The sequence below is a fragment of the Lichenostomus cassidix genome, chromosome 1 (assembly GCF_008360975.1).
Source record: "Lichenostomus cassidix isolate B80296 chromosome 1, HeHo_3.0, whole genome shotgun sequence".
Lineage (NCBI taxonomy): Eukaryota > Metazoa > Chordata > Aves > Passeriformes > Meliphagidae > Lichenostomus > Lichenostomus cassidix.
Window position 1 is genome coordinate 31,145,239 of NC_139479.1, and position 144,179 is coordinate 31,289,417.

Sequence of the window (144,179 nt, forward strand, 5' to 3'; positions counted from 1 at the left end):
CCCTGGCAAGCTCCTGCTATGACCCAAGGACACTCTTAGACTGGATTTAACATCCTGCAAACCTATGAACTCTGCCCACCTGGTATCTGACACTGTGTCCTTCTGTGAGATCCTGTTTTACAAGTAGATGGTTTCTAACCAGATGGCAACATTTACAGATTTCAAAGTGTCTGATTTCTCCTCTGACGTTAAGACACTGAATCTCCACACAGACAAGTTATTTACAGTGGCAACCTCTGCACAGGGTGTGTTAGATACAGCCAGCTAACCTTGCAAACAATTACCTGCAGAGTCATCCCAACAGTCACTGCTGAGACTGAACATGGAGCTGTCTCTCCCAGCTAGAGACCTTTGCAAAGGAGGTTTTTACAGCTGAGCTGAGCCCTGCAGGCTCCCTTTCCAGTGAGTGGAGTGCTCTGAAGGTACAGGATCTGCCCTGCCTCAGAGGTGTGTGTCAAAACCCACACTCCAGGCTCATGTTGGCACTGACAGAACAGATGTCCACCTGCCTTCATGGAAACCAAGTGCCCACTTGAACTGGTCCATTTATATTACAATTAATATAGCAGACAAACGCCAACACATTTTCAGGCAGTGACAGACAAGTAAATAGGTGTGCTTTCCTCCACTAAAACCTATACATATAAAATAATGTTCCTCTTTAACTCAAGGGTAAAAGGAAGTTCTGCTTCAGGTTCATTTTTTTCAAATCAGTCATATGCTAAAAGCTGTTCACAGGAGACTGCAACAGTGAGTCTCTTAGTGCCTTTGCCCTGTCCCCTAGTCAATTCTAATCCCAAAATGCAGTTTAGTTACATGCAGATGTGTCATGTTTCATGAGGGTAACATATTTACAGGCTGACTGCTCTTATTTACATTGCTTTCATCTCTTCCTTTCATTGGCATTTTACAGTATCATATTATCAAATCAGCCTTTGGGAAAGAGGCCAGTGTATATAAATCTTTGGGAAAAAAAGATCCTGAGTGGATTAGCAAGTGACAGATGGTAGGCACTGTGTCTTACCACGCTGAGGCAATCCACATGGGAGGCAGGTTGCCAGGCGCAGAGCACGGCACAAACAAGTTGTGGCCTTACACAACTGATGGCAAGCAATGCAAAGGCCATCTGAAAACCTGCAATGGGGAAAAGATGTGCAGCAGATAGTTCATATGTGGTCATGGTGACCAGGTGTGAAAGAACCAAGCAGCATTCCAAGGCTAAAGCCCCTGGGATCCATCAGGCTGGCCCAGGGCAGCTGCACACCCATGTGCCAGTGGCAGTCTGTGATTGAGGTCAGCTCAGGCATAATCTCAGAAAGCAGTGCAGCTTCCTGCTTTTGGGACTGGAGCTAGCCTGCTTTACACCAGGCTCAAACACCTCTGCTTAGCATGTACCCTCACAGCTGGGCATTCCACTTCAGCATCCCCAAGGACTTGATTTAACCTGGCTGAAACAACAGCAAAACCTCTCAAAATTCCATTCTGCCGGTCCTTCACCCCACTAGCAAACAGAACAGACATCGTCAGTAACAGTGGCTGTGGTTCTGCTCCAGCACTGAAGATCACAGGCTTCCCCAACTCAAACTCTGCAGCGGACATGATGCACCAGTTGTTTGCCCCCAAATCCTCCCTCACAAACAAGCAGCAAGCTTTTTGTATAGCATGATGTAAGGCCATGCCCAGCCAAACAGCAGCTGCTCCAAGGGAAGGGCTGAGTTACAATTAATGCCAGACTGGGAAGTCACTTTGCAATATGGATGGTCATTTATTTATTGTTTTATCATGGCACATCAAATGTTATGGCTGCAATATCAGAACATGGTGTCATTTATAAAATATCAGTATTATTAATGTGGTGGTAAGATACTGTTAACATTTACAGAGAGGTATATAATAATCACACAGCTTTGCCTCAATGACAAAACACCCTGGCAAGCAGATGATGGAAGGAATACAGTGACTATTATCATGGTTTTTCTTCCTTGATTACTGAATGGCCTACAATGATATCAGTAATTGTTGCTGAATCTAATCCTTTTGAATACGGTAGATAGATCCTTTGCTTTTACAGTATGTGTCAGAATAAAAGAGAAGCATCTGAAAAATAAAGAGAAGGCATTTCTTTACAAAATGAGATGAAAAAATAAAACAATATAAATGGAACTTTCAAGTGTTTCTTTTTATATTTAAAGCTCTTATCTCAATAAACTGTATTTAAACATTCTTAAATAATCATTCTGTACCTTTGATTTTCTGTTTCACCTTTGGAAACAAATAGAGTAATCTCACTATAAATGTGTGCAAATAAAAAATATATAAATATATTTATGGCCCACGTCATAAAAAGGTTGTCTCGGAATTGTCATTTTTACAATGATCAGTTTGGGTTCCTTTCATTTTGTCCTGCAAGTTATTTGAGCTCTGTTCTTTTAAGCCTTTGAAGTCCACATGCAAAGAAGAGCCAAGCACACACATACTGTCCTGTGTTTCATTTTGTAAACTGCTTGGTGACACCTGTAGAACAGTCCCAATATGACTGAACAGTGGAGTTGATGTGATCCACTTCAACAAACTGAAGTCTGCTTGGTCAGCTGCCGAGCTCCACGGGAATGTTGTTCCCACAGGCAACGACTCCACCTCTGAATCGCCACATCGAACTTCATGAAATCCCATGGACCTTTCCAGACTACCTGCTGATGAGGGGAGCTTGTTTTCCTCATGCAACACAGCACCCTGGGGAGAGGCAGCCGCAGTCTGATCTGCTTTGTGTTCTGCCTTTGCGTGCTCTCGGAGAAGTGACTCCCTTGTTTGAGGAGATGCTGGCAAAGGAGTGCTTTGGTTATTAGCCTTATAACAATCACTAGCATTTGAGGCAAGGCTTGGTGAGAAGCTGTCTGTGAAGAGTCGTGTCTGACATGTTGTCTCCTTTACATTCAGCTGGGTGAGAAGCTGGGTGCGAGTCTCTGGGGACAGTTTACTCAACTGGCGTCCGAGCTGAAGCTGGGTTGGGAATAGTGTTCCCTGCAGGGTTCTGTATAGGAATCTGCAAGAGGAGAATGTGCACATGAAAAGAAATGAAAGAAGGAAGTAACCGATACATTATTAAGAGAAAATATCCAAATCAAAAGTACAACACAGAAAAATAAGACAGTTCTATGTGCTGTTCTTATGCTCTACACAAGACAGCTTGCAGATGGACAGGTCTGAATGCTGTGCTAACATTTTGATTAACAGCAAGCAGCGTAATAAATCTGTCACAAGGGGTCCGCCTTGTGAGTACACATGGTCTTGCACCATTCCTGATGAGGAATCAAAGGCATTTGGGCTAAGTCTGCAAAGCTAGCCTCCTACATCCACAAATAGGCAAGTAGGTCCACAACGCACTATCAGAATTTCTGTGCTGTGCATTTTCCATGAGGATGGACTGAATCCAGAAACATCACAGAAAACCTCACAGGGTAGCAAACCTCTGCATGGACAGGAGGTTCCACCTCAGTCTACAGTTATCCCATTCCTGTGGTCTATGGCCAGGAGCTGTGGTCTGTGCCTGTGGCCAGGAACACAGAATATGCTAGACAACCTGACTTCTGAATAATCAGCTGCTGAAAAAAACTGATGTGACTGTTAGGCAGAACAAAAGAGGGGGTGTGGAAAAAGAAATGTGTCTTGCTCTCCCAGTCATAAAGTGCCTTTACATGCCAGAAAAGATATGAGAGAAGATACAATACCTGGGCAGCAATGCAACCACTGGTGATATAATGCAAGTGAAATAGAACATGGGGTCTCCCATCAGCCTTTCCATAGTCCAGTAGGGATTGGATGGAGGATGGCAGACTGGGCAGGAAGCATTGTAAACCAGAGCCACAAAGAAAAATAAAATGATACTGAAGATGCAAGATGACCAGTGGAGAAAAGTCTAGAACAACAACCAAAAAAAACAACAAAAGTATAATGATTATTTATATTCTGAGAAATTTGCTGTGATTTAATTAAACGCCTTAATTTCTGGGGTCAAATCCATGCACAGCTAAGAGTTTAGAGCCTTGCATATTTAAAAATTCTTATTATAAATACAACACTACAAAGCTGTTTGCAGGTCTCATTTTAAAACTTTTTTCATGTTTGTTTAAAATGCTTGCTAAAAATAGAATGTGCTGAGGGAAAGATGCAACCATCTTACATTTTTGAAAGGTGGCACTAAGAGAAGAATTGCATATATGCCAGTGAGTTTCTGTTGTAGGCTGTGGGTACCTTACCCAAGTTTTTGTTTCAATAGCCAAATGCAGGATGATAGTGAAAAGAGCTATTGTGGTGATGGGAGTTCCCCAGGAAAAGATGTCCACCTCCGAGTCATAGTAAGTCTGTAAGAAAGGAGACAGAATTTAGCCCAAGCTGTGTTGCCAGTTCTCCTCCAAATGCTTTAAATAGAATGGCTTAAACCAAACACTTACAAAATAGGGGATGAAGAAGCAAACCAGACTTTGATACATAGCATCAATCATGTTCATCCAAAACATGTGTGGTTGGTACTCCTGTGTCATAAAAAAAAAAGAAAATCATATCATGCTATTTGCCAGGATAGGTATTTTGAGTGGCACACAGGAAACATTTACAAAGGTGCCCTATTTTATACACTACAGTCAGACCACCAATTTCAGGAGGAGCTCTGTGAAGTTTAAGAACATGAATAAATGGGTTCTACATCACACCTGCACAAGCACAGGGTATTTTTGGGCAGAAGAGAAAATAGAAGATGCACACATACTTAGTGAACACCCACAACAACGGTCTTTAGTGGCAATTCATGCAGTGGTGTATATACATATTTATGTTATAAATATGTATATAAAACATACATATATACACATACAGATATACATATATATACACATATCTATATCTCTAAGTGTGAGCATAAAATTGCTTGCTAAAACCAATATTAAACTAACATTTTGGTTTAAAGAAATATGCTATTGCAGGGTTATGGATAGTCATATAAGGGACCTAGATATACGGAAAAATAGTTTATAAATGGCAAAATGTTTATATGATTTTGGTATATAGTTTACATCTCCAACAACTGGGTTCATCAGGTCTTCTTCCCTTTGTGGAGAATATCATTGCAGACTAAAATGGGAATTGAAAGACACTTAGAAAGAATTATGATGTTACTTGGCCTACTGAACTAACATGTAGTTAATTACTGCATCAGGTTGCTCAGAGGGATTGTGCAATCTCCACTATTGGAGACATTCAAAACTGGAATAGTTAAAGACCTGACAAACCTCATCTAGGTTTGAAGCTGTTTTGACCAGAGGTCTGGATCAGATGGTCTCCAGAGACAGCTAAACTATTCTATAATTCTATGGGCCTTGAATCTCTTTTTGAAAGAGATCCTACCTGAAAGAAGATTTTTAGGTTTTTAAAATAACTTTTTAGGCAACATTAAAGACAATATGATCAACATATTAAAAAACACAACTTAGAATGATTTCTGGGCTTGTTTATGAGAGATAACTATAGTGTGAACCTGGGGGATTTCTCAGTTTGCCAGCTGAAGACAGGCAGTCATAACCTCCCAAAAAGCCTTAAGGTATTACAAGATTTCTATCACCCTAAAAACATGCAAGAAAGGAAGGTATTAATATCACAGATCTTTCAAGTGTGATGCACTGAAACAGGAGAAATGTAGAAAACACAAAACAGATGAAAAAGAAAGAATTTGGACTAATGGACTAAAGCAAGTTACACTAAAATTCTCCTTTCATCTTTCCAGGAGAGTATCTAGCAGTGCCACTACATGTGTGGGGTACCAAATACAGGTGTACACTTGGAGGCAAAAAAACACTTACTGTGTCCTCTCAGAGGACAGCTTTGTAAGACACTTAAGAAGACTTCTGCCTTCAAAGCAATCTCTCCATATAGATAGTTTTGCCAAGCAGCAAGATTTTCCCACAGTACACTGTACCTGTAATTACCAGGAATGGTTTGGCTCAAATCCCTCCTGCAATTCCTTCTGTTTTCATTGGACAATTCAAGCAGATTTAGACAAGGTGTTTTCAACAGATATTTCAGCTGAATCTGTCATCTGTGACTACCTCCCTCAGTGACTAAGTTTATTGTGCTTACTCCCAAGGCTATCTTTCTCTTCTTTTTGTAAAGGGCTGGGGACTGGAGTTTTGAATAAGTACTGTGAGGTTATTCTGTGAAAGCTGACAGTAGCTACAAGGTGCAATCTGTTTTATTTTTGTGGTTATTTGTGAGCCTGGACCATGAAAGCGGTGCTCAGTTGAGGCTGAATTAAATAATCCAGACTTCTCTCCTGTCACGTATTAAAAATATGGCTGTTCGGGGTTTTGTTTGTTTTTTTATTTGTCTTTTGTTTAGGTGTACTTTTGGCATTTTGATTCAGATAGAATGTATCACAAAATAATAATACTGACTTCACAGAAGAAGTCATCTACTCTTTGGAAGCAAGGTTGGTTTTCAATTGAAACTAAAGATGTTCAGGAAAGAAATTACAGTAAGCAAGAAGTTTTTACCTCCATATTCTGTCCGCTTTTATAAAGCTGAGGTACAGCAATTAACACTTCAGCTGGCACGTCCTTATCCAGCACACCAGTAATCAGTTGTGGAAGAGAAGAGAAGAATAAATTAAAGAAGATCAGATACCACTGATCAATCATGGATGAGCCAGAGAACCCGCAGTAGAACTGGTACCAGAAGAGAAGGGCCACAAACATCTGAAACAGAACAAGCAATGCTGTAAATATAACAAGGTAAGGAGGATCATCATCCCACTGTGTTCTGAAGCCATTCTGGTTCCAGCTCTGCAAGGACTTATCTATGAATGCTAAACACGTGAGCAATACTTCTGAGGATACCTAGTCTGTAACTCACTTCCTAATGCATGGACCACTTAGCTAAGCAAGCAAACATCTGGCACACCTGCAAGTCTCTGTGCCACTGGAACCTCAGATCTCAGGCATGAACAAAATTAACTTTCTGTTCAAGTGAAACACTGAGGTGCAATTTAACTTGCAAAAAGCTCTCCCAAACACAACTGACTTCTCAGTGTCTGAGTACTGATGTCAGAGCACTTACACAACTATTGTAAGAACATGCATTTCCACAAAAATATCCTCTGCTGGCTGGAGATGTTTTGGGAAAGTTTTCTGGTCTACAACATATAAATGCAGAGCTTTTTTGCAAGACCAACATGAGACCAGCAGCAGTAACGTAGGTGAAACTGTAAGGTCTACAAAAGTTGTCTTAACAATTCTATCTCTGTGCTTTGACATTCAGCAAATTAGCAGTGCTGTAAAGATTCCTCTATCTCTCTTACGCTTCAGCTCTATGAAGAAACCAGCTGCATACATAGCTGCAGAGGGGTTGTTAATCTACTTGGGTTTGAGTTACCCAAAAAGGAACAAACCACACAACTCATTTCTTCTACACTTTCTTCAGCATGGACAATTCAGAGGGCTCAGGAGAGATGCTGCTTTCACCTGTTGATGAAGGATTTGAGGCCTAGAAAAAGATGGCCAGCTTCCTAGAGAAGGAAATAAATTCCTAGGCTTGGTTCTCCTGAAAATACAATTATTCTTTGTAAAGTGATTAACACTAGAGCCGGAAAACTGTTGGAAAATGTTGAGGGTTTTCCTCCTTTTAACCATGCAAATGGGAAATGACATGACCTCTCCTTTCACTTCCTCTTCTTTTTATATTCTGTTCTCAAAAAGCTTTCAGCCAGACGGAGAATGTTGATCCTTAATGAATTTTTGATATACAGAGGAAAATACAGGTCTGTTCTATCTGTGTGCCCAAATTTGGTTGAAAATTAAACACAGGAGATAAAAAAGGCTATGGTGTGCTTAGTCAGTAGGAATTGCTTTAAGGAGAGAAGGCCTGTCTCATAATGGGGAATTGCACAGAGTAAGAGGTTGATCCTGCAGTACACAAATGTACATATATGTGCATGCATGCATATACATACATATATATATATACACACACATAAGGTATATATGCTCAGTGAATGTTTACATCCTACACTGAAGTAGGGTTACCCTCTCCAGTACAGCTGTCTGGGACATGGCAATTTCATTCCAGAATTGAACATATTTTGAAAATTATTTCCTTTCCACACCCAAAACTGAACAAAATCTCTATAGTTATTTCTCAAAAAGAAATTGCAATAAATATATTAATTTAGATACTTTTATCTCACTGTTTTGAAATAAAGCAAAGTGCAATTAATCCTGGACCCATGAAATTTTCTCTCTAGAACCCTGATAACCTGTTTTGGAAACAGTTTGGCTCTGGCAAAAATGTGTAGTTTGGTGAAAATACAGTCAGCTGAAAACCTTCCTACCACCTCTACTATGGGTCTGAGTAGTGCTGTTGAAGAAAACTATACAAATAAATGAAATTTCAATAGCCAAGCTTAAATCAGATTTTTTTTCCCCTGAAATTTTATTTTGTATTAAACAAGTTTTTCATTTTATTTCAAATGTTCTCTCTTGTCTCTGTGCATTACCCCTCTGAAAAAGACAAAACAAATTTACATAAAGATTTTCAATAAAAGTTTCCCTTCTTTCCTTGCCAGGTGACACTGTTTTATGAATATGGTCCCAGACAGTGAATAATGTATATGTCAAAAAATGTTCAGTGCTGTCCTGCAGAGACAATGTGTAAAGGGAAGAAGATGTGCATGCGTATGCAGGTAAAATTCTGTTTACGTGAAATGACTTCTCATCAAGCTCAGATATTTCCAGTCATGCTATGTTTTAGTTTATATTTTACTTGTATTTTTATCATCTCCACCAAGCCAAACATCTTCTTGAATAAGTAATTTAAGATTCCAAGTGGCTTTTGCAGTAATGTGGAGTTTAAATTTCAAATTAGGTAGGTTCTAGTGGAGAACAGAAATTTTCATAGTATGAGCAAATGGAGAAAAAAAAAACACTTGAGGAAACGGAAAACTTGCAGAACATTTGCAGTGTAGCTATCCTGACTCTCTGTGGAGAATCACTCAGAACAGTCTCCTTGCAAAAGGTTCAGGTGCTCATATCTTCCCATTTTTAACAATCTTTCCTTAAGGGCAGGCACTGTGTCAGACATATTCATGTCTATATCCTGAATATCCAGCTACAGTTTTAGAGTCAGAAGCAACATGTATTTCTCAGAAATCTCCTGAAGGCTGCCAAACCACAGCCAACACAAAGAGATTTCTTCAGTTATTTTCTAGCCTTGAGGCAGTAGCTTCTGAAAATGTCTTACTAAAAATAGCATGAGAAGTAATACTGGTAATCAAGGGCAGTTATACCAAAGAAAATGGAAGATTTTACCCAAGCTGAACAAAAGTGGCAATGTCTAAAGAGCATCTCTGGCTGCTGATTGCTGGAGTGTCTTATGTACATTACTTCTATGTTTATATTTTTAAATTTTCATATCAGACAGCTGTGCATACATCTCTTGGAAGTTTAGATTTGATCCTGTCACTGGGTATCTAGGAAACATCCAGCACTGGGGGTGGGAATACAGATGTTCAGCATCATTCAGGATCAACCCTTAAAACTGATGCAATTGCACACCAGCACATATTTCACTGCTGTACTTCAACAGGTGGCTCTCCACTTAGTGCAGCATTACTTAAATTTGCTTGCTGACTCAATTTCTGACTCAAGCAGCAGCTCAGGCCGCGAAGTCCCTTCTTTCTTCTGTGTCTGAAAGGGTATTTGCATGCAGTTCCTGCTCTGACCACAGTACGTATTTTAACTCGCTTGTTTTAACACAATGATACTTTAATAATCTTTTAGCACCCTTAGGTATTCCTGTGACGTTCAAAATTTTGAGCAAATGATGGTTTTCTTCTGATAAAAATGGACGTCTTTTTCCTGCTTCTTATATGCCTTTCTCCCAAGGTGATATGTTACTGTTGCAAGTGAGCAAATCTATGTGCCTGCCAGTGACTCCCACCCAGCTGGTGGTATTCTTGGTTGCCTTGTTAGGCTGTTTTCAATCATCTTTGTACTCCAAGATCAATCCAAAGGGCCTTTGTTGAGGCCAAGGACTTGAGTTGCTGCTGGCTCCATGCCCAGTACTGGATTGAGTCCTGTTTCATACACCAGGGAGGAAACACAGACCCGTCGTCTGCTCTTTACCACCGTGTGCTTCCTTTCTGATGAACTCTTTTGATTAGTTGGGAGTAAGATAAATCAAGAAAAAAGCCTTCCTTGTCTCCTCATCTGAGACACAGAGAAGACTCAAATTATCTTAAGTCACTAGGAAATATGTACAGTGATTCATAAACAATGATGATATACAGTCAGGAAGAGAAATCACACTCAACTGCTACTTGGGACCAATGCTGGATGTCTTTGGCATTGAAGACTCCTGTATCCAGCCAGCTAAATTCTGCAAAACTGCTCTATAAAGAAACTTTTCTTCAGCAATGCTTGTTATTTGTGTTACCTAATTTGCACATTCAGCAGCACACTATAGCTGTTATGGAGTAGGTCCCGTATTCCTGCAAATGGCAGCCAGCTGTCTTTCAGCTCTGCAAATTTCTTTGCAGCTTATTTATAAACCATTTGAAGGCTGACCTAATGCTCACTTAGCACAAAATAAACCCTGGAAACATGTGGTGCCATAAAGCTGCCAAGTCAAACACTTACTGCATTTTTGTAGAAGAAATACAGCACCATGTTGGCGAGTCGGGAATAACACCAGTGGCCATGAACGAGCAAAAGCTTCTCCAAATGCCTGAATCTTGGGATTGCAAAGTCACTTGCCATCACCGCCTTTAATGAAACAAAAGTTGGAATCATTATTGTAAAGCACCACTTTCAACACTAACAATGAATCTAGTCATCTTCTCGACTCCTACAATCAGTGGAATTTGTACTCATGAAGAATGAAATTCATGACAGTGCTTATGAAATGCAGCTATTGCTGCATGGATCTGTAATACCCATGAGCAAACCTGGCAGCTTGGCAGGACATGCAAGGCAACCTGGTCCTCACCCAGAAGAGATTACAGCCTACATTCCAGATGGTGACGAGCAACAACAAAAAGCAAGAGGTGGGAGAATAGCTGGCAATTGCAGTTGCACAAGCATGAAGGCTCAGGGTCCATGTGTGAAGATCTTGGTTGCTGTAATATCTTTCTCTGTGAAAACTACTGAGCACTTACAGGACAAAATGAATTTCCAGAGAATAAGATAAGAAAATTACAGTTAAGTGGTTTCATCATAGGTATTTGACTTTAAAAGATAAAACAATAATATTTGTTTTAATTACATTTGCAGTCCTGATTGACAAAGTTTATTTGGCTGTCCTGAGATATCAGTATTTTGAGGGATTTTTAAAATCACACATTTTCTCTAACTGTGTATGAGAAAAAAAATCACACTAGATGAGACTCCTCTGGGACTGTGCAGACTGTCAGATGACATTGACAAAATGAATCACACAGCTTCTTCTCTAATTCTGACTACATTTCATGATACTGTACATCTAGATAAGACCTTCTTGTGTTATCATGGCTGTTTCATGATTTTCCTTATACCTGGGATCACACAAAGATTTCATTTAATATTATTTCACATTTCATTTTCTATTTTCGTATTATCTTTCTTCTCACAATTCTGTCATGAAAAAACAGGAGGAAAGGCGAAAACCTCCAAAGGATCAGTATCTTCCTTACACTCTGCTCGGTATATTTTGGCTGTATTTTTAAATGAGATATCTTTCCTTTTAAGTTTTCCTAATTCTCTTTCTTGGTAAAACATCAGAAGGGCTCAGTTTTCCCAAGTAAGTGCTAGTAGAAGCTATTAAAATAAACTCTAAAACAGTATGCAAGAGAAGGTGTAAGAATGGAATTTAAGCAGTAGATATATGTAAGGACTGAGACATTTTTTATTATGTTGACAGATCCTAGGATTTCTCAAGTACTGAGACACACTTGTTATAACCTCCCGGCACAGAAGTCTGATTCGTCTTGCAGACATACAGATATCTTGCAGTTTGAGGAGAACAGAGCTATGCTATGTCTGCTTCCTTGTCCTCCACCCCATCTCAGCCTATTCCAGTGTCAAAACAAAACCGTTAGCTTCATTTGTGCTTCTAACATAGTACTTCACAGCACACTGTGAGAAGTGTCATGATTTTTTCTTTTTTTTATTCTATTTCTATTATGGTGAGGAACACAGAGAGAAAAATAGTGTTATCCAATTACATTTGCATGTTTACTTAGTCTCAAAATACCCCCTTGATTTTCACAGTTCATTTTTTTCTTCCAGCTCCACATGCTTCCACAGAATGTGGAAAGAAAATAAATCAGACAGTATTGCTGTCTTAGACATCTAAATGCTCAATGCTTTCTGAGTACCTGTGTGTGTACAATCCTGATAGTTGATCATAGTAAAGAGATCTGTGTGGTTCCTTAGGACTTGCAATAAGGGAAGGGATCTATAAACATTTTCCACTCTGTTGAACTTTCATTTAGAAAAAAAAAAAACCAGGTAGTTTAATGAGTTAATGAGGAAATAGCTTTCAGACCTGAATACACTGTAAAAGCCAGGGGGATTTGAGGACTGGTTATTGTAAGTGTATGAGCTCAACTGAAAGTGGCATAAAGGGGTGAGGAGTCAAAAAAATGCTATGAGCACTGTATGTCTACATTAGGAAAAAAAGTGATCTGAATTAATACATAGAGGACAAGAGCTTATTGATAAATTCATAAGAGGTGATAAGACCCAAGGAGATTGCAGCAGACTTTTTTGAATTGATAGGTTTGGAGGGAAGCCCACAGTACCAGCCTTCTCTGGGCTCTCTGGAGCTTGGACTGCTTGCAAAGTGATACTGCTGAAGTTATGCAAAGCTCTCAGAAACTGATGTAGGCTGGGGAACAACAAAAACACTTGGCATCAGCTTAGTTCAATAATTCCTTTTCTCCTGCTGTCTGTAACCACCAAAGTTGGAGTCATAGGGTCAATGGCTGGGATGTCATATGCACAATCAGCATCTGAAAATTTTTACAGAAGCTTTTTTTTTGAGTCTAAATTACAGCTGCTAACAAGTTTGGAAAACCATTCTTAATGGACTACAGCCCTCAAAATTGTCTGAAGGGCACTGATTGGCCCTCCATTGGCCCTGGAGGTTACTTTGACTGAACCCCCAGGATGATTAGAAGGAGAACAAGTGGAATAGTTCTGCTGGGTCAGGCTGAACCCTGTTTTCCCTGGTATCTAGCTTCCAAAAATGGCCAACAGAGGATTTGAGGATTCATACACATTGAAAGTTGTATGATAAATAAGAAAAATATCTACTAACTTTTCTCCAGTGACCTGTCCTAGCTTCTGCTGATCTGTAGTCAGAAAATGCATATAGTTGATACCCAAGTTCATAGCTCACTTAAATTTTTGTTTCATAAGTTTGTGTTGACCCTAATAAATTATAGCATTCATAAAATCCCATGAAATAAAACTCTACAGTCAACTTGTGCACTGTGTGAAGGGGGCCTCTCTTCCCTTTTGAGCAAAACATCCAGCCAATGTTGCAAAAAATGCAATTTGGGTCAGAGAACCACCCACTGGTAACTAAGTTAAGGAGCATGCTCATCTGCTCAGGTCCTCAGGATGGAAACACTTCCCACTTTCACTGTAGAGCTATTTGACATATACTCAGCTACTCTGTTTTCTCATGCAATCAGCCTGCCCAAACATAAGGCAGGTTGTGGAAATGAGGAATCTTCCTCATTCTCTGTGTCTTACTGCCACGTCTGGTCCTAACACTGCAACTGAACTGTGCTGGCAGTAGAGGAGGCTGAGATAATACATACATCCTATACATATACATCCTCTTTTCTGGGGATGAGACAAGTGCCTCTTACACAGTGGTAAATGCAGTAGTCATGGACAGAACACATCCAGAAAGTATCCTCACCCTGCTATTCCCTGTGACTGAAAACGTGGCCAAAACCAAGTCTTGCTATAAAGTGTAAAGAGCAGTGGCTCTGCAAAGGGCTGCAATTTCTACTTGCTTTACTGTTTTGCCATCTGAATAAGTTGAGTGGTTGAGGTCTGTGGGTGGCTGGGCTAAGGGTCACCACCACACCATGCAAATAAGCTACATCAGTTGTACTGGCTTGTGCAGCCACTCCATAGAAGTATACCCAAGCAAGAAACAGGAGAGGAGAATAAAACTCAGAATAAGATGAACTTTCATTTCCTAAATAATGCATAGCTGAGCGTTTTTTCTCCTTTAAACAAGTATTTAGCTAATTATTTCTTTAATCATATTGCTTAGAAGGATCTGGTAAGTTCAGTTTTCTGAGAAGGTAATGTGTGTTTAAAATCACAGATCCGACAACAAGCATGAGCCCAAACTGAAGCTGAAAGCACCCTTCTAACATCCAGCTGGCATGGCTCAGCACAACTGCTGCTTTTCCTTTATTTGTGCTGACTATCCAGAGGCAATCTGAACAATCTGACCTGTAGGAAGTGGCTGTTTCACCCCTCATGGGAGTGCTTTCCACCAGATGAGCAACATTACCTGCATGCCTTCTTGACCAGAGATCCCCACACCAACATCTGCCACTTGGATCATGCTGACATCATTAGCACCATCACCTACAGATGACAAAATACAGTTTTGTTGTCACTAGTAGACCAACAACAGTTAGTTAGCAACAACAAAGCAAAGGAAAAACAGTTGTTGGTTGAGAACAGTAAGAGAGATATGAACTAAGTATTGGTTGGCTACAGTAAGGGAGCGTGCGGTAGAAAAGGATCTTTAGAAAATAAGGTTCAAAGCTCACAAATTTCCAAGACATTCTGATATTTGTAGACTTTTTTATCATGGGAAAGTAGCAAGAAAACTAATCTGTCTCTTTTTAGTAATACCTAAAATTCAGGTATCAGGCCTGAACTGCACCAACAGTAAAAACAGTGGAAGGCTGAGAATGATATTCCCAATACTTCTGCTTCCTGATTAGCAGTCTGCCTGCAATCAGGTATGACTAAGAATTAAATGTGCAAGGAGGCCTAAAGCCAGTGAGAATGTCTACATTGTAAAAATACTAAAAAAATTAAAAAGTAAATAAATTAAAGAAAAAGTCAAGAGAATGGGGTTGACCAGTTCGAGATCTTTCATACATCCAAATCAAGATTTGATTGGAATGGTTGCAGAGCCACCACCCGCTACTCTGCTTCCAATCATGATACCACAAGTGATAGGTACCACAGACAGGATACCAGAATGAGACATGGATCTACTTCTTAACCTCCTAAATTTACAGCCAGTGTGCTAGTGGAAAATAAAACTGTATTAGCTTATGACAAGATATTTGGTATTAGATTTCAGTGGTTGAGGTGGACACCACATCTCACCAGTTTCCCTGCTGTTAGCAGGTATCTGCTCACCAGACAAAGTTGATGTCTTTGTGACTGTGTGACATAACCCCAAGTTAGCTCATGTTAAAAGGGAGGATGCATACATCTGGGTTTTAAGCCAGAGCAGGAGCTTGACCTCAACTCATAGGCTCAAGATGCCCAGAAAAAATGATAATACAAGCTGCCCAGTCTCCATTAGTGTTTTTAAGCATTCTGGATAATTCAAGTTAAAGAGCCAGATGTTTTTTACAACATATGCAAATGATTATGTCCACAGTCAGTCAGCCAAAGATACAAATTTAGTAGGAGGGAGGCAAACTTGAGCTAGATATAATATGAGAGCATGAAGATTATGATAATCAGCATGCATTTGGTGATGTTGATGTCACATAAGTCTGGCAATTATTGTATGTACTTAGGGTTTCTCATGGGCAGGTCCCACCCACATGTGTTCCACGTATAATTAACCAACACAGGTAGATAAAAGCAAGTGTATTTGTGACAGTATATGCTGAAATAATATAATCTCATGAACATCCCTATCTCAAACTTGACATAGGGAAAGAAGAGCCGGTTGACTTGTATAAAAATCATAGAAACGTGGAAGATCCTGCCAAATTTAAGACAGACTGACTGCCAAAGTCTCCTCTTTGCCAACTGAGTGATTAGGTGGGAAAAAGTGTAAGTGCTGGAGTGATGCCAGTTGTAAATCCACTCTCCATAATGACAAGGCCAAGGCATACTCTGTGCTGTATGGCTGACTTGTGATGATAAACACAGAGTCTTGAGTTTAAGCAGGATCCTATAAAACAGCACTGAGCACAATTTTTTTTTTTTTTTGTGTAATACAATGATTGCAAAATGGTGTTTTGCACAGCATCAGATAACCCAGTTCTTCACAGCTGTGTTCAGACATGTCAGAACCTCTTAGCATAGCTGGGTCCTGATTACCTATCCTCTGTAGGAAGAAATCCCAAATACTGCTCCAGAGCTCTATCCTGGTTTTGAGAGAATATGTTAGAATAAATATATTAGAATTGTCCAACATGTTTTCAGACAAAACTGGAAGGCTGTTTCAGTTGTAGGGCACCTGGAAGGGTCCTATTGCAAGCCAAAATAGTCAAAATTTTCAAGATATAATATACATCAAGGCAGGCTAGTTTAAATTGAGTTATTTACCTATTGCCAAGGTCATTGCTTTGAGTTTGTCTCTGACTAGTTTCACTACCATGCTCTTTTGGAGTGGGGTAGAGCGACAACACAGTACTGAACGGCATCGCTTGGCTAGTGCAAGAAATTTATCTTCTAGCATAGGTTCCAGGGCATAAGCTAGAGTCCTTCCATCAATCACTAGGCCCAGGCTGGAAAGCACAGAGGAAGAGGGTGGATAGAGAGGGGTGAACCCAACAGTCATGTTTCCAGTAGCTTCGTCCATTGTGTTGTTTGAAAATTTAGACTCTACGTATTGCAGACACTGTTCCAGCAAGACAGCACAAGTCTCCTGAAAAAAAATTCAAAATAAAAATTCTTGAGAGAAAAGAACATGTATTCAAAGGCTTCTGATTTCTGCATGTTTAGGCATAACTAATATGGGGAATATATTATTTGCTGCACTGTTAAGTTTAAATTTCTAATAACCTTTTCTACTTGTTCTGAACATACTTAATTCTTACAGAAGGTATGACAACACTAAAGAGTAGAAAGGCTTAAAATGTAATTCTTCTTTAACATGCACTTTTGTATGCTAAATCGATTTCTTTTAGCTCCTTCTCAGAATAACAGTGCTGGGAAATGATATATAATTGGTACCAAGTTAACTGTGGTGATGAACACCATTAGGGTGATGAACACCATGTATACGCCCACAACTCAGATCAAAGAATTATGCATTGTTAAAGGCCAATTAAAGGTTATTTAAGCTGAAATTTCTCTCCTAGCCATACTCAACTAGAAGGTGTTATTGAGAATATATGAACATTTAAAAGAAATGCTATTGGTCTTACAGCAAAGTATGACTAAATAGAAAAACCATGGAAAATCAATTTACCAGTTCAGTTGATACACCCAAGAATGGAAAATGCTGTTATCTTTTCTTCCTTTTTGAAAGAAATTGGAGCTGAATATTGATGGCCTACCTCTCCTCTGCTGATATGAAGTCCAATTTTATCACCCCATAAAAGTACTACAGCACTATCAGTCTGGTTCCTTGTATGTCAGACCGTATCAGTAAACTCTCTGTGACTGCTTGCAACAAGTTGAGCACAGGAAAGATCAGTAATTCAGAAGGATTAGAAAAAGGTCTGTTAGGAAGCAAGGCATTATGGTAGATGTAGTTTTCTGCCTCACAGTGTTAGCATTGAAATTTAAGTATTGCTTCTATCTCCAGAGAAAAATCCACCTGAGAAAACATGAATGAGTTATCTAAATACTACATTTCAGTGGCATAAAATAAAGCACAAATTCTCAATAGGTTATCAGTTGCTCTTTTTCTCAACAGGTATTTAATAATAGGTTGTTTTTTAGACCCATTAGTGCCAATAAACAGAAACAGGGATGTTTTCAGAATGCATACTGAAGAAAGCATTTTATGCTGCTATGGCGTATTTTCATTCATGGTGGAGTTCACTACACACAGTTACATGTTTTCAGTAAATTTATGATACATGAGACTATGGTTTAGAAGCATGATTTACTGAAAAGTATTCAAAGACATATCCTACCGGAAAATTACAGATGAAGCAGGAAAAGAAGCAAGAAAAAAAAGAAAAAAAAAAAGAGGAAAAGGAAAAAAGCCATGAAACTTTTAATTGTCCAAGTTGAAAATAAAGCAAAACTAATTCATTAGTAAACTTGTATATTGGATCTGCTTACTGGTGATTCAGCATTCAAAGTGATGATTTCTTCATCGTGATCTAGTAGTTTGCAGGCATATGCAATATTAACAGCTGTTTCTTGCTTGTCTCCAGTAAGAACCCAAATCTGCAACCCAGCTTTGCGCAAGCTTGCAATGGTTTCTGGAACACCATCCTGCAAACGGTCCTCTATGCCAGTTGCACCTAAGCTCATAAAAAAAGCACAATATTCCATATTGAACGAGCACTTAGGGTTCCCCAGAAATTTTAAGCTTAGATTTAAAAAAAAACCCACCAAACCCCAAAATAACCAGCAGTCACTCTTACTGGGTAACAGCTGAACTACCAATGGTTGCAAGATTTGGGCAGCTTTGTGCGGGTATTGAGGAGGAAGAGAGAAAAGTAGCTGTGGTAAACATTTGCATCAACAATGAACAACAAATCCAGAATTCAAAATTTCAAAAGCACATGCTACTCCTAGTCCTAGAGTATCACAAGGCTTATTGTCTCTATGCTCTGTATCTACATAATTTCTTCTAAATGTTAGAGGGCTTTGGAGATCATTTCAGTTCCTAAGGGTCTTAACTGCCATTTCTCATTGAGAAGAGAGTGGGTCACTAGAAATTTCTCTTTTAAAGGGGAATAACAGCAGGACTGCAGCTTGGCAACAGCAGACTAGGCTGCAGACATAAACCTTTTCCTGCCTTGTTGCTGCTCTTTGCTCTTGCAGAAAAACACTGGTGGCCAAATGAGATACAGCAGAGCAAATCATAAATCTGTTGGCAAGGATGTGAGAGTAAAATGTGTGTTTTCATGCTTTCAATGCATCTTTCTACCTGTTTATAAGAGACTGGGTATCTCTTTTATGATTACATAAATCAGTTGACAGAGACAAGATTTTCATATATATGGAAAGTGGCAAAAAGCCACTTGGGACCTAGCTCAGTGTCACCACTTGTACATCAGTGCTCCACTGAGTCTCAGAGACACTTCAATGTGAGGAAATGCAAGCCCTGCTACTAGCAAATGAGGAAGTGACAGACATGCAAGTTACCTGGAACAACAGGAAAAACAAAATAAACTTTTCTCAGCTAATTATTACTCCTATGGTTGTTCCTTGAAGAAAACCCAATTAACAATAGAAGTCCACTTAAGTCTGAGCACCAGCCATTTACATGATAACACATTCTTAGGGCAATGTTGGGAAAAACTATTGCTATCCAAGCAAAGAAAAATATACTCTAGACTGAATTTTTCTTCCCACAACCTAATGATGTCTGATCATTAGGCTGCAAACCGCAGTTCGAGTTTCTTGGGGAATGACTCAAGTCAAGAGCCAAGAGTTTCTTGGCTCACTTATTTGTCTAGCAGCTCAATGTCATGGCTTTTTATTTTTTTTTTTTCCACCTCAGAGTGCAGCCAGAGCTAACAGGCACACCTATGGTGGGATCTTAATTACTCTGGTCTGAATTAGGCAACTCACATCTCCCTTTTAAGTCAGGGGAGAGAACCAGACACTTCAAGGGCATGATTCATGTAATCCTAAAGTGGATATCTAAGTCAGACCAAATGAACTGCACTTTTTTTCTCTCCATTGGTTATATGTTGAGCCTTAGAGATCTGCAGTAGATACATTAAAAGTAGGGTGAGGTGGATCTGTTTGCCAGAGACAGGCATGCTGGCAATTAGTGAAGGTTGTTTTCTCCCTCAGTGTTATGGCTGTCCCAGTTCCTTTGCCAGAGAAAGCAATTGGATGCATGGAGTAATAGTGTATATACACACATTTTAGAATCTCAGTTCTTTCAACATCTCCACTTAGAAGAGTATGACTTAGCTCATGTAACACTTTCTACATACACTGATTTTAACTGCAAACCCTTGCCACAGAATATACAGGCCCTGAGTGCATGTGCTGAATCTGATGTATATGCAAGTTGATGCCTCTCACAAATGCAGTTTATGAGCTTTGCTTTATGCATGTCTCTGGTGCCCCTGGAGTCATGGAAGTCTCTGACATGTTGAAGATGCACTGAGCTAATGAAATTCTGTATACAGCTTGGGTGAAGTTCTCCTTTTGTTTAGAGCAGCAGTTCCCATTTATGATATTGTGTCAAATTCATCCCTGGTATTAGTCTGCTCATTTCACTAGTGATAAAATGATGGCAGGAGCAGGGAAAACAGGGTATGTCTTTTATGTTAATTATATCCCATTGCTTTGTGGTGCTGCACATGACAGCCACGATGAAGTCCCACGGAAGCCAATTTCTGTACTGTCAGAAACAATTTAAGGGAAAGAATGGATTTCATAGCCAAGCTTTCAGAATTTTTATTGCATTTTAATTTCATGTCCAGGTCTCATTTCATTACCTAGCAGATGCAGATTCTTCTCTATCCGCAGTGCTGACTGAAACAGAAGTTCTTCACGATTTTCAATAGAGGATTCTGCTTCTAAATGAGTTTTTAACCAACAGCCATACTCTTCCTTGCTGAGAACCTATTACAAAACGTATGTGAGGGCATAGTCAATATGATGCAAAGGCATTCGTACTTTACTGAATAAAATGAAAAAGAAGTTATGAATCAAGAGCAATAAAATAATAAATACCTTCAGTAATCTTTGTCAAGACTCTCCTTAAAAGCAAACTAAAAGCCTGCATTTACTTACTCTTTTTGCAATACAGAGGGTTCGCAGCCCATCTACAGCATAAAGATTAAGGTAATTCTGGGTTTTGCTTCGAATTTTTTTTTGATGTTTGCCCCGAGGGTCATCTAGATAAGAATAAAAAAATAAATTACTCATTGAAAAATAACAGCAGCTGAATGGCCTCAGAGAATACAACCTTGTATGCAGTACTCACTGTACCAGCACTTTATAACTGATACTTGTAAAGAGCTGTTGATGTTTCCAGGGAAACTCAAGTAAAACATTCCATTAAAAAAAAAGTCTTTTTATTCTCTTTTCTCTCTTCCCTCTTCAAAAAAGTCACTGTGAATGTATGTGAGAAAGACCTTTTTCTTACTCTGTAAGTATTTCTTTCACCTGAATATTTTAAGAAATCATTATAATCTTCACAGCAAACAATACTGTGGAAATAGAAGTATGATTTCAAATACATACTAGCAAATGCTTTTCTGCTTCTCCACAGCTCATCATGTGCAGAAAAATGACACTTAAAAATAGCACTTAAGTTTTCCACCAAGGCTAACATCTTGAAAGAAGTGGAAACAGTGATCTGTTTTGTATATCTGAATGCATGAAGGTCCTTTCGTCTGTTAGTGCTGTACTGATACTTCTTATCAGCCTGAATCAATGCAAGAAGTTCTAGATTTGACTGTGATTTCATTTAGAGGAGCATTTGCACTTGCAGACCTCACAGCTAGCTTCTACCTTGGATGCATCAGCAAAACTTCCACTAAGCTTTACCCTTCACTTAAACCCGTGTGTAACTACTCAAAAAGAGGACTGAACATGTGTTTCTTCTCTCTTTAGCTGGGACTGGTGCAATGTGCTCACTCTGTGATCAATATAGAGTAATAAATATGATGGCAGCACATCATGGTCATCTTACTACATGAAATGATGTCTTCAAAAATTAAAAACAAGTGATAATGAATCTTTTTAGTCATCTAGGATCAAGACAAGTTCATGAAATACGTACTGAGGTAGTAATCTTAAATAATATGAATGGCAAGGTTAGCACTAAAGTAAACATACAAGCTGGTATATTTTTAGATTGGAATGTTAAGTAAGAATGACCACTACCTTCTTGCAGGTTTTCCTATTCCCTGATGTGATACACATTTTTAACTGAAGTCTGAATATTTTTGGGGGATGTAGAATCATTTCAGATATAATTCTGTAATTGGAGCTGTTTCTAAATGCAATATTTGTGTTACTGGTACTTGCACAGTACCTAGTCATAAGAGTCAGGTCACTGCTTCTCACCAGAAGTCTGAGAACCTCAACAGACCTACTACATACTCAGTTCATTACTGAATGTGCTCACCTCTCAAACTGAAAGCCTATGGGCACTATATCGTTATATCAAACGCTTGGTACAGGTATATAAAGTAGATAGCATAAGCAGCTTACTCTTTATACTTTTTGGTGCCCATTTACTCAGTGTGCTTTGATACTGAATTTGATCTTGCTATATGTTGACTGCATTCATGTATCTGCCTGTCTGTGAAGTTCCACAGCATTCAGCACATTCGTATTTATACAGCAGCAGAGTGCATAATTGGGCATTCAGATGCTCCAGCACAAACACATACATGTATTGATTTTGTAGAAATAAGGGAACTGTGAGTTTGGGTTTTTGTTTCATTTACCTCAACCATGTATCAGAACATTTTACTCTCTGTACAGCACTTTTCTCACCTTCAAAGACTTTTCTATCCTCTCTAGGTCTGCAAAGCTGGGAGGATACATACTCAGTTGTTCCTAAGAGAGTCTGTAAAGATTGTGGTATTTCCTGCATATGTGCATTTCAGTTCCATCTCTGATTAAGGTCATGTGGTGAATACTGGAATATTCTCATAGGCCTGTCCATCTACCTATTAATGCCACATATGCTATCACTGTTCATTGTCTCAAAGGGACAATACAGATATATTATTCCAGGATGTCCCTACAAGTATTATTTGCAATTGGAAAGCCCTTTCTTACACTATATATGGAAATATGCCTATAAGGAAGTGGCAGCCTAACACAGTTTCATTTAGCTACTTTTCTGTTAGTGTGTTATAACATTTTTGACACATGTGACTTTGCTGTGTAGCATAATAATTTTTTTTTTCTGGGAGAAGTACTGCAGCAAGCCTTCTTTGATGCTTCTTTTATTAGTGAGTCATCTTTTTTAACTTTAGAACAATAAAGCAGGCAAACATTCTTCTTAATTTATTGTGATAATTAGCATTCTAGAGAAAAATGCCATATTTTTTGCATATCCCACATGAAATTGTCTTATGGGAGTGGCTATTTCCGTGGCTCACTGACTTCAAATAATGCAAACTTCAGATGGTGCTTGAACACATCAAAAGCTGTTTCTATCCCTTTAAGGTTAAGTGGTGTTAATCACTTCAGATCTGTCTGAATACCATGGGCGCTAATGCAGTGATCATAATGTCAAATGCTCATACCCCCTTCAATGAACAAAGCAACTCTCTACCAATAGAGCTGGGCATACTATTTTCTGTGTGAATTCTCAGTTCCAGCATCTCTCTCTTCCACCAGCATACCAAGGACAGCTAAACCCTCTTCTGGCTGTTCATGTGCCTCATCACTCCTACCCTGAGATTTATCTTGTGCTCAGAAGTTAGAAGAGGGGAAAGAATCTCTTGCAGACAAAAACCAGTTGTGGAGATTCTTTTTATCTGGGATGCAGTGTCTGTGCTGGGCCTTGTGACCACATGCACCATGTCAGTGAAAAACAGCAAGGAAATCTCCTCCAGAAGAATGATAGAGAGCTACTGGCCTTCTTCTTCATTTCCTTCCATAATTTCGAGCTGCAGAAAGCCAGCACAGTCATTTTTTTCTCAATGACTTATGTTCACAGTTCCTGTGTGAGCTGGGTATTGACCCAAACAGTAACTTTCTTATTTATGAACACAGTGACTTGAGATAAAGTAAAAACAATACACTCTTGGCAATCATTTCAAGGCTTTTGGAAATATCTGTTTGCTATCAGAATACATCAGGTTCCACAGTCTTAACTAGACATACAGGCAGAGCAAATGGAGTCATAATCTTTTTAAGTTTTGAAGCTCATGATGATTTATACTTTTCCACAAGACACAAGGAAGCTAAAACATAATACTTCTGCTTTTGATTTTAGGCTGTTTCTCATGTCATATTCTAAAATACTCTTCCTCCCAAACAGGAAGGTTTCTGACAGGACCCAGTCATGCCATGTGGTGTTTGAGCTGGGAGATTACAGGCATGATGATGCTTTGGTCCTTCAGTCTAAGGGCACAAGTCTCAAGCCACACGCTTGACTGGTGTACAGTTCTTATGGCCCTGAAGCACTAAGAGAGCAAACATCAAGCTGTGGGATTAGTTGTCATGCCCATTCACTTTTTAGTAATTTCTTTGAAATGATAAATGACTGAATTCTCGTAGCATTACATCTCCTCTCACAGTCACGTTCCACTGTCATCAGTGAATTGGATGACACCAATGACAGATCCGACAATATCGATAATAGCCACATCATAAGTCTTTTGAGGCACCCTTTGTGGCTAGCACAGGTCTTTCCCATGAGAATTCTTTTTGTGTTTTATAAACAAAGATAAAGTTTGGATGTTATTAAAAACAGTGTCCCAAGATTTGGATGATGCAGGCCTGGCCAGTCAGGCCTAGGGGGAGGTTTCTGGCTGACCAATCTGGGTGACCTTTGAAAATTCTATATATATGTTGAAATCAAAACAATAAAGGTCTTTTCCTTCTTGCCACTGAGAACTGGGTTCTTTTCTCTGCTAGCGGCTCAACAGCGACAACCCTTTATATCCACTGACACTAGGATACTGCAGACAGAGACAGCAAATTCAGTTCCAGGAGTGAAAGATACTCAAGAGAAATGTCAAATGTTTTTCACACAGATCTGCTGAAATATACAGAATTACTGAAGCCAGTAGGGCCTTAAGAGGACTAGAAAACAAGGGGAATGGTGTTCTAGTGGCTGCAGTTTACGCTGCTTGCAAAGGCAAAGCACAGCAAAACTCATAGTTCAAATTGGGCTAAAAAACCCCCATACAAACAAAAAATCCAAACCAAAACAAAAAACCTCCTGCAAAATTTCAGAACCACTTTCAATTTGCTTGCCTGTAAGGATGGTGAAATCTGTATTTGCTTAGCTACAGATGTTGCTCATTCCCACGTTGACCTTCAGGAACTCTGCTTCTTCTTCTCTGACATGCATCATCTTTGATAATGTTGCCACTTTTTGATTTTTCTAACTGGCCTTTTTAGTTTTACCTAAGTGGGTCCTAGACCTACCTGAAATTTCCCTGAAAATTCCTTGATCCACTGAGTCTATTGTGAATGGACACTGCAGCTTCACACATAGTCCATTATATGGTGACAAAATATTTAAGACTTGGCATAAAGTATTTTTTTCTTTTCTAAGTACTCAGTTCTCATTCTGATAATTCATTTCCAAACACTATTTTCTAGGTATTAGAAATTTTCAGTGCTACAAATTCTCTATTAGTAGTTTGGAAGGAAAGAAGTTTCCATAGATGCTCTATGCGCCTTCTGTGGTATCAGATCTTTGCTAGAAAATTATTCATGAATGCTTTGTTGTTAGTTAAGGACAAGTTGTTCTTAATTTTTTTGGCTCAGCTTTGATTTATATGGCTGTAACCAGAAAACTAATGCCAACATTTTTCTGTACTTCGTTAAACTAAAATTACACAGTATAAGCCTTTCACAGTTGTTTACTCCAACTAATGTCAAAGTAACCACAAAGTCAATGCATTAGTGAAACGTGGGAAGTACCTCTAGCACTTTGGGGCTCTGTCCATTCATATTGGGGCAATCTTTTAAACACTGGATGAAATTCAGTGTTGAAAATGTAGTAAATTAAATGCAAACTGATTAATGCAAACCGAAACCCATGTGTCTCCTCTAACTTGTGAAGGCTTACAGGGCTCTTCTTGAAACCAGCTGATTACAATTAGCTATTTAAAGTTGTCCCTGCTTCCTAAGACATCTGGGTGCTGGAGAATTCTCCAAGCTCTAGGGAAATTCCACGTTCACAGCTACATGTCTATTGCCTGCTAGTCAACTATGTACTTGAAGCCAAGATTTCTTGTCTGAACAGCATCTCTCCATCTTTTCCCACAACCTTTCTGTTTAGATGGCTTATTAATTCACACTGCCCTTTAGCATCACAGTCAAATCTGAATAAATGTGATTATTAATGCAACATATTGCAGCAAAAGGACGTAAGGACTCACAAATGAAACAGAGGGAAGCAGCAATAAGAAGTACTTCAGTTTCATACAAAATACTCAATTGTCCAAGCACTGCCAGGCAGGATTTTCTAAAGAAATGTAAATTGCTTTTGCAGAGTTGCAAGAAATTCCTTTAAAATAAAGTTTGCTAGTAGAAGATCTTTTACAGAAATTATCATCATTCATTCTTGTGAGGTAAGGAACCCGCAATTTATTACAGATGATTTGCTAATTAGAAAGTATTATAAAAGAATGGTAATGGTTGCCATTCTACCAAACAAAAGTAGGCAAGTCTACTTGCCAGACAAGGAAGTAAGATATGATGAGATCTTCAGCAACTAACTGCCTCCCAATCCCCCCAAAGGTAAGTAAGAGGTGTACCTGAAGAGCAGGGTAGAAGAAGATCCATAACAACTGAATCCGCTCCTTTAGTGTAAACATTTATTTCATCTGTGAGAGGATGCCTGACCACTACTGACATCCTCTTCCTGATGGAATCAAAGCCCAATGTATGTAATACTTCAAAGCTTAAGGTTCCCAGGTGAGGTAGCTCCACTGATACCTGGTCAGACAGCCTTCCAACCAGAGAACAGTTATATGCCCTTGCTGCATAGACAAGAGCAGCTTCATCTGGACTCTCTGCTTCATAACGGAGTTCTCCTTCCTCAGGTGCACTCCCCACAGCTGTCCTGCCTTGCTGGGAGCTGTAGCCATTGTTATTCATCTGTGCAGAGTATGCCAGCTTCTCTTCCAGTTTTAATAAAGTGCTATCCGTAGATGTAGATGAAAGCACACTTAAACCAAATCTGTGCATTGATTTGCTTGTAGCTAGACTAGATGAACTGCTGCTGTTAGATCCAGAGGTCAAGCGACTTGGAGTGAATCTTCGTATGAAGTCTTCAATAGTTTTTACTGGAGATTTTAGTTCAAATCGGTCTCTAACCTAGAGAAGTAAAAGAACAAACCCAAAAACCACCAGTGAACAAACCCCAAAGAAAAGCTGTAGAAGAATTCTGACACTGATATTCAGTCTAAGCATTTCTGAATAAAGAATAGAATTTCTTTGAGAGCAAAAAGTAATGGTATTTGTATTTTGACAAAGGAAGGTAAATGGACAAAACTGACTCAACAACAACAAAAAAACTTACTAGAACTTCAGAATTGTATCTATGTATGAAAGCACACGTTTGTATTAAAACCATTTTTTCTCCTTTCACCTCCTCAGATATGACTAATGGATAGTCTATCAATGTTGCACTACCACCATCAGTAGTGCATACTAAAAGCTACCATTAGTACAAAACCTTGTCATCCTTTGGACATATTCAGTGAAAGTAATGAAAAAATGTTAATGCAATATTTTTCTATTGAGAAGGGTAGTATCTCGTAGAAGTTTAATGAGAATATGCTAATGTGGAAATTATACTCAAAAGATACATGTTAAAATAAATAATTTCTCCTGTCTCTTTCAGCATCAAACAATTTTGCTTGTTTTATCGTTCATCTCAGTTCACACAGATCTTTTCTACAGTTACAATAGTATTAATATTAATAGCATATTCATAGTAATATTTATTATATTATTGTATAACAGTGTTACATTCCTGAAACAGTAGAATTGAGCATTTTCCAAATGTTTCCTTGGCACAAAACCACATCATTTTGCAGACTAGTTCGCTTTTTATTCCAATCTGGAACAGAAGCAAACTGCAGAATTTTCTCCAGAATGGAAATTCCAGCTGCTGGCTAGCTTTAATATTACATTCCATTATCGTTTTGTCTTACTGATCATCTTGGGATTGTGTTCTTGAAATTCTCATTCATCAATGACGCTGGTTAAGGCCAATTTAAGCTGTAACAATCATTATTTCTCATAATGAGCTTAAGATGCATCTTTCATATAATTTGAAAGTTTTAAGTGATGTTTTTCAAGTACTTGTCTCTTTTTAAACTTTTAAAAAATGTCTCAGCCATTTCTTATTTTAATCCATACACATGAAATATTTATTCATTGACAGCTTACATCCCTTTCTGGTAAGTTTTGCACATTTACAAATTAGTTTCCACCCATACTTACATATTTATGCTTATTAAATGAGTAAGTCGCAGTACAACAAATCAGGAGAGTTTCAGAAGTATCTTGAAACTGTCAATGAAAGCATATCTTGCCATGGAGGCAAGTGAAATAGCTGACATACTCCATACAGCTAATGCATTTTTAAACTCACTCAGTCCCATAGGTGTTCTACAAGTCATCTCACAACTCATTCTACTTGTTCCTCATTTTCATTTCAGGATGTTTTCATTTCTCTAGCTTACATGATAAATTAGTATCAAGGCAAAAGAAACCTGAACTCTTTTCCTTGTTAACTTACCTTCTGTCGGGGCTGATTTGGTGCAGTAACCACAACTGTGTTACATATAGTCAAAGCTATGAAGAAGTCAAAAACGTCACATAGTTCTGGACTCAGATGGGATAATGGTTGTTCGTGGCTCCTCATGACCTCCAGATGCTTTGCACACTCATTCACCTTTTCTAACAACCTTGGGTCAGGTGTGATATCCTTCTCCTAGTAATAAATACCAGTGATTAGTATCTGTGATTCTGCACATTTCCAAAGCAGCAAAAAGTAATTAAAGCATCCAAAGCAGTATCAATATCAAGAGTTTTGTGGTGGCCTTACACCACAGAGTAGAGGTGGAAAGAACTGTAACACACCCATTCTAGACAATAAACAATTAACAGTGAGCCTACTGGTAGAAATGGATATGTGAAATATTTATAGCAGCAATATTTATCTACTTTGGCAGTAGTAGATAGGAAAAGGAGTTACATATTAATTTTCCTCCCTCTTTCTCGTCTAATTCAAGACATTTACTATCTAATACTGGAGTATGGTACACAACAGAGACCAAAAGTGGGGAAAAAATAGACAGCAATGACATTTAAAGTTTGGCTTTACATCAGCAATATGAAACTATCTTCAATTGCTTGTTAGAGTACAACAACAATCCACACATTTGAAGTTAATTCACAAGGGTTTTTACATTGAAACATTGCGCACTTTCAACTCTCTGTCATTAGTATTTTTCACTTATTTAATATAATTCTTGTCAGATCAAACTCAAGTGTTTTGTAACACAGAAGGAGGCAAGGATACAAAAGATTAAAAGATAAACTGATCTAAGCCTCTTTTCTCAGTAGAATTTTAGCTCTTGATGCTCAGCAGCTGATGAATATGAGCAATCACAGAAACCAATGTATGAAAACTGCAGCTTGGAATTTTATCAAAAGATCTCACTCTTGACTGAAATGAAGAAGTTCCACCAGTGCAAACAACATCTCTCTTTGCCTATATTTGTAATTTGCTTTAAGGGTGACTTTGTGTCAGCAGTGCAATGATGCAAAACCCCTAAATAGACGACTTGGCTTCTCTCCTCCCTTATTACCATTCAGCTAATGTGAAACTTACACAGAATTACAACACTATAAAATAAACCAAATGAAGTTGTAAGGACATAAACTCACCAACATTTTGAAATGTAAACGTTTACTTTTTAAGATACAACTCATGCAATCGACTGATAACCACTGAAACACACTAAAAACTATGCCATGTGTACGTCAACAGGGTCTAAGAATTGGAGTACCTGGTGTCCACCCTAGCACTTGATAGTTTTAAAATTGTCTGACAAAAGAGAAGAGGCATATACAGAACAATTTGAATCCTTGACCTCAATGCTATTCTCAGCTTCTGCAGATAAATGGAAGACGTAAGTTTTCTTTCCAAAATCAAAGTAAAACTAAAACAAATGTTTCAGATTGTCTTCACCTTCAGCTCGTTCCCACAGAAAAGACATTTAGATAAGATCTATGCCAACACTTGATTGTTTTTGTACAAACAGCTGTGACTACAGAAGCAAAAACACCAAGATGAAGTCTATAAAGAGGCACAAAATGTGCTACAGATTTCTTTACCTTTTCCTTTTCAGGACATGGTTCTATTACAAGGTAAAGGACACTCCATTTAGTTCTCATGACTTACCATTGGGCTACTGAATGCAGTGTGCTTCGAGAGTATGCTTGCTCTTTTTGCTTCAGCTCTGCTACCTGTGCGCCGGTGGGTTTTGGTGCTCTGGCTCCTGTGTGTCACTTTGATGCTCTGATGGCTGCAGATACTGTCACGTTGGGACAGGGTTCCTCCTTTTGGGGCTGCCTCATCTTCCTCAGAATCAGGTTCTTGGTACATTGCTAAGCGTTTGGCTATCAGTAAAAATAAAGAGGGACAAATGTTGCATATGTCAAAAGCAACTTAGAAAGAGGGTGACGGACATGGTGACTTTGTTCAAGTGATCTAATTTTAATATTATGCTGTGCTTTCACAGTAATAATGAATGACCCATTACCAGGCGATATGGTGTAGTCTTAATTGAATGGTAGTATCTAATGGAGGATGCAGATAACATAATTAGAAACGTAACACAATGCAGTGCTTCCCTTATCATCACATTCTTTCTGAAAGGCAGTTAAGACTGCAGTAATTCAGTGCATCCCTGAAGACTATTCTACAGCTCTGCCTGATGAAATCGACCAAATAATTTGGTCTTCACTTGAAATCTGAGTAGGAAATAAACAATCCAGAAAATTTTTCTGTTATTTCCAACACAAATTTCAAATAAAGTATTTTCCAGAAAAATGTCACATCTGCCAAGTACCAGTTAATGACATCTGAAATGTCCTCAGAACAACACACCTACAGAGCACTACTGCCTTTATTTTACACACAGAGATGAGGTACAGACAGCATTAAAGCCCCGCTTAAGGTCAGGCCCATTTGCAGCAAAGTGGAGACATGAACCCAGATTCTTGACTACTAGCCTAGTGTTAAAACCACCCTGGAGTCTGTTTCTTCCTCTGCATGACAGGCAGGACAATTCAGCATGCAGTATGAAAACCATAGTACCCTCACCTGCTGCAACATTTGTTTCCATTGCCATTTGCTGCAGTGACCAATTCCTGGTTTACATATAATGGAGTGGTTTTCCAAATGATAATTTTTACATAAATGCTTCCTCAGTGAAGAATCCAACTAAAACAATTAATGCTAGAAAACAATCCTTGCAGTTGGATTTACAGAAATCAAGAAGTAAACAGAAAGAAGAGGTGTGAAACAACCGTGGAATCCTGCCACTCTAGTGACAGGCTGTTCAGCTCTAACTGATGTATAACATATTTTTTTCATTCCTAAAGACCATGGGCATTTAGTAATCTGGCAGATTCATTAGGCAGGCAAATGCTACTCTAACAGGTATCTATTTATTCCTTCGTTATATTTTCATTGGAAAGCTTTTCATTATAGTTTTAAAATAATCCACACTATACAGATACACAGCACAAGTTACATACTTGTGGCTCAGTTTGTTTCGGTTCTCCAGTGTAACAAATTAATTTTCCTAATAGCAAATGATAAATCACTAGCATGTAAGTTAATTCTTCAGGCATTTAACAAACAAACAAAAAAATTATTTCAAAATACTTTCTGAGAAAAATCTTGCATCATATGCGGTGAGTTTGGCACGGGGTCACTTTTAATGCAGCCAGCTTTACAAACAAACTCACCCTCACTAGCCACTGCAATTTCCAAACATATTTTAGCTGTCAGAAAGCAGTAGGAGGAGTTGAAACCAGACCACACACAGTACTTGTGATAGCTCTATCACTACAGTCTCGTACATTAGAGATTTTTTCAAGTCCATTTGAAACACGTATAGGCTTTGTCTGAAATGTGGGAAATGGGAGAGTTTCTCAGTCCTGGCTGTGAGTGCACACCTGGTCACTGCTCTAACTGTATGCGCAGGTATGCAATATCTTTCATTGCATTCTGGCTCCTCCTGGCAAAAGATTCCGACCGTGGATGTAGAAAGGGCCACAGCACATTTGGAGACACAGAGATGAGGCTGCAGCACACACTGCAGGTCACATCTGTCCCGCAGCTTGAATACAGTCCTGCAGCCCAGGTGGTGAGGCTGATGTAGACTAACTGCGGATGACTGAGGAGTTTCCTTCATTAGCATTATCTGGTGGGATACATGTTCCTCTGCATTATGTGGTGGGAAAGAGGTTGAGCAACAGCATGTTCACTGCTGTGAAGGCAGCTGCTCCTTGAGCCACATAGCTTCCAAGAGAAGAGCAGAGCACTGTTGCCTTATCCTTTCATTACCTATGACAGAACCCACAGGACAGCTCAAAGAATTAGGGAGGTCACTGGTCTCCTTGGTCCTTCTGTTTCATGGTAATGAGCTGCAAGTAAATGAAGTTCATTTCACCTCCATAGGCTGCTTCCTGCAACTTCTTGCATGTACTTTGGGCCAGTACAGTTCTAAGCCCTCCCATCAGTCTTGCCCACTAATTCCCACTTTCTTCTGCTCTGTAAACCTCTGTCCATTTTCCCAGTGGAAATGCAGGTCCCTATAGTGGGAATTTAATTCAACTGATGATAGGTTTATCTATATCAGGAGTTTACACTGAGGGCCTAAAGTGAACTGCAGCATGTAGTAAGCACAGATCCAGGCCCTGGCTCAAGATGAGAGCCAGACTGCACCAGACTGCTCACTGTTCCCCCTAGCAACAGAGGTTCCTTTAATGGGAAACCCAGGGTGGGAAGGAAGGAAGGAAGGAAGGAAGGAAGGAAGGAAGGAAGGAAGGAAGGAAGGAAGGAAGGAAGGAAGGAAGAAGGAAGGAAGGAAGGAAGGAAGGAAGGAAGGAAGGAAGAGGAAAGGAAGGAAGGAAGGAAGGAAGGAGGAAGGGAGGAAGGAAGGAAAGGAAGGAAGGAGGGAAGGAGGGAGGGAGGGAGGGAGGGAGGAAGGGAGGAGGAAAGGAAGGAAGGAAGGAAGGAAGGAAGGAAGGAAGGAAGGAAGGAAGGAAGGAAGGAAGGAAGGAAGGAAGGAAGGAAGGAAGGAAGGAAGGAAGGAAGGAAGGAAGGAAGGAAGGAAGGAAGGAAGGAAGGAAGGAAGGAAGGAAGGAAGGAAGGAAGGAAGGAAGGAGCCATATGGACAGCACAGTGTGTTACTTCAAGATGATGCCTCAAGAACCAGAATGGAGCTCCACACTGAAGGGCTTTTGTCGTTCTCCACACTGCAGAGGTATGACGGAGTGCACATCTGGGAAGGAATGATGGAGTGCACATCTGGGAAGGCAAGATGGAGTCATATCTGGGAAGGTATGATGGAGTGCACACCCTGGGATGAGGCCTGTGTGAGGGCAGTGCCCAATCAGACAGTGCAAGCTCTGCCTTCATTATTTTCTGCAGGCTTCTAGTTACACACTGTAAACACCAGGCTGAAAAAAACATTGCTCAAAATGACACACCAGTAAGGTTTTCTGCACTCTACCAACATTTAATATTTAAATCAACCACAAGAAAAACATTTTGGTACCTCATTTTCACTAGGGCCCTCAGCAGCACAACTAGTCTCAGGCAGAGTTGGTGTGACATGTGGACACAGCCATTCTCAGGAAAAGCCTAAGAAAAGCCTGGATTTGCCATAGACATAGTATTTTCACCACAGATGCTGGACATTTGAATGGTAGGCTGACAGAACTCTGTGGTGCTTCTTCTCATAACAGGTAATATTCCTTGACAGGGAAAGGACTGGCTACAATTACTTAACTGCAGCTTTGCAAAATGTTCTACTCAGTTGGTACAACTCCCTTCTGAGCAGAGTTTTTTTTAAAGGATACATTTTCTTTAACAATCGTACCTACTTTAAACTTCTGCTCTGAAAATACATCTTAAAATGTAAGACCTTGAAGATCCTGAACTGAATGTAATTTTATTCCATTTATAAAAACCTCTATGGTAAAGCAGAGAATGCATTTCATGTACAATGCACAGTTATGCCTGCATACCTTATCTCTGGATTCGTCGTTGTTCTGTGTTCTTTCTTGCACTACCTCTAAACATATTCTGTTTATTCAACATAGCAAAAGCTGTCTCCTAATGCAGCAATCAGTTTATTTATTACAATTACATTGATAGTGTGGTTCGTTTAGTCTATGTCATAACAGCTATCTCTTGCTCCCTATACCAGTTTTATTGTAGCACATCCATTTAATTGTCTTGCCACTGAGAAAAAGGAGGAAAAGGGAAAGTAGGAACAAGACTAAAATCTCATTTAACCAAATCAAATGTAATTCTTTTGATTCAAATGGCGTTATTTCAGTTTATACCAAGGGAAGCTTGACAACAATAAAAAAAGGGCTGAGCACGTTTCAACATTTTCTCAAGTGCCCTCTTAGACATTATGCAGCAAGAATTAAGATGTTTGAAGAAACAATGAAACGTGGTTCAGTCGTTACGCTATGGCTAAGGTTCACATTGCTTCAGCTGTGCAGTTCGTGCTTCTCTGGGAACATACTGTTCTCTCCACCCACTCAGCTCTCTCCAATTCAGAACCTTTTCCTGTGAACATTATAACCTGAAAGACATTGTTGTGGGATGCTTTTCAGCTTCAGCACTGAAAATTGATGGCCTTGATCTCTTTTTCAATCGAGTTTCTTATTAAGGGCAAAGACACAAACAGCTTTGGTAACACAGCAATGCAATTCATGAAAGTCAAATTTCACTATCCTGTGGTTCACTTTGTATTTATGGCACAAAGAAGAAACAACAGTTAATACTTATTCCATTAACCCTCTTCTATCTTTCAGAAAACAGCAGGAAGCTATAAATAAAACTCCTGTAGTAGCTGCTAAGTATTTGAAGATATAGTCTTTTCTTTTAAAAACTCTTTTCTTTCATTTCATTTTGATTTTAGTTTTTTGTCTGTTTTACCTTCCATACCATATATGTTCCATGATGAAGAATCCATTTTGCAGGCTGACAGAGACACTGCAGCCACACAGCCAGATGTTCCACTAACTAGAAATGTGGCATTAGGAACCTGTAAAGAATTTCCTTTTAAGCCAAATAAAACTGCAGACCCCCCTAAACCAGAATACTTCAGCTGTCAGTGTGTGAGCACTATTTCACCATGGAAAAATTTCATGTTGCTTCAAACCATTCAATAAGGCTGCTACTGAACTGTCACAAAGTAAATCTAGATGTGCAGCACTTACACCATCACACCACCTTATTTTCTTATTATTTTATAAGTGCAAGCTTATTTCACTTTGAAGTGCACTCTAGTGTCTATATAAAGATTCAGTAAAGCAGCTAGCATGCTATAAATTTGTACAAGTATGCTAACATAATCTTAATTTACTTTGCAAGAGCTTTCCCATAAGGGCAAGTCTTGAGATAAGAAAACAAGATTTCCCTTCCTCTAACCTCTTGGCATCCCCAGGGGCTTAATAACCTTAAGTCCTTTATTAAGAACCCTTTACTCCACTTAGAAAGAGATAATTCCTTTTATTCTTGAGATTTTTCAGAGAAATTGTCAGTGTAGGTATATACTTAGAAAAAAGTAATACTTGTCTCTAAATATGACTTATTCTGTCTTATACAGGATTTAAAATGGGGCACTCACAATGTACTGAGTTCTACATCTGCTCATACTGGTTCTCTCCTTAGTTACCAATTAATTTTTTTCAAAAAGCAATGAGAAATGTAAAGAAAAACTACAAAGAAACTACACAGAGTGCCTGAAGCACCCAGTTCTGCTGTACATTTTCAGCTTTCTGGGAAATGCTAAATGGACTATCCTGATTTCTGAAGATTGTCAGATTTTAAAAGTGGCAGATGAGAAATCCCTTTGGAAGCAACTACTGCATTTATGGAAAAGGTCTTTCGATTTTTATGCCTCAAAAAATAAAAATAAAAAATATTAAAAATTCTCTAATATACCTGGACTATGCAGACTATGTTCTTGTGACTACAAGCAAAAAGAGTAAGAAAATTCCACTACAAAACAGGCCTCCAAATGAAGAATTTTTTTTTTTTAACACAATGCACTTTGCTATGAAAATTAGTTGCTAGCCAACCTTCATCAAGAAAAATTGTGTCTTAGATTAAGTGGTTAAGAAACTTTGTTAGACAAGAGAAAATCACTGAGGTTTTTATCATCTGCCTTTACTTCCATAAATTTCTCTTATTCTTATGTTGTCCACAGTTCTTTTCACAGTCATTGGATGGAAGGGGGAGGAATTCAAAGAATGAAAAATTTAGATTTTTCAGATTTGTGTGGTTGTATTCATGGAGATTCAATTAATGTTTTGTCAACAGTTTCATACAATGGTATGAAAGGGTAGCTAAAACACAAAAAACCCCAGAGATCCCATCCCATAGGCAAGAGTATGATTAATTCAGCATTTGGAAAACAACTACGACAAATGTCAGGCCAAGACCATCTGGTTGCAGCTAAATCACGTAAGGACTTTCAGAAACACAGTTGGCTTTTGGGCACCTACTGTCTCTGGGATTAGCAGGCAGACTTGGGGCATGGCCAGGTCTAAGAATTATAAGAAGCTGTATCCTATCCTGAATGAAGAGCTCTGGTATGGCCATGCGATTTGACACATAGGGAAACAACACTTTTATTTTTTTTTTGGGGGGGGGGGCTAACATTCTTTTGGGCTAGAAGGTAGTACTGATCAGAAGAATAATTCTGGGATTTAACCATAGTGCAGTGCCAATGGGTATTCTGTAAATACCAGGTACATTTATGAATAGGCCAATCATTTTTCTACTTGGAGTGGTCCATGACATAACAGGCTCCTGAATGAACACTCTGCCGCTCAAGAACAACCTTAGGAGAAGACAATAGTCACGCAGAAACAAGCTGGTAATTCTCTTTGTCTGTACTGAGAATTCTAAACCACAGAGAAATAGGCACATTTTAGAGAACCATCATAGATGCCTATAACAAAGCTGATAAATTACGTGCCACAAATGCTTCATTTTCTCTAGCAACTGTAAAGTTACCAGATTACTATCCTCCATGCAAATATCAGCAATTAGGTAACTAGAATCCCATCCTTGTCAATATAGTCTCCATAGGACCCAAACATGCAGTGCAAATTCCCATAGTTTGATCAAAACCAGTGCATAATCCACCACCAAAATACTGTAAGTGACCTCAACCGTGATGAGTATTTCATAGTGCTTCTATCACGGAACTCGTGTTACTCAGTATGCTCACACTTTCCCCTACTGCCTTCATGAGCATTCCTCGATTCCTCTTCAGGGCTAAGCTTTTGCATAGCAGTACCCATGACTAATACTTTGTACAACCTCCAGCTGATTCTGTCCCACACTATTGCAATTTATTGCCCTCTATTTTTCATGTTTTTGTCACCTCTTGTCTAGACTAAAACAATGCAATACTCCTGGGCATAGCGCCATCCATGTCATAAGAAACTTAGAGTTAATAGATAATTCTGGAGGAAAATTTTTTCTCCAGAAAATTCATAAAAACTTGTTTTCCCATACCTAAAAATGGATTAAGTCTCGTTCAGGGTTTGAGTTTTTATTTTAAAGCATGTAATAATTGCTTCAACCCTGCATAAGGTCCGCATAAACCTCTCTGATGAAAACCATGATTAACACATCCATGTCTGATGTGAAACAGAACTCTCCCTCATAATCGTAAAGCTCACCTTTCACATGGGGAATTTATATAGCTTTGGGGTATGAACTTCCAAGGAAAATAAGGACACTCCCACCACTCAAGAAAAAGACATGCCACTTCAAACGTGCCAAACCTAACACAGCGTAGCATATGCCTTTAAAGTAGCTCCCAAAGCCCCAGAATTGTGCATGGCACGTAGAGGGAGAGGAAGAAGGGGAAAGACCAATCTACGTGTAAGGGAACTCCCGTGCATTGCTTAATGCACTTCCTTAGTGGAAGGAACTGAGATATGACAACGACAAATGCAGTATAATAACAATCCCTGTAGAACAGAAAAGAATGGGATAATTTCTCATAACTCTGAATAAATTTTAGGGAGAAGAGCTTATAAAGCAGCATAGAGAAAATTTATGACGGCCATACACAATCTGTTGGTTGAGTAATTAACAGATATGTAGTAGTCCTAGATTATGAAGAAAAAACGCTTTAAAAGAAAATAAAAGTTCAAAAGTTAGGAAATTTCAGACCTCAGTTTTCCAGTGTAGACATAACTATCCTGCTCTGTGTGTGTGCATGGCTTAGATCAAGAATATAGGGCCTCCAACTGACTTCAGAGGAAAACTTGCCTGAATATCTTGCCATGGGAAAAAAAGTTTGCCACATCTTAGCCTTGTTCTTGGATATGGCTGAATGGTGCTATTATAACTGAAATACCTCTCCTAAAATTTATGCCTGAGGCAAACATTTGGCATGATAAATTTTCACCAAATAGTTAGAAATTTTGTACAGCTATCCAGAACTGAAAACAGGATCTTATCATGAGCAGGGTCAAGCAACTGGAATGACAGGCACGGCTACCCTGCCACAGCAGAATAGCAAATGTAAATCAAAGAGCTCAGAACCAGGGTATTTCCATACTCAGCCCTCTACTTTTACAGTAGCAAAGGACCTGCTATCCACAGCTGTTGCATCATGACCCAAGTACAATAATTTCAAATTAATTCCTTTATCTAAAGTGCTACTCAACGGTTGATTCTAAGTAACATACCACTATGCATGAAAAAATACTTGGATATGCAAAGACATAATGTTATCTTTGAAACAGATCAGAAAATGCAGATGCATTTTACTTTATTTTCTTTCATATATGGCAGCCTCAGATCACTTGCTAAGTGAAAGATTTTAGAATTTTCTATTTAAAGAAATCTTCAATAAAACCTGAGGTGCAGAGCAGGATGGCATCAGTTACAACATATGCAGGAAATTCAGATACTCTCGTATAAGACACAGGAAAGTGGCTGACAAATCATTTGCAAGTAAGCACACAGCAATGAAATGTTGTTGATGCACACCCTAAAACCAGAAAGAGCTGTGATAGACATTTTATCTTATCTAAACAAGAAGGTCTCAGCAGAAAAGATAACAGATGGCTATAAAATCGAACTGCAGAGCAGAGCTAACAAAATACTTGAATGAAGAGTAGTTTTTATTGTGGTATTTATACTGATTATAGAGAACAAAATAAATAGAAATTATCACCGTTTATATAAAGAATTACAGAGAAAGACCTATTTTCCCTAGAGGAAAAAAAAACCCAAAAGAATAAAATGCCATGTAAATATTCTGTGTCAATTTAAAAATTGTATTTGTCAGAAATTTTATACTGACTGGCGTTATAATTAAGCCCAAATACAGCCATAGGTGAAAAAAATGACTGAAAAAAAGGATCAGTTTATGTATCACTTCTGTTTGTAGTGACATTCAGTCTGTTTTCATTAACTTATATTGTCATATGAAATTGTAATGCACAAACTTAGATTTCTGGTAAATACACTACATTTAAAGAAAAAAGATCTGAAAACTCAGTTAAATGCAAACTCAGGGGCCTGAATTCAGCCTATATTATCTGATGATACTAAGCTCATAAAAATACCTTTTCTGTACTGTTTTAATTGGCAATAACATAATTCTTGCAAGGCACAGAGTACACTCTGAAATTAGTATAAACAAGCAAACAGTCAATGGCAGGGAAGAATTAAAAAAGAATGAATTATCAGAGTGTCACAAGAAGAATTAGGACTCCAGCAACATACTCTAATTCTTTTCTCTCTCTTACCTACTGAACAGTGGTAGGAAGTCACAGCTTCTCCCTAAGTCCTTTCTGTAACACTAAAAAACATGACCCAAAGATCTAGTTTCTTGAAAATGAGTGCCTTAAATGTAAGGTCTCAGTACTGCTTCAAAGTAGGAGAAAAAAGGAACAATCCAATACTTCAAAATATCTTTTTCCAATTTAAGATCTTATCATCTTTCTAAAGTATGTTTTGATTCTTTATCTTCTTCTGTATCTTATATGTAAGCTGAAATTCTGTAGTGTTCTTTGAGAAAACTTCCTAATCAGAGATCTTTATGTGTTGCGTGGAGTAACAAACTTATTTTTTTGCAATCAAGAATGAAATATTGTAGCTATCAATATTTTCCTGCATACAGAATATGATTTGAAGAGTTGAGATTTGTTTTTTCAAAAATAACAATAATAGTATGTTAGAAAAAAATAACACAAATAACAAATATCACAAAATAGGAAATCACTTCATAATTTTAGAAGAGTGAAGAAATAACACAGGGATGACAACTCACACTGTCTTGTGAAAAACAGTAATTTTTTAGTGTTTTAAGAGGCTCATACTTGTGGATATGCTCTCAACTGCTGTGTTCATAGAGCAAACATACCTGACAAAGACACTTTTCACACAGGAGCACTGAAAAGAATCTGACAAAGGTAACATAAAATATGCTATTCTATCAGATTATGTTTCTTGTTAATATGAAAGCTGGCTGCTTTGTTTGCATTTATTTTTCAGTACAAAAGGATAATCCCATTGCAGGTATTCAATCAGACACTAATCTGCCTGTACACTTAAAACTGTTATTTTACACTGTATACTTCAAACACACCAAACAATTGTGATACCAGCAGCACTATTCAATTTGGTTACATTAGTCATGTGCTCAAGTGCTTTACTACATCAGGAGTTTGAGCCAAAAGCTTTAAATGTCTGGACAACATAATGTAGCTACTACAGAACAGTGATAAGATTGTCATTGCTAGCTGAACAGAGCCATCGAATTACATTCATCTGAAAATAGCTGTTATGGAGTTTGCTGAGTGCATATGTGCAATTTCTTTTTTTTTTCCTTTTGATTTAACGTTATAGCAAAATTTATGACTACTTCAGTTTGCCTAAAGTACAACTGTCAGAAAACGTGACCATGAGCTCACCGTTATCATCATGGGAATACTCTATTCCAGAAACAGTGCATCTTCGGAAAACCATCTTGTTTTCAGTAAGTGTCCCAGTCTTGTCTGAAAAGATAAACTGCACCTGACCTAAGTCTTCTGTGATATTTAAAGCTCGGCACTGCAGTTGAGAGTCTGTTTCTTCATCATATAAATCTTTATCTTGATGAATAAAGTATACTTGGCAGATTTTAACTATTTCAATGGATACATACAAAGAAATTGGAATCAGAACCTAGAATTAGAAAAAGGAAAGAGAATTAGGAGAAAATAGAACCAAGGACACAATGAATTATTAAAGCTAGTTAACTTGGTACACGACTAGAGCATAAAGAGGCTATGTACTTTAAGCATCTCCTCTAAAGTTATTGTCATGTTTAAAGACTTTATTTACTGTGCTAGATGAGGAAAACCTACAGTGAATTGCAGAGCTGGAATTCATTATTATGTCTAGAAAACTGATTATCAAAACATGGACAGAAGCTTATCTTTCTTAGGCTAATAAACCAAGCTTGAAACTAGCTGGGGAAGGAAAAGAAAAAAAAATCCCAACCCAAACCAGATCATACAGTCAGAATACTGCAGATGTGAAAGGATTGAATAAATTTTTTCTGCACAAACAATAGACTGTTTACAAATTCACTTTGCAGGAATGCAAGAAGCAAAATTAGAAGTGTTAATCTCTCCATAGGAACAATATATTTGTCCCTGGCTTTTGTACTGCAAATTATTTGAATGAAGATCACATTTTATAAATGCTGAAGAACGAGAAATGAAAAGACTTTCAACTTTTTCTTGAGGATTGTCAAAACTTCATAAAATGACTAATTTGTACCTGAGTTTTCTCTGCAGGTGTTTTTTTTAAGAAGAGAAATTCCTGACTGTATACATTGTTTAGTTTGCTGAATTAGACATGATGGATAAATTACAGCATGTCTGTAAGTGGCAAATGTGGTCATTTAAACCAAAACTACAGTGAAAGGTAGGTGTTTAAAGAACTCTGTGGTGAATTTTCTTATCCAATATCATTACCCAATCCCTCACAGTAAAAAGTATTTTAACATTCTTTTGTATTCCCTTATATAAATAAGTTGCTGCCTCCAGCAAAGCAACCTCCTCTAGTGTCCCACCAGGCAAACTTCCATATATCCCAGTGATATGAGATTCTGCTACTTCTCTTAACTTGCCACCTTCACCATTTAAGATATTTCTACTCAGGACCAAAAACACTTTTAACAGTTTGTTACCTGGCTGACATATGGATTTTCTAGGAAGAGTATAACTAAAAAGCTGTTAAAAAAGTATAAAATTTTTCTTCATACCAGAACACTGTACCCAAAGTGGCATCCACAATCTTTGAGGTGTTGTTCCACAGTGGGTAGATAGAAAGTGTAAAGCTTGTTTTCTTGTGCATGGGGTTGTTCCTCCCCAGGTGCAGGACCCTGCACTTGCCTTTGTTGAATTTCATGCAGTTCCCCTCTGAGCATCTTTCCAAACTGCTGAGGTTCTTCTGAAGGGCTGCAGAGCCCTCTGAGGTATCAGCCACTCCCACCAGCTTGGAGTCAGTGAACTTAATGAGGAGGCATCTGCCCCTTCATCCAAGTCATTGGTGAATAAGTTAAACAACACTGGGGCCAGTATTGAACCTTGGGGGACAGCACTAGTGACAGCCTCCAACTAGACTGTGCCACTGATGACAACCCTCTGGGATCTGTCATTCAGCCAGTTCTCAGTGTAATTTTTTTTAAAAAAGCTTCTTTTAAAAAAGCTTGATTAGCTTCTTACATGCCTTAGTAGTAAAACAGGTAGTACACATATGGCACATATGTAGCTTTATTACAGCAAACTAGGTACAGTGGTGACATCATGTGCTACTTGATTACCTGGAACACTATGATCACTGTCAGAAATAAATATACTGAAGCTAAAACAGGTGACAAATATTTGCCATCAGGCCCTGGAACATCAAAAATTGGTTTCTTCTTCTCACCATATTGCCACACCCATAGACCATGACCTGCAGAAGAATTGGAAGAGAGAAAAAAATCAAATTAACTCCAAGGAAAAATGCTTATGGTATGAATTGGTTCTTAGAGTTGTGCGTGAAATTGGTATTTGTTTTCAAATATTCTGAATGACTTCTGAAAAATGCCCCAAACAGATGGGTTTTTTTGCCTTCGGATTTGGAGTTTGAGGGAGAGCTTTGGCTGTCCTTAAGGATAGCATGCAAGACTCATTTCACATAACTTTATCCAAATAAAGTGAGCTGGATAGTCTAAGTTAGTAGTTGAGACTGTTTCTATAACCAACAAAGAAAGCTACACTTCTTCAGAAAGTGATTAATTTCAGTGATATTCTATGTGTTAAAATAAAAGAACTCCACCAACTGTACTAGATATATCACCAGTCAGCTATCACTAAACTAGTTTCAGAAGAGACTTTAATTTTACCATGGGAATCATAACCCCCACATAGATAGAACTAATGAAACAACAGTATCAGCAGAGTCAACAGCATGGAAGCTGAGGAATGACTAACAGAAGAAATTCTAAGTCTTACTCAAAATGTTATTTTTAATTGATTGTGCTGATAACTAAATAAAGCTAATACTGTCATTGTTTTGGGAAAATTTCATTCTTGTTAAGAGACAGAATGTTGCCTTTTTAAGTAAGCACGAGGATTTACAGTCTTAAAACCCCTCAAATGGAATGCCTGATGTCTTCAAGGTTAAAAAACAGGGAATAATTCTTCCACAATCAAAAGCATTCAAACTATCACTTTATGCTGGTAATCAGAAAAAAGGTCAAAGGTTGACTTTAAAAGTAATCTTTTGTAAGCTACATTTGACAAGACCCTTTACATCTTGATACATAAACCCAGCACTGAATGCTTGAAAAATAAAAACACCTAAGTGAGCAGATTATTTTGTCTTTATACTACAATATGAGATCATACTCATAATGTCTTTATTGGTGGGTATATTTTTATTCTTGAGAGCAGAAATAGAAAGCTCCACACTGAGAATGACCTACATTAAGGTTTATTTTATAAATACCCTTAGATTTTCAAAAGAATTAAGTGTCGTATCTCCAGCTATACTTTACTGACAGAAGGTGTGAAAATGGCCTCATTTCTACAGAGCACCAAGCAACTCAAAGGGCTTGAGCAAATTTCTTTCCAGCTGTTTATGGCTGTCAGCACCTGGAGCAGTTTGCTCTGGCCCTCTGCTGGTGGTTTCCAGCCTTGTAGCAGACGGGACAGAAGGGAAGGCACACCTGTCCCCTACTGTATGCCACCTCCTCCAGTTCACCTTCACACCTCTCGGGTAGTGAGTGCCTCGACTGAAGCCTCTCACAGGGCACCCTCCCTGGTGCTGCTGCTCTGGGGACAACACTGCCGGGGCTGTGGCAGAGGGGACAGCTGCAGGCAGTGGCTCCCTGCTATGAAGCCTCACCATGACACTTCAGCCCTGAGACCCGGGTTCCCCAACCCTGGAACACTACAAAAGCGTGTCATGAACTCAGTGGAAACAAATAAGCTGGCTGATCCACAGCTGAAAACACTCATCTTTAAGCAGCATTTAACAATACCTGGGAAAAGGCACACAAAGATGTATTAAAATGGCATAAGATTGTTATTAAACTACACCGTGGTTGTTAGGAAACATTCTGGTGTTTATGCCGTATGACTCACATACAAACATTACAGAACATACAAATATTAAGGATATGGAATTCATATACCATATATAAAAATCATTTTGGGTGCCAAATGTAAACATCAATTCTTTCTCACAAATTAACAGAAAAAAGGTCTGAAGAGACATAACCTGAACTGCAGCATTTCCCTAAACACTCCCAGAAGTCTCGAGAGTATTCTACTTGGATTTATGCAGACTTTGGCTTATTTCTTCTATAGTAAAACTGCAGCCTTAGGGACAGTGAGTCAGTGTTGCACACTGTGCCCTCAATTTAATAAATAGTACTGGGGAATACCACTGCTGATTATGTTTATTCTCTGCTCATAAATTACTTTGCTGACTGATTAATGACATGCTACACTCTACCTCCTGTAATTTTGAGGGGATTACACATAAACTGGGGAGTTTTTTTGGACTTGCATTTTTGGATGCTATTAAGGGTAGTATAATCTAGGTCTTCAAATCTCTGGTACTAATAGCATCTATTTGATTGACTCTAAGAAGGTATTTAGATCAGCTTGTGTATCAAGACATTTTGATTTTTGACAAAAAATAGCGCAGAGACAGCTTTATGGATTTTACGTTTTGGTGGACCTGTATGTTTTCAATAAAGCTAAGTGCATGAAGCCCAAGACAGTGTAATACTTAAGTTTCTACTAGTGAAGAGCACTTACCGATGGCAGAAAAAAGACACATGATAAGAAGTAAGAGGACACACCAAAGGACATCAGCATTCATCTGTCTTTCAAGCTTACTGCGCTTGTAACGTGGTCCATTATTATTTAACAAAGCTTTGGTCTCATGCCCTGCAGAAAGAATTGCATCAAATGTGTCATATGGAGCTCTGCTATTATTTTAAGAAAACCATAAAAAGGTGGTATGCCCTATAAGGCAGAAAAACAGCTCTCACCTGCATAGATTACTATTCCTGCAACTTCTTCTGTGTTTCTAATGGTACATCCGCGTAACAAAAGGTTCTCTTTGAACAGTCCATCCTTTTTTCCACTTTTATGAATACTACAGGAAATTTAAAAACGAAACAAAACACAGCAAGTCAAAACTTTAAGCTTGTTAAATGATACTTGTAATATAACAAGCCCCGGAAACATCTTCAAAGTTTAGTTTTTTCAATTTGATGGCATAATGTTTCCTTAGATCTTCCTCCTGGGAAGATTCTCTGTCAGACTGAAAACTGAGATTACTTACCCAAGGATTGCCGACACGCAGCAGCCCAGCTGGAGCAGTACCAGCTGCTGTTGGATATACAAATGTTCTGGACAAATGCTCACTAGAGGTATGTGAGCCAAATCGACAGCATGTGTGCAGCCTAGCTAATGCCTGGAAAATGCACTGGACTTCCTGTGCGTGTGTAAACTGGCTAAGCAATCACACTTAATCCAGTCCACCTAAAAGCAGCTGTGTAGTGGAAATGGTTAACCCACTATTCACATGTTCTTATTAAAGAAATCCTAGAAAGAGATATGGTGAAATTGGGAAAAGGCTGTGCATCAGAAGCAGTAATACTATGGAAGAGGTGCCAGGGATAATACACCTCAGTTCAATGAAAAGAAAAGGAGAAATATTCCATGTGTTTACAAGTGAGAACAACAGAAATTCTTTTCAGAACAGTCTCACCAACTAAGAACGGCCTGTACCATGAGGATTCTTGTTGACTAACACCAAAACACAGAAAAATGGAATTGAGTCACATTTTTACTACAATTTAGTATCTGCTGTGTATTGACTGACTGAAATTTCAGCTGACAGAGCAATACAGAAAACAGCCTTGTAGGATTAACAGGGAAATGCTAAACAAAAAAAATGGTATTAGAATTTTTATTCGGTAAAAAAGAAAACCAAGTAATAATTTCAAACCATTTTCAAAATTTGAAAGTAGCCCAATGTCTTCGAGAAGACTAAAGCAAGTCTGAGTTGTTTAAATGTTCTCACTTTCAGACCATCAAACCATCACACTTTCAAAGTCTAAAAAATGGACTGCTATAAGAAATTAGAAAAAACTGGGAGTCAAGAGAAATCCTGAAAATACACATGGGCTACACTAAAATTAACATTGTGCTACTGCAACACCAAATTTTATGTCCACCTGGCTGTGAGTACTTAAAATCCTGTGTCTCTTGGAATCTGTAAACTGGATTAAAATTGTGTTATTTATATAAAGGTGGAGTTCTTTTTATTTGCTTCCTATTTTCTAAGCCTTCATATCTGAGTTATATATATTCATGCTTTTCCACATTAGACTCTTCTCTTTTTCTAAATGAGGACGAAAATTCTAATTTAAGTACATACTTCCTAGGATCTCAGGCCTAGGAACTATATAAAGTATCCTGAAATCTGTAAAACAAAAAGGTTCACATTGGTGAATTCTTTGAACTTGTCCCAGTCTAGTAGGACTACTTGCAGATTATTCTGTAATGCTGGTTATGCTACATAACCTCAATAGTCAACGCTTTTAGTGAGCAGAACATACCTGTGCATATGTACACACACATATGCAGCCTTTTTTAGTTCAGTACAATATATTAGAGCCACCTGCTGCTCTCTCTTTCTATATATATATTAAAAGCATTAGTGTTTTGATAAATATGCTTAGCTTTTCTCTGCAGGGATGGAGAAAAAGCATTGGGTTTTGACTGCTGAGGTAGCAGCAGCAGTGATAACATCTGACTAGAGACCAGAAATGGAAAAAGAAAGAAGTAGATAACATCATATTTGCAATTCTGACACAAAAATCAAAAGTGGTTTTTTACTCAAGAGAGAACTTCCCCTGCTCAGCCCATCCTCCCTGCCAGTCTCAGAACAGAGCTTTTACTTCTGTTTTTTTCAGCAAACCTCAACCCACTGTCTCATCTTTTGCCAAAGCAGAATCAGGTGGGGGGTTGCCCAACATCCATCTTACAGAATGCCAATAGGTGTGAATCTGTCTGTGCTTAAACTATGGGAAATAATTTCTTAATGATTCCATACTGTCAAAACTACACTGCTACCATAAATCATGAGGCTTTCTCAAAAATCATGAGGATGTTTGAATTTCCAATAAAATCTCCAAATGATAGTGATGATTCCTGTTAATAAATGGGACTTTTTAGAGATAAACCTTAAAGTACTTATGCAGTACTTGCTCTGGCTCATAATTTTATAGCCTTCATTATTATTTTACACCTCACAGTAAGAGTGGACTGTGCCAGGTAGATTGCACATGGCAAACTTTAGATACAATTACTTGTGTATTTGTTCTATACAATTATATATTTGTTCTTACTATCTTAGCTTACAAAACAACTCTAAAGCAATTGTGCAAGATCTGAAGTTAACCTGTGGGTGTTAAAACCCCAATCTATTGCCCTCACCCACAGGCTGAGCCTTCTTACCACACCTCATCCTTACATTAATTTAGTACTTCTTTATACTTTTCCATATCCAAATGAAGTCAGACAACTCAACTGTTGCTCACCAGACCTTTAGATAATATGGATGAAATCAAAATCTGGGAGAAAGAAGCCAGCAGAGGCTGGATGAAACTCACAGTTTCCTTCTTGTCTACAGTCACTCCCAGTGACTCAATAACAGAACATACACATAAGGCACTGATGATAAAAAGAAAAAAAAATTACAGACAGAAAGATCTGGATTTAAAAATAATGAAAACTAGAGTTAGATAAAACTGCTCACTTTGATAACAAACCTGCCAATCGTAAACTTTGTGTCTGGTTTGAAAGACAGCCTAGTTCCCACTTCTAGCTCTGCAGAGTTATAAACCTTAAGCTCATTACAAAGGCTGAACAGTCTGTTTTTCCTGTTTTTGGATTCAAGCCAGTGTAAATTACAGACAAAGAAGGAAAATTTTCTCTGTCATTCTTTAAAACAGTGTCTGGCTGAAGCCACTCAGATGCCCGGAATGCAAAGGCTAAGCCATGAGGAAATGCACTGGCAATTGCAGGTGTAATGCTCTTTTTCTCTACAATTTCTCACACGGATGATACAGAAAATGTGTGGTATCTTAGCACCCAAAATACAAATGCACCATGAATTAGGAGAAGTGGGCAGATCAGATGCAGTTAGCTACTACTATGCTACAGCACTCTGAAAGTGTTTGTACAGAAATAACCCTCTGGTTTAATACAGCAATGTAAAAATTACCCTGATGGTAGGTCACTTCACCCTTCTTCTTTAGCCTTTTATGTTTTAACTTGTTATGTGTTTACCAACATTAAATAAAAAGGTGACAAATCAAAACTGTATTCAAAAGAGAGTATTTTCTTTCACTTTTTGGTTTATCAAGTGTCCTACAGAGTAAATAGTACAGCTGGCATTACTTTCCAAGGCTTGACACTCCCAAAGAAAATATTCAACAATCTTAAACATGGTCTCAGTGAACATTATCAGTCAGAAACTTCCTGACTCTCAATTGATGAAACAGTCCAGGTTGTTTTGGGTATTTTTTCAAGGAGAGGTGTTACTATAGCACATTAAAGAGACATCACTATTATGATTTTATATTAATTTGGGTTTGTTACCTTATGATGAGCTTTGAAATAGAAATACACACATGTATTCATCTTCTTACAATTCTAAACTATACTTACTTTGGTATGAACAGATAAAAATTTATGTTCTTGTCTAAGAATAAAATTATTATTTTCAAAAAGCTGAAAACTCAGTATCCCAATTACTACTTCTCTTTTTCCCTTGCCCATATACACACAAAAAGGTACAAACAATATTTTAAAGCAAATATTGCTATTTTTGGAGCCTGGAATTGGATTTTTGAATGTTTGCCATGCATACTCTACATAATCTGGCTAGACACATACAGGCAGGGGGCATGTTAGGTTTTGTTATATTCTTTTTACACTTTTCATAGAATACTTTTCATAGGGAAAATAAAAGTGAGGGAATATGCTTGGGTTATCTGGGGATGCAGAATCTGCAAAAGAGAATTAAACCAAGTACCAGAGTAGAACTGGTAGTCTGCCTGTGCATCTGCACACCATGGGTGTGTTCAATGCAGATCGTGGCAATGTAGCTGAAGAATTCATATGCAGTAATGTGCATGCTACACTTTTTCAGATATAGGATTGGACTAGGTCCATCTCAATGCATTTTTCAGGGTTTTTTTTAATGTCTCCTTTTACCCTGGTCTGCCTGTGCTACATTGCTACCTATAGTGATTATGTTTCAGGAAAACTATGGGGAACAGAATTTTTTATGTGTTTACAGCACACACACACAAATATTTCTATTCCCTGAAAGATTTGTCAGCACAGATATTAAAACCAAAGAGCACTTCATATTTCAAACAGGAAAAAAAATCTTAATCAAAACTGGAAACCTACCAAGTGGTCAGAATATCTAGGAAACTTTGGCAGTAATGTTTCAGCACAGCTTTTACATATGGATCTCTTGAAAGTCTATTATTTCATGGCATTCCTATTTAAATATTTTGGTATCATTTCTTTTCAGTTGTGCTATTATTGGCTGGGAGCTATCTGAACCATTCTTTCAAGCAGCAACTACTGGTAAAATTTTGAACAAGAATTAAGATACAAGTTTGACATGGCAGTGACATGCTCCAATGCAGATCTGTTAATTGCAATTCATCTTGTTAGTGCATGATTTGAAATAGACTTCTGATCTCATTATATTAATGAAGCAACTCTATAAAGGGAGGGGGGAAAAGCCTCCTGTGACAAATTAGGAGACTTAGAATTTATTTGTTGAGGGGTTGGTCCCTGCTCTTTAATTCAAATGGCCCATGGTCCTTTAGCTGTAAATCTCTTGGAACATAGCTGATGAAAGCTGGAAATCACCTGATGTTTTCTTCTAGATTCAAAATTTGTGTCAAAATATATTCACATAATGTGTGAAACTATAAAATATAAAGAAGATTAAATATAATCAATACTGAACAATAGTCATCCAAAAGATATTACCATGTTTTCTGCTATGTAATTCAAATGGTTCTGTAACTTCTATGCCACAGGCCTTTTCCACATGGAGTAAATAAGTAAATATATAATGGAAGACAAATTTATGCCTATTTTCTAAAGTATTTTACTCAATATTTTGGGGACTAAGATTCACACATAACGTGTGCTAGAAAAGCTGCCAAACTTTCCATTTCCATATCTGGAAATGGCATGTCTGCAGTAGAGCAGGCTCTCTATTAATGGAGACAGTTACACACCATCATACAATAATGTCTAATAGTAAACTTTTTTCTTGACATGAAATGTAAGGCTTTGTACTGCTAAATAAAGGAACACATTTTCCCACACTATAACTTAATGTAGTTTCAAAGAAACTGTCCTGATTTACACCAGTTGACCGTACGTCCTACACAATCTGTGACATCTGAGAGTAGTAACTGTGGTGGTAAATGGCATCACTATAAAAAACTCCCTAAGCTCCAGCAATTTACTTTGTGACATTTACACAATTTAATACTGCTTACCACTCCTAATCAACATGGGTGGTAAATCATTGTACTTGAAACAGAATTAGTGTCAACTTAACTATCTTCATTAAATTTTAGGCAAAATTATGTATCCTGGGCTCTCACTCTGCATGTGGTAACAGACTGTAGAAAAATAAGTCATGCAAGAGTGCATCTCCTAACCCACCACAATCAACATGCCTGCACACTACAGTCCACGCCATGTTAGAAGCAAAGTGCTTTGCACATCCTAAAACATTTGTTTCTGAGCAGGACTGATTGGTCAGAAACGAACACCCTGTTAATGTAGCTCTGTTTAGAATTAAGTCAAGTGGATGTAGGTGAAGTGGTAATGCACAAGCATACCCATCGTGTGAGCCAATCATTTCATTTTGTCTGAATGAGAAGAAAGGAACAGTGTCATAGCTGGAGAAATATCAGTTTTGCCTTCTGATTTTCCTCAATGACACATATATTAAATGAAACGTCCAACAGACCCATCTTCATAAAAGTGTACAACAGATTGTGTTTGTTTATTGCGTCTCTTGGGCTTGTTTTCTATTTCTTCCCATTTCCAGATGGTTTTTTTGATCCTTGGAAGAAAAGAAGAGTGTCTGTAACTGCAGTGCTTCATACATTCATTTCTGTAGTGTAAGCTGATTGAAGGTAGCAAATAAATCCATCCTAAGGAATGGAAACATGAGGTTCCCATCTTACCTTGAAGTGACGATCCTCCTAAAGAGCCTTAACTATGCAGCCCTATTTAGATGTGATGATGATGCAGCTTACAGAAGACAGCCCAAAACAAACTAGCATTTATTTTATTACATATTAGAGAAAAGGTGTGTATACTGAAGGATATTATTTGAAATACTCACATGTAACCTCGAAACCTACTTAAGTCATTGTTTGGCTTCTCACATTCAATCACACTGGTGAACTTCAAGGGGTCAAATTCTGAATCCTGAAATAATGAGAGTGCTCATTATTTAGAGCAGAGACTTGAAAATTATATCCAAAATCACTTTCTTTTTTAGTGTTTGCAATATAATAAAGTCCAGTTTTTTCCAAAGGCAATCAAAGCAAAGACGCAGACCACTAGCACTGAAAATGAAAGGGACCAGGAAAACAAAACTCCAGAGATACCTTCCAAAATCTCCCTTACAAGGATGACTTCTATTCTGCAAGTGGAAGATGTCAAATTAATTTGGTCTGGAGTGGAAAAATGAAATTTACCTGGGAAATCTCAAAAAGTGAAATATTATCATTATACTTCAGTGAAGCCACTGAAAATTTAGGACAATATAAGTCAATATACTGCCAATTATGAAAAAGCTAATATGAGCTTTTGAAGTATTAGCAAGACTTCCTAATTGCTTTATGGCAACAGAGATAAATTAATCTACTACAGTAAATTGCACACATATAAAAGTAAAACTTTTTTTTAATTATCACTTAAAAACCTTCTTGATTGTCTAGCTCATTATTCTGAAGCTGGTATTGTTGCTGACTATTTAAATTTACCTGTAGTTAGCACCTTGTTGTGTTTGAGAAAAAACATCCTATCACAGCAGAATTACTTTATTTAGTTAAATAAAAATCAAAGTTCTCCCTTCTTTGCCAGATCAAACCACACATTGAAAGCAGAGATACCTGATCCCGCTGCTTAACAGAAGGCTGTTTATCTCCATCAATGAGGACTACTTGTATAAAACTGCTCTGCATACCATTTGAATAAAAGAACCAGTCATAAATTATCATATTATTAAGCTTTCAACAGTGATAATACCTCATATGTTTTGTTTTATAAAGGTTTTGCTGAGCTGCTGAAGACCCCAAACACTACTTTTTAGAGCAAACTTGTGAGAATAGTTGACTGAGAATTAGTAAGCAAAGGACAGACACAATCTTATTGCCATTTTCTCTGAAACACACAGCTGTCTCTGGGTGTTTTTGATGTTGACTCTACTCAGGTGAAAGAAACTAGATTTTAAGTAAGAGATGAAACTAGAGAATATGTCGGCACCAAAACCAACAGCCTCCATTTTTGTACCAGTTACACCTGGAAGAAAGACAGACTTACACGATACAGGTGGCAATTCAAACCACCCACGCCTGACACTTTTGAAAACCTTTTCTGTATTTTCAAGAAACAAGAGATCATAAAGAGAACTGTGAAAATGGGCTGTCACTTAGACACAGCTACAGCCCACTGAAGGAAAGAAAAATTTTTACATGCAAAATTCAGCTTGTAAACAAGGAGAAAAAAAATGGAGTGAAAACAAAGGACAGCTCTGAGAGGAGACTGCTTTGGTGAGAATCAGACTCCCCAGATTCGTCAAGGTTGGCAGTCAAGAACCTGAGCCTTAGCAAGAAATAACACCTGCTCTGCTGCCCCAAAAGATGATATTTTCCTTCCTTGCCCCAGTATGTTCCTTGGCAGAAAAAAAAAAAAGGTATGGGAAAAAGAATCTACAAACATCAAACATTCACCACTGTAGCTTAAACTAGCATTTATCAATTGGATGTAATGGGAAACATTTCCTTCTATTATAATGTACTATACATAATACATTTAATTTAGCACAAATTTTCATTCAGCAGTCTTAAAAAAAGAAAATAAATAAATCTCAACATCTTTGATGAATGTCTGTGAGGGAATCCTAGCGACACCTAATAACAGAACCCAGTGTAATCAAATGCAGGTTTTGTATGGCTGCTGAACTCAGCAGAGTGAGCGTGATTGGACACATTATCTTCTAGAGCAGTTGGACAACTAAATTCTCTTTCTGCCAAGAAAACCTGCCAGCAAGGTTTATATTCCATAAATAAAAATAAGCAAAAGGTACTTAAAATCTAGAGGCTTCTAAAATCTTCACAAAGAAAGAACGATCTTGTCAAGATCAGAGAGGACTAAATGTACCCAACTTCCCCATCACTACCATGCAATATTGTCTTTCTTCCTCCTTTGTTTGTTGAATTCTTTTCATTTATGACTCAGTTTTGGAACTAAAAGTCCTTTATCATTAAATCTAACTGTCTGTATATTTGTGTTCTGTTACAATTAACTTGAAATATGTGATTATGGTCTTTACCCAGATAATATCTGGGAGTGAAAATCCAATTAGAATAGTAGTTTATGTAAGGAAACAAAGCTGATGAATTCTGATTTATGACAAAAGCTCTTTGATTTATTAATAAATCAAACTGCTCCATCTCTTCCCTGTTAAATGGAAGGGCAGATACACACTGTATCTTACAGCTGATGACACTGTTTTGATGTGAAAATACCTTTTGGTAAATGAAAGAACAAATATGTTAAACACAGCCTGTGTGTGACTGCTTTCAGTGGTTACAAAGAAGCACAAAGTTAGTGTAAGATTTCACAAAGATCAAAGTTTTGTTCTTTTTCATGCTGATACCCACACTTCGGCAGCAATTGAAACATAAACTGTGATGATGTTCTCATGTATTAACAGCTAAGGGAAGCTGCAGTTAGACAGAAAGTAAAGCCCTAAGTGTTGCTTTTACAGTGCACAAATTTGCTCTTTTTTCTTAGTAAAAGTCCATGAAAAAAAAATCTCCAGCACTACCTTTAATTTTTCTCTTACACTGAACTTCTGCATCACTATTAAGACACAAGAAAAAAGATCAAAATATGGTCAAACATCAAACTTCCTCAGACCTTTGTGTAGTAGTTATCTGATGTGCCTGATTTTGTGTATCTTAATTCCCACTTAGAGAACTGCTAGGCATTAAAGCTGTCCCAGTACCAAGAGGGATGAAAAGCTCCATGCTTTGACAGACTGCAATCTGAAATGAGGCTTTCCAGTGCCTCATTTCCCTGATACCTTGACTTCTGTGGTGTTCTCATCATCCCTCTGTGCACATCAACAAGGCTGGGTCATACACAAAAGGAAGCTGGAGGCATTTTTTAAAATTTTCTGAAGGCATATTTTTAATGTAGTACCTAGGGAGGTGTCCCAAACTTGTGCCTTGTGCACCACTGATATGAACAAGTGACTTTCTAGTTGATACAAACTGATGAGAGATTCACTGATTGAACATAAGTTCCCCAGAGTATTTTACAAAACTGTTGGATGGCAAAGGCCAGAGCTAAATTCTGTTCGTGTCAGTCCTATATTTCTGTTAAACAACTAGTTCTACTTTTGCTACATTTTACTTGCCGTGACTAATTCTAAGGATAAGCCCCTGCAAACCAAAGTAAGGCAAAACTTACAGCTTTCACTCAAGGCAGATGTCTTGCTGCTAGGTAGTGCTTAACCTGGAGCACAGACCAACGCTCTAATAACTGACTGTGCTTCAGGAGAGTATTAAACTATGCTCAAGTTACATTGGAGGAGTGAAATCCACTTCTTGCTCGATTCTTCTGCCATATTATGTCATATCAAAATGAAAAAAACAGGAAAAGAAAAAAAAAGAAAAGAAAGAAAAGAAGGGCTTTGATTAAATAAGAAACTGACTTTCCTCAGATCCCTGACTTCACTTTTTGATTTTGCCAAGATAGCTTTAGTCCACTGCTTTCCTCAGAAAAAAACTGCTGACATCTTAGGAAGTCAGAATACCTTCATAGGTATTTCTGAAAGTTTGAAACTTGTCAAGAGGAAACACGGTGATACTTACAATGGGTATTTTATATACTGGGGATTCAATTAAATGTGTTTCATCTCTTCAGGACTCCTCTTGCTAGAAAAATGTTTAACATCCTATACATAAATCCTATGTCTTCCACTTTCTTAAAACCAAGGGAAATTCATTCTTAGTCTAAATGGAGCAATGGAAAGGCTTGTTTTCCTTACATAAGCAGACTTAGTCAAACTGCAAAAACCTGCTAAATATTGATTCCTTCAAAGCTGAATTCCAAATTAAAGTTAAATTGTAGATGGAAAGGGTTTTGTTACTAGCATTTTAACAATGCACTAGCTATTAAATTGGATAAAGTGTTCAATTTAAAACAATATCTTAGGTCTGCAATAATTGGGCGATGTCTTACACCCTAAAAAGGCGAAGTGTTGAGGGGCCGAAAGTGTTTCAATGCCTTTACAGAGTGGGAAATGAACAGGTAGACAGATGAAGACAGTACAGAGATTTGTCACAAAAAAAGCAGACTGAATGTAGCTATCTCCAACACGACTTTGTAGCTTCAGCTGTAAGATCATTCTGAATTTGCACAGTGAAATGCCAACCTTTTCAATTCTGCTGGCAACCTCACGAAACTGTCATAGCTCAAGAAGCAAAGCATGCCAGATGAGTCAGTTTGACAATTACACAATGTTCAAACAACACATTTCCCTTCATTAAATGCCTGTTGTATGGGTGATTTAATAGCCTGCTAGTGATATTAATAATGCATAGTTATTAAAATGTTTTCCTTTATTCATCTGCCCTACTTTACTGCTGCAGAAACCTGACTTTGATGTTCAGTCCTTCCTTCCAACAGGACAGCAATGGGCACCCAGAATGCCCTTGGGTGACAGTGACAGTTACCCGCTTATCACATTGTGCTTACTGGCAATGCTGGGGATTTTATCCAGACTTCTACCTGCAGTGCAGGGCTGATGGGGACTCTGGGATTTGTTTTGGCATGTATGTCTGGAGGAAACAAAAAAGGAGAAATGGAGTCATGGGGACAACTCAAAGAAAATATTTAATAGACAAAAATCTGCCTCAGCCAGAAAAATAGCCTTTCCAGTTTAAAAACTTTTATGTGCACTAAGAACTCATCCTGTTAATGCATTGGTCCATCCTCTTACTGCTTTATATAGTAGTACCCTGCATTTACCATATAAAATTAATCTGACCTTTTATTAATGTGCAACTGGAATTACATACTGATGTTATGTATCCAAAGCATACAGACTGTTTATGTACTGAAAGAGTGAAATGTTTTCACGTCTGAACTACATTAGTCTCTCTGGCACAATTTATCTGTGCCACTAATTCACAAGAAAAGGAAGAAACAGTTTGATCTATGCTGTTTAGGAACTAAGATGATCCAGCTGTACATCAGAATTTAACTGTTCTGTTTTTCACACTGAAAACTACTACTATAATTGGATTTTTTTTCCTGTATTTTTTGTTTAAAAGCAACACAGCTTCAGTACTCATAAATACTGAAGCAACTGAGCAAGTAAAATACATGTTGGGGGGCTGATCTTCTTCTGGCTGACCTAAGTTTTCTGCTTTGTAGAAAATAATATGAGGGAACAGTGCAATAGCCAGGCTGCAGGAAAGAAAACGTATTGCTTGCAAGGCCTGGGAAGATCTCAATAATTCTGCAACAGCCAGCTGAAGAAACTGCTGTTAGTCAATCACAGAACAAAAATACCAAAAAAATGTCAACAACTCTGAAAATACACACATGCAAGTTCTAATGTCCCTTAGGATGATGGCCACCTTTAGCAATGCACTGAAAATTATGGTGGTGTAAATAAATTCATTTACGGACTACAGTAGTACTGGAGAGTGGTAAGGGAACAGTGTATGTCAAGGCTGAAATACAGGCCTAGATCTGGACAATTAAGAAAGTGGTACCTCTGTGTTCCAAAGTCACTGAAATAAATGAATGGGTTCACAGTCTGTAAGAGCCAACCTCAGTATTAGCTCAGTGCTTCAACTAAACCAGAAACCAAGCCTCTCAAGGGCTCCCAAAACTGTGTACAACCCACACTGCTCCTGCAGAGGCTGTTCACTTCACACTCACAGACAGATGTAACTCTCCCCACTCTCCAGTGCTTTCCCCTTTCTGGAAAAATTTCTAGCAGTCTGCCTGCTCCATTTTGTAACTGCTGGAAGAAAGCTTCAGTTGATTAGTGGCAGAAACATGGCACAGTCATTTTAAAGTAGTAGCACAACAGCTCAGGTCAGCTTCTGAATAAACCTTGTCCTGCTCCTGCTCCAGTCCAGACTGCTGGACAATCTGACTTCTTGTGGGATGAAGTTCTGACAGAAGAAATGGCAACGGGACGGACTAAGACCCTTCATCCAGAGAAAGGGAAATGCCAAGGACTGCTCTGACATCATTCCACAAATAACACCCAAAACATCAGGAAAAAACAGGAAAGAGAGTGGTTGGTAATGCAGGTGTTTACTTGGGAATGGTAAAACTTAACAGTAGCAGCTGTAGTGTCAGGATGCAATTGAACACATCAAAGCTTGATATCCCATCTCAACCTGAAGACAGGGAGTCTGGATAAAAACAGTTTTACCTTACACAGTATCATGTTTAAGAAACATCTTTAGAATGTGAGGGAAAACTGTAACACACAGCAATTGCCTAAGGAACTGAGAGACTCCAGCCCCTGGCAGCTGCAGGAGAGCACAGTCAGAAAGCAGCAGTCCTAATGAAAATACACCTTTTATTCCAAATACTACAGGGCAGCATTTATATCAGCGCTATCACAGTTTAGTCAGCCTTTCCATGAGCATCTCCAGCATGAGAAGGTGTTACAATCAAGTGAAAACTCCCCAGGCCAGACACCGGTATGCTGTCTTCGCTTGGATTTGTATTTTGTGTCAACATTTACCATCACATGCCTGCCCCACTGCAAACATGACAATCGGAGTGAACCTTCTCTGCTTAATCCCAGCTGTTTCTATTCCTCTCTCTTAGCCCTGTGGAGAGGGCGGAGGTGCAGCTGTGAAGATTAACAGTCAGTCTGAGGCCAGTAGGCTGTGGTTGGTATGCACAGTACAGAGGGGAAGTTGGGATGGCTGCAGAGCGCTTTGGTTAGCAGCTTCCCCTCTGCTCTATTTTCATCTACTATCTATTCTACCGAACAGGCTCCTTTGCAATCAGCATGTTAAAGTCACCAGTAGCAAAATAAAGAACACCTTCTCAAGGTATTCAAGGGTGTATTTTTTTTCCAGACACCAGCTGATTGCATGAATCTTACTAGAGGAAACTCACAATGGCCTTGCTAGTTCCAAAACTGGGAAATGAGTGAGGGGAATGAAAATGTATCATTGTGGCAGAGACCAATGTTTGCTTCCCTTTTTAGCTCTCTAGACAGCCTCATGCTTCGGGCAAGCATAGTGGTTACAAAGTTCCTGCACAATCTTATCTTCAGTCATCTTTATGCTTTCTTCAGGTAAGGGTGGACATCAAACATACATGAATACAATAATTCCCAATATCAATACCCGCTGGGAGAAGAATGGATTGACAACAGCCCTGGGGAGTGGCACTGGTGATAGCAATGGATAAAAGACTGGACACAAGCTGGAATTGTGTGCTGGCAAACCAGAAAGCCAGCTGTATCCTGGGTTGCATCAAAAAAGCATGGGCAGCAGGTTGAGGGAGGTGATTCTCCCCCTCTATCCTGCACTCTCATGAGACTCCCCCTGGAGTGCTCTTCTCAGTTCTGGTATAAGTAAGACATATAACAGGTAAGACTTGTTTCAGAGGATTGCCACAAAAAGGATACAGGGGCTGGAACACCTCTCCTATGAAGAAAGGTTGAGAGAGTTGGGGTTGAGTCTGGAGAAGGCTCCAGGGAGATCCCATTGAGACCTTTCAATATATAAAAGGGGCTTATGAGAAAGACCAAGAGAGACTTTTCACCAAGCCTTGCAGTGACAGGACATGGGACAACATTTTTAAACTGAGAGTAGGTTTAGGTTGGATATAAGTATACCTTTTTTACTACAAGGATGGTAAGACTCTGGAACAGGTTGCCCAGAGAAGCTGTGGATACCCCATCATTGAAGTGCTCAAACTCAGGTTGAACAGGGCTTTGAGAAAACTGATCTAATGGAAGACATCCCTGCTTTTGGCAAGAGAGTTGAATTCAGTGGTCTTTAAAACTTCCCTTAGAACCCAAATTACTCCATAATTATGATTCTTATGCATATATTCATTATTATAAGCATTCAAAAAATGTGAGATGTTGAAGTGCAACCAATGAGAACAAATGTCAGACAAAAGACCAACAGGGAGAACATCAATTAATGATATAGTTTGTGTCATTTTCCTTCTATGTCATTATCAGTTATCTAACCTAAAGATCACTGAAACAACTTCCTGTGAAGCACCAGGAGATAGACCATTGCTTTTTGATTCTTAGTAGCTGGCATGACCCACCTCCATGCAGCTAACAGCAGGACAATGCCATTTTTACCCCCTCCCATTACACTGCAGCAGCCTGGAAGTCAGATCCCTGTGATCTCAGGCATACAGGCCACATTGCTATACAGGTATATGAGGCCATTTGGGGTATGGTTTTCAATCTGATATTAAATCAAGTTATACAAAAAATATAGTAAGTAAAGTTAATTAGAGGAAGGGAAGATGGTTAGGACAACTTATATGCATTTTGGAACCATGCTGCATGTTAATCAAACTCTCTTTCTCTCGGAAGCCAAAAGCCTGCGTTTCCTGATTTGATATAAACCAGTCCATTTTCTGTATCATTAAGAAAGCTGAATTAGGTTATTAGCACTGCTGTCCATAAACCTACATGCACTACTGATATTTTTAATTTAACACTGAATAGAGGTGTAAGCATTATAGTGCTGTATAGAGAACAGTATCTTCCCCAGTCACGGACCTACAGGACAACCACAGCTTTCTCTCTCTCATGAGCACATGTAATCTAAAGCATGTGGCCATTGCAGAGTCATAGCAGAGCTTGAAAGTATGAACCCAAGTATAATCAATAACCAGAAATATTCATGGTTTCGAAATAGCAGTTTTGAGACATACAGCAAGCCACTTCCCATGTAAGTAACATTGCAATGCAAATTTCTAATGACCTCCATGGCTTATCACCACAAAACTGTGTAAAATACTTGGAGAGTAGCAGCAGGTGGAGAAAAGAGAAGTGGGAAGAGAGTTCACATCCTCGATGCTGAAATAAATACAGGAGTTCCTCATACTGTTTCTCTGCCTTTTCTAGTAGAAAAGCAGACCTCTTCTCCACCTCAATACTTTCAAAGGAAAGTGAGACCATCCAATATAGTTGGGGTTACATGTGGCTTCATACTGTGAACCCTTCTTCTCTGAAAAGAAGGTCTTTCCATCCCTTCCTTATCACCAATACTGCCATCTGGGGTTGTGGTTTCAGAGACCAGAGTAATATGATGTGTTTCCAGCTCAAAAATCCTGGCCCTAAAATCATGAGTTCTCAGTGTTATGTTACAAAATCTTATTTTCAAGAACACATATTCCAGGTATTTCCTGTTCTCAGGCCAATGAATGGCTAAGGAATAAACAATTCTAGAAATAAACATTTGTTCAGTAAAATTGAATTAGGCTAGATCAGAAAAGCCAAGACAAAAAAAAATTGGAAAATGTCTTCTTAATTTGCTTTAAATGTAAATGTTTACTTTTCTATAACAGGAAAGCAGTATAGCATTTTATTTTCTCTATGGATCTGAAATGCTCTTTTGTTTTCTAATACTTTCTTAGAGAACAGCAAAATGGAGAAATCCTGGGTTATTGATACAGAGATTGAAATGTCCTGCCTCTCCAGAGGTCTGATGCAGCACAAGCACTGGCATAATACATTTCCTTACATGGATTTACCACTGCTCCACCAGTGCTTGAAGGTTTACCCTAGGGATGAGAGATCCTTCACAGCCATGATACTTAAACTTAGATTCATCAGTTTAGCCCCTTCAACCTATATTTAAACACAAAACCAAACAACCAATGCCAATGGCAAAAGTCAAGTACTCAGCACTCTTCAGAGCTGCACTCTTCCTCTGCTCTCCCCCTCCCTCCTATTGCTTAGATTACTATATCCAAAATTTCCTCTGATAGTTATTAAAATTGTTTGTCTCTCTAATGAAGCTCTCCTGAAACTCAAATTTGTGGCCTGGACACCTGCGCAATAGAAACTAGAAAGAGATGACAACTGTACCCAGAGGTGACCAAGGAGGAAGTGAATCATCAAGAAATCTTTGAGTATTTTTTAATTTCCCCATGCCTCCCAGTGTGAGACTGCTGACTAAATGCCATGGTAAAGAGTGGAGTGAAAAATTGTTCTCAGCCTTCCTTTAGCACTTTTAGCTCATACAGAGTTTGCCACAGCACCGACTTGGGTCATGCTCTGCACTAGGTCGTTCTGCATGCATTTGTTAAACATTTGTTTCTGTGTTAGAGGGGTATTAGTTGCTTCCTCTTTAACTAGACATGTCCACAGTTTCCACATAAGTAATTTCTGAACAAGATGCTATCCAAAACAAGACACAACAATAGAGGTGTAGACATTTTCATAACAATTCACCCCTCATCAAAGAAACCTACTGAATGTTCAAGGCATTACCTGAGACAAAGTCCTTCTCAGGCTGTGACATGCTTGCATTTTGCACTGATAAACACAAATATTTTTTCAAGACTTTTTCCCCTAAAACTGTAAAACTAAAAAACAATAGGTTTTAATTTAATATTCTGGTAGTGTGTAGTGAAAACCATTCTTTACTTTTGCTCTTTTGGTTGTTTTTTTAAAAAACTTTCTTTTCCCTTAGGGACATTAATTTTGGCAACACCTGTGGGATGAAGCACTAATCTGATGTTTTAACAGGTGCTTATCTGGAATTTTCAAGCCCCTTTTCATCACCTTCTGAACCTTGTCAAAATACTGCAAAAAAAGAAAAGAAAGGCACAAGGGATAACCCCCAAAAGATGCTGGAGAGGCAGTTGCTGTTCCTGTGGCCTGATTCTACCCCGTTAAAGTACTCACAGTCAAAACAACACTGAGTCAAACAGCACTGAGTATGCTGATTAATTCACATCTACTTGATTATAATAGTGTACTATACCCACTAATTGCAGGTAGATGATTGCCTGAGGGTACTAGTAAGACAAGAAACAACAGGGAGAATATAGCTATATCTGCTCTTGTCTTGTTTTAGAAGACCCATTCAGACTCTTTGAGATAAGCAGCTCAGATCAACAGGTAAGTTGAAAACTAGTCTGCCTAGAAGTTGCGTTGGTTTAACTGTTCTCTGAAACTGGGCTAGTTTAGACAATCCAGACTGCTGCACAAGAAATCTTAGCTCAGTTTAGGCTAAACCAGCATTTGAAAATTGCTTCCTCCTTTTTTTTTTTTTTTTTTTTTTTAAATTTTTCTTTGAGTGAGTGAAAACTGAATGAAAAAGCAACATCTACACTGAGATACCAAGGCTGCTTTGTGAGATGTTTACACGCAATGACAAGCCCTTGCCAAAGTACCTCATACACAGTGCAGCCCTCCTAGAAAACAATCTTCTCTTCTGGGCCAGCTACTGCCTGGGACTCACAGGGAAAGACAGAATGGTATAACTGGCTTAATGCTTGGAACAGGGAGCTGTGGGACTGTTTCTCTAAGTCCAGCTGTACCCAACATATTTCCATCACAGTGCAGGACCAGGCAAGGCTGAGATGAAAGCTGGATTTGTCGATTTAGCCCAACTTCCAGGCTGGGACTGATGAACAAATATGCCTGCAGTAAGCATAGGCTCTGCATTTATACATATTCCAGAAGGGTTCCCAAACTGACTTGTGAGGAAATCAGATTCATCAGTTATTTTGGTGCTAGTCTGCATGCAAATGAACCTCTCAAACAGGCAGACACCAAATTCAGATGTGCTTTTCAGACAAAGTAAATAAGCAGTACAAAGTAATTCGCAAGGCTTATCTAAACCTGTTTAATCATGCTACTAATAAGCTTGTTTTGAACAAAGTTCTACTCTTAGGAGAAAATGAGAAGGAAAAAAATGCATCTCCTGCCCCCACCAGCTCCCCCAGGGATACACACACCTTCTCACAGGGGATGGCAGCTGCTACATTTAGCTTAGTTTTAAGCTGAACTGAAGCTTTCCACATAAACATCCAAGACAGGGGCAGTGGTTAATAAACCATAAGCTGCTCCAGAATCCACAGTGAGTCTTTGTGGATTTTGTTAAAAGGCATACTGAGTAAAAACAGTGGAGCAAGGAAATGTAAATGTTTTTCATGAGTCTAGATTCATACTATCAAAATATCCTAAATCAAGTTTATGAAATCTGAAAGGGAGTTTTGAGCTCTTGCAGCCCGAGCTGTATCTGCTTATCCACTCTCTGAAGAGCGGCTGACATGACGTCTCAGATGGATGGAAAACATTCCACAAGCAATTGCAGAGGGTGTGGTGGCACGGCAGCTTGCAGAGTAGCATAGAAAACACATTGATTCCTCCTGCCTACTGCGTCTCCTGTTAGATCCAATGCAGCAGAAATGGCTGCAGTGACTCGGCAGCAGGGAGGGTGGGTTTGAAATCAGAAGGAAATGGGTAGAATACCTACAAAGAGTTGGTTTGTTTCGGGTTTGTTTTTTTTTCCAAGAGATGTTTACGGGTCATGGCTAACACTGTTAGATCACTGACAGCAGGATTTAGCACAGTGCTTTCTCCTAGCTGCACTTGCCAGTGTGTCATGCTGCACATATGGACCTGATCTGTATTTCAGGGTGAAGGGAGTCCACTATCCTGTTCGTTTTAAAGACCCAGCATGCAGAAGTATGTTTCTGACTATTTTAAACATTTCTAACACATCCTGTTGCTGTAGTAGCAGAATAACAAGAACACTGTATTTAAAGTCTCATAGGAAAAAAATGTCAAGGCCTTTGTACAATCTCCTATTTTATTTTTTCTTTTTTTAACCTACTCACTGAGTGATTTTTCTTGACTATTTTGAGACTACAACAACAAGGTATAATTCAAACTGGTGTCTTCAGACATGGAAGCCAGAGGAATGTATCAGTGACTCTTCTCACAGCTTGTGCATGGATAAGGTGTAGAATCACGTACACAAAGTACAGGTTTATGTCAGACAGATTGCATTCGCTAACAAACACGCAAAGCTAACAAGCAGTATGTTCCCAGTCTACTATAAATTACTCAGACAATTCAAAACAGCACTAAAATAAGCAGTATTTATGGTCACTTGCATTATAAAGGAAAACAGTTTCCCAGAATTCACAAGTGGGGAGATAAAATCCAAGCCCACAAATGCTGGTCCTGGATCTTCTGAGCATATGTTCAGAGTAAAAAAATGCCTGCAAAGCACTGGAGACACAGATACAGAAAAGCTTCTATAATTTCTTACTGCTTCTTCAAGAGTCAGGCTAAAAAGGTATCAGAAAGCTACTTTTCTGAACAAAGGTTTGGAAAGGGGAGACTGTGATGCCTTTTACTCTCTGAGACTATGGAAGTTATATGCTGTTACTGCTGAAAACAAACACACAAAGATCTTTCAGAGGATGCTGGTGGAACAGTGACCCTTCCAGAGGAGAGTTGTACCCAACGTAACAGCATTGGCCTTGCTGGCCTTTGGAGAGGGCATTTGGAGAAAATGCAGTGATAGCAAAAGGACTGCCCGGCACACATGCCACTTCAGTGACCCCAAATTGGCAACCAGGTTCTCTCTGAGAGCTCAGCACAGACCTGCGGGACTGTAAATTGCATGGGTGCGCACAGGGCAGGAACAGAATCAAGAAAGCATAGTAGTAGCTTGAAACAACAGTTCTTACTGCCACCCCCACTATATTCCCATGCCCAGCTGAGTGGCAGGTATAGAAATAGCTATCCTTCATCGACCTGCTTCACAGGCATGTGTTCCAAAGTTATCAGTTAGCTCATATATGAAGCAGAGACATGCCAAGCTCTGTAAACATTTCTTTTAAATACTTGAGATACTGATACAGAGACATTATTCAAAGACAGCAATTGACAGCTGATACTTTGAAAAGAAGCTTCCAAAAAAATCTGTTTCTTGTCCTGTGATAAGCCACATGACAAGGCACGTCATTCTGTAAGGGAGGTGGGAAAAGCCTTTAGCACTGTGGGAAAGAGAGGGTCAGGACTACATAATCTGTTTGTTTTCCTGCTTGAACAACAGGGCTGCAGAATGACATGGAAGCAGACAGCTATAAACAAAACTTCTGCTGAGCTCAGTGTTAATACAAAAATGTAAAAGCATTCTCGGCCCATGCATGAACAGACTGGGATGCAGGTCCTGCAAGAGATTTGGGAATAAGCTTCTCTGAGGTTTGGCAAAAGAATGGTTAGCACTAGGTGCAAGAAAATTTTGGCCATCCAAAGCATTTTATGAGATCTAACAGTAAGTTCTCTCCAGTTGTGACAACTTAAGACATATCCAGATAGGAACTGAACTTCAGTCCAACAGACAGGTATCACCTTGCTATTCCATGCTACTTGGCTGTGGTCCTACTATTCATCCAATATTTCCCAAGCACCTCCCTCAATCCCACTGCTGAGTGTCTCTCAGCAAGGTAATACCTTCAAGAATCATTAAGAGCCTATCCCTACTAGTATGGAGTGTAAAAGCTAATGCTGCTCCATGAATTAACAGTATGCTTAGACAGGTTTTGGCCAGGATTTTAATGAGGATAGCAAGTATTCTGCTGGATAACTTATGGGGTGCTGTTACAGAGAGGCTCTGTGATGCTGCAGCTGCTGAAGACTCTGTACTTGCAAGTGTGCACTTTGCCTAGAACTTAGTTGACGTAGGAACCCAGGCTTGGATATTTCCTGCTTTCTCAGCTATTTTAAGAGAGGGGAGGTAATCACATGTGGTTTTCTTACAAGTTCTCTTTCAATATTTGACTCCTTGAGGACCAGTCCTGTTTTCATTGGAATGAATGAGCTTTCTGTCACTGACCTCAGTTTAACCCCTGACAATTTACTACGGACCTCACTGCTATTGTAGCTTGGCACCTTGTGATCTGAAATTTATTTAAAAAAAATATTTATCCACATTTTTCTGAGCACATTTCTGAGATAGAAAAGTTCCATGGTCATATAATACATAGAACTAAGACATGGAAGGAGGAAATCCAAAGTGTGCTAGGTGTCTACAAAACTGACTGCAAGTATCTACATGATAAGTGATTTCCTCAGTACAGCAGGGTATGCTGAACAAGCCATGCCACATATACCATGATGTGCTTGGCACACAAAGCTAGCTATGCTTCCCTAGGCAGGAACTGTTTCCTCAGCCTTCTTCCCCAGTGGGGCCCAATTGAGTGTTTGCTAACCTTTAACCTGTTTGAGGAGGAAATGGCACTGCCACTCACTTCCACACAACAGTCTAAAGGTTACAGGTCTTGCCAAACTGTACAAAACCCAGAGTTGAAGTCTTAGCTTCCTGGTTTGGATAGCAAGTTAAACATCGAGTATGCCAAACATGAGGTTGCTGGGGCACTCCCTCCTGGTTTTCCTGCTGTGTTAATGCATGCATGTGATTACTGGTTGAGGACACAGAAGCAACACATCAACTGGCTCACATTAGGCACACATCTAGGTGCCACAGCTCACAGGAGTAGGGCAGTCTATAGGGTTGGCAGGTGTCCTCTCAGCCTGCCAGCTTCCAGGGATGCTGAATCACACTCTGCAGCCACAGAGCCAGGGATCTCGAGACAGTATAAGGGACTTCTTTGGGCAGCAAGGATCTTGAAAGCCAGTCTTCTGATAGTTTGTAGTTGGACACATCAGTTCCTTTCACCATGTTCATCAACACGTACTGATATGTGTCCAGTAGACTTGGATCACAGAAATCCAACCATCTGCTGTGGATGAGTGCAGGTGCCTTCCCTTTGAGACAGAGCTGGAATGTACCCTTAGCTTATAACTGTACCCACAAATGCAAAATCATGCCTGTATTTAGTTACCTAAATGAAACCTACAGTTTTTGTCCTGCATAATGTACCTGAAGTCACATAAGAGGTCAATGTTGGCAGAAAACTGTGATACATCATCTGAGCACCTCCCTGAAGCTCTATCCATTGGGAGATACTTCCTCACAGTGGGAACAGGATGGGAGGTTTAAGCAGCAATTCAATTAACTTTGAAACAGTAACAGTTTTTGAAACATTTGGCCTGTAGCTGATTAAGCTTCTTGCCATGGTGGTAGCTGCCATGTCACGTCAAAATTCTGTGTGGAAATCAATGATCATTAAACAAGTCCTTATCTCATGTTTTTACAAACTATTTAGAGAAAGGCTCTACCTACCATAAAGAAGTATTTGGCAGGCACATTGAATTTTATCCTGTTGGTTGGATAATAACTTCATTAATGCTGATTTACCTCAGTACAACCACAGGCTTCTGTAGTTACCTTTGATGATAGTGGTAAGGGCGGCAGATCCCATTGTTTGCAAAATCCCTCAAATTAGAAGTGCCACTAGGAGAAATGATGTTGCTGCGTTCTAAAAAATAATTTATTTTTTTCCTGACAAATACAGGAAACTGGAGTTAGCTGGCAAGAGGGATGGGAGAGGAGGGCATACAAATAAATACTATTTGAATAAGATCATTAAAGCAAGTAAAACCTCAGGTAATTTCCTCTAATTCTGCTGACAGTAACTGATCTGGATTATGTTTTGTTTCAATATAGTGCTGTTGGGGAGAGATAAGCACAGTGAGAGAGCAGTAAAACAGTTTTTGAGCACAGATACTTCCAGAACAAATGTGTGCTGTCCCTTTAAATCTTACAAGCTTTAATGTTCCAAGTGCTGGAGGGATATTCTGCAACACAGAGTTTCAGGCAGATTCCAATTGAGACTGATCTGGTTTGCAGGCAGGAAAAGTACGTGTTTGTATTTAAGTATCTCCTCCTTGGGCAGTTAAAATGTGTTTTCAAGAAACAAGCTACAATAGAAGCCATTAAAACCCTCCAACATTTTCCAACCACACACAATTGCCTCACATAATTCCTATTCAGATTCAGGGAAAAATGATGGTAAAACTTCTGATACTATGATGACGTCAGTTGTTGGCAAGTGCTAACATTGTAATGACAACCATAACAGTAGTTCATTAGCACTACTAGATCAAGCAGATTTAGATGGTGTGGAGTGTATCGGTAACCAGATACTTATTGAAAGAAATTCTCATCTTAAATGAGTTAGGAATGGAGACTTACCAGCTCTAAGAACTTCCTCACCACCTGTCTTTGTTTTAAGTTAGTTTCACCATCTAGGTTAGCTGTTTCTATATGGCACAGCCCATCGGGATCACTTGAGGAGAGCAGCAATATGTCAGCAGGTATAATTTCATTACAGCGAAGCTGCACAAAGTCTCCAACTTTCACTTCTTTCCAGTATCTGCTTATGTATTTCTTCTCATTTCTGAAAAAAAAAGAGACATTTACAAGACTTTTAAATAAAAAATTGCACAGACTGAGATGCTTCTGATAAATCTGGTTTGATTTGTAACAGGAGTACAGTGCCTTTAGAAATCCTCAGGAACTCTTGAATTACTCTGGGAAAAGCCAATGCAGAGTGCCAAGGGGCCACTTCCTAGTGACTCAGAACCAGGTCTGAGTTACCAAGACCCTCTTTAAAGATCCAGAGGACAACATGCTGATGTCAGACATGACTAAACAGGGTAAAAGGAGCTTCACACATTCCCTCCCTCCATGCTCTGAGTCACCCACATGACCTCATGAAGCACAGAGGGCCGGTGCCCACACTGTGTGAAAAGGAGTCACTTTTAGGGCAAGGGAGCAAATGAGAACAGGTCTGGGCGCAGGACACCTGCTTGGAATGTTTCCTGAATGTTCTCCCTCATGTGCCACCCTCTGATGCACCCTCAGATAGCCTCCCCTTGTTCCCTTTTTCCAACAGGGACAAACTCTGTGTACTGCTGCACATCATATCTGGACAGAAGTCCCTAACTGAGAGGAATTTCCACTATTGATCACTAAACCTAGAATTACAAGGACATGTTGTATGGTAAAACGCAGTCCTAGCTGTTCTACTGGGAAAGGACACCCTTATTTCTTGTAAGAATTTCTACTCTATTTCCATTCTAGCCAGAGTGCTCTCTGTTACATAGCTAACTCCTGCTTAGTTACCCTGAACCTTTCATTTTGGAGTACAAGCACTAAACCTTTCCAGTTTTAAAGGTCATGCTAGTTTGTTACTTTTTTATTTTTTAACTTTTTCTTGAGAGCAAGAGGAAAAAGGAACAAGTGACTGCTTAATTAATTTTAGCTAAAATTTCAGATTTTAGTTTTACAACAGGCACAGACTCATGTGCTTTCTTGGCACTTGCGGAAAGTGATTTTTTCTGTTGTGATTTTGAAATAAATCAATTTCAAAACAGGCCCAATATTGACTTGGTAAAATACCTACCTTCCTGAAAATAGGAAGCTAATATTCTAACACTTTTCTAAGCCATTACAAGGCCTTTTGCTGTGTGAGGACCAAGACACTTGTTAATGCAGAGACTGTCTCCTGGGACAGCATTTTAACTGGCAGAATGGCATTCTGATGAGGGGTGGGGAGAGGTAGCGCTGGCTGTTTTATGTTCTTTAAACTATATTATTTTCAAACACATAACTTTCAGCAGTAACGTGAATAGGTTTGTAACCAAGTGGAAACAAGGAAGTCCTGACAATGTTGTTACTTTGGAGTTACTGACAGTCAAGCCTTCACTGGTGTTAATGGAATTAGTAACTTAATTGGCATTTATCCATGTGTTTAGCCAAAAATTCTGAACAATAAAGGGTCAAGTAGCTTAACAAGGATATATCGGATCAGGTTTTACCCCCGAGAATTTATTCATTGTCTTTTCCTAACATCCAGTTTATAAAGGGAGAAATGAAAATTATAGCTGTGATTTCTATTTTGATAAAACCTGAAAAGCATTAGTATGAGCCAAGTGTAAAACATGATAATCTAACATAGGCAGGTAATACACCTACTGGATGCTGAAATTACCCATTTTCGTCATAATCAGAGTGAAACAAACATTTAACTTTCTCTGCTAATGAGTATGAATTGCTTTGAAACACAGTACGCCATAAAACAGTACAAATTACTGCACGGCAGAGCTGAAGGGCTTTTTAGCTCTGCAATCTGTAACTCCAAATCCCTTTATATGTGTATATTTTTCTTCATCCTATTTCATTTAAATTTGAAACTGGGTGATGTACAAATGCATGTACAAGGAGCAGCAGTACAAAAGCACGATCAGGATAAAAATAGCAAGTAGTCCCATACTATGCTATAAGCACTACTATTTTTTATTTAATTTCTATTGTTTGAAAAGCATTGCTATTTTAGCATTTCCTCACCCCTCACATGCTTAGCAACTGCCACAACTATATACACTGTGGCAGGAAGGGTGGATATCGAGCAACACAAGGCCAAATGGTTCTGCTGGAATAAATGAAGTTGTTCAGCCTGGAGAAGGCTGCAGAGAGACCTTATTGTGGTCTTTCAATATAAAAAGGGGATTTTTATAAAAAAGACAATTATTACCAGTGCCTATAGTCACAGGACAAGGGGTAATGCTTTTAAACTGAAAGAGGATAGGTTTAAATGAAACACAAAGGAGAAATTTCTTACGGTGAGGCTGGTGGGACAGTAGAACAAGTTGCCCAGTGAAGCTGTGGATGCGCCATCCCTAGAAGTGTTCAAAATGGGGCTTTGAGCAACTAGATATAGTGAAGGGTGTCCCTGCCCCTGGCAAGAATATTGGACTAATCGATCTTTAAGGGTCCTTACCAAGCCAAGCCATGCCATTCTATGATTCCATAAATCTATGAATGTAAGACCTCTTGGACATGCACCAGGGCCCCAGGGTACAGCCCCCTTCATTAGACACATGGGAACAATTTGGCCCAGTATTCCACTTTGATCAGCTCTTTGCTAACAAGGGTCAATAGTGGATGGAAAATTACTGTCTTCGCAGAAGATTACTTCCTAATCCTCTTTGGACTGGGCTGCTCTGTGTCCTCTAGCAGAGCTCTCAACTGAGACTTGTTTCATTGCAGGCAGTGAGTGTTCAGTGCAAGAGTTCTCTGCAGAGGATGGCATGATACTGTCTTCACATGGGGTGGTTTGGAGACTATCTGGACCATGAATACATCAGGCCCTGATGAAACTTTCCTTTAACATGCTCAGCCTAGTCCTCTGAACATACAGGTTAGCTCACCACAAGACAGCCATCATTTCCTGAAATCAGTACAAACACACCAAATGACCCTGTCGATAAAGATTTTTCTATTGATTCTGCAGAGACAGGACTTGGTTTTCCAAATTTTATATCACCTACTAAATGTTTATTCTTGCTGTTATACTGTGCCAGTAAAGTTACATGATACAGAGAGTTATCATGTAACTCTCATGTTATCATGAACTTATCATGATAACTTCAAGACTTTCTATAGTCTTGAAGACTATAGACTTTCTATAAGAGTAGGAGCCCAAGACTTTCTATAAGAGTAGGAGCCCAAAAGGATGGCAGTCCTTTGCAGTCTGTGTACAGGGCTTCTGTGGTAGTGCATCCACTACCCTTCCTGGGGTCTGCTCTACCTCCTCAAGCCTGTTCTACAATTTCAGTAATTCTTATTAGGCCCTGGCCTTTGTGTAATGAGTTGGGTGGTGAAAGCTATTGGTCCTTGACCATACCAGGAACTCTTGCATGGCTAAGGTGGAATGGCACTCTTCATAACAGGGACACTTGTTGCCTGACCAAGGAGGGGAATGAGAACTAATCAGTCATCTCCTAATAGCCTTGGAACATTACCCACCTGAATCATAACCCCAGTGGAACTGGGCTTTTGAATAATTTGAGTAATTAACAACTTTGGTTACAGTCAGGATGGAAATGGATTAATGAAAAAGAAAGCCAATCATCTTGTGACTGTATAAACACTGGTGCTAAGTGAGGCCCTTTGAGTTCTACCAGACCACAGCAGGCTGCACCAGCATCTCCCTCAGAGCAGGATGCCTCTCAGAGCTTGCAAACTGTCAAGTTGCCGTACTTTGAGAACTGTCACCAAAAGCTGATTAGTCAGCCTGGGCCAACGTTCCCCCCCCCCGTCCTTGACACTCAAGCCTCTCCCATTGAGAAATGCCGAGACATTCAATGTGAGTATTTCACTGACACTCCAGTGAAACAAAGTGGAACTTTTAACAGGTGCCTTTGTGCATATATATAAATATATACACACATGCACACACACATCTTTGTGTCAGTTGTGTGTGCATCTGTGAATTGACTTAAACTAGAGATAATTGAGTAACTATTTTGATTAAGGTTAATCCTATTGAATCACTTTGTAAACATTAAATTAGTCAATCATTGAGTGCTGCTAAATCCTTCAGACACAAACCATTGCCCAGGTCCGATGCTAAGACTGACTCAGCCACACCTAGGCTGCATCAGGATTTTAGAAAGCAAAGGAGTCTATTCTGAATCTTGTGACCCAACAGCAGGATTTCCCTATTAAATCTTTTAGATATCCCATTGATGAAGTCTGAGATGAAGTTCAGATTGAGCTGCACTTATGTTCTATCAGAAGTTTAGAAAGCAAGGGGGTCCACTCCATAACTCATGACTCAGAGGGGAAATCTCCCTTACCCCTTGCACCCTCACCCCGGCCTCTGTGTATATTATGCAAAATTGATTATAATTCTACTTTCCCTGTATGCTTCATCTCTGTAGTAATAGAGTGAACCTTACCATCAAACGCTGTTAAGTCATGCTTTCACAAATTTGTATTAAAACCTGCTTTTGGCAATAACTTTGATTGTGACTCTTGAAGTGGCCTAAACCACTCATTTGTGGTAGCTGTAGGCACTGTTTGCAAGGGACTTTTTAAGAAAAGCTTTTGGCAAGTTTAAGTAAACATCATCAAAACTCCTGGAATATCTTGATAAAAGGCTCAAATAATTCTGGCAGGAACACAGGATTGGGACACAGCATCTCAGTGAGTCTACTCCCCTCCAATGGTCACAGGAAACAGTGACATGGATATTTAGCCCAGAAACTGACACCCCACAACTCTAGTCCTACCTGCCCTCATTTATCATGAGCCTGAAGATACATTTTATTACCTATAATACACTCAAGGCCAATGCTACACGAAACAAATGCTGCAAACCATGATGAACCATAGGAAGAGGTCAGAGATGCCGAATCTTTCAAACCTGGAGAATTAGATAAAAGTCCTACAAAACCATAAGCTGCCATGAACTAATGCCATTCTGCAGAAGGAATAGATATTATTGATACTTTCTAGTTAAATCACAATGATGAGCTATTTATTTCAGACAGTTATGCCCAGCTGCTATAATGTGTTGTGTTGAGCTCACATATTGAACATTTGCATCCTCCTGCACACAACCTAATCTTTATCAATGCACTTACATGCAAAGAATGTATCTGTCAGCTGTGGTTTAAACCCACAGTCACATACATCTTCATGCTCATCTCTGCCACAATTGGAAGTAGAACTTTCCAGTGCTTTCACTTTTCTGAGCGTATTGTTATAGGTAAACATTGACAGAAATCTAAAGATAAATAGCTGAAAAGTCAGCTGGTACAGCTGCATTGACATCAACATTTTTGTTAGCCAACAGCAAATGGGGCCCTGGCAGGAGTCAAATTGCAATGATGAAGTGCCATTATCTCGACATATCTGGTCTTGAATATACACAGAAAAGTCTGAAACATCCTTTCAAGTGTACGAACACAGAGAAAAATACTTTCTCTACTATTAAAAATTCGCATTAGTTTATATATTGCATATATTTGGCCAAGGTGCTGTTTTGAAGCAGAACAGCCTGCAGGTGAGTGCCAAATTTGAGACTGACTTTGGTTAGCAGCAAAACTGCTACTTTGTTCAGCAAAAACTGAACAAACCAAAAAATATTGATTTTTTTTTTTTTTAATGTCACTTTCTAATTTAGAAACACAGAAGCTCATCAATGACATTTTCTTTCCATATTAATTACGCTTTTTCTTTTTCTGGTCTCCTTTGCAACATGAGCTGATAAAGATCATGCCCATAATTTTGCTTTCTGGACATGTAGACACCACTTGATATCTACAAAAGGCTGAAGATTTTCAATCTGTTTCCGTTCAGAAATTACAAAAATAATTGTTTACTTCTTTTGAGTGTATTTTAGCTGTTTTGGCATAATAAAGAATTATTAAAAATTATTAGGATAACTATTTAATATATATATATGTATAATAACTTAAAACAAATTTTGTCTTTTCTCTATAATTTCTTTGTTAAGTTTGGGCAAATAATCATAAGCAATACTTGGCAAAGAAATATGACAGCCATGCAGCTGTAATCTGTTCTACTTGTGCAAGGTCTGCATACTAGAAATTTTATACATTAAATTGAGAGGATGGGGACTAATAATAATCATTTCTTACTTCCTATACCTCTCCACTGACAAAAATTACAGTTAATGAGTGGGAAGGGTGGATGCAGATTTGCTCCATCAGATCCAGTGGCTGAGGCACCTGTGCTTCTATGTCGCACTGCCCTAGCTTAGTCCCAACACAGGCTCCTACATTCATCTCAGCAGGGCTAGTAAAATACATGTACCAGAAGATTGGAAGATATTCTCTTGTATTTTTTGGGGTGTTCGGCCTATTTGATCTGGCTTATGGAGCATACCCCTTCCTACATATGTTGCAGCTGCAACCCAGAGATTTTCAAGCCTCTCAAAACATCCAGATAAAATGTCCTTTCCCAGTCCAAGCCCATCCGCTGACCTGCTTTTGAAGTAACAATCATCTTTACTTCAAAAGAAATCGGACTACTTTGCCTTCCCTGACAGCTGAGGTGGCCATTGAACCAGCAGGATTTTAAAGAAACAGCAAGAAATTAAGTCTGTGGAAGAGGAAAAGCCTTGTACAAAAGACAGTCAAAGAGTTGTTGTGCGTGTACAACACATACTTTGTATGTGTTCTTGATGTCAGCCAGGTCCTTCCTTTTCATCTCAGGAGGTAGGAATTGATTGGGGTAGCACAAGAGAATGATTCAGGTGCCATCTGTGCTCCCAGTGACTTAAAATGTTTCAATCATTTGTCTACAAGTGCTGTGACAAGTCTTCTGGTTAGAACTGAGCTAACTAAAAAAACTTGGAGCTCATTAGCAGGGCCCAAGCAGAGCAGCAACTTCTGAATGAGAACCTCAAACTAAATGCAAACACAGAAGTGTCACATCAGGCCAAACTATCTTTAGGGAGGCTCCAGCACTTAGCTGTTTCTCCACAGGTCCTTTATGCTCATACAGTTTTCTTAAATCATCTGTTCTTTCTCTTGCCTAGGCCGGAGCCTTCACCTTCAATTCCCCAACTCTCTTTCCCAACACTCTTGCAGGTGTAGAGAGGGTTCACACTAAGGGAGCCCAGAGCACTGTATGAGCACTTCAGTGGCAAAATTCATCATAGGCTACAAAAGAAGAGATGGTGGACAGCACTGAAATATGTGAACAAAACTGCTTTTATAACCAGTATTGATTATGATTTGAAAACTACGGGTGTAGCAGGCCTCAGAGTTTAAAAACAAGAGCTGTCTGTGAGACCAAGGCATATACTGCACGAAGTCTGAACATGTCAAGTATCTATGGAAACATGTTGAGAATCATTTGGGTACAATTACAATGTTGTGGCAAAATGCAGGAAAAACATGTAGCACAAGTTAATGCCAAAGGAGGTTACATAATGCCCAGAATATGTCTCCATTCCACCACAAATGATAACATCTGTTTCTATGAAAATAAATCATGAAGAGACTCTGAATCTGATGTTAATCAGACAAAACAGATTAGTAGAGTGTGTTTTTGAGAAACACTGTAGAGAACAAAATCTTGCCATAACTTAAGTTTCTAAATAGACTCGATAATCTTCACATTATTTTAAAGGCACTAATTTAATGGATTTCAAATCTCCTTTTTTCTTTTTTGGAGCATTAGCACGTGCAAATGTATGTTACAGTTGCTAGATGCAAATCTGCATATATAGCAATGATGAGGCATAAAGGTGCCTTTTATTAAATTAATACTTTCTGAAAACAGCTGATTTTTCTGCCACTAGTCAAACTTGCTATGAAAAGGTACCCAAGAAACCTCAACGATTCAGGCTTATCATGTGGAAGTAGTAATTTAACTTCTCTTGGGAGTGTTAATCTACATTATGCCTCCTGTTGAAAGAAACCTCACTATTGTTAACTATAATGAAACATTTACTACCCGGAATAAATGATTTTTGAGCCAAGAAACTTGTTGTTGCGATAAAACATGTAACATAAAAACAGAACATGTAATGAAACTTTACACAAACTGAAGAAAGACGGAAGGAAGGAAGGAAGGAAGGAAGGAAGGAAGGAAGGAAGGAAGGAAGGAAGGAAGGAAGGAAGGAAGGAAGGAAGGAAGGAAGGAAGGAGGGAGGGAGGGAGGGAGGGAGGGAGGAGGGGAGGGAGGAGGGAGGGGAGGGAGGAAGGAAGGAAGGAAGGAAGGAAGGAAGGAAGGAAGGAAGGAAGGAAGAGGAAGGAAGGAAGGAAGGAAGGAAGGAAGGAAGGAAGGAAGAAGGAAGGAAGGAAGGAAGGAAGGAAGGAAGAAGGAAGGAAGGAAGGAAGGAAGGAAGGAAGGAAGGAAGGAAGGAAGGAAGGAAGGAAGGAAGGAAGGAAGGAAGGAAGGAAGGAAGGAAGGAAGGAAGGAAGGAAGGAAGGAAGAGGAAGAAGGAAGGAAGGAAGGAAGGAAGGAAGGAAGGAAGGAAGGAAGGAAGGAAGGAAGGAAGGAAGGAAGGAAGGAAGGAAGGAAGGAAGGAAGGAAGGAAGGAAGGAAGGAAGGAAGGAAATAAAAGAAAGAAAGAAAAAGAAAGAAAGAAAGAAAGAAAGAAAGAAAGAAAGAAAGAAAGAAAGAAAGAAAGAAAGAAGAAAAAAGAAGAAAGAAAGAAGAAAGAAGAAAGAAAGAAAGAAGAAAGAAAGAAAAGAAAGAAAGAAAGAAAGAAAAGAAAGAAAGAAAGAAAAAGAAATGGAAGAGAGAGAGAGAGAGAGAGAAAGAAAGAAAGAAAGAAAGAAAGAAAGAAAGAAAGAAAAAGAGAGAGAAAGAGAAAGAGAAAGAGAAAGAGAAAGAGAAAGAGAAAGAGAAAGAGAAAGAGAAAGAGAAAGAGAAAGAGAAAGAAAGAGCTGCCTTTTAGAACTTAATTTTAAAACAAGACTGTTCCAGACAGACATCTAGTATTAGGGTTTTTGTAAGTGGTATGATTCTCAACCTCTTATGTTTGCTGCCAAAAATGCTAAAAATGTCCTATCACTTTTGCAGTAAACAGATATATTGGGAGAGAAGAATATATTGCTTTATATATAGTAGGACAGATAGGTAATGGTTAGTGTTGAGGCTTTGTTAAATGCTATCACACAAGGAGGTGGAAGAAGTGGAAGAACAGCCTGGATGTGACCTGGCTCACAGCCAGGTAAGATTCTTGTCCTGATTTTCAAAGCCATCACAGATATTAGCATTGAATATTTACATTAAAGTGCTGCTCCAAGCCACTGCAAAAACATTCATCAGAGCTCAATGCTCTGAAAACATTGAAGAAGAAATGTCGCTGTTGAGCCGCTAGCAGAGAAACAGAAACCCAGGTTCTCAGGCAAGAAAAAAAGAGCCCTTTATTATTTTGATATCCATATATATAGACTTTTCACAGGTCACCCAGATTGGTCAGTCAAAAACCTCCCCCTAAGCCTAATTGGCCAGGCCTGAACTGCCCAAATCTCGAAACCCTGTTTGCAAAAACATCCAAACTTTATCTTTGTTTATAAAACATAGCAAAATGTTCTCAAGAGAAAGACCTGTGCTAGCCACAAAGAAATAATCCCCTGCTGAAGGAAACCCACTGAAATAGTAGATACCTAATGACACAAACCTCCTCAATCTATGCCTGATGCCTAAATAATTAAAGAAAAAGCAGGAACTCTTCCTAGGGAGAACTTAAGTGCCAAAATTTGGTAAGACGTGAGCTTCATGTAGAAGCTTTCCAGGTTCCTTGTCCTCTAAACTAATAACTAAAGGCATGAGGATATTTAGGAACACTGTCTTCATGCCTAAAATTCAGAAGCAATCTAGATGGACAAATCCAGTGGACTAAACCCTCCTTTTGGTGCTCTCCCACTACATTTAAGGCAGTTCAATCAGATGAACATCCAAGAGAGCTCTTCATATCTTAAAGGTACATCTTAAGAGGTAAATTAAGCATGGCTCTGCACAGTTACTGAGGGAAATCCCATTCTTTAACAGATTCAGACACTTCAATGGGAATTTTATTCTTTCTCATTCCTCTTGCTCTACACATCTGCCTCATTTGATCTCAGGACAACCTGACCCAGGACATAAAAAAAGCCTTAATACATTTATTATGCATACATGAAAAGCCATTTGTAAAGAACTTCTAAAGACCTGTACTTCTTAAGAAGTGCAACTGTTTTTATTTGAAAAAAATATTCCAGTTCTTTAGATAAACATGTTAAAACAGAAAGAATTTTTATCAGGAAAGTTATTCACTGCTAATTACATTCACAGTCCTGATGGAGTTGTTCACTGATACTCAGCTGGGGAGACTATTTTTCTGTATGTAACTGTGCCATACGTCTCCTTTAAAACACTAAGGCCACGTTTTACCTGATCACTGCACTAAAGCACTCTAGAATTTAATACAGTTTGGCTATTTAATGTTAACAAGAACATTAATAATTCATCGCTTTCTCATTTAACAGGCAAAACCAACATCTCAAACTGAATATAAGTGTTCAACCTTCTTCATGTCCTCCCAAAATTATTTTTATATTTTCCTTCCAGTTCTGTTCTTGTCTGGGCAATATCCATCCATGACATCCATCTCACTTGGATCTTCTCATCTGTTTTCATCTGGACAATCTGAAGTACAAGTTGAGGACAGGAAAAATATTGAGAACCAGCTGAGATCTCAGTGGGTTCCAGGGTACAATGCTTACAGTCAGAAGAAATGAGATTATGTTTTGCATATTGTTGCTTTTAAATTTCTTCTGGCTGCAATTCCAGGAATTAGCTTTAGCCCACACACCAGATTTTGCTATTCCAGTGCCACACAGAATTACACTGCTTGAAGAACTAGTATTGATTTAAAATAAAAAAATCTCTTGGCTCCAATATTATTGGAAGAATCTTGCAGAAGAAAAATCTGGGCGCTATTATATATTTGCAGAACAGTTTTTTCTGCTGCGAGGTGAGACCCATAGCAGAAAGGTGCGAGACTGTGGGTTACTGATTGTTAAAGATACTGGAAGCATATATTGGTGCACTTGTTTCTCAATTTGTATGAATTATATTTAATGGTAGAGTTACTAAGGAATTCCTTTCCTCTGTGTGATGAGGGTGTGTGTTCACAGAATAAACAGGAAAACCTCAAACTCAGGCACACTTCTGTTGACATCAAGGTGTACAGACGGAGATTTAGGGAGCTATCCTGGATGAAACTGTGGTCTCTCTCTCCACATCCATTCAGTAAGATGCCTGCAGCAAACATCCCCAGGCAGATACAACAAAGGGGGCAGTTTAACCTGGCACTTGTGGATGCCTGCTGGCTAGCAGACAAAGCAAACTGGGACACCTCTCTGTGCTTCTAATGGTGATGGAGGAAAGGTTTGGCAAGATTTGTAGGCAAACGTTGACCTTACCTTGAATGCCAACTTGCAAATGGAAGAGGCCCCAGAATAGTCAGAAGTCAGCCAAAATGTGTATCATAATAGCATCTGGCAAACTTTTGTTGCTTTTGGAGCCCTGCCACTGGTATTACTGGCTCAGTGGAGTGAGGTAAAACTTCACTTGTGAGCCACTGCTCTTGTCCCATCATACTCATGTCCTCCTAACTGGCTATGGCTCCCCAGAAAGGAGGTCAGCAAGTCTGCGGTAACTGAGTTCTCAGAAATCTCTTCCTAATTTGGAGGAACAGAACAGATAGCTAAAGACCTGAAATACGAACATAAAGATTATTCTTTTAAAGCTTTTTTAAAAATTATTTACTATTATTATCATCTTTTCTTTGCTGCTATTTTTTCCATGCAGTTTCTTAAAACACAAGAGCTCTGAGACTTCTGAGAAGAGACATCTCTATCACATTAACTGAACCAAACATGGAAGAGAAGGAGGTTCCTGCAGTGCTCTCACTATGTTCTCACTGGTAGCTAGAGAGCTGCCTGACATTTTAAATTTAGCTCTGTGAAGTCACTGAGTGAGAAGAAAGACACTGAGGTGCTGGAGTGTGTGCAGAGAAGGGCAATGGAGCTGGTGAAGGGCCTGGAGCACAAGTAGAATGAGGAATGGCTGATAGAGCTGGGGTTGTTTCGTCTCAAGAAAACAAGGCTAGATTGCGCAGGGGGACCTAATTGCACTCTACAACTACCTGAAAGGAGATTGTGGACAGGTGGGCATTGTCCCCTCCTCCCAGGCAACCACAGACAGGACAAGAAGAAATGGCCTGAAGCTGTGCCAGGGAAGGTTTAGGTTGACTGTTCAGAAAAATTGCTTCATTGAAAGGGTGGTTAGGCATTGGAGCAGGCTGCTCAGGGAAGTGTGGAGTCACCATCCCTGGAGGTATTTAAGACATGCAGATGTGGCACTTGAAGATATAGTTTAGTGGTGGATTTGGCAGTGCTGGGGAAACAGTTGCACTCAATGATCTAAGAGGTCTTTTCCAACTTAAATGACTCCATGATAAATCCCTGGTCTGATGCATAAATACTGTGACCCCCTGATCTGAAGCAGAAACCTCCATCTCCAGCATTGGTACATTCACAAGAGGGACGGAGCAGTAAAAGGCACTACAGCTCAGATGAATCCTAATTTTGTCCACACAGCTGGCAGAGAATAGGCCTTTACTTGTACTTCAGTCTGATCTGAGAAGAGCAGTTGAAGTTTTAAACATAGTGACTTATCTTAGGCTGTATCTAGCCAATCCTTCTGTGTTTAGCTGCTCTCGTAGGTTATACAGCCTGTCTTTACATTTCTGGATCACTGCTTGCCCCAACAAGACAAGAATACAAATGCAAGGGAAAGCAAACAGCCTTAGGCTGTATCTTAATACTAAGACATGTTGAAATTAGCATACTGTTCTCAAAACAAAATTTTAAAATCTGAAAATCTCTAAAATTCTGGTATAAAATAATAACAAGGTGTTTCCCAAAAATGCTTTCCTAATGAGGACCATTAAAGTCCCATCTAAACTGGATCCTGAGAGCACTTCCCAATGGTCCCATCTGAGGACACAGACTGGGGTTGGATCCTGCATTAGATTGAAATCTGGGTGTGTGTACGCCTCGATCTGCTATGCTCTAGGTCCTAACACAATTTGAATTCAGCCTTATATAAGGCCACCTTACAGAAATTCACAGAATATAAAAATGCTCCTCACTTCCATCAAAAAAGAATTAGAAGACCAAATACCATGCAAATCATATGCAGTGATATGAATCTTTGAAGGTTTGAGTCAAAACAAGTATGCCTAGAGATGCAAATTTTATATTCAAAATTCTTGGTGAAATTAAATAATAGAGATCCATATTGAAGAAGCGAGAACCAGAAAATGTAAAATTCTACCATTTAAAGGAAATGTAGGGTGCCTTTAATAACATTTGAGTAGTTCAGATTCAAAACCAGACTGATACTTATATCTACATATAAAAAAAATCAGGATAAAAATTCATTTAAAGCTTTTAATATCAGCTTGACTGTTTTCACACTACCTGCTGCTTTCCCTGAATTAAAGATGTTGGTCTTCATCTTATTAATATTCCAAACTTACCGTAGCCAGTCAATGAGTGTAGTTGAATATGAAACACTAAGCTAGAATAATACTTTTCACAATGTTTTCACAGAGAGAAATGTAGTCCTTTCCTGTTCCACTGATTTACAATCAAAATGACTATGAATTATGTATCTCATAATTCCAATAGCATTATGAGATACAGTCAGCTCACACAGACAGTACATCCCAACCTGATAACATATTTCTTCAGAGACCCTGTAATTATAGAGTTCTGCAGGGAAGCACGTCATCTTTGTCACTTGTCCACAACTACTGAACTATCATCAATAAAAAGAGCTAATTTATAAAGAACAACACACCATCAGTCCAAATTTTGATAGCCTGTTTCCATCGCTTTACCAGACAATTTATAATGATTGCCACAATAATTATCCCCACTTCTAAAAAGTCATTGTCAGTTATAACCCAGATATTTTCAAGACCTTGTTAGATTACAGATGTGTACATATTTGCTCTTATTTAAACAAAAAGCTTATAAATATAAACTCTTCTTCACTATTGCCCTTTTACAAAGAAATCATGTAGACTGTGAACACTGTTTCACAGAAACTATTTTTTAATTAATTTTGAAGAATTTAAAATCTAAGCAGGCCAACTAATAGGAATGGATATTGTCCTGTGTTTCTTTTTACACAAAAGGTTACCTCACCTAGCTCAATCTTTCTTGGAAATGACTAAATAATTTATTGGCAAATATTGTTCCCACATTTAGAAAAACATTTTAAAAACCAATTTTCATGCATGATTTTCACTTATTGTTCACTGAACTCCAAAACCAGGCTACAAATCTTGGCCCAAATTCAGAAACATATCTACACAGATGTCTAAACTCAGGCAGAAAAGCACTCTTTCTGGCCAAACTCCAGAAAGACAACTTCTCTGCAGTTCACATTCATACCTTCCTTGGGGAAAAAATGATAAAGCATTGAAATTCAATATCCTAGGGGAAAAAAAAAGTCAAGGTCTTTATTGCATACAGAAGAAGAAAGTGACTGGCTTTTGAAACACCCAGAAACTGAGCTTAGAGCAAGCAATTTCAAAGAGACTGTTTATTGAAAGGGTTTGCATCATGGAGGGGAACAAGCAGCCTAAAAGAGGTCCTAAAAGAATTCCTGAGATCTAAAGCACCTCAGCAAGTGGCAGCTGCCCTATTTGTAAGCAGAAAAAAGTATTCAGCAGCCTGGTGTACACAGACCAAAACGCTTATGTCTGTAGGTAGAAGCTAGCTTAAAAGGTGAGAACATTCATTTTAAAACTGAACTTCAATCTGATCTCACAATATGCTATTCCAAACTAAACCAGTCTAGCCCTGCAGATAAAAACTGTGGACCTAATGGAAGAAATTTTTACTCAGAACCCTTCTCCACAAGTCTGTCAGAAATTCAAAAGTAATTAAAGTATTTGAATCTCAGCTTTTTAGAGCTGGAACATCACCATTTTCATATCTATTACTCAAAGCTGTAACTGAGGGTTATTTTTCACTCCTATCCCCATCCTAAAAAAACACATCTTAAATGTGTGCCTTTCTTTCTCTCCCTAAAGCTAATTCTCATCAAGACACTCATTTCCAGTTGTCTCCATCCCTTTGCCATAATTACTTTGCTACAATCTTCTTCCTTCTTTATCCTCAGCAATTAATGGCTTTGAACACAAATGGCTCCTCATTGCTACATCCAGTTGAACTCTAAATCCTCTCCAAAACACCTTCCTTCTCCTTATCTAATCTTTGCTGTATCTCTGTAGACAGCGATCTTTCTTTTTAGCACCTCATGATTGAGTATGCATCTTTTTTTAGGACTCCTCCAGTGGATAAAACACTTTTCCAGACATTAAGTGGATTGCATTTAGTTCCATACCTGTGAGGTTAACTAAGGAGAAGCCTTGGTAAGGAAGACACCCCAGCTAGTAAAATTCCTAAAACTAAAAGTCATGATTGCAATCCCCTTGTGATGTGGGTCTTACTCATCAGAGGAGAATAATCTTTTATCAGCAGGCACTAATTCAGACCAAGCACAGCACAAATTCTGAAAATGCTTTTCCAACTATTCTCAACACAATCCATTTCATTTGTAAACATATGTCAAGAGTTACTTCTGCCACCAGGACAGAAATTCAGTCTAGACACGTTCCAACATACATCAGGTCACTCTGTCAGCATGCTACTGGCTTGTGCGCTGCCTACAGCTCGGTCTGTCTGTGGAGACAAAAGCCATACACCAACTGGCACTTTCAGAAACCCCTGACTTACACATAAGCTGTGGCATTAAGAGCAAGGGTGTGGTATGAGAAAGATGTATAAATTCTTCAGGGTTAAGCTATTTAAATTTTTTTGTGTGTGTGTAATCCAAACAAGTATGTTTCCTTGACATTTTTAGACTTATATTCATTTATTCTGCATAAAAATAAGCAGAATGTTTTATGAAGCACTGGAAAGAATCTTTAGACATTTTTTCTTTAAGATGAGAAAAAAAAAATGCTGTTGGCCCAAAACCTTGTTTGAGAACTCTACATACAGAGCATCATTTTCCTTCATCTTTTCAAACAAGACAGAGCAGAAACAGTGACATACTCTTAGATCTGGGTGGAAAATGCTGTAGGCAGCTCCAAATTCTTCCTGTGACTACAGAGCATGCCTTCAAAAAATCCAACCTGATAAATTCTAAAAATAAAAGTAAACTACTGAGTTCTGAAAGGGTTGAAAGGCTTGTCACATACATATTAATTTCCAACATACAGTTTATTAGAACATATTAATGACAGGAATACTCAGTCTCTGGAGACTATCAAATGGACCTAGAAAGGGTGCATTCTCCAGAAAACAAGTTTCCACAGCCTGTGCTACTGCCCACATGCTGCTCCACTGCAGCTGGCAACCCACTGGAGAAGACGAGACCATTGTTTATAATTGCAGGGTTAGTCTAAGGCAGCACCAAATGGGAGATCTGCAAGAAACTCAATTTGGTACTTTATGCAATGAAACCATACTGGGGAAAGGTACCTGTGGAATCAAACCAACAGTTACAATGCAACTACTTTCCAATTCAGACTAAAAGAGGGCTTCTAACTCTAAGCATTTGCTAGTCTATAAATGATTTTTTCACCAGGAAGAATGAAGAATTTCTCTCCTTTCTTACCATCTTTGCATCAATAAGCAGATCCCTTCCAGGATGGATTGATATCCTTTTAGGAGAACTCTGATTTTACAGATATGTCTCAGACACTGATGCAGAGACAGACGGCAGAAGAGTCTGCTAGATAGGAACAGAGAAATGAGAAGTGTATGAGGATTGAGAAAAGGTACATGAAATACAGAAGAGGAAAGTGTGGGGTTATACACAGAGGAAAGTGTAAAGAAGGTTAAAAGCAGAGAAAGCGAACTACTGGCCACTTGAAAACATAGAGCAAAGGTTATTAAGGAAATCGTTTAACTTAAGCAAGATCACAGAACTTCAGGTTCGGGAAAAATTCAGTCCAGTTTGAAAGTCGGGAGAAACTTAGGCTGGTTAGTAACAAAAAGATTGTTGTCTCTGTGAATCTACTTTTGCTGAGGACTTCTAAACTTTATTGCTAAGCCTGCAAAACAGGGCAGTAGCGTGCAGCTCTGTCTTCTGGATCTGCCATGTTAGTTTTTGAGACCCTTCCAGTTTGTGGGCCACAATGGTCTTTGGAGATGTAGGCTGTGAAATAAATTGACGTGCTGAATATATGTTGAGGGCTGCACTTTTGAAGTGACATTCAGCCAAGCCGACAGGAGACATTAAAGATAATCTCAATGGCCTATTCACATTTTCATACACAGAGCATACTAGTTTTCAAAGAGAGGCTAAAGCAAAATGTACTTTATTGATAACGTTGCAAAGCTCCACATCTGAGCAGAGACTTGCTCAGTTATTCCCAAGAAACATGGGTAGGTAAAAGAGATTTCTTTATTTGTGTCTTTTGCAGCCAGCCTTAGTTCATTTGGTAGAGTATCTTTAGTTCTGCACATTTAATGACACATAAAACTAAGGAAATAGGAGTAATTGTGTATGCACAATATGTACAATAAATCCTATTACACTTTGTTATCAATCACACTTTACTTCCACATCAGTTCAACTGGGAAATATTACAGAAACTTTAGAGATACATTTTTCCTGCTTTGTCTTAGAATAATTTGAATTTATTTTTAATCAATCTGGAAGCTGAAGATGGTGAGACTAAAAAGTCTTACCAAAGGATAGAGGTAAAATGATATAATTCATAGATTGGGATTTTATGATTAATATGGTTTATCAGTAGAGTCTTTCTATTTCTTATTAGAGTGAACTTTATGTAAAGAAATCCAGCAATCACAAACAAGATGAGGCTGTATCATTCTAGCTGGTCAACCCAAATACAGTAGTCTCTGTGTCTCCTTCAATCTTTAACAGAGAGGTAAGTAAATCATGGCACCATATGGGAAGCAGGAATCCAGCAGGATCCCAATTTGCTGTGAAAATATTTCATTTTTTCACATGCACATACTGATAGCTATCTTTGAATCAGAAAGCCTCAAATGATTTAACCTTGCAGTGGGATTGAATGTTCTGTACTCAGCTTAACCACCTTAAACTTCAATGCTGAAATCAGCAGAGGTCTGTCAGCTGACAGCTACCCAGAAAGTTACCCAGCATTTAGCTGGACTCAGGTACTTGGCACTCAGGCTGGACCCAGTAATTCCCCACCAAATCATTACAAGACATTTCAAGCCACACAGCCCAGCCACTGCAAAATCCATTTGTATCAAGTGATAATTTATTTGAGCTAGCATGCACAGTCACAGCTTAAAAATTGAAGGTTTGAAATGTGGGTGTGGGACTCTGGCAGACCTATGTTTATCACAGACTGTGAATCTGTCCAGCAAAGCACTAAAACTGAGAGAGCCTCAGCCAAATTCCAGCATCTACCAGCTCCAGAAGTGTCAAGGTAGTGACAGACCGTGGTTAGAACTGACTGGTCAGCCTAAACCAAAACAAGTTGTGTTTGGCATAAAGCTAAAAACCACCATCATCTGAAATCCAGAGGAAATAAACAAAGATGACACCTTGTTTTCTAAAACCAAGATATTTATGAAATAGTAGAAAACAATAAAAGTTGCCATATCATAAAACACTGGAATAAAGTATTTAAAAAACATGTAATCTCATGTTAAACAAATCCACAGAAGTAGGTAGCTGGTTTGCATATTCTCCTCAGGTGGCAGATTTTCCTGTCCAAAAAAACTGGGACATTTTAATGATATTCCTGTCAGTTTGCTTTCAATGCAAACTTAAGGCCTTCTGATAGACCGAATGTCTGTATTTCAGTGGAAGATGGAATACCATCTCTAAGTATAACTAAATCTATTATTCCTGGTCTAAAAAAACCTATTGCACATAGATCAGAAAATACAAAAAGGTGCCCCTCTGAGGTTAATCAATTACTTTGAGCAAATCTAAGAAATTAGCCAAAGTTCAGTAATAATGTCTATAACCTATGGAGGTGAATTCTCTGATTTCTTTGCACTAAAAACCTATGGCTCCTTTTCATAAAAAGACATGCAATCCTTTCTTCAAGCAGAATCATATGCCTTTTTTTCTAAAATAGCTTAGTGGAAAAATGAGAAAAGATACAATTGTCTGCAGACTGTGACTATTTTAACTGTTAATATGCCTCATTCAATTGTATGCCTAAAGCAGATGACTTAGCAAGGCTATCATGCATGTTTTTGGATAGACTAATAAATCCCTGTAAATGAAACTACTGACTGTATTGTACTGATTAGTATTTGATAGTGTCCGGCCAGTTTTTAACTAAAAAACACATTTTGTTTCAGTCTCTGAGAAACTGAATTTTATGTACAGATGTGAATTATTATGGTGGTCAAAGTGACATGTATTAATTGAAGTGACATGATGAGAGCTGAGAGTCTAGATTTTGTTACCAGTGTAACAGAGTATGCAGACACACTCAAAATCTTCACTTTTTTCATTTTGGGTCTAGTTGGTTTTTTTACTTTAAAAAGATTTGTGTACTATGAGTTTCAAAGTTTGCAATCATATTTTTTAGGGTGATCATATAATACATGAAAAAGTATATTAAATATCAAAATGAGTAACAATGTCAAAAGAATCACAGACTTCTCAAGGAGTTTCATGTCAAAATTCTCACTGATGACAATTGCAGATTCTTGGCTGAACTCTCTGGCAATAAACAGCTGCAGAAAAATACCTACAAGGACGTAATTCTAAATGTGATTGCATTTCCAAAAGCTTAAAAGTACAAGAAGAAAAGAGACCACATAAAAGTCTGACTAAGTGCTGTCATCAATATAGTATTGCACAAAAGCTTTCTGAAAATGTTACTTTTAATATCGTCAGGTGTAAAGAGCAGTGTAATATGGCTTATAAATTACTGGAAGGGCTGTTGACACAGGTTAATAATAAATGACAGCATATGCAGTAGAAAGAGAGAGAGTCACAGAGGAGTGCTTGCAAACTCCAGTTTTAGTCACCATTAAAGCTAATGATCTGGAGGCAGTCTATGCATCATGGTAAACTAGACCCATCAAATTCAGAGTACAGGACCTACAGAGGTAAGTTATCTTCTATCTGCTTTATTACACAGGCATAGCCATGTTAAATTAAACTGATGGTTTTATTGGCACGAGGCTGTACTGAGTCAGGTTTTAAGATGGCTCTCTCATTTCAGCTCTCTCAGAGTAGGATTCTTAATTCAGTGCTTGCAGAAAAGACACAAGATGCTCAGGTTAAATACAAGACTTCTTACCACTTTAATCAGCTCTGAAGAACCCCTCTCCTGAAACCCTCTGAAAATTATGCATATTATGAAGAAATGAACTAAGCTCCTAAATACAACACATAAGCATGGACATGCAGACCATGGTGGGAAGAGGGCTGCGATATCCGCTGGTCATGTCACAGGTCTAGATGACACAGAGATTAGGATGTGTGAACACACCAAAGCACGAGTCCCACTCACACTAGGATGAGGGTGTGGATGGCAATGCTACCTTCAAACACAACAGTTGAAGGTCAGCACGATTTGTAGCTAAACACAGATTATTCCATCATAGCAGGGATTTCTACTCCTCTGACTGCTCTGCAGTTTGAAATATTGCCAGGGACCTCAGCAGTCCCTGGAATGAAAGGGATGAGAATCTGGGCAGAGTTCAGAGAACACAAACATGGAAAGATCTTTATTAGGAAATATCAAAATAACTAAGTATGTCGCACAGTGCATTCAAATCATTTGCAGAGGTGTGATAACCTTACAAATACTGGGAGCTGTTAATGAAAGAGGGAAAGCATTTTCAGCGTGGTACAAAGGGGCACAGACAGAGCAAAAGAAGGAAAATCCATTCAGATACCCATCTGCTGCATCTGGGCAACAAATACACAAATATAAACTACTAGATGGGGCTACTAAACCAGGACTGCTATTGTGCCCAAGCAGCACAACACCCACACATGTCGGTAGAAACTTACTTTATTCACACTTGAGAAAGGGAAAGGCTGGAGAGTCCCATGGCTCATCCCAAGCACTAGCACAGCAGAAGCAGTGGATCCCTATGTTTTCCTTGTGCTGTTTTAGGGCTTTGCCTGCTCTGAGTATAGCTGGGCCAAATTGAATAGTTAGCCTCTGCAGCTCACCGCAGACAGCTCACCACTGCCTTCCTGTAAGATGTGACTGATCATCACTCCGATTGCTGGAACAATTGCTGCTTCTTAGGTCAGGTCAGTTAGAAATAAAAAAATAATCCCACCACTAGAAGTGCTGGAGTTCATCTGGATCATTTTGACTGAACCATGCCAGCAAGAGACCTTAAAAGCAGCTAAATTGAGCAGCTGCCCAGGACTAGAAAGTGGTCTGGGGGGCAACCAGCTCTGCAGTGCTCAGCTGCAGCTAGAACAGGATGTGTAACCACACTGCTATCCCCTGCTTTATTTCACAGACAATGTTTCTGCTGGAGGAAAGCAATTCTTTCTTCGAGCCTGTTTAAGCCCTTTCAGCTGAGAAAGCATCACAGTTTCCAGTAATTGTGGTGGCCTCTCCACTGCCCACTAAGCTAGGATGACAAAATATCCAACACCTCAATTACAACCAGCAAATATGGAATGCTCCTTATTGTTACTAGCCTGCACAAGATTTTAAAAAAAATCTAAAACCAAAACCAAACAATCAAGAAACTCTACCGTGTTTATGATACCGTGCCTCATCTAGTATTTTACCTCAACTGAGTATGACATGAGGAAAACAAAAACAACCTCCCTGACCCCTTCACGCTCTCCAAGACTTATTTTTGTGGAGGTTTACTTAGCACATAGCTTGAAAATGAGGTGTTGAACAGAATGGCTGAGTGAAGATGTCTGTCATGGACAAGCATCTCTGAAATTATTAGTACAAATCCAACCCTGACCAGAGTGACTTCCACTACAGCTACTGGCTTTGAGAACTATGACCTTTCAGTGATCCAGCTTTGTCCCTAATGCACTGCAACACACTCAGAACGCTCTGTTAGGAGGATAAATTAGTTTAATGAGTAGTTCCATTCTGGGAGACTGCCCCTGCCAGTATATTCTGGGTTGTGTGGTTCAGTTCTTAAACTAAAATATTCCCTAGGGAAAAAAAAAAGGGACAATTCTTGGCTGTAGGGTGGATACAGAAAGGTGGTTTTCCTAAATAATAAATTAGGTCAGTCTTTAAATAAGTCATCTCCTTCTGCCTGGATAAATATTTACTCCTCCCAAACTAATATTAGGTTTATGTGTCTCCCAAAAACTTTGTTCTGTTCTGGTTTTCATTAGGAGTTCTGGAGTCAGCCACAACAGAAATCAACCAGATAGCTTCAGGGGATTAAAAAAAAGGAACATCAAAATAACAAAATAACCCACTTGGGCTTCTAGTTTTGAATAAGACCAGCCACTGTTCATTCAGTGCACAGATAAGCTATTTCCCCAACAAAACTGACAACTGGATCAAATTAAACTCAAAATTCTCCAAATGGAACTTAAACACTGGAAGGCAGGAATTTGCATTATCAAAAATAGCTGATAATTTACTACAAATTGAATATTAGAGAGGCCTTATGCTTCCATAGCCCAGCACTCCAAAAAGCTGTTGTGTCAAAGAAAGGAAGGAAAGCAATATTTTAAGGGTACAGGGCCTTGCTGTATATACACAGGGCCCAGGGGGTAGGGGGAGAAAAGAGGTCATAAAAAAATTAGTGTTAGAGTCCAGAGGACGGACATGAAACTATTAGAGAAGAACAACATGGATTACTTTAAAACAAAAAATTAGAGAAGGCTATTCACAGAACACTGTGAATCTTAAAAGATGCCTGATGGAAGAAAAATTGTCATTTTCACAAGTTAGATGCTTTTCTGGTTTACAACAATTTTTGTTTCAAATTGCTGTTCCCTAATGGTTTTAGTTCCTCATAGAATCTTAGAATAAATTGGGTTAGAAGGGACCTTAAAGATAATCTAGTTTCAACCCCCATGCCATGGTCAGGGATGCCATTCACTAGATTGGGTTGCTCAGAGCTCCATCCAACCTGGATGAACCTGGCCTTTATTCAGAATGCAGAACAACTTCAAGTGTTTTAGGGATCATTTTGTGCTCATCAGAAAGCTTCTGGTTTCATTTTGAGCTTTTAAAATGATCTAAAAGTAAATCAAAGAAACATTTCTTTTCCACTATCTATGCTTGGTTTTCTTGGGGAACAAAACAAAGCCAAGTGAGTGGCTCGATTACTCCCACTATCAGAGCAAACCTGAGAGGAAGAAAATGGGTGTTTAACCAGGAGCGGGTAAATCCTTGGACAAGACCAAGTAAGTATAAAAGTGTCCATGAAAAGATTAACGCTGGCAAGAACGGGATTTCCGAGTAGCAGAGAAAGGTACAGGAGGGCACCCTTGTCACAGCAGTGGTTTGCACAAGGAGCAGAGGCACTTCAAGGCAGAGGGTGGGGCACACATGGAGGAGGTTATTTGACAGGTGAGCCAGTTCCACCTCAGCCGTGCAGTAACATGGTTTCTGAAAATGAAGACCCTGACACTATAGTGAACCCTAGGCAGTCCTGGGCTTCTATTGGCTTGCAAATTTCTGTCCCCACTGAGCTCAGTAAGGCATTGACACACATGCCTTTCCAGTACCTTATTTTCCAATATGCTGTGCACCAGCAATTTTAAAATGCTGAGTTAGAAGTGCACATAGGAGTTTATGATCAGGAATTGCTGCAATTCACAGCTCCTCCCTCTAAAGAAGAAAGCCTAACAAAAACCCGAGGAATGTAAATTTGATCACTTACCCTAGAATTTTAGGACAGACAAGAGAATTTACTAATCTTTATACATTCTTCCCTAAAACTGGGAACCATAAGAGCAAATGGGCCTGGTATCAGTAACCTTTATGTGAAAGAAAAGCCAAGCAAGAGCAACCTGAGACAGGTAAAGTTCTCAATGGCTTTTATGGAAACAGTTTTGAATGTCAGTTCTCTTATTCTGGACCAAGTACAAAGCTGTACTTGTTTATCCTTTCTGCTATAGAGAGTGTGCATAGCTGAAACAGAACAATCAGCTTGAGGAAACATTCCTAAAAAAAAAAAAAAAGGGTCTAATTTTTATTATTCAAAAGAGGGGAGAAAAACAAACATGTAATTTCAGTATACGCCCTAGAGCTTTTTTCCAAAAACATTTTTATTTGTTATTAGATCAGTAGGTATGCTTTGCTGGCCACATCAAAGCTCTTTAATTTATCTGTGATCAATCAGGGGTAAGCTTGTAAGAGAATATATTTTTTTTCAATCAACTAAAAAGAGTAAGCAGGAAAAAAATATCCTAGACATCAAACTAATCAAATTATACATGTTCTTGGTCTCTAGCAGCTCCTTAAAAGTGATTTTGGAGAACAAAGAGGTCTGCTTTAAAAATTACTTACAATTAGAAATATTTGCCATTTATTTTCCTTTCAGGAAATTCCAGTGCTTTATCCCAAACTCCCTGAAGTCACTGAGGTTTTTCAGTGATTTCTATGTGCTTTGGAGCAGATCTGTACTGCATTCAGACTTCTGTCAAGCAAAAGGCTCTGAACTAACCCCTACGCTCCTATGCTAGGATGGGTGAGAATGTGCTCAGAATATCTTGCATGATGTCTGACACTGCAAATTCCCCCATTAATAGATGATTTGCTATTAGGCAAAATATAGTAGTGAAAAACAGAATCCTGTGCAAAGCAACATGTAATCTATGGTCTTAAAATGTGACAAATAGAATAATTTTATTTATTTTAACTGTCTGCATTACTTCTGATGCTTACAGTTTTACCATGCAAAAAGAGGGAACTAATCCTGCATCCATTAGAAATACCAGGATTTGTGCTATTTAGTCCAAGCAGGAAAAGCCTTTAGATTCTTTTGGTACTATTCTCAGTTTGGGTTGTCCAGAATAGATTAACAGTTAAATTAAGAACTTTGCTTTGTAACCTGAATAGATAACATGCAGCTACCTAGGAGGAAAAATCTAACTACACCTTGACCTTGTGAATAATGGGGATAATACCAAGTTTCTATACCATGGGTCAATTCAATTAATTAAGAAAGGACAAGAAATGACCTGATCAAAATTTGCTAAGAGCTACTCAGTGCAATGGTTTCTGAGGGAAGTGATGAGGCAAGGAAAGAACAAGATTGACTGGTTAAGACCTAAATCTAAACAACATTCAGACAGAAAACAATGTGCAAGTTTTTCACGGTACCATTAGGATGATTTCAAAATGACTGGCACTCAGATGAAATCTTTAAGACAAAATTTTCCACACCAAATAGCAAATGATGCAGAAATCTTTTTAAAAACTTGCATCCCAAGTCATGAAGACAACATAATTATCAGACAACAACTATCTTGGTATCACTAACTGTAATTTGTTTTCCATGGTGCACTACCTTTATATTTTTTTGGCTTTGATCAAAGCATAAGTTTTTGCACCTGGTGTGCCCATCAATGTGAGCAACATGCTATGCTCCAGCATGGAGGTCTTGAAACTACATGTAAATGACTTTATTTCTAGTGACAGATCAGAAATAAGAAACTGCTAATTTGTAGGAGAATGTCTTTCAAAATTCAGCTTCCTCACACCATTTTCCCCTCTTAATTAGGAAAGCAGTAGTGAAATTAGGCATTTGTTGATTGTGATTCCTAGAATTACTGGGATGCCTCTGCAATCTGAAAGGTTAAAGCAGCTTTCTTTCAAAACACCTGCTGTGTTATTACTGGAAATAGTGCTTTTCTGCAGCGCTGCGCACCCTAATCACTTCCCATCCGAGGAATGTCTGACTACCACTATTACTCCTCAAAAGCTGTAATGAGATTGAAGCAGTGTGAAAACAAAACTTTTACAGATAGTTGGAACACTTCCATTCTTTGTTTGTTTGTTTGTTTAGCTTATTTTTTTTCCCCCCCAAGAGAAAGCAATTAAGTACTCTCTGGAGGAAAGAGGCTTAACTGATCACCCTTACCTGTTGAGTAAAGATCTATTTGAGGCATGCCACACAGTCCTCCGTAAAGAAAACGTGCAAGTCAGCTCAGGGTGTATTTATAGAATAAACTTACAGCCTCTCACCCTGAATAAATACTGACAATCTCTTTTGTTCAACACTGCCCTATCAGGAAATAAACAATGGCATGACAGCAGTAGGTGTGATAACAGAATTACTGAGTACAGGGGTTTTTTTTCCAGTTAAATGCACTAAATTAGATTCTATCCACTTGTTATATTTGCAAAGTTCCAAAATTGCCAAAAAGGTGCTGGGGCAGCACCTTAGCTGAGATAAATCAAAATAGCTGAACTGGATAGGATCAAATAAGCAGACTGTCATGTAGTCTTTGCAGTGTTCAGTCCCAAAACTGGAAGCAGTTGCTATCCCAAACACAAGACAGCAGGAAATTTACCATTTTACTTTGCATAAGTGATAGCAGAGGTTTTTGTGATTTCTCTTATTTTTTACGTGCAAGCATTTTTCTAGTGAAGTACAGATCCAGCACTTTAGCCTACTGACAATAAGCTTGTTTTTATCTTTCACGGAACCTATGCGTAATGCCTCCCGCATCTCCTGGGATTTGTAGATGCAGGTGGAAAATTACTGCTGGGTGCATTTCAGGAGATGTCCAAGAGCACACAGGCTGACTGCCATAGCTGGGAAAAGAAATGGACTCTAAAACACTGCTGCTGAGTCTCAGCATTCAAGTACTTCTATACCTGAACTGCTACAGTCCAAAGCCTTTCTATAGGTCTGGTAGGAAAGAATACGTTCATTTACAACGTTTAGATCTCGTACATATGCTTTTCTGGAAGCATATTCTATTCTGAAAAATAAACCTGCTCCTTTTTTCCCATCTCATTTGAAAACTTGCACTCCTTTCCCCTCTCCTCTGTGCCCCATAAAAAGCAAACCACAAGGCTTGGAAAGAAGCAAAAAGATGTACCACTATGACCAAAAGAATCCAGAGAAAGCCATATGATGTAAATATTTAATTTCTGTATTTCTTTACAGAATAACGTATCTCTGTCAGCTCTTTTGCAATCTCTATATCTCTTCTACATAAAGCAGAGCATTAGGATTGGTCAAAATGACCAAATGTTTACAAAATTATTATAAAGGTACAGAAGACATAAGAGGCAATGGGAAAACTCTTCAAAGTATGTGACATTTTCAGATATTTCCCCATTTCATGGAGGATACCATTCTGCAGCAATGTCAATGCTAATGAAAATGAAAAAGCATCTAAAATTCCTATATATCTGATAGTGGAATGTTTTCTGAAGCATCATCAAATCCTTTACCAGAAAGACTTTAGCACTAACTATTTATAAATTTAAAATTTTTAATGCTTCTAAATAGCATTTTGGTATCTCCTTTGTTTTTAAGAAAACATGAGTTACTGCTCAAGAAATGCAAAGTGGCTTCCCATGCCATTTTTTAATATGTTACGAAGGGTTAACCTAACATTTTCCTTTGGCAGTAGATCTGAGTGGACTCGGATATGCTCACAGCTATTGAAAGCCTGTGTTTCTTGGGCGGGAGTGGTGGCAGAGGCACACGGGCAGAAAGGCTCCATCCACTAGTAACACGAGGCTGACATTGGAAGCTCCCTTTGGCATCATATTGATGCAGGGCTGGGGATGGCCTGGGTCTGGACTCGCTGCTCAGTTTGCTAGCTTCAATCACACTTGATAGGAAAAGTAATGTCTCTCCAGTGAGAAATGAAGCATGACAATTGCTAGAAAAACAGCAGGCGCACTAACAAAATTACAGGAGTTTTGACAAAATTGGGCCTATAATGGGGTATGGGATTTGGTGCTATAAAGAAGCTTAGCGATACTTGCAGGTACTTGAGTAGAGCTGTTTCAGAGAGAGCACATCCCAACCTGTATAAAGCAATAGAACAGCACTAATTAGGACGAAAACTGTGGGAGTTCAGGGTGTTAGCTGCGAGGTCCAGCAGCTATTGAGGTCTTTTGTTATCAGTTAATGTGAGACATTAAGAGAGATAAGCTGAATCCCCCCTAGCAAGGGCTGGGAGGAAGAGCAGGACATGACTGTGTTTGCCTTATGCAACAGGAGGGATGGGGCAAGATGACAGCGATCAGTGACCCATTAGGAAAGTAAAACATGTAACCCTGGAAACTAAAGTTCTTGTAACGGCTAAGTTAAGTTTGTAATAGTAAAAAAGATGATGTACTTTGTACAATAAACGGGACTTTGCATGAACCAGGCTGAGGACCCCAAATTCAATCGCCCACAGAAAACTACCTAACATTTAGGTCAAAACTGGTAACAAAGTTTGATATTTACACTGAACAGGGCATGGGTCTGTTAGTATGATCCAATTTTCTAATCACCAGTATAAAGGTAAAATACTGTCCTGTTAAGACCACCTTTATGCACATCCACATCTATCCTTCAGGTGAGACAAGGTTTTCATTCCACCTTATTTAAGCTGTATAGATGTGAGGGATTTAATCTGCCCTACATGCTTCGTTGTCTCCATAACAGATGGCAAAGCAGGGGAAGGACACCTTTGGTAGGTGGTTCTTCTTAGCAGAAGATGGATAGGACCAACAGCTCTCTGGAGATTCCCATCTTTTTTCACATGATAACGTACAGGAAAAAGAGTTCAGTGGGACTGGATACCTAACATCCAAGTAGTTTAAGACTTGCAAAAGAAATCTCATGTTGATCTAGATGGTTTCAGAGAATACCAAACAACTTCAACAGTATAAAGAAGGTTTGGCTGTTGGTACAGAGGCTAATTTATGCCTTAATCTCATGCCTTCTGAGACCCCACCTTTCTGTCTGAGCAGATATTCATGTGCAAGTCCTTTATTTTCCTGCATATAATTAGAGAATGGTTTAGACTGCAAGGGATCTTCAAAGACTATCTAGTCCAACCTCTCAGCCATGGATGGGAAGGGAACTTCAGCTGAACCAGGTTGCTCAAAGCCCCATCCAACCTGGCCTTGAACACTTCCAGGGATGGGGCATCCACAGCTTCTCTGGGCAGCCTGTTCCAGTGCCTCACCACCCTTCCAGTAGAGAATCTCTTCTTAGTGTGCAATCTAAATATTTGAGTTTAAAATTGTTGCACAGTCCAATCCTAGGGAAGGTAAGTGTACACTGAATTTGACTGAATGTTTCCCTCACTTATCAGCACTTTCTTTGAACAAGTTTTCCAAAACCACTCCCCCTTGTTTTCAGTCTGATGATGTAAGTGATCCTCAAGCCCAGATGTCTGCAGAACTCCTCATTACCTCCAGTTAAAACCTGTAAAACTATTGCATGAGAAAGGTTTGTCACCTCCTGAAATATTTTCAGAATAAACCTTCTAGAGACAGTTTCAATATTACCGTTTTTGCTTTGAAGCTTTTTTTTATTTGACCTTTAGAACAAATATTTCACAGGATTATTTGTAGTTAGAGAACATGATGGAGAACTTGAAATATTCTCTCTTTCTGCCTGTAATTTGTTACTGTACATATGTTTTGATTCTGAATTTCACCTCTACTTCCAAAGTGTTCCATCTCTACCAGCTGGCAACTGTTATTGTTCAGTAACATTTCTTCAGTAAAGAGGCATTTCTGAAGTGGTTGTTTCTGCATATGGCACCTCCAAATGTTTTGCTTTGTCTTAACTAAATGCTCACCTTTTTTTTTCTGGGGTGCCTGACAATGCCCTTTTAAAATCTTTTTTATTTCAGGGTTTCTGTGAGGATTGTGGGAGAAGTACAGTAATGATAATCCATTTACCACAGTAGAGTTGGGACTAATCAGTCCCTTACAGATGGCAGATATAGATTTCTTTATAACTGAAACTGTATTTTTCCTATAATTTATTTGCTACTCCATTTGAAGAGATTGTGAATTCAGATCAGTAATAACTCAAAAATCCAAGAAGAAACAAAAATAAGCTTTTTCACTTAAGATAGCTGATTTGAATACTGTTGAAATGAGAAAAATCTAAGCACTGAACTCCCATTCAGTTTTAAGGGGAATCAAATCACAACAAAGACCCCTTTCAAAAGTCCTGGCTCAAACTAAAAAAAAAACCTCTATGAAATAAACCATGGTTTTCCCATTTTGAGGACTATGACTTTGACACACAGAAAGGGTTATGCAACTTGCTCAAGATCCTTTTGAAGACCTGAGTGGAGACATTCTAACTCTCTATAAGTGCCTTTAGGAGTCAACACTGTCTCTTTCCCAAAATGATTGTCATATCCTTTCAGCAATTCAGCAAGACACTAGACCAAACAAGAGAAGTAAAAAAAGAGGTAGGAGGGAACACAACTCTTGCATAGATGGGTTACTTAAAAGTGTTCTGGATGAACAGGAAGGAAACAGTAAGCACATCTTCATTCACAGATGCCCTTGAAGCCCTCCTTTTGGGGGAGCATATAACTTGCCTTGGGACTGCTGATTTGCTCATACAGGTGATGTTCCCATCTTGCTGCAAGGAGAGTGGATGTGCTTGTGAAGTGAAATTAGTCTGTCATGATATAGAAAAGTGTCCATCAAAAAAGAAATCAAGAGTTGGATGTAAATCAAAACCACAGAGCCCTAGTTTACTCCCAGGGCTCATTTCAAGACCCAGTTATAAAGCACCAAGAATTTTTACTGATATTAGAGGCTGGAACCCCATTTGTCTTTTTCCATATTTTTTAACTTATCTTAACATTGGTCATATTTTAAGTGGCCTTCTAATAATCAAATTGTGCATATTTTTCTTCAACTTCTATAGCTGGCCTCTACAGTATTAACTAAAAAGACACTAGTTTTTCGATCTTGCAGACACAATGTTTTGTCCACAGCAGCTGGGAAGAAGCACTCTGTTTGTGCAAACATGCAAGCAGAAAATAAACTCAAGAATGCTGATGCAAAAAATAACTTGTTTTGGCAAGTTCAAGCATTTTGTGTGTGTGTATCTGCAAGGTGTTGCTAGCAAAGTTAATTTCTGCTTCATCCTAAATATTGTGGAAGAATGACCAAAACAAAATACAAAACCCCCAAATATCAGTGCTTGCCAAGTGGTGGAAAAACAAAACAAAAAAAACCACCGGTAGCAGAAAAATATTTATTTCCCAGAATCTAAAATTGTAATGGGCATTAGAAAGCATTTAGGAAAACGCGTTTTAAAAAACCACGGAAGTGTTATTTTAATAACGTGAAACAGGAGACAGAGTCAGTGCTACTGATGCACGAAGTTTGGCTCTGCTCTTCCTTCTCCCAGCAGGTTGAATTAAGGACTGCGTGTACCACCCTTGCAGAGTGATCTCTTTGTCAACCATCAGCCCTCTCTGTGCCAACAAAGTTCAAAACACACCTTCAGAAGTGAAGTGCCTCTCCTGGAAATGTAAAACCAGAATCAAAAGTTTGAGCTGGCCGAATCATAATTCCAGGACATGACAAAAAGGCTGGATTTCCAATTTCTTGGCTGTTGTGTGCTGACTGGTTTTAGTACCTAGGAAACACTGGTTATTTCAGCCATCAGTTTCTGTACTCTTTGAAGGCCTAAGGAAAAAAGACCTACCTCTGCTATTGTGTCATGGCTCCCCTAAAGTGGCTGTTTGCTGTCTATTGCTCAGAGGTTTCTTGATACAGCACAGCTGTGCAAAACAGACAGCTGTCCCAGCATACAAACTGCTAACTTGCTACATGTGAAGCCACACTTTCTCTTGACAACACAGCAAACCTGTCACTCTGGCCATTTCCTTCTCATACCCATCCTGTTGTAAAGCACCCAACTGGTATTTACAAAATGCTCTCTACTTCCTTACAGAGAAACAGCTATGACTCCACTCATATAAATTTCAAGACTTATTAAACTCCCAGTCGTATTTTTAATACTTTCTCAGTCCAAGGACTGTTGATTTGATGGTGCTATATACAGCTGTAAACATTGTAACATCGATATTTCTCCTTGATTAGCGTGTGTAAACGAGGCTCACAGAGTTTTCTGAGGTGCAAAATAATTTTGAAACTCGAGTTGGAGAGTTTTGAACCGAGTGCTGCACAGCCAGCTTTCCTCTCCAAGCAGCGTGACTGTGACAAGGCGTGACGTGCCTCATGCAGGCTGGCTGGCAATCCTCACTGAGCAGCTCAGACACTCATCGGAGTCATTCCGTGCTGGGCTCTGCCCAGACCAACACAGCAGCCTGCCGCAGCGCCCGTGCACACCTCCTTGCAGGGTGGAATAAATGTGCCTTTGAGTCCCCCACAATCACAGGGACTGCCCTTACAACAGAGACAGACGCAGACAGACGTCAGGTAGGATAGCCAGTGATGTTTAAGGCCATGGGAGGAGAGCCTGTAAATCATAAGAAGGGTGTCTTATTGACTAACAGAAGGTCTGACTTGCAAAAAGGGCCTTATTTCTGAAAGCCAGGTGAAAATTCATGGCTCAAACAGAGTTCTCCAGCAGACTTCTTGCAGGGTAAACATTACTCTGGAACATGAACTGCCTATGCTGCTGTGACACAAACAGGCTACTTTTTTTAAGCTTTGTGAAACTCCTAAGAATGTTCTGCTCCCTTCCTAAGAATTTAACAGCAGCTTTTTCACCTAAGTTCTCAGTAAAAAAGGATTCAGATGGCAGAAGGATATAGAACGATAGGATATATGATGAGAGAAGAATAACAACTTGCAGTAGCACTTCCTTATATCTGCTTCACTTGAATATCTTAAGCCTATATCCAGCTTTTTTAATTTGCTTTTCAACCATGAATCATGAGTCTCCTGATAATTTGATCTGTGCTGACATAGCAAATCACACTATCTATATGTGTCTTTAAAAAAAAAAAGGAGTGTTTTGACAGAATTTTATTTCATACAATTTACTTTCTGATCCAAAGTTATAAAGGAAACAGTGTTGCATAAACTGCCAGTAGCGAGAATCATGGTTTACTATCTATTTGGTCACAGTTAAACTGAAATAACCACCCCAAATTAAGCAGAGTCATGTAATTTGTATACGCATTTACTGAACATGCTTTTTTCTTACGGGGTTTCATCAGTCTAAGTACAATAAATTAGAGGAGGGTGCAGGGCTGCCCCCACCAGCTGTGCCCCATCCACACACAGAAAAGTGTTAGTCATGTGAACTTGGCTGTGTTTGAGCTGACAAACGCTGCTAAGAGACAGTAATGGCCCAAATTGCTTCCAGAGCAGCAAGCACCTCTGCATGGGGCTCTGAAGGTGTTGAGACACACCAGCTGGGACAGCCATGCTTCATGCTGAATGTGTGCTGCATAAACACACCTTTTACAACTGAGGGTTTGAAGAACTGGCATTCACATAACCAACTGCATAGGAAGTCACACTTAAAAAAAAAATCCTTTTTTTTCTGGGTTTTGCTTCTTATTTGAGTTAGACTTGGGCAAAGAGATGAAAAGATTAAGCTTTCTAAATACCTGGTGCATATTGCATACCACCTTAGAGCTCCCACTGACCATGTACAGGTGTGTAACATCATAATAAAATTACAGAGAACACTGACTGGGAACCTATCCTTCACAGACTGTATTTTCATATTGTATATGCTCTCAGTTGAATGAACTGCTCTGGAATCTAACTGGAACTCATCAGTTACAAGAGCAGGTCAGAAAGGAGCTAGACATTAATGAGGACATATCCCAAAGAAGTCTTGAGCATCTGAGATGTATATTCAGTAACTGTAAAAGTAAGAACTGTGCTCCCAAATGATCAGCAATCAGGATTGCATCTAATTTGAATCCTGCTCAACTAGTGGGGATGATGCCTCACAGGTCTTTACCACTTCTGTCTCTACATTAGGCTGTCTTCCCATACTTCCTACAAGGGGTAAAGAGTATGTCTTGAAGTTTTCTTGCTTAAAACTTTTTGGTAGGGTGCAGCACTGTCAACTCAGGCATACTTTCTGTAAATGGAAATAGTGGTTTAAAAACAAAACAAGAAAAAACCCCCAACTTGAAAACCTTTCTAGAAGTTGCCAGATAGGACAGCTGAAGGGAATGTTATTATGACTAAGAGGCTGGATTCCATGCACAAAACAGCTATTTCTAGTGATAAAGTATAAAGGTTAAACAACTGAGGACAAGACTGCCAGATGTAAAATGGAAAGTTTCCAATTTAGGAGCAGCAGAGGAAGAACATGAATTAATATGGAAGGACCAAATTAGCATTATAAAAATCCTTCAAGCCAAACCAAATGCCATTGAAAATAAACTCAGGAACTCTCCCCCTCTTCTGCTCCCTGCATTCCAAGGAGGATGGAATTTAGAATAACCATAGGGAATTTTAGAGAAATCTTACACTTAAATGCAGAGCAAAGGCTTTAAAAGTTAGAGACTGTATGTGCTTCAAAAATACTATTACTGCCTCTATAATGCTAGGTTCTTCTTCAGTACTTCTGTTTAAAAGGAAATAAATGTTTTGGACGTAAGTTTTCTCATTAGTTTTATCTTTAGTGAAACTGGTAAAGATCAGGCTGATTCTTCAACAGTTTTGAAACTGGGGTATTAACTGATAATTTGTACCTTTGTATTAACTGGAAGAAAAAACAAATACACAGACACACACACAAACTCAACAAAATAAAAACCACATTAACAACTGTGTTGGTTTGAAAGCAAACCAGTAGGAGATCACAAGTCAAAATTGAAATTAAAAATAAGTGAAATAATACAAGGAAAAGCACTGACAAAGTCAGATACAACCTAACACCCTGTTAGGGTGGTAGTAGCAGTCCAACTGAAGTAGTCCAGTTGAAGCGGTGATCCTGTGAAGGTCTAGTCTCCAGCTGAAGATCCAGTAGTAGCTCTCGTCCTCTGGGAACCCAGTAGACAGGGCTCGCTCAGGCAGTTCCAGGGCCAGGTTATATCCAGGTGGGAACACCTGGCTCCTCCCTCCTCGGCAGAGCATCTCACAATGGGATGAGATAAGTCCATGAGTCACACGGTGGGTCCCTGATGGCCCATTGCCTGTCATGCGGGGTGGGTCGTTAGCAGCTGGTAACAGCTAACGGATGGCCCATTGCCTGTCATCCGGAGTGGGTCATTAGCAGGTGATGGCAGCTAACGGCCCACAGCTGGTGGTAATAGAATACTTAACTACATCTATATTGTAACCTAGGACAACAACCAACCAAACACTTTGCAAACACACAAAGTTGTTGTTGGTTTTCCAACCTGGACTACATTTCACTGCTAGCTTTCTTAGGTCTACATACCGAGATACATCATCAGTTTGGGGGTCCTATACAGCAATATTCTTTGCAGATGGTTCTTACTGGTCTCACACAAATTTTTGTAGCGTGAGCTGGCAGATGTCAGTCCACAGAGGTATTCCTCAAATTGAAGATATATCATGGATATATGCAGTCAGTCCATGTTCAGTCCATGACAAAGACTATTACAGACTTTTAAATGGACTCTTGGAAAATGGGTGTAGCAGATTAAACATCAGCACTACTAGACTGATGGTTGGCTCAGCCGTGGTACACCTTTTCTGTTGAGCTTCAATTTTAGAAAGCTTCCACAGGATCTGACAGAAAAAGAAGCTTCCACACAGAGCCAGGATCCTGACACAAAAAGCAGGCAGACACAGGGAACTGCACTGAAAATAAATTTTGTATGTATTCAATCCCTGATCACTTGGCAATATCACCTGCAGATTTGAACTCAGCCTACTGGGCAAAACCCAGAAGAAGCCCAGTAGCTCTATCTGATAATTGTAAGACACCTGACACTGAAGCCCCACTTTCATTCTTGTAACATCCATGAATATATCAAACACACAACTGCCCTCTGCATTTTAGAGACACAGAGATTAGTTGACCTAATCATCCCCAAAAGCTGCATCTGAAGTTAAAGAACAAATAACATCCCCAAAATACCAAGATTCCTCACATTATGAGGACAGTCTGAAAACCTCCACAGAAATGCAAATGTAATCAGTCATTCAAAGAAAGTTATGTATTGACAACAACTAATCTCTTATATTGTTTCTCAGCACTGCAATAGATGATATAAATGTTTTTCGTGAGTGTGAACAATAACTCAATGGCTATTGCTGAAGGCAGAATATGGCAGGAGATGAAACAGTGTATATTATGTTTATCCCCTTCACCTGACAGGTAAACATACTACATTATTTAAGAATCTGTGAGTCTTAAATAATAGTTCTTAAATAAATCATTAAGTATATTGAGCAGGATAGGCTACTTACTCTCCTACAGTCAAAAAATCATATGGAATGTTAATTAACAGGAAGCAAAATCTATCCCCTCTAAGTTTACTACCAGGATTCATCTTACCTGAACTCAGCTGTGTAAGCAAGCCACCTAGTTCAGCTTCACCTGTATCATCACTGGAGAGAGGTAAGGACCTCCTGGGTCAAATCTCTTGACTCTAAGGTAAGTGTCTCAAATAAGCTGGAAAGATTTCCCCTTCCTCCCCCAAAACCATTCAATGCTCTCCACTGATTTTGGCACAAGTGTAGATGATTTCGTCATACTGGACTTGTACCTTTGAGCTAAAAGACATGTGAAATAAATCTCACCTCATGTTCCAGAAAGAGTATTACAAATTCCTTTAGAAAGTACCCTTGTCAGGTCAGAGAGAACCTAATTAGCACTTAAGAGGGCTTCCTACAAGGTAGCTACTATCATCAGTTCACTACTGTTCACAGGGAAAGCAACTATTGGCATTTGCAGAAGAGTCAAGATGCAAATCCGTGGCTCTGTCAGGAGATAGGTACCCCAGTCCAAGCTTCTCTGTTAAAACAGGAACTTAGGAGAGAGAAGGAAGGAAGATCAACATGCTCTCAAACACGCAGATAAAGCCAATATATGTCTCTATTCTGGTAAATGGTGTAAGACTGAGATTTTGCTTCACAGCTCTGCAGCTATACAGCAGAGGGAAGTATAGCAAGGAGAAGCTGACAATGAGAACATGGGAATACTTAAAAGGGAGAAAAAAAAATACAGGAACCATTCAAACCTCCAAATGTAAGTGTAGGCCCATGCAAAAATAATGCACTATAACTGCAGGATTAGACTTAGGTGGATTATATTTGACGTCTTATAATCTACTTTTGCCCAAAATAAATTACATCTTTCTAATGTAGTTAATGAACTTTCTGCATCTTCAAGGGTTTGGCTGCTATATCTGGCTGCTAAAATTTGTTCACTGGCAAATTTTCTGCGGCATCTTATTCCACATCCAGGTGTTGAGTACATATTCAAAGATGTATTAAGATGACTGCTGTTCTGCACTTCCTGTGTTGGCATCAATATTTTGGGAGATTTCGCAACTTTCCCAATGCCTAGTTAGTGAACACACAAAATAGTTAACATAGCCAAAACAGGCAAATTCAAGTTGCTACTGTAAGGCAGGAAGGTGAACAGACAGGGGCTGAGGATATAGGTATATGGCTGTGAGACCCAGAAAAAGCCCAGGAAGTGCAAGATAATACACAAAGATAAAAGACCTCTGCTTAAAAATGCTGTCACTTCATAGTGGACTTTCTCTTTTTATTCAAAATGTCAAAACTAAAACCTCCATCGAAAATACAGAGATAACAAATATTCTGTAATAGTGTTCACACCCTCAGTGTTAATGTAGCAGCACAGATATATAAGAACTGAAGTCAGTTGTCAGTCAAGGAGTTAAACGCTTCTTTGAAGTAGGTCAGTATTTCCTGATAACCAGAACACAAAAACAAAACAAGTGACCTCCATGCCTGTTAAAACAAATCTCCAGCAGAGTCTGGGTTTATGAAATGACTGGGCACAATGCAAATGTTGGCCGCTGAACTAAAGTGAGTGGCCTACTTGTCATTCTAGAGAAATTGTGGTCTGACAATAATGAAATTGCAACAAAAGAGCACTGGAGATGGAAGATGTTTCCCACCCTTGAAAACTCACGCCTTGCCAGCTCAAGACTGTCCTTTAACCAACATGGCCTGAAGGATGTGGGCTGAACATGGCAGAGATGTTCACCTGCAACAGTTCTGAAACAAAGTTAAAACATTGCACAGTTGGAGCAAAGGCCTAGACAGTAGTTTGCCAGCTCTGAAGGGTTAGATATCCCCAGCAGCCCACAGTGCAGAGCATCCCACTGTTGGGTGCCTAGCCTGTTGTGGACAGACTGTGTACTTATATCCTTGAAAGAGTAAAAAGAGAAAGATGTTCCTCTGAGCTCACACCTTACAGGCACTGTAAGCTATCACTTTGAACGCCCCTCATTCCCACTTCCTGTACAGCAACGATTAAATCAATTCACTCAGAAACATGCAGGTCATCGCAAACTGAATCTGAGGTTTACTTTATCTAATTTTTCACAATCAAAGATACATTTGAAAATGTACATTCTTCAGTTGGTTTCTGTATTAGCACTACTCAGGCTCCTCCTTTGCAGCTCTTCTCCCCTGCACAGCACCAATAGCAACTACTTAGGAGAAGGTATAAACCAGCATCTTTCACCAAGAATGCACTGTGGCTGAATTTTGGGTGCAAGTCAACTTTTGCGCTTGATGTGCAACAGAGGAAGCTGCTGCCTATAACTACACAAATTTACTCATGAAGGTAAGTGTCCTGGCTTTTAGCAGGCTCCTCACTTTATGCCATTCCCTGAAATGCACTCTCCCTGACCCAGTGCATGGAGACTGTCTTGCTTCCACATTCTGGTGAGACAAAGCAAGACAGTGCTGGTGGGTACAAATCACGTTCCTCCTGTGAATCTCTTCTGGGTTCACTACCACAGCTGCATTAGTGAACACTCCCAAGTGAAAAGGCTGAAGGTAAGCCATGGAAACTGCTTCACGTCCACAGCAATGTGAAGTGAAACAAATTGTTCTGCTTTTCATGAACTCAATTGCTTTCAATATATGCGACTGCTAAAACCAAGCCTGCACAGCGTAAATCCTGCAAACTGGGTGTAATCCTGAAGCTGCGCATTTGGCTTCCCAGCAGCATCGACCTTACTGTGCACACAAAAGCTCCACATTCCCAAAAAGCCTGGTGTTGCAGGGGAAGAGCAGATGCACCCCCCAGACCACTCTTGCACAGAGTAACCATCCCACAAATTAGAAGCATGTGGAATTACACAGCAGGGAGATGTGGCACTCAGGCTTTTCCTGGTGCTGTGTCAAGGTAAGCAACCTGCTCATCCATAAGTGTTGTGTAAGCCTGGACGAGGTACCTGTAAAAGTCCTGCCCCATGGCAGGGACCCTTCTTTCTCTTATAAGTACTTCTGGATGACTGATCTGCTTGTGGAAGGAATGTCCTAGCTAAGTTATGCCAAGCTAGCTAGTAAGCAGTTCCATAAACATTGATTTTTTGCATGGTTCACATGTGTTTCAATTCTGGTTTTCAGTTCTGCTGACTAAATGACACATGGAATCTGGAATCACAGTATCAGGCAGAGTTCAACAGTACATGCAATTCTTTTCTCTCATGTATTTTCTTTGGAAATGCAGTCTGACAGAATCAAATAGAGCTGTTATTCTTTTGGCCACCTCTAGCAATAATCTTGGTCTCCAGTTAATAAAGACACACAACAGCAAGTAGATCTGCACACAAGGTGGCCACCTATAATTCTGGGCTGTGGTCTGCTAAGCACAAGAGATTATGGTGTCTTTCTGGAGTGCAGTGCGTAACAAGAAAAATTGATTTGGGGACATCACCAGGTCTTTCAGTGGAGATTAACAGCATCTTCTCTGGCAGTCAGCCAGAGGCATGTGAAACAGCCTACAACAGCTCTCATGACATCCAGTACAAATGAAAGAGCTTAGTAATAAGAGGCAAGCATTTTTCTTTTCCAGTAGAGAAGCTCAGGCACTTAGAAAATTTACCCTACACTGAATAGCAAATAAACTGCATACATACAGTTGGACAGAGAGATGGGTTCTTCTGTACATTCCAGCTGGCTACATCTCAGAAGATTAGTACAGACATCCCTTGCTACTTGGATAAACTCTACTGCAGAATAAAGCTGCTCCCTTATCAGTCTAACAGAGGAGTCTCTACCACATCTCTCACTGAATTTAGTCACTGCCATACTGGCTCAAACTGAAGTGAAGGACAAAGACACAGTAAGATGAACAGAGATGCATTTTTTTTACACTCAAGGAAGGAACACTGACTTCACCACCAGATTCAGACTGCTACTTCCTGCTTTCAGCTTTTTGTGCACCAAACTCACTCACAGAGGAAACTGAGTAATCCCAGGTAGTTTCCTTTTGAGTCTAGTGATATTTGTGTTCTGGAAGGGAGACAAGCTTGTTTCTTCTGGTGAGAAATGTCTTACCTGCCAGCACGTTTTGGGACAAGAAGCTACTCTTGACTATGGTAGTAGTGGGAGATATTCACAACCTAATTCCTCAGAGACTGGTGTTGCCAGCAAAATAAGGTATCTAAGAAGTGAAGTGGTTGCAGGCAAGTCATCGTCTGGCTATTTCTGAGGCCACGAGTGGGATCTAATGTGCCTTAGTGAGGATTTGGTAATACTGCTGTATCTTTTTCTCCAAGACTGGAATTCCTTTCACAGGTGGGTTGGCAGAGGGAAGAAGGCAGCATATTTTTGAAATTATAGGAAACATTGCCCACATCAAACTTTCTTCTCTCCTTTTCAGTTTTGCAGAAAAAATTAACATTTAATATAAAACAGTCTGCTTTGATAGCTGTCTGAATGCCCCATTAAACATTTTCCTCACCTCATGGGTGACAAGTATCCAGTCATAAATTGCAATTTGTTATCGATTTGTAAGTAATAGGTAGACAAAAGAAGCAGTTATCATTCTCTGGTCAGTATGCAGAGGCCATTACACTCTTTAACTCATCCATGGACACAGCAAGAGTTAAGAGTAGATTTGAAAAGCAAAGCCCTTTGGTTTTGAACACATGGCTCCTAGAAGAATGTTAGCAGAGATTATTTCACCAGCAAAACACTGAGACAGTAATAAAATGTAATTCCCTGATGGACAAGTGCCATTATTTGTTGTGACTGTAGTTATCGCTATTCATCTTCTATTTACATGTCATGTAAACATATACCATATTTTATAACAGCACACTGAAAACAAAGCTTCTGCCCAGTGACAAATTTAGTTCTATCAAATATTTAACAGCTGACATTTACATGTGTGATCCACAACTCCAGTGAGAGCTGGTGAGCACTGGAGGACAGTGACTGCAAAGAAAAAAAAGTCACCCTTCCATCCTCCAAGTCCAAGATAGTAACACAGATTTCACTGTTAAGATTACAAATTTGTAATCTCCAGTCTTCCACCGCCATCCCTGGGTGATAGAAAGGAGGAAGAGGAACAAAGAGAGGAGACTAAGGTGATCACAGGTTTGCAAAAACAATTTTCTGCAGGCTGGGCTCTTACACCTTTGTAACTTCCCTCCATTTAAATCAACTAAGAGTTTTGGCTGTCATCCCGCATTCCTAGCTTAAGCACCTGTACAGAATCGAAATTCTAGGTGACCTGTGAAACCATCCTCCTAAAGTAAGTGCCTCATTTCCTCTGTACTGCCAAATGAGAGAGGTGCCCTTAAAGGCCTCCGGAGAGAAGCCCTATTAGCTCCTCTTGGCTAAGAAATCTTCCATAAGACCCTGCCTGCTCTTACAGACAGACCTGCAAAGTCCATCACAGAGGAACACAAGTCTGTAATTCTCCTGTGTGTTTCATTCCTCCACATATGCTGCCAATTCAAACTCAACAGCTTCTTTCAATTTATTCAAAGAATCAGGTCTTTCCCCTTTCCATCTGACTCTAGAAAGCAATAATCTTCTGAGGTACTATCCACTTCCCACAACATCCAGGATTTCTAAACAAAAACTGTCTTTTTTCTGTCAAACAAGCTGCATCTCTCTTCAACTTCTTACTTTAGGTTGCATCATCCTTTGCTGTTCTGTTGTCTTGTAAGTGTTGCCAACTCTGAGCCACGGAGTCATTGATTCCGCAGTGGCTGTATGAGAATGGGTCATCTGAGTCCACTGGGCAGGCAGGAGGAAGGCGGCCAGCTGTCAAGCAGTCAGCACAGCAGAACAGTATTTTCCCCCAGATCAGCTATTGACATGATCTGCCAGTGCAGGCTGTGCCAGAGCACCAAGCAGTGGACACTGCTGGAGTTGTGTAGAACCTCCTCCTGATGAGCTGCCCTCAGCTTTGCTTACCCCTGCATTCTCTCTGTCCTGTACGCTTTGCATCATTAAATGCTGTTTGTATCTAACAGAGGACAGGTACTTCAGTAGCCAGGAAAGCATGTAAGGATTACACATAAAAAGAATACATGCCAGAACACACAGTATCCAACTTGAATCTTTACTTGGTCACTTAACAACATGAGACAAAGGGCTTTTCTCTACTACTGTGAAGAAAAAGTCCCGGTCTCCACTTGCTAACTGCTATAATTCCATGTTATTTTGCTGTAGTGTGTTTCAACGCTGTAGCCTATGTTTGAGATGGCTCTAGCAGCTGTGTGGAAGGCTGGCAGGAATGGTGCCCCATCACAGCACAGAGTCCTGGCACTTGGATACACCCCATCTTGCAGAAGGCCTCTTTCAAAGCTATGAAGGACTGACCAGCAAGAGTCACTGCTCTCTGACAGTCCTAGGGGAACACAGGACCGCAGCTATGTTCATTAACCTGCCCTACTTACAGCAGCATTTGCATCAAAGTCTGCCCCTACCACAAAGAAGTGGCAAGTAGGGGGAGGGAGAGACAGAGAGAGTCTGGTTTGCTCGTTGTAAAACTGATTAGGGATCAGTATTTAATCGATGTGAGGAGAAAGCTGTCATTTATTTCCTTTTGTGACATGCTTCAACATTTTTCCAGAAACCAAGAGACTAAGAAAACAAAGCAAAAGTCAGGATCAGTCCCTTGTGTTTCTCCTGGCATGACACCTTTCTGAGAAAACAGCTTTTCTGAACTCACACCCAGCAACTTCAATGACCTTGATAGAAATCTCTATCTTGGTACCCTGTCACTCGAGTTAGCAAGAATCTTAGCTCTTATCTGCAAAAGTAGCAAGTTTCTAGTCCCATCTCGCTCACTGAAGCTGGAAGGTGTTTAAAAAGGTGACTTGGTGAAGTTTAAAAAAAGCTACAAAAGAAGAAAAAGTGGGCAGATTAAAAACATGCAAGCAAACTACTTTAACCACATGTTTTGATTGTATTTTTTAATTGTGGGAGAGAAGCTTTCCCTAAGGACTGCTGGAAGGTGAAAATAGGCGAGCTGCTGCTGGGGACCAGGTTTCTGTGGTGGGCTGTAAGCATGCAGCGTTCAGCTCTGCGTCCAGCCAGAAAGCTGTGCCTCAATAGATGACAGACTCTCACACTTCCACGTTTGCTGCCCCGCAGGGATTTGGCCGACATGTGCCTTTGAAGCCAATGCGAAGGAAAACCACTCCCAAACTAATCTGTGTAAGTGTCACTCAGCAGCAATCTAAACTCTGCAGAAAAAGGAACAATTCTGACTTTTACTCTGCAACAACACAAGCATCACAAAGGACATTGCACTTAGCTGGGACTCACAAAAGACCACAAGTGATATTAACATCAAAGGTACACACCTTTTCTCATAATCACGTCTACTTTTTTGGCAGCAGAGAGGGATATGGAAAATTGCTGGGGGAAAAACATTCCAGAATCAATATCCCAGTACTGGTATTTGTCAATATTTTGAACACCTTCTGCAATGGGCACTTGATGTTTTTCAACCTGGGAGACACAAGAGCTTATTTCTAAACTGATTTTGTTTGGAAAAGGCTAGATTAACCATCCTCATTATCATTATCTTATTTTCTGCATGAGTAGTCCCTTACAAGACCTCCTGCTATCCACCTTTTTCAACACCAGAAGTGTTCAGAGTTAAGGACAACTACAAGCAAGCAAGGCACTAGACACAGACATAGGTTAGCAGTAACTATGTGTGTGATTTGAATGGGTTGGTTTTGGTTTAGTTTACAGAAATAAGGCCATTTTACTTGTGTTTTCATGCATGAGTATCTACTAGTGGAGGAATATCCCTGGGTGAGATTTCTTACGTGCTACGTTTGTGAAATAACAAGCTGAGTTTGCTGATGTTAAAAATGCAGCCTTTTCCGAGTTCTTTTTCAGCGTATTTTTTTTCCACATGCCTTTCTTGCAATAGGAGAGTTGCTCTCTGTCTCGGTGCTTACGTCAGCCCTGAAGACCCTCCCAGTCAGTCTGTGGAATCAGAGAGTAAGCTTCTTGGCACGTGTTTCATTTCTGTTAGACTTAGAAGCATGCATCAGAAACGGAACTAAAATCTGCTTTCTCAGAAAATACATTCTCTCATCACCCAGAAAACCTTAGCCTTACACTACCTGGAGATGACTGGTACTTGGAGCAAAGCAAAACAAAATTTTTGTAAAGCTGGATTCTGAGCACATAAATGTTGATGCAAAAGTCATTCCAGTCTGGTTTACGAATACCAAAGCAGTGCTCTAAATGTATTGCCCAGATCTTTAAAAAAACTAATTCTGAAGGACGTAAATGACCTAATGCTCCATCACAAGCACTGGGAAATAGCAAAGTCATAGGGAATGATGACAGTTGAGATCATAAATAAAAAACATTCGCTTAAAAATAAATGTTCAGTGGAAAGACTGGCTCATTCTTGAGAAAGGCGAAGTTTGGGCTCACTAATTTCACGTCATGAAACCTCACAGACCTAACTGAAATTCAGAAGCCTCTGGCCTCTATCCTTCCTTCACTCATTGAAGATTTAATAGCAGATTGAGTGAGTTCTCACATTACTATAATGAAATTAATGCCTGAAACTATACACAAGTGTAATTTACTGCTCACACTGGGAAGCGTTTGCATAAAGGCTTGCAAATCAAACACTGCTGTGATGCTTACATTCACTTGCAATGCACCGTCCTTCCTTTGAAGTATAACACACTAACAGGTCCAGAGTACATGTGCAGACCTATATAAAATGTGGCTTACTCATAAATCTGTGATTTGCTGTGGGACCCCACTGGTCTGAGCGGATTCACTTTCACCTGCAGGTACAGGACTGTATGAACTCCCGAAGTTCACAAAGTATGAACTTCATACATGACTGTATGAAGTTCTGAGTAAAGAGTTGGGAGACACCACTTCCACAGGCACCTGGAAGTTTCTCTGCACTTGAAGGGGAAACGAAAGCCCTCCACAAGGGACCTGCTCACTGCCCTGCGTCCTCACCTCCGCTCTCCCGAGTCCTGGTGCCCGGCGGGACCCCAGAGCTGGCTGCCACCAGGGCACTGCCGTGCCCTGCACTCACCCGCCCTGCCTCACCTGCTGTACACCAGGCACTCCATGTGGTTGATCTCCTGGTCCGAGCGGTAGCGGCTGTAATCCTCCCACAGGTCCTTGATGGCGGTGACCGCCAAGATGAAGAGCACGGGGGCCAAGGCCAGCTCCGGCTGGAAGGCATTGACGGCTGGCACGAAGTTGAGGAGAGCGATGAACACGAAGTAGACGTTGGCCAGGCGGTGGAACTGCTCAAAGAGGTTCTTGGGCAGGAAGGACAATGCCGTGTACTTGGTGGTCTTGAGGCGGTTGCAGGCCAGGACCGTCCTCTTGGACTTCTCCGGCTCGGCCTCAGGTAACAGCAGGCTGGAGCGCACCAGCCGCGTCTTACTCTCCTTCTTCTTCCTCCGCCTCCTCTTCCTCTGCTTCTCCTTCCCCTCCGGCAGCACCTGGGGCGCTCCCTCTCCTCCTGCCGTGCCCTGGGACATCGCTGCCGCCTCGTTGTCCTCGCCCGGGCAGCTCCCACGGCCAGGCACGGCCCTTAAGTTATCATCCTCCGCCGCCCGCCACGGCTCTCCTTTCCTCTTCCCCTCCGGGGGCGGGCAGGGGGGAGGAGGGCTCTCTCCAACCCGCTCCCAGCCGCTTTGCCGGGACCTCTCTCGCTTTCTCCTCCTCCCCCTGGCCCGGGGAGGGGACGTGGGCAGGCGGGGAGCCGAGCCCTCCTCCTGCGGGCCTCTCCCGTCCCGGGCGCGGGGGATGCGGGGCCGCCGTGCTGTGGCCGGGCGCGGGCAGCACCGGGGGGAGCGGGAAACGGGAGCGGCCCTGCCGCGCACAGTGTCCCGAGTGCCGTCCCGTCCTGGACAGGACACTTGAGCGGCGGCTTTTGACTTTGAGTTATGTGTGGGGAGGAGGAGGTTCGAGCGAGGAAAGAGAAAATTCCCACTGAAGCGTCGGCGCTGTGCACCGGCCTTTATCCACGCTGCCCCGGCAGCGGCTGGTGGGAGTTTTTACCAGCTGACTCACGGCGAAACTCTCCGCTTTCTGCCTGAATCCGTGTGCCACGTTTATACCCATCCCTGTGCTTAGCCTGGGAGACAGAGGACAACACCTCCCGGCTCCTCATGTCTGCGTGGTGCTCCAGCTCCGCTGGTGGCTGCCACGGCGCTTGGGGCCACCTCGAAGGTGGCAACCAAAAAAATGAAGTTTCCGACGGAAAGCATTAGGCACTGCCACCCACCCACACGCCCTGGCAGTGCTGTGCTGTGCTGTAACGCACGTTCGCCTCGGTGAGGATTTTTCTGTTCTCTTGTGATACGGTAGGTCTTTCCAGCAAGGATTGGAAAATGCCAACCTGTTGCTGTGAGGTTTATGCTCTGCAGTTTCTGGGGAAAGATACAGTTACGGGTCGTGACTGATAGACAAGAAGTACGGAAGAGAATATAAAATATTCTAGATCGAAAGATATAGTCTAGCGTCACAAGTAAATAAATGTAGTAAATAAATGCAGAAATTTAAAGAATCAATAAAAAGGCAATAATTAAGTTATTGCTACTGAGTGTGATATGAGTGTTTACAGCATCACTTTAGGCTGGGATTTAAGAGCAGACCCTTTGGATATGGGATTCCTCAGGCAGCATGAAAGGCTGCCACAGGTCACTCCAGGCTGTGTCTGAACTGTGGCACAGATGCATTTTATTGTGTGACCCTTGGTCCTGATCCTGTGATATCCCAGAGTGGGATCATGTTGAGTACAAGAGCTTCATACCTGTCAGCATGTTCCTTGTTGTCACAGAAAACAGGATCAAAGGATAAACATCTAGTCTTGATATGAGGTCAGGACAGGACTGGGGCATCTTCTGGGGAAAGTACCTAGTCCCACAATTCAGATGCTGACAAATTTCCTGAAGACCTAGAAGTGAAGGCCATTACCTGAGCCACACAGCCTGTATGTGGTGCTGTGTTTTCATCCTTCCTTCTCTCATTTGCAGTATGTTTGTAATTGCTCTTTAAAGTCTCCAGTGAATTATGAACCCTTTTCAGGCCCTAAGGCATTAGGTGAGTGCTAGTTTGGTAGATGACCTGATACTGGTACTGTGTGAAGCTGCAAATCCTTTGCCAATCCTGCTGTCAACTCTTCTGATGCTATTTCAAATTTAGCAGGGATTTCCTGGGTGTCTCAGCTCTTGCAATATGGAAACAAGGCTTTACTTAGTGCAAGGGAAAAAGGGATAATTGGCCGTAGGGTTTTTTTGCGAAGCCTGTTCCTATGTTGATAAAGGGAAAAGTACAAAATGTTAAGAGGAAAAAAAAGAGGACGAATTTAAAAAGCCCTCTGATTTCAATCTTCTCTCTATTTTTCTTTTTCTTTTTTTTTTGGTTGGTTTTTTTGTTGTTGTTTTTGTGGGTTTTGTTTGGTTGATTTTTGTGGGGTTTTGTTTTGTTTGTTTGCTTGCTTACACTTGGGGTTAACTTAAAGGGGTAAGCTGGAATGAACAAATTTTTCCTGTGCTTTGGAAATGCTGAAGAGGGGTGAGGAGGGCACGTTATCATTGTGCAATGTTCCCAGAAACTGAGCTTCACCCATTCAAGGATTCCTTGCAGGCGGTGGTGGATACTCCAAAGAGTGAATTGCTGAACTTTCTGTCACTTGCCTTCCAGCCTCTGTGACCCACTGTTTTGTGGGGCTGTGGTTCACCCCTGGCCTCCAGAAGCTGAAGCACTGTTCAGGCTTCATCTTTTCTCTGGACAGCCCTCCGACTTGTTTACACAGTAGTTGGTGATTAGAGGAGAAGCAGCAGTAATCTTTGTTCCCTTCTCTTGTCAAAGCACATCACCTCTTAGAACAAACTAAGAGGTGTTATATCTTCATCGATGCCAGGTGATTCACAAATGGCTTGAGTATAGCACATCTGTGTGGAAAGATGGTGCACACACTTGTGGTGTGCGGTAGTGAGAGCCTGTGCTGGGAAGGGAAGTAAGCCAGTTGCTCAGTCACTGAGTCCACCACATAAAAATGGTGTGAAAATTAGGTTTAGCATTAGGTACAGCAAGCAGTAACGGAATGTAAATTTAAGATTAGATATGTAGTAACATTAAACTTCCAAACACGGTGCTCAAAAGGTAAGAAAAGGCAATTCTCACATAACCCTTAAGGTGGTTGTTTAAGGAAAACACTTGTGCAAGTTTGGAGAGCCTAACCTGAGATGAATTGTGCTTACACCTAATGGTATCGGTGAAACCTGTGACACCAGAAATCCCAAAATTGTTGGTTACAGTCCCACAATTATAAGAAATGGTCTGTAAGTCAGTGAGCTATACTTTAAAACCTGTTTTACTTGCATAGTTTTGAAATGCTAAAGATTCCTATTAACAAACCTTTTTCTGCAAAGGAGTAACAGGAGAGACATTTAAAGATATTGAACAGAAGCTGGAAGTTTTTATGTAATCCCCATAAACTGAGTTTTACAAGCAGATATAGCAGCAGACAGATAAAAGTTGGGTGGGAGCCTCTGACGAATTCTACATTTGTTTGCAAAATCGTTTATTTAAAAGCAGTTTAAAGCCTTTGTATTTGACTAAGTATTGGTAGTTAAGTGCCACCCTTGGAAAGCTTCACCATAAAAAAAGTAGAAAGTATGCCACACCCCACTGATCAAGAGCTGAAAAGCTCTTCTCATTATAATTGGCCAGGAATTTCTTTGTTGCCAGTAAACTGCTTTTTAACTAATACAAGCAAGCTAGAGTATTGCAAAGCAGTGCCATGAGGAAAAGGATGTGTCACCCCTCTGCTTTCTGTGCAGTCACACAAGGAAGCCGAAATTCTGGATATTTAGGCTAAAACCTGACGACACGAAATGCACAATAAATAAAAACAAGAGTTAACCTTATTTTTAAAACCCTGTAAAATCTAGTGTTTGTCAGGCTTTTCTAGCCAAAAATTTTGTCAGCGTAGACACTCCCAAGAATTTAGTCCTTCCTTTCCATTTGTTAATAAAACTGCGCACAAAGGGTTTGAGAAAGCATGAATATTTGTATCTGAACTCATATCTGACCTCTTCCTGCCCACATAGTCCAAGTATGTGAGGTTGGAAATAAGAGGCAGGCAGGCAGCAAATTCAGCTTGCAACTGGTACAAAGTACACATACACAAGTCTGGCTCCAGCTTTTGACTTCAAAAGGACAAGTATGCTGCTTTTGTTGTTAGCTGCAGTACACCTGCATCTCCTTTTTGTGGAGTCTTCTGGAGGAAAGGGGTGAAAGGGAATTGGCTTTAAATTACTCCGGATGATGCATGGATCCTACAAGGTATCACCCACAAGAAACAGGTGGACTGTTTTGAAAAGCCTGGGGACCCAAGAGCCAAAAATTAGATTTACTGGTTAACCTGAGCTAAAATGTGGACTCTACTATTTTTCAGGGTCATTGGAGCAATGCACTACCACCGGGTAATGCCTGAGGATTGCCCTGTCCCCAGTTGCTCCCTGCCACCCACTGATGTCTCCTTCCTGTCAGAGCTCTTCCTTTACTCACATGGCTGTTTCTGACTGTCTTTCATCTCACTGCATATTGCTGTGTATCTGTTCTCTGATTTCTCCTGCCATTAACCTGAATCCAGCCTCTGATGCCCAGTATCTCTTGAATTTCAAGCTCTCTCCAAAGTCTTTCCCAGTGCCTGACTCTTTTCTTCAACTGTGCACATTTTCCTCAGATCATTTCCTCAGAACAGCCTGCTAAAATTTTAAAAAATTGAAAAAGGAGAGATATTCTAAGCATCACTGATGCAGATAATATACCTAGTGAGGTCTTTGATAGCCTGGGCCACTAAAAGCTGAGCCTTAAGGTATGACACTGTCTTTAAGGTTAGAAGGAGCTAAGGGATTTCTGGCCCAAGATACTGTATGAACTTGGCCTTTTAGATGCCACACACAGTACAGCTTGAAATCATTATTGAATTGTTATGTGAATAGGCTGGTTGCTTAGATATCAGATCACCAGTTTTATTCCTCTTCCCAGAGTCAGCAGCCTTGATTATGTTTGAAGTATTTTCTATGGCTTGGGGTTTTGTCAGTATGTGAGAATCATAACATCAACCAAAAAATGCCTTTTGCCTGATAGTTGCGTGGAACAGTTAGAAATTGGCATCCACTTGAATGCTAAGGATGAAAACACCATAGACAGAGAGAAAAGACCCCAAATATGTTGCTGATATAATAACTCATTATTTGACTTGTTGTGTTTTTTGAAAGCTTAGAATTATCATTATTCCATTTTAACAATTAGCTTCTTCCTATCATAAGAAGGTGAAGCAAATCTAGTTTTAACATAGTCTAATTTACTAGGCCACTTTTGTAATATTTATATGATCCTAAAGTACAGATTTTCCATGTTGGATATTGCCAGAAACATCTGTCAAATTACTCATGAGTCTTCTTTGTTCCAGAGGACTTATTTTAATATTAACATGCTTAATATTATTTAACCACCCAGAGGCCTTAGGTGGAATCTAGGACTTTAAGAACTATAAAAATAACTGTAGAGACATGGTACCACACATTAGACAAAATCTGTTCTGCCCTTTGCAGATGAGACGTATCCCATCTGGCTTCCTGTAAAGGGGACAGGCATACATGTTTTGAACTAGCAGAAAGAAGGCAAGAGGCTTTCAGTGTGAACAGCCTGCTGAAAATGCCAGAATTTGATGAGGTGAGACAGCAGCCAAAATGGCATTATTCCTTATTTCCTTCCAGTCTGCAGGAGATACATAGATACACACAGACACTCACATGCACACACAGAAGCATATATATACATATATGTATGTATGTATATAGCACACGTAGTCTCATAGAATCAAAGAATAGCTTGGGTTGGAAAAGACCTTAAAGATCATCTAGTTCTAATCTCACCATTATGAGATGGTGCCATCCACTAGAACAGGTTGCTCAGGGCCCCATCCAAATTGATCTTGAACATCCTTCCAGGGATGGGGCATCCACAACTTCTCTGGGCAATCTGTCCCAGAGCCTCTGAGTAAAGGATTTCTTCCTAACATCTAATCTCTTGTCTTTTAGTTTAAAACCACTACTCCATATTCTTTCAAAATCTGCCCATATAAAAAGTTACTGTCTCTTTTTTTATAAGCCCCCTTAAAGTACTGGAAGAATCCAGTGAGGTCTCCCCAGAGCATTCTCTTCTCCAGACTGAACAACCCCAACTGTCTCATCCTGACTTTTTAGAAGAGGTGCTCCAGCCAACTGATTATCTTCATGTCCCTCCTTTGGTCCTGTTCAAACAGGTCTGTCCATGTCTTTCTTGTGCCTCACTCCAGAGCTGGACACAGTCCTCCAGGTGGGGTCTCACAAGAATGCAGCAGAGGGGCAGACTCACCTCCCTTGACCTGCTGGCCACACATTCTTCAGTTCAGCTCAGAATGTGGTTGACTTTCTGGGCTGCAATGCACATTGACAGGTCATGTCCAGTTTTTCCTCCACCAGAACCCCCAAGTCATTCTCTGCAGGGATGCTTTCAGTGAGTTCTCCCAGGCTGTGCTCATATCTGGGATTGATCTAACCCTTGTGTAGCACCATTCACTTGGCCTTGTTGGACCTCATGAGGTACTTGTGGGCCCTGTTCTCAAGGGTTTCCAGGTCCCTCAGGAGGGCATCCCGTCCTTCAGACTTGTCAACTGCACCGCTCAGCTTCATGTCACCTTGGTGAGGGTGCACTCAATCTCACTATCCATGTGAGAATTAATGAAGACATTGAAGAACACTGGTCCCAAGACAGAGCCCTGTGGGACGCCACTCATCACTGACCTCCCCTTGGATGTAGAGCTATTGACCAGAGAAACCCCACTCCTTCGTTTCTCAACTGGCAGAGAGGGGAGATTTGTGTCCCAAGGTAAACAGGAGCCATGTGATAAAGAGAGGCATGTTCAGTGTTGCAGCACTAAGGGAAGTCGATCTTGTGCAGGACCTGAGCAGCCCTGCTGGACCTTTTCAGTGCAATGGTGAGACATTATTGAGGAACAGTTTCTACCTTTTGGAAGTGAGGGTAATGCTACCTAGCAAGCCACTCACATTCTGCATGCATTTCACTGAAATGTTTTTCCCATCTACCATGCCCCAAGGGCACCTGCATCTCACATCCTGCCAGGTACATGCTGCAGGATCTGCTCCACCACACCCAGCTGTTCACCCTGATAAAGGATTCACAGAGGCATGTGTCTGGCATGTGAGGGGCTGGAGTGGGAAGGAGGCTTCAATGCTGTGGAATACATACCTTTGATTGGTGTCTAGTGTGGACAGAAGCCTGTTCAAAGAGTAGACGGCTCCCATGTTCTTTCCTCCACCACCTGAACAGCCATGTCCACTCTATGACAGTGTTTGCATGCAGACCCCTGGCAAATGAGCCAACTGGCCTCCTGTTAAGTCTCAGGAACTGCAGACTTGGAAATCTGTACTGCTGTATAATAAACCAGAAAAACAAACCAGTCAAGGTGTAGCACTGCTGTAAATTAAAGACATAAAATGTTCAGGTAGCTGTAGTTAGCTTAGAGGCATTGTGCTAGTGAAAAATACCATTTTTCAAATGCTTAATAACTAATATTTGAGATGTAAAGAACAGTCATACAGAGCCATTGATCAGCATTTAGAGCTTTTAGATCTGGAAATTTCCTCTAGTAATCTCAAATAACTGAAAAAGTGCTGCCACAGTTGGTGGAGAAAGACTGCCACTTCTAGGACACCAAGAACATCCCAAAGTGTGTCAGTATGTAAATGGATCAGGTGAAGCCCGTGCTCAAAAAGCACATAATTTTCCACTGACTGTAGAAGTTCTAAGTGATTAGTGCAGAGGAAAGTGTTTCCTTGGTGGTATCCAAAGCTAGGCAAAGTAAACTTCCCCCTTAATATCTTGCCTGAGCCAGTCCACTGTAAAAGACAATACTGAGCTGGATGGGGCACTCACAATAAAAGATGTGTGCAGGAGAAACCCCAGCCATGTAAAAATCCTGTGGCCACTCAGCTGTGCCTGGCACACCTGCCAAAAATTATAGTACACAGTGGCAAGTTGTCCCCTTATGCAATGGGAAATCAGAGACAGCTCTTTACCTACTTAACATCCCCACTTGCAGAAATACTTTTTTTTTAATGTCCAAAGCATCTACTGGGAGAAATCCATAAGCATTGCTTCAGTCCATCAACTAACATACATAACTCAGGGACACTGCAGAAGAGGAAATGCAGGAAAACCTATGTAATTAACTGCAGGAGTAAAAGCAGACAGTTGCTATTTATAGAAACTGCAGTTTGTGAGGACACAAAAGTTAATATCCTTACTGCGGCACTGCCAACTCTTGCTATTTCATGGTGAGTCTCACAGTATTTGTTGCTGTTCTTAAAACTGAATGTCCTTGCATAATGGGATCTTGCAACAATCTCAGCTTGCTAAGGCAGAAAAATAAATCCTGGAAAAAACTTGAATGTGAGAACCCCAGAAGAAGAAAATAAAGAGGAGAATGTAAAAAGACAGGTTAATGTTTTTGGAAACACTGTGATTCTTAAGAAATTTTTTAAATCCTGATAATTTTTAGCACCAAGCACTTGGAAGTGATTTTATTCGTCCAGGAGCTGCTGTGGTATTTCCTGTATGCATGGAGTCAAAACATATTTCACATCTCTCTAAAAAGAAAATACTGTGTCAGGATATTGTTCCTGAATGCCAATTGGGTGTCTCTTCAAATTAAGGGATATTTAATGACTCATCGTGCTTATATTTTGCTATATCTAGGTTTCTTAAAAACCTTGTCCAAAAAAGCTAATTAAAGGTGCTTGAATGAGTTTTTACAAGGATTTCTCTGAGGAGAGCTAGCTAAGCTTCACTGGAGAATTAACAAAGGGAAGCTGGGGCTCTTCTGCTATTTGGTTTTTAGTCAGGATTGCTTGAAGAGAAAGTTGTGCAAGCCAATGTTTTCTTGCTGGCTAGTCACTACAGTCAGATTTGCCTTTGGATTTTGTGACTCTGCACGGCAAAACAAGACTTCCATTCAGCTCAGATGCTGGGTATGCAGAGAAAAGAGGTGGCTTCAGGCTCTTACTCCCTCTGGGAGGGCGACTGCTGCTTTGAGTCTGCTGCAGGTCTAGGGCAGCACTGATTGATTGTCTCTTGCCTAGAGCTGACTCAGAATGGCCAGGCTTAGTACAAAATGGTGTAAATGGGCTGTAAACAACGAGTTTTGAAAAGAAAAGGAAGAAAAAGCCTCAACAGCAGGAGAGTGAAAGGGTGACTTTCCCGCCTTTGGGGAACTCATCTGTAAGTAGAACTGATTGGAAAAAAATCTGGTTCATTGAACCTGACTGCTTTGTTGGAAATATAGTAGCCTGGAGATCTTTTACTGAAATTAAGGTAGCGTTTTCAGTGGTTCCTGCTGGGTTTGTCAGGAGACTTGCGATACTGCTTATTGCGGGGCGTTTGCTCAGTCTGCTTTTCCACTTGCCCTGGCGGCAAGGTATGGGATCCCTGACTCTGCAGCACTCATCCTGGTAGCTGGGGCCCTTCTAGCTGCTCTGGAATCTTGCAGACTTCTTAATGTGTCTGCTAGTATCAACAGAGAAACTGGAAAATGCAGTATTTTAGTAACTTGCAACCTGAAAAATATTTGAAGTAAAGCAGTGCTTAGGGACCAATTCAGACTTTTTACAAAATAATGTAGCACAAAGTAGAAAATTACTTGTAACAGAGCAACTCCAGCTTCTGACTAGTTCTGCTTTTAATATTCGTGTCCAAATTCATGGCTGAATGCCAAGATCCAAACATGCAGTTTTTTGCTACACACTTTAACACTGTGATGCATGTCAAACTTATTGTCTTTGTTTATATTATATGCCACTTGACCATAAGAATAACTAGTACTTTTGGCCTACTAAAGCTACTGAACTTCAGTAGAGACTTGCGTTTAACAACAGTATCTGACCAGGTGTTTCTGCAATGCTAAAATAGATCTGATCTGACTTCTGCTGAAGTGAGTTGAGAGACCAGCTCCAATTAAAAAATTCCCTATAATTTCCCAACAGATTAAAAACCTATAGAGATTCAGAGAGCCTCTTTAATTGTTTTTTGGTGAATTTTTTTCCTGGTGTAATTCTCAATGTATAGGATCTACCTGCTCTGTAGACCTCTCTATCATGTAGCAAGCAATAGCAAGTCAAGGTTCTGTGACAGTAGAGTGTATGTAAGCACCAGTTACATCAGGGAATGTATGATATTGTAATCTGAGAGATTTCCATAGGCCATTGCTCGCCTCTAGTGGTTCAGTTATACTCAGTAAGCAACAGCTGTCATTTCATACTGCAACTCAAGCTCCTGTGTGTCTTGCTTGCAAGAAAAGCTCTGGACTTGAGATAACTAATGTGTTAAATAAATAAGATGTGGGAAACCAGGAAGAATGACAGTCAAAGGGTGGTGTATCAACAGTAGTTAGAAGAAATCTGAAGAGCAGCCAGCACAATAAAGGGTGGAGGAGAACTGCAGTGGAAACACAATGTTTTGACCAAAATAAAGCAATTTTTACATATAATGAAGCACTTGCCCATGATTTTTAAAGACCCATGCATTCAGCAACCACAGGCTGCCTTTCAAGTTTACAGGCTAATATGTCTTCATATTAAGAAAGTATATAGTTTATAATTCTCTTTCATCAGAACAGCAGATAGGTAACACAGCAATGAAAAACCAATTTTTTTTTTAAACAAGCCCAGGTGAGTACTGTTTATTCTGTTTATTCTTAATATGTTGATTTTCTTTTCCCTATTACTCACTCTCTGCTTGGTTACAACATGAAAACATCGCTGCTCTTCTGCTCTCTGACTCTCCTTGCCTGCTTCTCTAACGCCCTTTTTCCTAACACAGAGCTTGGCCAGCAACATGACAAACTGTTGCAAGGTACGTGCATCAATCAGGGGAGTGTTGAAGTGTGATCTGCAGCCAGCATAGCTGTGCCAGCAGAACCCCCAAGTACGGATTAAGATATATCAGCAAAAGTACTCTTTTACAGGATGACTTTTTTTCCTCTAAAGGGCTGCAGCAAGCTCTATCAACAGAAGTGGAGTTTTCTCCGTCTAATGTGCAACTGGAGTATGAACACTGTGCCCAAATGTAGCCTATCAACACCAAGCTACCTCATACTGCATTCAGCATAAATTTGGCTTTCTGCACTTCAGAGGTTAATAAGAATATCTCCTAAACTCATACCACGGCCTTGGCTCTCTGCCCTCTTCCTCACTCACTCTCCTGCTTTGGCCTCTATCATTCCTCTCAAACTTATCCAAGTTTCTGAATTTCACCTCACTGCCATTTATTCTGTGTAGCCTGATCTTTATTGTCACATTCTCCACACACTTTTTGGTACCTCCTGCCTGCCTTTAGGAAATTATTTTCCCATTTCCTAGATTTTTGTATCAGACTGCTAATTTGTATCAGACTGCATTTTTGTATCAGACTGCTAATGCAAGGCATATAAAAGTGAATCTTTTTGTTCCCTAAGCTCCCCTAATGTGCAGAAGAAAAATAGTACATTTCAGTCTTTTTTTGTTTGTCATCTAGTATTTTGAGTGTTGGAACTTATTTTCATGCCATCAGTTCTAAATTCCTGCTTTATTATTTATATGAAAACTGATATTCTCAAGTTATAATACAATCTGAGTATCTGGGGATTTAAGGATTATTATTTTTCATCACCTGTTATTTACAGAACAAACTAGTTCAAATCCTACAGTACTTATTTGTTCTCTGCCTACAACCAGTGAAAACCACCTAATCCTTCTTCAGCTTCCAAAGTTCTGGCTATGTCAGTGAGGGGAAAGGGTGTCAAGAGGACACACCCAGACTCGAGCTGCAGTTCCACTGCTGGTGCCTATTTATACTGAAATGATCAACAATTTAGACAATGCCACTGGAGCTGAAGAGTCACCCTTCAGCTTCAGTGCTAAGAAACCATTCACCACAGGGGAGCTAACTTGGGATGGAAAAGATGTCTCACCCCATCAGAGGGACAGAGGAGCTTCTGGTTCTGCTGTGCATGCAGAGTGAGCCTGAGCAGAGTTACACTTGGGCTGCTATCCTGAGGAATTAACATCTGAGTGAGTATCTTAAGAACCCTGAAAATAAAGGGGGCTTCATTAAGAGGGTTCAGCTATTGTCATGACACAGTGACTGCCAGGCCTGAAATCCTACCTTTTAGCAGGTGTGCTTGAAGCCTTGAGGTTTTTCTGGGAAACTGGGAACTTACATGAGAACATGTTATGTAAATATCAAGTGACTCATTTTGACTGATGCAATCCTTGGTGCAGAACTCTGCCTTCCTTGACTCCTCCATGCTTGAAAACAAAGCAGAAATAAACCCTGGGCATATAACCAGCTGGGATGCTTAATTTTTAGCTCAGTTTTTGATCCCCAATATTGTTTTGGTTTGTGCCACCTACCAGTCTTTCAGGCAATGTCTGGCCAACGGTTTGGAGCAAAATGTGTCCCAGATATTTGGGAGGGGATTCTGAAGGAGACAGCTTAGCTCTTCAAAAGTGAATACTGTTGTCCTAATAGCTTGCAGAGGCTGGGCCCTAGCATATTTTATTTATTATTATACAAGTTGTCTCTGAGGCAGAACTTTTGTCCTTTAATGCTTCTGTTTAACCAATGAGTTTTATGTCTTCCATTTATATTCTCCACCTAATTGTCTTTGTCCACACAGTGAACAAAGAAACTAATTTTTCTTACCTGCAGACAACTTTCACCCTATTTCCCACATCCATGCAACACACAGCAGAACTAGGTATTGCACTAACTCCTGGCAGATACTTGCCTCTCAAAGAATAAAGAAAGCTGAGGAAGCACTTGCTGATTCTTTGTTGGACAAACCAGTCCTTGAATCTCTTTGCAGATAGAATATTCTTTGCAGTGCATTGCTCATCACACAAAAAAGCCACGGCTGTACTTAATTTTCACATCCTCAACAAATTATGGCACAGCTGGGAACTCATCTCTCTGCTCCAGATGTTTCTTTCCACTTTCCTCCCACTATATAAAATCATCTTCTTTTTTTTTTTTTCTCTAGTGGTGGTTTTATTTACCTTACAGGAAACTTTAGGTGGGATTTGTTGGTTGCCCTGCCAATTAAGGTCCAGAAGACCCCAGGAGAAGGTCAGAATAAAGCTTTGAGCTGGTATTTAATTAGCATTTATCAACAAATAGATTTTAAAGCAAATATTAGTACAGGCTTACTAATAAAGGGAAGTGTTTGTGTAATGTCACTCCCACTCATTTTCACCTTGAGGTATTTTAGGAATTGATGACCTGGAAAAGTGAGCAAGTGGTAAGTACTGTACAGACTGTAGGCAGTAGGAAAAATTGTTTGTCTAAATTCACTGTTGTGACAACTTTGTGACAGAGACATCAGGCCCTGGTGTCCTTGGAGTGTAGGTGGGTGAGTGAGTCACTTATTGCTATCCTGACATGCCATAAGTAGGTGGCTGTTCTCCGTTGTCAGAGTATAGTCCTTCAATTTTTATTCAGTGAGAGACATCACCATTTAAAAATGGATTTATTTTGGCTCACACTTGAATACCTGGTGTCATTTTTCATTCTGAGCAATGAGCTTCTTAAAAACAATATACTTAAGACCTGTCTACTGCCATTTACCAGTTCCATAGTCTTGAACCACTTCGTCTGCTTTAAAACAGTGCAAGGTGTCTGAATGCAGATGATATGGCTGGAAGCAAAATTGCAGGCAAAAACTACCTTGGACAAATGCTGTGCTATAATTGTCTTTTATCACTGGTCATGCCTCCTGTGACAGAAGCCATGTTTAGGAAAAGGTGTAGGAAAGATGAGTAAGTAGTACAATGGTTCATGTGCTTATCTTACTCCAGACATCATTTCCTCAGAAGACTAGAAAAATGTGCAAATGGAAGAAACCTGGTATTACTGCTATCTAAATGGAAGTTTAACACTGGTTTCCCTGAAATGGTCTCAGTTAATTGGGAAAATCTGTCAGAATTATTAGCACACTATGTTGAAAGAAACATCAGAGTTTATAGTTGCCTCCAGTGAACTGCTGCAGAGCCTGTTGTCTTTTTGCTGAGGAGCAAATGATTAAATGGTTTCTAGAGGTCCCTTACAACCCCAAACATTTTGTGACTCTGTGATATACTGCCCACTAAAAAACATGTGGCTGAGGGGGCTGTTATGTGGCTGTTCCAGAAGGGTTCACTAACTGAAGGTCTTCTGTTACCTTTATTAAAAATTAAATATTCACCCACACTAACAGATATTTTTGCTACAGAACCAAATTCTTAATTTTATGACAGGCCAGACAAAGCTGCTGAAAATGTAGGACAAAGGCCTAGAAATGTCTGAATCATTAGTATCCAAACCAGCCAGTCACAGTATGACAGTTTGAAGGACCTGTAGTCAAGCTGAAAGATACTTGTTCAAAACTGTCATTCCTCTTTCTGAGAGTCCTCCCTCCTGACTCTGCTGTGCTGTTGGAAGCTGGGTGGAGTTCCCAAAAGCAGTACCAATTCTGCAGCCCTGGCAAGTTTCAGATTCAGTAACTGATTATCTGGTTTAGGGTTAATTTTTCTTCCTTTTCTTGGGGAAGGAAGAACTCGTATTATACTTCTTCCTCCCTATTGCGTTCAATAGAGAGCTTTCCTTGGATATGCCCAGTTGCAGACCCATTTCTGTATTTCAGCCAGCACAGCCTGGACTAGAAGCTGCTTGGCCTTGTTCAAAAAGGGAACGGCCTTTCACTGTTCCCTAGATATGCATCTCGAGGGCTGCAGGCATGGCCACTACCTCTGAACATATTCAGCCTCCTCTGAGCAGTCTTTTTTCTCTTCTGTTTCTTCCTCCCAGCTCCCTTGTATTACTTACCGTGTACCACAGCCACTTCACTCACCGTCATCAATTCAACCCTAGCCATGAGGCAGTTTGCTTCTTGCTGAAGGCTGCAAGCATCTGGCCTCCTTTACTTTCTCATGGTTCCTGTTTTCCTTGCACTCAAGACAGTTCACTTTGTTCCTCATTTTCAGAAGAAAAAGCCCCTGACAAATTGTACCTATACACCTTCTTCCGAAAGCAGCTAGCTCAGCTTACAGCCTTAAAACCTACAGTTAAATCATTCTGTCTTTGAAAGATACAGGGAAGTTTGTGTTTGGTACAAGTAGTCACAACACCATTAATGCTAATAGATTTATACCATGGAAAAATTAGTCTAAATTATCTGTCTCCCATTTAAAAATAACCATATAGAATAGATATGCACTATGTCCAGCCACACAGCTCATTCATCCTCATTGCCTGTGTCTCATGTGGCAGACTGTTCTTTTGAAAAATTTCAGTAATAAAAAATGTTTCCATTTCTACTAATACTCCATTGTTTGCAAGTTTGGACAATCCATCATACTTTTGGTCAGCTTTTAAGGGTCAGCTCTTGCATTCTGCATGCTTATTTTAGTACAAAAAAGACTGTTTATGCATATTTGTCAAGTTATAGTTAAATTTGCTGCTAGGTATAAATCCCTACAAATACACATTATTTTGAAAACCAATAATGTAGAGAATAGTAATGTATAGTGAATATTGAAAGTTTTGTTCCGTTTTCTGCCAAAAACTAAGAGTGAACATAAATGGCACTTGGAATAGAATTGGCAAATAACATTAGACTTAGAATTGAAAGTACAGCTTCCTTATATTTCTAGGATCAAATGTGGCAAATCTGATAATAAAATTGCCTCATTTTCTGAGACTTCTTTTTAAACATTTCCTTCACTTGAAAAAATGCAGGTGATGTTTAAGAGCCAGTTTAGTGACCAGGTGAGTTACATGCATGCAGAATTAAAAAAGATAAATCCATGTTCAGTTTATAGGCTGCTCCAGTTTCAAGATCAAGCTTTGCAAGCAACCTGCCTGTCTCAAGGACAGCATGATATTGCATGGCCTTCACTGAAAAAGGGAGTATTCTGGATCATGTTTGAATAGTTCTGGTCAAGGAAGTTTCCAAGAAGTCTGCTTTTAACCTGTGCCAGCTCTTTAGGTCAAATGGGGACTCTGCCTTTTATGCTCTGAACCTTATCCCACCTACTCACCACAGTGGACAAGGTTTCATAGAACAATTGTAGATTTATAAGAGTTTTGTTCCTTGTTTTCATTATGGATCTCTCTGAGGGTGGATGTCCTTGCTCTGTCACTAGTGACAGGATATACCAGGGCTGTCATCTTCCTGTCCCACCAGTTCTTGACTTCATCTGGTTTCCCAATTAGCTCCTTAGGTGTTACCTGCTATGGGGACCACCTCTCACTGTGGATGAGTGTAACAGCATATTGCACAAAGGGTCCTTACTCTTCTTCAGTACCTCCAGTTGTATTTCAGTACCACCAGCCTGAGAATTTAAGATGAGAATACTGCTGGAGCCTGTGGGCGCTCATGTTCATACATGGCATTCATCTACAGTATTTGTGCTGCTTCTTCCTTCCTCAGTCTCTTGTCCCTGTTCCTTTGCTGTAGGTCACCTGCCCCAAAACCAGGGGACCTGAGCAGTGCATGTGAGCTTCAGCAGAAACCTGGTCATATAACTCAGTCCCCACCCAGCAGCTGCCTTTATCTTGATATATCAGGGAACATCTTGGTGCTTTCTTCTGCTAACCAGCCTCAGCAGAGAGATGGTGACAAGCCCTGGGGACAAGACGGTGTGGGAGCACCCTAGGGAGCTGCACCTAAGCTCTATGAAATAGCTTTCTGTTGTGTTTGTACCACATTAAATCTGGAGGCACCATGTGGAGCAGCAGAGCTTCAGAGCTTCAGGCAGCTACATCAAATCCACTTCTGGCCCATGAAAACTAGTGGTTTGTCACCTGTAAATATAATAAAAGACACAGGAGAGAAGAGAAGCCAGCTGAGAACCCAGGAGAAGTTCAGAGAAAATCACAACTCACAGTTGTCCAGAGAAACCACCACAGATACTTCAGGCAAAATGGTTCTGTGTTTTCTCCTATTTTACACCTCTTGGGTGAACATGGACCACTGGCTTCAAAGTAATACTAGTAGTACTACTAGTACCATATTACTGGTAGTAATGAACATGACAATTCAGTGAACAGCAGTGTGAGAACAGAGAAACGTACAGCAGTGATGGTCCAAAGATAGAGAAAAAAAAACATTCAGAAAGCTACTTTTATAGGGAAATGCTACTAAGAGACATGTATATGAACCTAATCCATTGATAAGAGCAGACAAAGCTAACAATTCCCCTGATACATCACTCAGGATCTGCTTTGATAATGCAGAAAATATAGCTGGTTTTGTGTAAGATGTTGGCAGCAATGTGGAAGCATACAAAGGAGAATAAAGCATTTAAATTTCAAAGCTGCCCATGTAAGAGGCAGTGTAGCATAAATGGTCTCATTTGGAACAGATTCCCATTAATGAATTTTAGGAGGAAAAGCTGTCAGACTTGTGTTGATTTCAATTCCTTTAGATTGGTATAAACAACAGCATATTGACAACATTGGTATTAAGATAGGTCTGACAGGACATTATTAGAATTCCTCCGTCCTTCAAGTATTTTATGTCCAAACTTGAGACACTAGAAGGAAAAAGTGCCATTTGGGGAACAAACCACTGCATTTGGGAAGTCTTCAAGCTCTTATAGTCTCACAGGGGATACCTAGGGTGAAGAAATGAGCATTTGTCTTTTTTTCTACCATGTCTGTTATTTCTCCTGCCTACACCTCCGCTTCTGTCAGACACCTCTACCAAAGTGAGTGGATGCTGACACAAGCTATTTTGTTGTCATTAAAGTCCATATAGCTTTGCCAGCTTGGCAGTAGTCTGTGGTTTGGAACAAAAAGTTGACCAGAGTGTCTTGATATTTACAGCACAACAGCTATTTTCCTTAGATTACAAAATTGTTATGGCTACATTAAATGCCAGATGCTTCTTGATACCTTCCAGTTTCAATTCAGTCAATACCTTGACTGAAGCACCCTTTTCCCTGTGTTCTTTCTTTTTCCAGCTTAAATTTCCTTGCAGTGGTCATGTCTTCACAATTCAGACCAATGCAGAACAAATAAATGAGAATAAAGGCACAGAGGGCTTATAGATAAAGAGCATCTGTTATATCCAAGGGACTTTTTGCATGGAAAAATTCCCTACCCTCTTGTACATAGCCATCATCTGCTGGGAGGCAGGCGCTTGCATCAGTACATCCACAGTCTTATCAAACTGTAGCTTTTTAAACTTTGGAGCATAGTTATAGTGAGCATGTGTACAGAGGTTAAAAGCAGGAGGGGAGGTCAGCTGCTGTGTTTTTGCCCATCTATGCTTCTTGGCTGATTGATGTAAAGGATTGTAAACATAGACTACATGGATAATTTCTGGAAAACCAACAAACAAACACAATTACCCACCCCTAAATCAACCAAACAACAAAAAAAGCCACAACAGAAGGTCAGAACTGACTCCAAGTAAGTTCAAGCTAATTATAGTTACTCTGTGCTAAGCTGTCACAAGCCCCAGAGTGAGCATGCACGGATTCAGGGAGAAGGACCTGTGGTGAGTGTTTCTGTCTTGCAGCTCTCTCCCTGGCTCACAGGCCATAGCTGTGTGCTATTGTGATTGAAGCCATGAATAAAAATCTCTCTCCTCCCCAGTTTTTACATTATGTGAATCTCAGTGGCAAGGCAGACCTAGCCTCATGGGCCCCTGGGGAGGTCAGGCTGACAAGGTCAGATAATGATGAGAATTCATGTTTGCTATAATTATGATTTATTTCCTGTGTAAAATTCACTCATCTCAATAAAGATGCATGGCTGTTGTTGAACCTACATGAACTGTTTCATACTCATAATAAAATGGTTTGGGGGCCATGTGGTGAATGTAGCTTCTTTGGAACTAGTTCAGTATTTAATTCCTCCTAATGTACACTATGAGATTGTGTCTAATTCAATTTGCAAAAATATAAAGTGCCATTTAACGGGAACTCATATATGGTTAGATGAATGTGTAATCCAGATGGCTCTGTAATTCCTTTCAATGTCATTAATCTCATATGCTGAATTGTTATTTACAGACTCTAGTTCCTTATAAAAGAGAATAAACCTTAGAGAAGTAACCACAGTAAGTGCTTTTAGGAGGTTTTTTTTTCTGTGCAGTAGCACTGAGGAATGCTGATGTCTCTTCATATCTTGTCTTCAGCCTTGTAACTTCATTAATGTCATTACACAGAAATATCACACACTGATAAATAATAAAAACACCAAAAGCAAGAATACCCAGAGAAATTACTGAGATTGGTTTTATTCACTTAGTTATCACTGTAGTTCAGTGAGTGTCAGAATCAGTGACAGTGAAATCAAGAGCATTTAGCTCTCAATGTGTCACAAGTGTAACAGTAAAGTAGTGTACTGGTATCATAGCTTGGCCTCTACAGTCCTTTTTTAATTATTTTGTGTAACTTGATGGATGTGTGGTCATCCAAGATGCTTCAAGATCAAGCACACTACAAAACCCAGCCCAAACTGTTCTGCAGCTGGTCAATTTGATATTGAGAACAAGAGTACAGTGCCATTTTTATGTACCCAAGCTGCAGAGCTAACCTCAGCTTTGAAAACTTTCTCTGTATTTTGCTTTCTGTATTTTATTTCCCTGGAGGCAATATAGCTTTAATGCTCCCAGACTGACTGCATCCCATTCAGCTGGATTAATCTTAAATCTGGCTATTATTAATGAACTTGAACTCGGAGAGTGGTTTAGTCACAAAATGGGTACAGGCAGCAGCAAACTCACCCTCATGGACAGCAAAGAAGTCAAAAGAACAGTGAAAATATGCTGAGGATATACTTGGGTTAGTTATAAACACTGATATATTGAAATTATAGAAACACTTCTTGGAAATTCTGAGGCAATTTCTCCTCTTGCGTCCAATGGCGTGTAATATCACTGGACAAGGCTGGGTTAAAATGCTTTTGTAGAACAAAACAATTGGTCCTGATGAAATGACACCCACACAATTTGCTGGGAATTTTTGCTTTGGACTAGTTCTAGCTTTGTCCCATGGTTTGGATGTCCGTTAGAGGCCATAGCAGTATGACAAGAAAAGCATGGTTGGTGGGGATGGCCTGGAGATCAGCACCAAAAGTGCACTTTGAATCTGAACTGCTGGTGTAGGTGCACCCCTGAGGCCCAGTGAACCAGGAGCTTCCCAGAAATTAAATCTTTGCATGGGAAGCTCAGCTGTGGCACTGGAGTTTCCCAGGAATGAAGAGTGGGACAGAGCAGCTGGTTTGAAGTCAAAATGTAAATAACAGGCATGAAAAGCACCCAAAGAATGTGCAAGAGAATAGAAGATAGTAACAAAACAAGTCTTAGGTAGGGTACTCAGAAATAACGAAAAATGTATGGGGAAAAGCTAAAGGCAAAGGAAATACTTTCCTGAACATTTAATTATGTTGTTATCCTCAGAAAGGCATGCTCATTTAGAAAAATCCTGTAGAAAAATCCAAACCATGAAATGGGAAAGGCTCCACCTGCCCATAGAAAACATATATCACCTTTTCTTTACATAGGGTATCTGAGTGCAGAACTTTTGAACATTTTTTGTCTGGTTTGTCCCTCATTAAGTGGTAAGCACTGGGGAAAGAAATGAGCCTTATCTGGTTCGCTACCCGCCTAACCATTATCAGCTGGCATCAGGTAAAGAAATGAGCCTGAAAGAGTGAAGGATAGATGCAGATGCTGGAATTCAGCGAGGTCAAAGAAGTCACATGGATGAATGAAAGGAGTGAGAAATTTTCTTAATGCTTGTTTTCAAATGAGCACCTCTAGCAAAAGGAGAAGCAGCAAAGCGTGCTTTGCCAGAGGACTTGTGTCTCATGGCTGGATCCTCAGGTGTCTAATAAAGTAGAAGCAGTGATCTGAGGTTTTTTCTCTCAGGTGGGCTATTCATAATATTTATCAGGTGCAATTTCCTGTGATTGATGGGTTGAGCTAACGCCTTGCTTAGTGTGTTTTTAACAATCTCTCCCTTTACTTGTTAGGCTACTCCCATAAAAACCAGTTGAGTCTTAGTATCACTTTGGGTTTGATCTTCCTATCAAATTTGATTGAAATAACTAAATGGTTTGAGAATTAGTGTGTTGGAGGGGGCTGTAGAGGAGGTAAGGAACAAGGGGATACACAGGACCAAACAGTCTGATCCAACAAGATTGCAGCAAAAGTATTTTTTCCTTTAAAAACCAGGCTGATAAAAATAGATAGGAATGGGCTCTGAAAGAACATTATTTCTAGATTCTTGGCATTTTTCATTTTAATTCAGTTACTAGAGATTGAATGAAAAATTAACAGTACCACCCAAAAAATGTGCAGCTGCTGCACGCCATTATTTGAGTGTTTTGCATTAACTTTTTTTCTGGAGTTTGATAAAGAAGGTGAGTTTAGCTGCCTCCCCCTTTGTGTTCCTCATAGAAATCTAAAAGTGCATTTTTAAATGGTATGTTTTGAACAAGAGGAGGAGGCTGCTGCCATGGCACTGGGAACCGAAGAAGAAAATACCTGCTTGACTGAGCTGCCCTTTTCAGCCAGAGTAGTGTGAGACAAACTCACTGAATCAAAGCCTGAGCTCCAGATGCCTTGTACAGTTGGAGATGGCCTCCTGCCAACGAGTTTCCAAAGCAAACAAGGAAGAGCAAATTTGCGTAGCATGAAGTGCAGCCACACAGGGAGGCAGTGAACAGGGTGGTTCCTTTCAGCATGGAAGGGAATGTTAAGTGCTTTAGTACAGCGTTGTTTCAGCCAGAACAGAGCCTGAAAGGAAAAATACAATTTTCAACTCTGATCTCAAACTCTCTGAGTTTAACCAAGTTAGTCAATGACATTTTGGCTCAGGGTGATGTAATACAGTGTTTGTGGCTTGCTTTAAGGCATGTCTCTATGACTTAGAGTGGTTTCTGATATCATAGAATCAGAGAATCATAGAACAGTTTGGGTTGGAAGGGACTTTAGAGATTATGTTCTTCCAACCCCCTACCATGGGTAGGCATGCTTTCCACTAGACCAGGCTGCTCAGTGCCCCATCCAACCTGGCCTTGAACACTTCCAGGAAAGGGGCAGTCACGACTTCTCTGGACAGCCAGTTCCAGTGCCTCACCACCCTCACTGTAAAGAATGTTTTCCTCATATCTGATCAAAACCTACTCTCAGTTTAAAAACATTCCCCCTCATCATCTCACTACACATTCTTGTAAATAGGCGCTCATCAATAACCATGCTAGCACTGAAGTAGATTGGAAGTAAACTCTAGGTCAGACTAGCTGGGGCCAAACAGACTCAAATTCACTTGGCAATAAACCTTGATTGGCAAGATCTGCAGATGCATGCAGTTGGCCATATCAGCTAATAAGACAACTTCTTATGTCCAGCTATGTGTACAGAGATTGCATGTAGGAAAACCCTGGATATACCCATTGGTGTAAGATGCTTTCCATATCTAGTCTAGTGAAGGAATAATAGTGTAGAAAATAAGCATGATCTAAGAAAAGATTTTTTTGTTCTGCCTGCTTGCCATGTGTGCTTTCCAACTTCAGGAGTGGTCTTTTATGAATGCTAAAAGAAGTTCCTGCCTTGTTGCCTTCTTTGATGATACAGTTGGACTCAGTGATCTTAAAGGTCTTTTCCAATATAACAGTTCTATGATTCTATGACATGAGTGCTGACTGACCTCTTCGTCTGTCTGCCACAGAGGCACCTGGCTCCGGTTCACAGTTTAGAAACCTCAGCTCTTGTTATTTGTGAATTTACTACTGAGGGGTCTGGTTAAAAAGAAAAATAAATTAATATATCCGCTCTACAGCAGTCCATCTGGGAATTTTATAAATGGTATTGCATCTTCACAGGAATCACTGTGGAGGATTGCAGACTGAAAACAATGGCTTCAGTTTGTTACAGCTGAGCTCTGGGTAGCAGGAGACTTAGTACAGGATAAGAATTTGATATCTGAGATTGTGATTCATTCAGAGACTATAGCTGCCTTCTGTACCCTCCTCCGCCTGGTTATCCATTGAGCTAAGAAAAATAAACCGCAGAAACATAATGAGAAACAAATGTTGTTGCTGAGTTAGTCTGCAGTGGGAAGCCAAACTCTAGAAATTACTTCATTACTGTTTCAGTCACTTTGGCTTTTAAAGATAATTAATAATTTTGAGTTCTCTGCCAGTCGTGAAGTTTGGGAAAATCATCATAGGACTGACCTGTGTCCTACACGCAGGCTTGGTGAAGAAAACATGAAATTGAAGGCAACAGCATAGTCTCTGGGACCAGAGTGGGATGCTTCCCATGGCAGACATGAGCATCTTTGAACAAGTAGTGGAAAGGATGTTTGTTACTTATGGCACATAGCAGCACTGCTCCTGCAAACTGGGTATATGTGGCTCTCCTATAATTGTTTACTGTGACTGCATGGGAAAAGGGGAATCCCAAAAAGTGCCAAAGCAGCATGGTTTGCCGCCCTGTGTTGGATAGGTGTGCTCCCTACAGAAGTGTGCTGGAATCTTGGGCATTGAAACAGCTACCACATGAAAAGAGGTGCCTCAAAGTTGGGCAACAAGGTGCACCTTCTCTGGGGTTTTTGCAGCTCCCTTGAATCCCTAAAAGGATTTCAGAGGGACATGGAGGAGGATTACTGAGCTGCCCAACATGGCCCTAAAGAAAAAGGTCAAAATGGTTTAAATTGTGTTGAGCCCCAGCTTTCAGTTCATGCTCTTTTATTATCTTAAAAAGTACCAAACCAGCAAACCCACTCCAAATTAATATATTTTTTTTCCTTTTGCTTTGGCAAGACTTGCCAGAGAGATTCTAATAATATACCTGGTAAAAACAATGCCCACTAGTTTCTGGAGCATACACATATATACATGTGTAACCAGAACTTATACCTTTAGTGCTTTAGCCTTTAGTGCTATTTAAGAAAAAAATTATTTTGGAAACAAAAGGCTTGTACATCAATTTGCCATTCTGCCCACGTGGGCATTGTTTTTTTACTTTGTTAAAAATCAAAGACTAACATACTATGATCTTTAAACTACAGATTTCTCTTATATATTTATTCCCACTCTTCTCTATAGTACATAAAGTTTTAACTTGTGCCTATTGGTGCCACCTGATCTCCAAGTGTCTGTATGGTTTTTTTCTACAGCTCTGTCTGCTTAGTGATTGCTTTTGTTATGATGCAGCATTTTAGAGGTGGTTTGGTTACAATTCAGGTTGAACCCATTTTAGACAGAGTGTATATATATATATATATATATTTATATATATATATAATTTGTATGTGTATGTACGTGCATGTATTTAAAACAGTGTTGTTTCCAAGAGTGGAAAACCCCTTGAACACTGCAAGTATGAATTCAGTATATTTCTTGCAACACAAAGATGTGAAGATGCAGGGACCTGTTATAGTAAAAAAAAAAAAAATAAACCAGCCACGTTACATTTTAGGAGCCTACTAGGTTAAAGTGTATTTCTGAATAATTTGTTACTTAAACAGCCCTGATGGTTCAGTGTGAATTGGGGTTTTAATAGCAGTTCCCAGGTGAAATGAATGGTGTTTGCTTGACTGAGCATCTTTGTCAACTTGGAAAATTTTAAATCTGGTTGTATCCCTCATGGCCTTTTGGGTTCTCCAAGGAACAAACACAACTGTCCTTGAAAGGCATCCCTGCTCAGGGGAAGGCAGACAGGTGATGGCACCTGGTGATCAAAGATGCCAAAGTCATCAGGGAGCTCTACAGATACCACTTTGGGAGCTCATTCACAGATACAGCCTGGAGCAGATTGCAAGCCAGAGCCATCTGTGTAATCTCAGGGATGTAAGCAAAGCTGAAGCCAACTAAATGAGAACATCAAGCTTTTCTAATACATCACAGCCTTAACCACAATATGGAAGTTTGTGCAAGTCTGTCTTTGCCAGATTGTCAACCTCAAGTGACAGATGTCCAAGCAAAGGCTTGCAGCACTGTCTGACGTGCTGCAAAGAGTTCCATACTTCTTCATCCACCTTCGTCAGCCAACAAAGAGGCAGAAGTCCAAAAACCATATTTCTCAAAAAATATAAAATAAAATCTGAGTGGATCCAGAACCTCGATGTCTGGGCACGTAATAACAGCAGGCAGAATGAGGGGGGAGGAGGAAAAAAAATTGAACTTATGCTATGGTTCTCCCAAACTCCATGGTCAGCTGCTTCAGGTAGCAGTCCTCACTTGGCTGTCGCTTGTCATTCAGCAGCAGCAGACTGCATTGGACTGAAGCCTTCCCAACAATTCTTGTTCAGTGCTGCAGTGGCATTGCTGATGGGAGGAAATGGTTCTGGGTGAGCTATCTCAGAAGCAGCACTGGCACCCTTGCCTTGCTCTTCCCTTTGTAGTGCCTTACATAGGGCACACAAAACCTAAACTGAGCAGTCTTTCCCAAAACCAGTAAGATATTTTCTAGAGGGATCACCAGAATGACCTCTTCCAGAACAGAGCTAGCACATTAACATCTTGGTCTTGGGGAAGGCTGTTCACAGGTATGTAAGAAAGTTTTGCTATAAACCATGAGCATCTGTGTTTCACTGACAAAAAGTGCTGAGCAGAGAGAAGCTTGCACTTGACCTATGTGTTTCATGCTGGCTGATAAAGCCAAGGACAGAAACCCAGACACCTCCCTTCAAGACCCAAACCTGTGCTTCACCTCTGAAGACCCCACTGTCTCCCATGAAGCTGTGGTCCACTCTGGGCAGTGAGGAACGGGTTATACTGGAAAACACACTTATTTTTCAGATATTTCTGCTCCTGAAAAAGTAGCACATGGTCTCCACAGTGACCTCTTAAAATAGTTCTGTAGTGTAAGTACTGTAGCTGATACTACAGGTATTTTTACTCCATAACCCTCTGTGTTTCTCCAGCCTCTTTGGATGCTGGGTGGTGAAGTTGCTGAGAAGGAACATTACACAACCCAGAAATGTATAAAAAATCAGTTCAAGCCTGTAGTGTGAGCATCTGGGGTAAGCAGAAATGTGAAGGCATGCCTGACAGCAAGTGTACACACTGCATAGTGCCACACGGAGAAGTGCAGCCAAGATTACCCCAAGTGATGTCTCTCTGACATAGCACAGCACCATGCAAAAATCTTACTCACTTCATGCTGGCTGTGTTGTGCCTAAGAATCTCTGTGCTGAACTTCACCATGCAACATAAGTGTGCACAGAGTTACCAGCAGTCCCTGGCATGTCTGCAGCACCATCCACATCAATGCTTACCTGCAGCTAAGTATCATCAGTCCACCTTAATCAAGCTGTGTCTGATTCTGGAGGCCTAAGTCCAGGCACTGCTTATGCTTGGTTTGCTCTGTGGTGAGGACAAAGGCAACCCTTGGAGCATGTCTAGTCTTTCTTGGGAAGACACAAAATTCACACTGTAGTTCACTGGGAAAAAGCATCTCTGCTGGTGCAGGTAAGTAGGAGACAACCCCTTGAGTCTTAGTAATTCCACAGGAAATGAAGTGCTAGAGATGTTGGCATAGGCAGTACAGGAAGGCTGTAGTTTGTCCAGTCACCTGAGGTTATTTCTGCACTCAACCTCACTTTCAAACTATTATTGTCTCCAGAGCTCTGGGGTCCCCTAATCTTTACTACAATTTGGTTGCAAGGCACCAAATCCTTTCTTCCTTCAAATGCTTGTGAGCTACAACCTCTTATGAATAATTAGCTTGTTCACAGAAGGGTTTCAATGGAGAAGATGTTTTATGCTCTTACTTTGATCAGTGCATAGTCTGTCAGGATGATTGATTGGAAACCTCAATGTTTCCTCAGGTTGCTTTCTGAGAAAATTTGGTGCTGAGAAAATCAGACCATATTTCTTCTTTGTTTACAATGATGGGACTGACTTTTCATTGAGGAGCAGTTAATTTGAGGAGAACTTTGCTTTTGTGGGACAATAGGTCAGGATGTCAAACAACACTCTTCCTCTTCAGCCCCATGACAACAACTGGATAGGAGCAGATATCTCTGCCTGACAGCCATCCAGCTCCCAAATGGTTAGATGGCAAAGTGTGATTCCTTTTCAACTTTTGAGAGGTTTGAAGACAAATTTCAGGCTCTTCCTTCTGCCCATACTGAATGCAAATAGCTGGACAACCAGCAGTGTCCTGAAGAAGAAGGAGCTGCAGAAGCAATCGGGCGCCATGGTTAGGGTGGCTCAGGGTGGCTTTGAATGTCCTGTACCCTGAGTTGAGCTGTCTGTGTGCCCTGCTGGCAGTTAGCAGAGCACTGAGACAAAGGTTTCCTGCTCCACTGGGGAAGTGCCTGAGATATTGGCATGTGCAGCCACGAGGTGGTGGCTGGCCTGTTCAAAGCACTGCAGCTGAAATGCTGGCAGCAGCCACAGCCTTCCCTCCCATGTACTCAGCCTGGCCTCTTTCTGTTCACACCTGGTTTGGGCTGATAGCATTTCCAACGACAGGGAAATCCCCTAGGTGTGCCAGTCCACTCCTCAGGCTGTTGGTGCCAAACCCCAGTAGGGTTGGGTAGGGGCAGCTTTGGCAGGAGTCTTACAGCCAGCTGCCTAGCAGGCAGAGGGAGCTTGTTTGACAGTGGACTCACGGCTGACACTCACCATGGTGGCAAGCAGCAGCCCCTTATTATCCCCTGGTGCACCTTTTTATACTCTTTCTTTACATGCAAAACAGGTGTTTCTTATTACATTACAGTTAGTTAGTAAACTATCCACAGGTGCCTTTTCTAATTAGTCATACAAGTCTGCATTCTCTGCTTCATTCTCTAACAAAGGTGTTTATCTCGCTTGTTTAGGGACACAGCTGTAGCTTATTTAGGTCTAGGCTGCTCGCAGCCTTTTCCTATCTTACCACACTTGTTCTTTGCTAAGGGGATGTTTTGAGGCTGAGGTGCAGCTGGACAGTCCTCCAGCACATGGGCAGACAAAGTAGAGTGGACAGAATGTTGCCAGGCCCATATCCTGGTGAGCAGGTGGAGATGACTACCTCTGACAGGATACCTCCAGCTGTTTGGCAGGGGACTGGGGGCATGAGGAGACCACAGCAGTATGGCTGCGTGCCCAGGGGCTCCCTTGAGGTATGTCTTGAAATAGGGTATAGATAATGTGATGTTTGCAATCTGCAAGGGTACAAGGGGCAGTGCTGCTGCATGCTGTTTTAATGTCCACCCTTCCTGCTCCCTCTGTTCTTTCAGTGCCCTCTGGGAAGGATGGTTGGACCTGTCCCACAACCTCATACGTCAGAGACAGTGGAAGGGAACCTCACCCAGCATGACTACAGAGATGCCCCCAGCTTTGCATCCACAGTCAAATCCTGGACCTCCTAAAACAAGGCATCTGCTAAATCAGTGGGGAGAGATAAACACAGTTGGGAATGGGGAATCTTCCCACCAGTCTTAGATACTAACTGCAGAGGAATCCTTCTCTAACTATGCTTTGTCTCTCCCTGTTGGCTGCGGATGGATGCCAGCTGACTGTTTTAGAGAAGGCAGCAACTTCTGAAAGGATAAATTTAGATGAAGCCAATTCCCTCCTGAGAGCATAAGCTTGCATAGTTGTTGTCTGGTCCTTATATTTTAGTAATGTCCTATTCCTCTCTCTGAAGGCTAAAGAGCATATACTCCTACTCTTTTTCAGTGATTGCTCAAAGACTTTCCTCACTCTGGGCAACTGCTTGAAAAATCATCCAGCTGAGGGCAAGAAGAAATGCAAGGCTGATTGAAAGGAGAGGGAAGAAACTGGATCTTCGAAGAGTGGGACAGGAAAGTAGAACAAGAGTCACTGTCCACAGAAATATTTATTTATCCTAAGTCACTATGCAAACACAAGACACAGCTGTTGGCTTTAATTGTCGAGACTGTGATTGGTAGCAGTCTCCATCTGTAACCTGTGAAGGGATTATTTTACAACTTCTTACAGTCTTGTTACGGATTTTTAAGCTTTATTCCAGGGAAACTGTTCAAAAGGAGACTTTAGTCACAAACACTTTTTACATTTTAAGCTGAACAGAATCAGTGCAAATATCCTGCTAAGAAAAAAATTTGAGTCCCCAAAGTATTGATATACAAGTGGAAATTAAATTAGTAGTAAGTATGAGGTAGACTTTATCTGTGTCTAAAAACTGCATTTGCAGTAAATAACAGATTGGATAAAATTATTTACAGGTCCATGAACAGTTTCAGTAGAAATGAAACAAAACCCCAATAAAATAATCACATGGTAGAGTGATTCAATGTGAGCTGCTTATTGTCAAGTGTTTTAGTTAGGATTTTAGGGCCTGAGCATTTGCAATACTCAGCTCCATTAGAGCTTCTGCTTTTAATATTTTTTTGTAAAAAGCAGCAAAGGAATTGTTCTGGCCTACCACGCACCTGATAGGGATTGTTTATATATAGCCACTGATGTTTTATT

At 39.9% G+C, this 144,179-nt stretch overlaps 1 protein-coding gene and 1 long non-coding RNA gene across 2 annotated transcripts; one reads left to right on the forward strand and one right to left on the reverse strand.

Moving 5' to 3' along the window:
- Positions 1-1,745: 1,745 nt before the first annotated feature.
- ATP10A (ATPase phospholipid transporting 10A (putative)) lies at positions 1,746-115,645 on the reverse strand. The gene is made up of 21 exons (XM_085055490.1): positions 114,717-115,645; positions 69,152-69,356; positions 52,108-52,193; positions 45,686-45,792; positions 45,450-45,581; positions 42,959-43,092; positions 41,058-41,310; positions 30,253-30,470; positions 28,582-28,776; positions 26,588-27,149; positions 20,916-21,019; positions 20,618-20,744; positions 18,270-18,454; positions 16,578-16,899; positions 14,560-14,636; positions 10,680-10,805; positions 6,543-6,743; positions 4,452-4,532; positions 4,257-4,361; positions 3,729-3,916; positions 1,746-3,043 (listed from the first exon to the last, which is right to left on the reverse strand). The coding sequence occupies exons 1-21, from the start codon at positions 115,157-115,159 to the stop codon at positions 2,338-2,340; spliced, it is 4,557 nt and encodes a 1,518-aa protein (XP_084911616.1). The 5' UTR covers positions 115,160-115,645; the 3' UTR covers positions 1,746-2,337.
- LOC146444465 (uncharacterized) lies at positions 112,976-114,056 on the forward strand. Its single transcript, XR_014850840.1, has 3 exons — positions 112,976-113,072; positions 113,223-113,320; positions 113,560-114,056. It is a non-coding gene; the product is annotated as an uncharacterized LOC146444465 (long non-coding RNA).
- Positions 115,646-144,179: the final 28,534 nt, after the last annotated feature.

Coding starts and splice junctions, on each gene's coding strand:
- ATP10A (XM_085055490.1), bottom strand. CDS start 115,159: ATGTCCCAGGGCACGGCAGGAGGAGAGGGAGCGCCCCAGGTGCTGCCG. Junction 52,194..69,151: donor TGAGGAAGTTCTTAGAGCTG/GTAAGTCTCCAT, acceptor TCATTATTTCAG/GATTCAGAATTTGACCCCTT. Junction 27,150..28,581: donor CAAATCAGCCCCGACAGAAG/GTAAGTTAACAA, acceptor TTACTTCTCTAG/GTTAGAGACCGATTTGAACT.